The 144179-nt window shown below is 38.5% G+C and overlaps 5 protein-coding genes across 23 annotated transcripts; 3 read left to right on the top strand and 2 right to left on the bottom strand.

Annotated features, from left to right (window-relative positions):
* Window positions 1-10642: 10642 nt before the first annotated feature.
* On the top strand, window positions 10643-39732 carry CDC42EP4 (CDC42 effector protein 4). 7 transcript variants are annotated; one of them, XM_031965740.1, is made up of 3 exons: window positions 31911-32831; window positions 35016-35157; window positions 36078-39732. In XM_031965740.1, the coding sequence occupies exon 3, from the start codon at window positions 36191-36193 to the stop codon at window positions 37253-37255; it is 1065 nt and encodes a 354-aa protein (XP_031821600.1). In that variant the 5' UTR covers window positions 31911-32831; window positions 35016-35157; window positions 36078-36190; the 3' UTR covers window positions 37256-39732. The 7 variants fall into 7 exon arrangements, with proteins under 7 accessions (XP_003768587.1, XP_031821601.1, XP_031821600.1 ...); XM_031965739.1 differs by lacking the exon at window positions 31911-32831 and adding an exon at window positions 33844-34326; XM_031965737.1 differs by lacking the exon at window positions 31911-32831 and adding an exon at window positions 33844-34579.
* A 20095-nt stretch (window positions 39733-59827) lies between these two features.
* On the top strand, window positions 59828-75786 carry CPSF4L (cleavage and polyadenylation specific factor 4 like). The gene is given in 8 exon segments (XM_023502573.2): window positions 59828-60433; window positions 61262-61312; window positions 67196-67348; window positions 72039-72134; window positions 73844-73937; window positions 74528-74539; window positions 74541-74568; window positions 75426-75786. Coding segments are annotated over 8 exon segments (675 nt in total). The 5' UTR covers window positions 59828-60330; the 3' UTR covers window positions 75564-75786.
* A 5931-nt stretch (window positions 75787-81717) lies between these two features.
* Window positions 81718-104650, bottom strand: C4H17orf80 (chromosome 4 C17orf80 homolog). Of its 10 annotated transcripts, none has more exons than XM_031965728.1 (6): window positions 104575-104650; window positions 96993-97062; window positions 90181-91643; window positions 83448-83555; window positions 82852-83013; window positions 81718-81987 (listed from the first exon to the last, which is right to left on the bottom strand). In XM_031965728.1, exons 3-6 carry the CDS (start codon window positions 91634-91636, stop codon window positions 81959-81961), a joined length of 1755 nt encoding a protein of 584 aa, XP_031821588.1. In that variant the 5' UTR covers window positions 91637-91643; window positions 96993-97062; window positions 104575-104650; the 3' UTR covers window positions 81718-81958. The 10 variants fall into 10 exon arrangements, with proteins under 10 accessions (XP_031821588.1, XP_012403997.1, XP_031821592.1 ...); XM_012548543.3 differs by having other exon boundaries at window positions 82900-83013; XM_031965732.1 differs by having other exon boundaries at window positions 90181-91640.
* Window positions 94999-121457, top strand: FAM104A (family with sequence similarity 104 member A). 4 transcript variants are annotated; one of them, XM_023502577.2, is made up of 4 exons: window positions 94999-95223; window positions 98293-98389; window positions 117631-117693; window positions 119130-121457. In XM_023502577.2, the coding sequence occupies exons 1-4, from the start codon at window positions 95201-95203 to the stop codon at window positions 119373-119375; spliced, it is 429 nt and encodes a 142-aa protein (XP_023358345.1). In that variant the 5' UTR covers window positions 94999-95200; the 3' UTR covers window positions 119376-121457. The 4 variants fall into 4 exon arrangements, with proteins under 4 accessions (XP_023358345.1, XP_023358346.1, XP_031821595.1 ...); XM_031965735.1 differs by lacking the exon at window positions 94999-95223 and adding an exon at window positions 97797-97979; XM_023502578.2 differs by lacking the exon at window positions 117631-117693 and having other exon boundaries at window positions 95002-95223.
* Window positions 119573-137059, bottom strand: COG1 (component of oligomeric golgi complex 1). The gene is made up of 14 exons (XM_003768542.4): window positions 136587-137059; window positions 130918-131162; window positions 130548-130729; window positions 130224-130394; window positions 129371-129527; window positions 128940-129150; window positions 127718-128497; window positions 125482-125628; window positions 124379-124540; window positions 122903-123030; window positions 122310-122418; window positions 121736-121845; window positions 121575-121653; window positions 119573-120599 (listed from the first exon to the last, which is right to left on the bottom strand). Exons 1-14 carry the CDS (start codon window positions 137040-137042, stop codon window positions 120459-120461), a joined length of 3078 nt encoding a protein of 1025 aa, XP_003768590.3. The 5' UTR covers window positions 137043-137059; the 3' UTR covers window positions 119573-120458.
* Between the last annotated feature and the right edge of the window lie 7120 nt (window positions 137060-144179).

Below are 144179 nucleotides of genomic sequence, written 5' to 3'. Positions count from 1 at the left end.
CACCATTCAGTAAGAAAGGACTAAATCACAACTAGTTCCCCTAGAAAGCAGCAGGGTGTGGACCTAAAAACTTGAAACTATAAGAATTGTGACTGATCCATGGGGAGGAGGTCCCCTCATCAATGTTATCCTCTATTTCCTCCTATATCCATCATACTACTACATCTTCCTTTCCCAGAAATGTAGAAAAATATCACCATACTGAAGTGGAAATGATTTGGATTTGATTCCCAGGGCTGCCACTTATTACCTCTGTGACTTTGGCCAATTAATTTCTTTTGCTGAAAAAAAGGAATGGGGGTGATAACTACCTTACCAATTTAGTTCATTTAAAAAAAATTTATTCCCCTTTGTTCTTACATCCCAGAAATGGCCAATATAATTCTTCCTTCCCCTTAAATTCCCTGATAGCAAAGGAAAAGTTAAGTACAACTTATCACTTTAGCTGCAGTAGTCAGAATAGACAATCCTCTGCACCCAAACTGCAGAGGGAAGCAGAATGTGTTTCATCATCTGTTATCTTTAACCAAGATGGATCTTCGCAATTAACCAGAGTTTACTTTTTATTTTCTCAAATGCTTGTAGATATTGGTTTATTGTTCTTCTGGTTCTGTTTACTTCATTCCTCCCATGCTTGTTATAAGGATCAGATTAGATAATGTTAATGAAAATATTTTGTTAAGGTGTAAGACACTATTCAAATAGAAGGCTTGTTGTTGTTTTTAAATCAGGAATTTGATTATGGCTAAGAATTAGATTGCCCACTGCCTTGATTTCATCTCCTCATACTTGCTCAGCCTTCTGCTCTTGCCCAACTGTCTCCAATTGTATTCTGAGCACCAATGAATAAACTCCTATGCAAAGGCTGTGCATGACTGGAATCAATCTTGCAGGGGCCAAAAGGGCACATCTGGGCTGCCCTCTCTCTTTTGGCCCAAGAACCATTTATGCTGGATATTCTCTATACCCAACTTTCCCTAATGGGAAAGTACTTTACTGTATGGATCACACCCTGCATCTAATTTAGAGTCACTAAATCAGCTGTAGCCAATCCAGAAGATGGACTTGTTGGTAGAAGAAGAATAGGGTAAAAAAGGATCCTGTCCCCTGTTGGAGATGAGGCAGTTTAAGTGACCTATATATTTAATTCTTTAAAGAGCAGTGGAGAAGGCTGTTGGAGATAAAGAAGAGGGAGAAATTGTCATAGCCCAGACCTAGAAAGTCATGTCTCAAGATTCCAAGAAACTGAGCTAAACTGACCTCCAGGGAGTCAGAAATTAACATGTAATAGATAGCAAGCTGGATTTAGAGTAAAAGGATCTAATTCTGAACTCTGTTTATGTCACTTATTACACCTGTGATTTTAGGCAAATCACTTAACCTTGACAGGTTTCCCTTTTCCTTTCTGTAAGATGAGTGAGAGAGCAGCTAAGTGGGCATAGTGGATACAGCACTGTTATTCTGTGGCGTCTTATTCTTCGATGACCCTATTTGGGGGTTTCCTTGGCAGACAGTGGTTTGCCATTTTCTTCTCCAGCTCATTATACAGATGAGGAAACTGAGGCAAACAGGTTAAATGATTTGCACAAGGAGATGGGCCAGGAATAAGACTCATCTTCCTGAGTTCAAATCTGTCCTCAGACACTTACTAGCTATGTGATCCTGGGCAAGTCACTTAACTGTATTTCCCTCAATTTCCTCATCTGTAAAATGAGGTAGAGAAGGAAATGGCAAACCACTCCAGTATCTCTTCCAAGAAAACCCCAAATGGGGTCATGAAGAATCAGGTATGACTGAGCAACAATAACAAAAGATGAATGGGTTGGACTAACTATATGGTTTATAAGGTATCTTCCACTCCTAAATCTAAAATTCTATTAATAATATATCCATATAGTATTTAATGATTGACAAAAGTGATTTCTACAAAACAGCCCTGAAAATAAGGTTGTGTGAGTATTATCCCCATTTTACAGATGTGGAATTTGAGGCTCCAGAGCTATAAAGTGACTTGCCCACCTTAATAGAGCCAGTTCAAGAGCTATGTTGAAGACTAGGTTTCCTATTGTTCTATCACATCACACTGATTTTTTATGAACTTGATAGAACTAGTGAATTTAAATGCTTAAAACACTCTGTGCGTAAACATCAGAAGATAGATATCAAGGGGAAGAAAGGGCTCATGAAGATACAAGGATAACTAGTTCCTGAAATTCTTCTGAGCTCCAACAGTAGACTAACAGCTGTAATGTTACATGCAAAGACACACTCTCTGGTTTAAAGGCTTATGGATCCCTTAAGCAGAAGTTACAGACTCAAATCCCTATCTAAATACAAGAGTATTTCATCTCCCTCAGTACCAGGAGACAGAATAAGATCTGGATTTTTTCACTAATTTTCTTGGATTCTCAATAAACTGGTTGGAAAATGTATTGGTTGGCATTGAATGCCAACTGGGTAGAGAATAAGAAAAGGAAATAGCCAAGATAATTCTAGAGAGTTGTATAAATAGAACCCTTTCTATGATGCAACGGAATCTGAGATTTACCTGGAGGTTGCTGTTGTTGCTGTTTGTCCTTTGTTCTCAAAGAGAACCATGACAACAGAAATGTGATGCATATGCAAGTGAGTCAGATTTAAGTGAGGGAGGACTGGGCAAAGTCCTAGCCTCACTTTCCCCTCCTGAGCCATCTGGGTCCAGTGGCAAGATATAGATCAGGATGACTGGAGATGGCCCAGGATGCAATGGGAGACCTTGACCTTTTTAAATTAAGGTCTTCAACAGAACTCAGTTTGACTGAGGCAATACCCATTCAGTGATTAAGGCTAGGTAGCAATTGAGGCAAAGAAACTCTGTCACAGAGTGCCCCCCAAAAATACACAAATAAATAAATAAATCTGGAAGAAGGGAACTCTGAGGTCAATCTCCTCATTTTACTCTATAACTTTTTTTTCAATTAATGAGCATTTATTTCCTTTCCCTTCTACCCCACCTCCACCCCACCCCACCCCCCAAAAAAGGAGAAAGAAGAAAAACAAAACTTCTGTAATAAATATATGTAGTCATGCAAAACCAATTCCCACATTGGCTATGTCCAAAAATGAAAATGCATGTCTCATTTTGCATTCTGGGTCTATCACATGGAGGTAGATGGTTAGCAATTATATAGTGCTTTAAAGTTGTTTGCATGTGTTGATTCATTTGATCTTCACAACAATTTTGTAAGATGAGTACTATTATTAATCCCATATTACATAGGAAAAAACTGAGACTGAGAAAAGTTAAGAGATTTGTCTTTGGTTGTTTTTCAGTAATATCAGTCTCTTCATGACCTCATATAGCCCATGAGGTTTTCTTGGTAAAGATACTGGAGTGGTTTTCCATTTCCTTGTCCAGTGGAGTAAGGCAAATAGAGTTAAGACCTGCCAGGGGTTGGTTACACAGCTAGTGTCTGAGGCCAGATTTGGATTTAGGAATTTTTAACTTTAGGCCCACACTATATCCACTGAGGTACCTAGTGCCCTTTTAGGAAGAATTTGAACTAATCTTCCTGATTCAAGTACAGCCTTCCCTCCACTGCCTCATCTTACATAAGGAAACTGAGACCCCAAAACCCAAAGTCATACAGGTGTCAAATAATAAATTACAAATTGAAAATACAAGTGTTAAGTAATTACAAAGCCTGGGAAGGAATCAGGTCAGGAATCTCTGGAATTAATCCTAAGTGGTTTCTACAGGGATAATTTTTTTCATTGGAGATCTAGTATTTTAGCTAAAGATTAAAAAGTGCTAAGAAGTTATCTAGTGCTTATCTCCTCATTTTTATTAACAGAGAACATCAGGCCTTTGGAAAGTGACCCATCCAAAGTAACTCAGTCAGAGCCAAATCTCAAGCCCACTTTTCCAGATTCCCACATCAGCCAGGTAGAAAGTGGCCAAGCAAAGGCTCTCCTGCTGTTTTCCCTCTGCCATGCCATACTGTTGGTTCTTGGAAAGGGAAAGGAGTCATTGGTTTGTACAGAAAAGGAGAAAGGTAATTCTTGGGTCAGAAATGACATGTAATCTATGGGGGAGAGTGGGAGTGTTCAAATTTGGAGCATATCCCATTTCCTTTATGGCCAAAAGGGAAGGACTTTCTTTAGGAGGAGCCGATAAGAGAAACAACCACCTTGCATATTTCAAATCACTTTTGATATATATATTCTTTGATCTTTACAACCCTCAGAGATAAAAGGCAAGTATTATTTTCTTTTGTAAAAAAAATTAAGTATTAAATGACTTTCCCAAAGTGACTCAGCACATTAAGACTAGAGTCTAAGCCTTCACATTCCCAGTAGTGTTTTTTCCTCTATGTGCCTTTCTGGTTATGAAGGTTTCCTAAAAGAGGCAGGCATTAAAAGCTTGCAAGAGGATAGTTTCACAGGTGATAATTGGCAAAAGTAGAGAGGATAGAGAAGAGAGGATTATAATATTATGTGTATGGGGGGTGTATAAAACAAAAAGAGGGTATAACATCAAGAATATATATAAAACAAAATATGTACAAAACAAAAAAATAGGTATAAAACAAAAAGAAGTGGAAGGATAAGAGACAGAGAGACAAAGAGACACAGACAGAAAGAGAGAGACACAGACAGGCAGACCAGAAGACTGAGACAAAAAGCAGGGATTTTGGCCAATGATGAGAGCTAGTTTGGGACTGGAGACCACAGAGGATATAGGATCAAATAGGTTCTATCTTCTATCATCCAAGGGTGTAGGAAAGAGCAGAGTTTTATCCTGGCACAAAGTCTTAATTCAAGGACTGAAGCTGGAGATATAAGAGAGGAGAAAAAAAATGTTTATACAATGAGAACATAATGAAGAATTACTATGGGTTAAGAGAATCCCAAGAAGGAAGCCTAGAAGAGCATCACTTCACAAGTACAAGTAGAATATTAGAGGGAAAAAAAAAAAGGAATTGGCCACAAAGACTCTAAAGGTGGGGGAAATGAAGCAAGAGATTGTTTTAAATGCAATTAGAATGGAAATAAGAGTTCTGGAAGAAAAAAATTGGAAGAATAAATAGCTTAGAACATATGATTGAAAACCAACCATGTTACCAATTTATAGAGGTGGGAGCTCTATAGGAGTTATATACTGCATGTTTATAGACTTTTTCAGTGTATCCTTCATTTGTGATTTTTTTTCTCTCTAAAAATACTATTTGTCATATGGGATGGTTCTCTAGGAGGGGAAGGGATACTTGAGATGACTATGGTTATATTAAAAATATCAATCATAGCTTTTTTTGTTCAAAAAAAATATAAGATAGAAACATTTACCCAAGTAGTAGATTCCCTGAAAAAAATGGAATGCAACAAACTGAAAAAAAAAAAAAAAGTTAAACAAAAACAGAATAGAAAAGAAAGATCAAGTCAAAGTTTGACTCAATGTTTGTTATCATTGAGTCATTTAAATCCTGGCAGACTCGGTGATCCCATTTGGGTGTCCTGGCAAAGATACTGGAGAGTTTGCCATTTCCTTCTCCACCTCATTTTACAGACGAGGAACTGAGGTAAATAAAGTTATTGATTTGCCTGTTGTCACACAGCTAATAAGTGAAGCTGAATTTGAATTCAGGAAGATGAGTCTTGCTGGTTCCCAGCCTAGTGTTCTATCAATCTAGCCACCCACCATGTCAACTATCCACTATTAGTAATAAATGATTCATACCAAGACTTCTTAAACTTTTTCCACTCTCAACCCCTTTTTTCCCAATAAAGTGGGTATATAGGTACATAAAACAGGTATATAAATCAACCATTTACTGATGACAAATCATAATTTTTGTAACCCCACATTCAGTTTTAAGAAATTCTTTATGGAGTTGCAATCCTCAGTTTAAGAAGTTGGTTCCTAGACAACAGCTCAAGGAAAGAGAATTTTTAACCATTGAAAACCATTTCTGAATCCTGAAAACATAGCGGAATAAAACAAACTAAAAAATTAGATATTGTATTTTAAGAAATCATAAAAAGAAAATTACCCTCAATCCTATGAGATCTAGAGGTCAAAGTGAAAATAGAAAGCATCTCCTAATCTTATCCTTAAAGCAACCACAAAATAAAAACATTTAGAGATATCCTAGCTTCTAGGTCAAAGGAAAAAAAAAAAAAAAAAAAACTACAGCCAGGTCCCAAATAGCACTTGCAATATGGATCCTTTGTCATGTTCTCTTTATTAAAATTCATGCAATTCAAAGTTATATGTAAAAAATATAATGGAGGACATAGGGTATCCAGGGAAGAGTAGAACCTTAAATTTGAGGGCTTAACAAGCCCTGTTGCAGGGCTGCTCACCCACAGTTAGTGTTCACATTCATACAACTCTCACCTGTGTCTCCAAGCTGCAGCATGCACATGCACATGCACATGCAGCTGTATCCTGGTAAACCATCTCAGAAGATGGGCTAAACCAGGTTGAGAGTAACCTACAGGTATTAAACCTATTGGTGAATTAGTGGGATGTGTACCCCAAGCATGTGAAGAATTCCTCTGGCAGAACGGGTGGCATTTCACACATGCCAAGGTCATTCACTACATCTAGGGCCATTGCCAGTCATCTTAATTTTTGTGCTGTCCTTGGATATCAATGAATGGAAGTGAGAATGAAAGTTATGGTGACTATGTAACATAAAATACACGTACAGAACAGAAGGAAATGTTGAAAGGGGCAGAGACATGCAGGGCAGTATTGGTATTACTGTGTTAAATACAACATATTCTTTTTTTTTTTTTTTTTTTTTTTTTTTAATCTAAGCTATATCAAGTCAAGAAAGCACTAAGTACTTATTATTTTTCAGGCACTGCACTGACCTCTGGGGATATGAAAAAAGGCAAAAATAAATCCTTTTCTTTATCTCACTATTCTAAGGGGGAGGGGGGGCAACTTGAAACTATGTACAAACAAGTCACATAGCATATAAATTGGAGATAATTTAGAGGGAAAGCATTAGTAATGAGGAGGAAGGCTTTTCACAAAAAGAGTCAGATCTGATCACGTATATCATGCTATCCTCCTTCACCCACTCAATAAAGTCCAATGGCTCTTCAGGAGCAGATGCAAAGTGAAATATACTGTGTACAAAGTAATAGGAATATTGTAAGATGATCAGCTGTGAATGACGTAACTATTCTCAGCAATACAATGATCCAAAACAACTCTAAAGGACTTATGATGAAAATTGCTATCCATAACCAGAGAAAGAACAGTGGTGTCTGAATACAGATTGAATCATACTTTTTAATCTTTATTTTCCTTGAGAGTTTTTTTTTTTTTTTTTTTTTTTTTGGAGGGGAGGATCCTGTTTTCTTTTACAACATGACTATTATGGAAATTTTTTACATGACTACATATGTATAACCTATATTGAATTCCAAACATTCTCCATGAGGTGGGATGGAGAGGAATACATACATACATACATATATATATATATATATATATATATATATATATATATATATATAACTGTGGGAAAAATAAAATACTAAATTTTAAAAATTCAGTGGTTCCTTATCATCTCTAGGATCAAATATAAAATCCTCTTTTTGACATCCTTAGATACTTACTAGCTGTGAGACCCTGGGCAAAACACTTTTTTGCCTCAGTTTCTTCATCTGTAAAATGAGCTGGAAAAGGAAATGACAAACCATTCCAGTATCCTTGCCAAGAAAGTCCCAAGAAAGCCACAAAGAGTTGGGCATGGGGCAGCTAGGTGGCACAGTGGATAGAGCACCAGCCCTGAGGTCAGGAGGACCTGACTTCAAATCTGGCCTCAGACATTTAACACTTCCTAGCTGTGTGACCCTGGGCAAGTCACTTAACCCCAATTGCTTCAGAAAGAAGAAGAAGAAGAAAAAAGAGTTGGGCACAATTGAAAACAACTGCACAAAAACTTTTTGATATCCAAAGTCTGATTCCCATTGCCTTTCCAGTCTCCTTACACTTATTCACTCCTTACTCTCCTTATACTTAATTCACACATTCCTCCCTGCACTCTTATTCTTCAGACTAGTGGTACAGCTTCTTTGCATAAAACAATTCATTTCCCCACTCTACATTGTCATTGCTTAGTCCCCATGTCTGCAGTTCTCTGTCCAAAACTCTTGTCTCCTGGCTTCCTTAAAATCCCAGTTAAAATTTTACCTTCTACAAGAAGCCTTTTCCAATCCCCCTTAATGCTAGTGCCTTTCCTCTCCTGCTTATCTCCAATGTATCCTATCTATATCTTGTTTATGCATTGTTATTTGTCAACTGTGTGAGTTCCTTTAGATCACAGACTAGATTTTTTTTGGTAGGGTTTTTGGAGGGGAAAGAGGATTGTATGCTTGCTTTTCTTTGTATCCTAGCACCCTTATTAGGTGCTCAATAAATGCTTGCTGACTGATGTGTGTGATTTTAGCTGAGATTTTGAGGAAACCAAAGACTGAGAAGAGGGAGAATTCCAATTATGGGACAACCAGTGAAAATTCAATCAGGAGATGGAGTGTTATGTGATAGATTTTCAGTTTCACATGCAGTCCTTTTTCTGCTTCTTATATATGGAAATGTTCATGGTTGCTAAGATTTGTAAAGTTCATTTTTTAAAAAATAGAATATGTTTGAAAAGGACTTTTTAAAAAAGAGAACACTGGTAATTCTGAAAGGATCAGTTTCAGGGCACCAGATTAAATTGCAAGAGGTTGAGATGTAGGAGATGAGAAAGGGAAGGCAATAATGGTAGACAGTTTTGTAGAGGTTTGACCTAAAAATTCCAATGTTCACATAGGTACAAAAGATGTAGCATTATAGCCTGAGAAGATGGTAGGATCAAGAAAAAGTTTTATAAAAATGGGGGAGATAATGGGCATGTTTCTAAGTAGCAGAGGAATGACTGAATAAGGGGAGATTGAAAAGGAGGAAAGAGCAGCTAGGTGGTTCAGTGGATAGAACAACCAGTCCTGGATTAAGGAGTTCTTGAATTCAAATATGGCCTTAGATACTAGCTGTGTGACACTGGCCAAGTCACTTAATCTTGATTGCCTTCCTCCTCAGAGAGAGAGAGAGAGAGACAAAAACAAAGACAGAGACAGAGACAGAGAGAGAGCATGCAGGATGGAAAGAGCAAGGAAGCTCATGCAGATTTCTACTTAAAAGTAAAGAGATAGGCATTTTCAAGTAGAAGGGCTATTCCCGCCCTCCCCCCCCCCATTCTCTCCTCCCCCATGTAACTTTGAGCAAGAGAGAGGAGAGTAGGTGACTAAAGACATGATTTAAAATATAAAGATGGGGGGACATTGAACTTTCTTTTTCAATAAAGTACAGTATGAGATGCTGTGCTCTGGAGGGAAATGGTGGAGATGGTAATAGATGGTCCAAGGACAGAAAAGGTTTGAATAAAGAAAAGAATTGAGACAGAGTTAAGTCAAGGAAGGGTTAAAGAACTGGCAGTCACCAGAGATGGCTGGTTGAATTTACCTATCAAATGTGTGATGACTTCATCAGCAGTCATTCAGCATATTAAACTGTAGTAGGCTGGTAGAAACCTTGGAGTTGAGGAGTAGTTCCAATTAAGAGTTAGAAATTCACCTAGATCTCATTCACTCAAACTAAAATTCTGAAAAAATTCTAGAAATCAAGGTCCCTATCATCTCTCCCCAACTTTGCCTCAACAATTTGAATGTTTTGCCTCAATATCTAAGGAAGATAAGGAGTTAATCTGAAGGGAGGGGAGTTTTGAAAAGTGGGACAGAACTCTATTGACAGGAGTATAATACAAGTCACCCACCAGCCCAAACTCAAGCTTCTTTTTAAATCCGAGAAACAAAAGACCAAATGAGAACAAAACCCAATTACCCATCCTGGATTAAGTTTCTTCTTCACTCTCCCCCTCCCAATCCCCACTCCAACCCCCTTTGGTTTCCAGTAACTGTCTGGGATGGAGTCCATGAACTTGAAGTGAGCTCTTCCCTTCCCCCTCCTATCCTTCTCTCTTTAATGGGGCTGGGAGGTGATTAGCTATTCTAAGAGCTGACAGCCTCCCCTGCCCCTCTGTCTCATAATGCCCATCCCAGAAGCTTTAAGGAGATCATGAGTCAGGAAAACGGGAGTCCTGGGGGAAACATTTCCTGTCATTACTTTGAGGGGGCAGGTGGGGAGGGGTGTTTTTTTAGGGAAGATCTCATAGTAAAGATTGGATGTGGCTCTCTGCCAGAGAATAAGGGATCCCACTCTTCTTTAAGGAACTCTCAAACTGATTAAGTTGGAAAACGGAGGGAAATTCGGCAAAAGACAAGGACCCTGTGGCAAAGGGCTGGCAGATGGGATCTTAGAACCTCTTTCCCTTCCTGCACACTCGAAAAGGCTCCTTTCTCGACGTCTCTCTCTCTCCTACTCGCTCCATAAGGCTTTTTGCTCTACGTTTGGGGCCCAAGCCCGGGCTAGCTTCCCCACTCGACTCAGTAGCCAGACTCACATGGAACTCAAAAAACTCAAGGCTTTTGGATTTTGAATGGAGGAGGCCTAAGCGTCTGGGCTGATGTTTCCAAACGCCATTGGTTGCGGCAGGGCGATTACATCACCCCGGAGAGCTTTGGGAGGGAGAAAAGCTGGGAGGGAGGAAACACTAAGAGAGGGAGCCAGAGAGAGAGGAGTGTTAGAACAGCGCCTAGAGAGACACTGCGATAGAAAGAGAAAGAGAAAACTGGAACAAGCCTCAGGAATTGACATGGACTTTCCAAATGGGAGGCGAGCCGAGTTCCGTGGAAGCAAGAGCAGCCGTGAACCTGGGAGAAACACTACAGCCTGAGCAGACTGGACTCTGGTGACCGAGGTAGGGGAAAGTGGGACGCTCACCACAGCGGAGATCTGTTTCTACTGGGTAATGACAGATGTCTGCTCCCAGCCGACCCGGTGGAGGTGGTTTGGGGGTTTGAACCCCTATGAGGAGACCTGCCCACTGGAGCTGTGAGAAGCGGAGCACACCCCCCGGAGCCAGAAATGTGGCTATCCTAGGAAAAGCTCAGGATTGGCCGGGGCGTACTCCACCCCTCCCCCACTCCCACCTATGCCAGCCAAGCCCCTTTCTCTCTCGTGCCCACCGGAGATGCCAGGCTGGAGGCCAGCCAGCCTGCTCGTCCGACCTCGACTCTAGAGGTTCCTTTTCTTCCCAGTCCCATGCGTGCGGAGAAGGGCTCTGGAAACTCCAATCGCCTTAGAAGGGGTACAGGCTAAGCTGCAGACCGCTAAGCTTTGTTATTTGTCTTTCAGAAGGGGTGTGTATGTAAAAGGGAAATGAGTTGGTTAATCTTGCCCACCCTGGGTTGAGGACTGAAATTTTCTCTCCCCTAACTCAGCTGACCTATTGCCCCCAAGCCTTCCTGGAGGTCGCCCCTTGCCTTGGGATAGGGTGTATCTAGGGTGGGGAAGGAGGAGATGTGTGTGAAAGACCTGGACCAGCCCCCGGCGTACAACCGTTGATTTTGCTCGGAGAGGGGCGTGTAGGCATTTGATATGGTTCTCCATGAATAATATACGGAAATATTTCCCTGTAGTAACCCAGGCTTGTACGTACGTGTGTATACACACACACACACACACACACACACACACACACACACACTCTGCAGCGCCACTACATGTCACCAGGCTGATTTTTCTTAAAGAAGGAGACGGGAAAGAAGCAGCAGCCAGGAAGGGAGCCCTAAACTGTGCGGATTATTCGCTTTCCGTGTCCATCGACCTCATTCGCTCTCCGGGGAACCTCCCATTGGAAAGAAAGATAGTCCTCCAGCGCCCTCCCTTTGTCCAAGGTTTTGTGTGTGTGCATGTGTTTTTAGGGGGGAGGATAAAAGTTGGGGGGCTCCCATCAGCACAATGCACGGTTTGCAACGTCCCTTAAAACCCGGAGAGGCAGAGGTGGCCGCGCCCGTGGCGGGTGGAGAAGAAGGGGGCCCGCACGTTCCTGCGGCGGGTTAATGATTTAATCGTCCTTTGCTGAGCCTACTCCGACTGCCGAGCCCCCCTCCCCGGCCTCTCGCACCGCCCCCGGCCTTGGAGCGCCCCCAACTGGGACATCAACTTGCCCCTTCTTTCTTAGCTGCTTTTTTTTTTTTAAACACTGCCTTCCTCAGGCTTCGGGTCTCGCGGGGTGAGTCCAGAGAGGAGCTGGGCTGGGCTGATTTTGGAGAAGGACTAAAGGGAGACGCGCTTGTGTGAGTCACTGAGCCACCCCTAGTGTCTGTGAGTCACCGAGCCTGCCGTGAGTGTGTGTGGATTTCAGTCACTGAGCTTGAGCGTGAATCTCAGTCACGGAGCCGAGGATGTGTATCTGCCTCTGGACCAGCTTCTGTGCGTGTATTTCGGTCCCTCAGCCCCTGCTTAGTGTGCGTGTGGTTCAGTCATCGAGCCTGCTTTCTTTCCTGAGTGTGTTTCAGTCACAGAGCCAGCTTGAGTATATGTAAATGTTGGGTGGGTGGATGCTCGCTGATTCAAACCAGGTTTATGGCATTTCCCTTGAATGGAGCACTTTGGCTCGGGTTTTTAAAAGTTTTTTTTTTCCTATGTGAGGAAGGAGGGTAAATGAAACACTCCCTCCTTTCCTCTCACTCTTCTCCATTTTGCTTCCTTCATCCTCACCCCCACGCTCTGATTGTTACCCACGTAGCAGTGGACATTTGGTTAGGGAGAAGGGGCCAGTTCCTATGTCTGAGCCCCCACTGGAGTCTTTTTACCCCTTTGGGAAAAGGGAATGCAGATGTTGGGGTGCTAAGGAGAAATACACCGCTTCCCATCTGTCTGCAGCTAATGGGGTCTGGGAGAGGTTTTTCCAATTAGGAGTCTGGGAAGGGAACAATGAGGGGCCCAGTTATGGGAGTTAGGGTTATAGAGTCTGGGTTTCTAATAACTTCCCTTCTAATCTTCCCTTCCCCCACCTCCATCACCAATTCTCTGAAACTGCATCTGGGTGGAATGGAGGAAGGTACTCTCACTGTTTTCTGACTAGGGACACCAGGAGAATGAACTGAAACAGGAGAGAACAAAGGGGACAGGATACAAAGAAAGGGCTGAATAATACTCTCCAAGAAATCCTAGGTTTTCTTGTTTCCTTGGCTATAGATTTGCAGGCTGTGGCTAATTTTCCAAGCTTCCCTTCTGACCAGCCTTGCTTGTCTGAACTGTTCCATGTGACCATAGCATTAACAGATTATGTTTTTGTACTGTAGGGGTTTTTTTATCTTATCCTGTGAACTTGAACCTTGTCTCTCCACCTTTGCCTGAAGGCTAGCTGCTCCTGCTTGCAAGAGATTGGGGTGCTCTGTAGTTGAGGTTAGGGAGATAACTGAGTAGATAGCCTGGGATCTATCTTCCCTAGATAATTAGGGGCAAAAAATCTTCCCTGGAGCTTTCTGGGATAGGGAACTTAACTTTCAGGGTTAAGGGAATAGCAACAAAAGGGATGATATTGTGGTGTTTGGTTTTAAGCCTCAGATTTTTTATTAATCATCCCCTTGTCTTCTGATTTGATTTGAAAGTCTCCCTTTAATGTTGGATTTGATCATCCAGGTTTCTTGGGCTTAACTTGAATTTCTTCTTTGAGGAAATCATTTATCTTTTGTTCTTCCTTCTTTTTTTTTTTTTCCCTTATAAAAATTCTCAAGGATTTTTTGCTTACTTCTCAGAAATAAGAGCTTTTTACTATACCCACAATGCACATAACTCTGTTAAGGGTGACAGTGTTTACACCAATCTAGCTAGCTCATACCCAGACCAAATCAAGTCCCTAATGATATTTCTTCAATTCATCACCCTTATCTGTAAAACGAGGCTAACCTTTTTGGAAAATAAATTTTGCTCAATAATAGACACAAATTAAAATATTTCTGAGATATTCTACCTTACAGCCATCAGACTGGCAAAGATTATGAAAAAAAGAAAAAATGGCAATTGTTAGAGGATTATAGGAGGAACAGACACACTTAACACAATGTTAACAGAGTCGTGAATGTTCCAACCATTCTGAAAAGCAATTTGAAACTATACTCAGTCTCTAAACCATGTGCACCCTTTGACCCACTGATAGTACCATTAGGCTTATATTCCAAAGAGATGAAAGATAAAGAAAGTCCCATATGTGCAAATGTAGAGCCGTTGTAAGTCAAATTACTGTGAAAGACTTTAGAATTATGCAAACTGAATTCTGCTTCTCAACTCTTAAAAGAGAGTTCATAGACCTTCAGGGCAGAATAAAACTTTTTTCCTCCAGACAGTAAATGGATTTAGATTTTGACAAGAAAGACGATAGTGTTCATAAATCATGAAAAGGTAAATAAAAGAGCAGGAAGAGGTTCAGAAAGGGGTACAAACAGGGAACTGATGGAACTACCATGTTAAATTGAAGATACACAAAAAAAGGTATCCATAGTTCAAGAAGGCATCTATACATATGTAATCTTTATAACACTTTCTTCTCCCTCTTCTCCACCCCCCCACCCCCACCCCCGGGATCTTTCACTTTATTCTATACTCAGTAGATGCTCATTTGGTTACCACAGTACTACTATGATCTCAGTGTATTTTCAAGCATTTGTTATCTATCTTTGGGGAGTTTCCAAGGGACACAAGGATCTCTCAAGAGAGTGCATTCTTTTCAGGAATACTGTATGCATTGGGGTAATTACATACAAACTCTATAAATACAAGAACCTTTTTTTTGGAGGGGGAAAGCTCCAAAGGGGGAAGGATACAAAAAATAAAAAAAAAACTTGTGTAAAAGGTGTTGTCAAGCTGAGCTTGAGAGTAAATTGGGGATTCTAACTGGTATAGAAATGAGGGAGTGCATTCCAGATAGGATGGGACAACCTGGACAAAAACAGAGATAGAATGGAGTGTTGTGTGTGAGAAACAGCAAAAAGGCCAGTGTGATTAATAAGTATAAAGGGGAATAATGAATAGAGAATAAAAGTGGAAAAGTAGGTTGAATCCTGGTGGTGAAAAGCCTTCTATGACAAATAGAGGAGTTTATATTTGAACGTAGACTTGTGCTTTTATGAAGATCATTTTGGCAATTGGGTGAAGGATGGATTGGAGAGTAGAAAAACTAGAAGAAGAATCTTTAGTAGTCTCCTGGAATAGCCCAGAGTTTGAACTAGAATTGTGACTAAATGAGTAGAGAGAAGGGGCCGGACAAGAGAGATATAGTGAAGGTAGAATTTGACAAGATTTGGCAACAGATAGGGTATGTTGGAGGAGAAAGGGAGATTTAGGAGTCAAAAATGACTTAGAGTCTAATTCTGTTGTGCAACAGAAATAGGAAAGTGTAAAAGAGGAATGTTTTGTCCTTGTTGAGTTTGAGATGCCTATGGGTCATTCAGTTTGAGATATCCAAAAGGTAACTGATGATTTAGGACTGAAGGTTAGGAGGGAGACCAGAGCTGATCTTGGGAAGTTTTCTCCATATCACCCATGGAAGTTGATAAAGTCACCCAAGAGATAGTATAGAGAAGAATAAAGTATATGTAATATCAAGAAGAAAAAGCTTTGGGATAAATGTACTATGGAAGAGAAGAGTTACAGTTATACAAACTTTCCAGGTGAAAGGTGGGAAAAGCAAGAATTGTTGAGTCAGTCAATCATTTACTACGTGCACTGTGCTAAGTGATGAGGATACAAAGAAAGTTAAAACACAATCCCTGCTGTCAAAGAACTCACTGTCTAATGGGATGTGAATGGAATGAAAACATGTATATACAAACAAGATTCATTGGAAATAATCAAGGGAGGGCACTCGCATTAAAGGGGAATCAGGAAAAGTGTCTTGTGGAAGATGGAATTAGAGTTGGGACTTGAAGAAAACTGGTGGGCAGAGATGAAGTGGGAGAGCTTTCAGGGCTTAACGAGTAGCTAATGAAAGTGCCAGGGGTCCAGTGATGGAGTGTCTTGTTCAAAAAACAGAAAGGAGGTCAGTGTCACTGGGTTGTAGCATAGATGGGCATGATTAAGGCTAAGGGCAGACTAAAAATGTGGGAAGGAGCTCTGTTGTGAAAAGTTTTGAATGCCAGAGGATTTTATTTTTGATGCTGGAGGTGATAGGGAGCTACTGCATTTTATTGAATAGGGAGAACTAACTTAAAAAGGGAATAGAGGGAAGTCCAGCAGAGAGTCTTGGTGGTACACATATAATTGAAGGTTACAGTTACAGATACTTTTCGTCCCACCTTTCACCAGGAAAGTTCAAGATTACTGGCTCTGGTGAGTAACCACAAGCCCAGCAAATATTTATTAAACACAAGCTTTACTCCAGGCCCTGCCAGGGTTTGCTTTAGGATTGCTTTGCTTTGTGTATGTAGGATTTAGAACTTAAAACACTGGGGCATTTATAGCTCATCCTCTTCCTGCCTGTTGAGAAGCAGCAGAGCTATAGAGCTGGCAGGTAGGAGAGCCAGCATTCAAACCCAGACCTTTGGCTTCAATACCAGCTCTGGAAAAGGGACAGTGTATGCTGTAGGTGTGATTTGGGACACGACACAACAGTGAAGGTGGTGGAGGCAGATGGTGACCTTCTTTAGTTGAGAAATGACCTCTTTTTCCTCCCTTTCCACTTCTGGAAGGAGGATGAAATTTTCTTTAGGGGTGGGTGGGGGAACCTCTGTCACCCAAGGAATGAAGCCTGGAGAGATGCCAGAGATAAAGCTTGGGGGTGGGGAAAGGGCAGGAAGTTGTGCAACCCAGCTCTGGAGGCTCAGATGACCCGCTGTGGCTTGCATTCAGTGACCTATGGACTGGAAGCTTCTCCTGGGGGCCCAAGGAAAGCCAGAGGATTTAAGAATCAGGAAGGCTTTCTAGAGGTCACCAAATACAGGACCCTGGAGCTGGGAACTCCCCACTCAGTCAGCTAGAGTGGAATGCAGGGAAGGGCTTGGTGGTTGGTTCCAGATAGGTTTCTGCAAGTACTTTGTAAGCAAGGCTTAATTTTAATTGTTCTTATACTAAGTAGTTCATGCTTTTAGCCCCAGCTTAAACTATGTCCATGTGTATTGAGTTAGTTGTAAACGTGCATGATTCCTGGGAGTACTTCAGATTACCTCCCCAATCATTCATTGACTTCTGGGAGTGTGGCTATGAAGAGGAATAAATTGCCTCATATTTAACTGAATAAATCTAGTTATTACCTATTGTCCACCAACCCACCCCCATTAAAATGTGACCCCCTTGAGGGCAGAGGTTATTTTTGCTTTTCTTTTCATTCCTAGGGCTCATCACAGAGCCCAGTGTACAGCTGTTATTTTTGTTATTATTTGTCCTTCATTCTTGGAAGTCTTACCATGGAGGTAATACCATGACATGCAAGTGAGTTGGATTTAAGTGAGGGAGGCCTGGGGCAAGGTCACTGCCTCCCTTTCCCCTCCAGAGTCATCTGGGTCCAGTGGCCAGATAGAGATCAGGATGACTGGAGATGACCTGTGTACAGTAGAGTCTTAATAAATACTTGTTGACTAGAGTGTTGAAGTCAGAAGATCTGAATTCATTTCAACCTCAGATCCTTCCTAGCCAAGTAACCCTAGGCGAGTGTGATTTCTCAGTTTTCTTATTTGTAAAATGGGAAAATAATAGCATCTACCTCATAGGGTTGTAAGAATCAAACAAAATAACCTGTTTAATGTGCTTTGCAAACCCTTAAAGTACTATATAAATGCTATTATTTTTTATTGTTGTCATCATTATCAAATCATTAATGTTATTGTTATTATTTGTTCTCTGGTGCTGTCATCTTGCTCTCTTGGTGGTTGGTATCTGACACCTTTCTTTTGAGAAAGAAGAGTACTGAAATCTCTACCTTTTTTGTTTTTGTTTGGTTTGGGTTTTTTTTTTTTTTTTAACCTTTTAAGTGCAGAGAGATTTTGCTTTTTCAGTAGAAGTATTTGGCCTCCCTAGTAACTATTTTCAGAGCTGAAAGAAAACTTAGAGGTGATCAGGGCCAACTCCTTGATATTACAGAGGAGGAAACTGAGGCTCCAAGACATGATGAAACTTGCAAGGACTAAGCGGCAGGACCAGAATTCCAATCCAAGTGTGTGTTATAATTATTTGTATATGTGCTATACTCTTACCAAACTCTAAGCTCCCCGTTTTGTTTTTGGGCAACTAATTGTTAGTAGCACATATCAAACCTACAATTGGCTCTTTGAAATTAGAGTAACTTGTTCCCAGTTATTTCTCTGGGATCTAATCTTTCTTCCATATTATAGCAACCACATAGATAGATAGAGCTTTCCTTATCTAGACTAACCTGACCCAATTCTTTCAAGCCATCCTTGTATGTCATGGTTTCTAGTACCCCCTAGTCTTGGCCACTTTCTTCTGCTACATCTTGCTAATGACCTTCCTAAAAATGTCTGGTTAAAATCCCAACTCAAACTCCTACTAACTGTGATCTACTGATCTTTCTTGTGTAGCAAGATAATTGTACAAATATGTTTACATATATTTTAACATGTTTAACATATATTGGATTACGTGCCATCTAGGGGAAGGAGTGGGGGGAAGGAGGGGAAAATTTGTAACACAAGGCTATGCAAAGGTCAATGTTGAAAAATTATCCATGCATTTGTGTTGAGATAAAAAGCTTTAATTAAAAAAAAAAAAAAATGCGATCTAGCACTTAGCATAATGTCTGATATATAGTAAGTGCTTAATAAATGGTTATTGACTAACTGATTTACCCTAAGCATATCACTTAATTTCTCTTTGCCTCAATTTCCTCATTTTTTAAAATGGTGATAATGAAAGGAACTCCTTCCCAGGGTTGTTTTTTGAGTATCAAATGAAATATTATTTGAAAAGCAATTTGCCAAGTTTAAAGTGAAAGGCAAATATGAGTTTTTGTGATTACATTTTAAATGTATAAATAAAATAAGTTATGTAGAATTACAAAGGGAAAACATATTTCTCAAAACTGAATGTAATATTTCCCAGATATTTCTAAAGAATGAACCCTTCATTCTGAACCCTTTATATTCATTCAACCAGTGAGAGTATTTGTTTTTTTTAAATGTCACACTTTTAACTCATATTGAGTTTATAGTCCGAAACCTTCAACTCATACACACACTAAACTCTTTTTCAAAATATATATTAAACTCATATATATGAACTCTTTTTCAGCCTTCTCCAATCTTTTTTCTTGAGTAGGTGTTGTTTTTTTTTTTCTTCTTAATCCAAGTATAGGACCTAAAATTCAATAGGAAGAAATATAATTTTATTCGAGTTAGCCCATCATTCTTGTGTGTCTAGATTTTTTTTTTCTTGGATAATGATCCTATGATCTAATCTGTTTGCTGCTCCAAGATTTGTCTCATCCCTAACTATGATTGGCTTGCTTTCAAGTCATTCATAAAAATATTGAATAGGACATGTCCAAGGACAGAACTTTCCTCTAATCCAGGGGTTTCTTAATCTTTTATGTGTGTGTCTTCTGCAATCCAGTGAAACCTATGACTTCCTTCTTTAAAACACAAAATAGAAAACCAATTACTTTGAAATACAGTTGTCAAGAGTATTTAAAAACAAGTTTATAGCCCATAGATTAAGCACCCCTGCTGTAGATGGGCATCATTCCTTCATTCACTCCTTGGTCATGCTGTTCTAGGAAGACTAATTCATTTAATCCTGCCTGCAGGAATGAACTTGTTCTTCTGTCATTCCAGTGGCATTTTTAAAAGCAAGTAATTAAGTGCTCAGTAGATATACTTGGAAACATCTTCAGCTCCAGGACTTAACCTCCTCCGGTTCTGGTCTTGAACAGGATGGATTTGGCCAGGGGTTCAGTATGCCTCCAGCCATCTCATTTCCCACTCTTGACCAGTTTGTCTTGGTCTGGGAGAGGGTCAACAGCTGGGTTCCTTCTAAGGTTTGCAGCCATGGGACCATGAACACAAACAAAGTTTAGTGGTTTATCTATCAATGATCTTTATAAGATCCCTTACTTCGAGATCAGGTCATGTCCTTTTCCTTTCATTCTGAATGTAAAGGTCCCTTAGTACTTCACTTTCTCCCCCCACCCCAGGGACACAGCTTCTTCTGCAGACTAAATGCTGTTCCATTCTACACGTTAGTTGCCCTCTTACTGGGTTTTTCCACAAGGATGGGTTCCTTCTCCTCAGGCATCTCTGACTTCAAGCTCTCCTCCACCTACTCTTGGACTATCTGCCTTCATTTTAGAATAAGAAACATTTCTTTCCCTTTTCTCTCTTCCTTCTAAACTCCTTATCTCTCATTCTTTCTCCATTCTTTTGAATTGCCGTACTGGAAATCTAAAGAGCTGGGAAACCCCATTGGATCCAAAGCCAGCACACTCTATTCTGCATTCATAGAACCTTAGAGCCAGAAATTATTTCAGCTGGCATATAGTCCAATTTTTTTTTTCCCAAAAGGAATTTCCTTTATAACATCTTTGACAAGGGCTCAGCTGGCATCTTCCTGAATACTCCAATGATAAGACTCGGCCCATTCTTTTGTTGATATGAAAGGAAATCTTTCCTCCTACCCTTACCTTTTCCTGACCTGCTGTACAGAGGGATGATAAGTGGTCCAGGCAATAAACTAGAATGAAGATTCTCAGCTATGGGGTGCCATAGTTATCTGGGATCTCCAAAAGATGGGCTCCACAAGAGCTTCCTTTATCTGAGAGTCTGACCATCTCACCCCACCTCTTCCTTGAACCTTTAGTATTGTCCTATTGCCTGGAGGATAAAATGTGAACTCTTCATGTTAGATTTTAAAGCCCTTTGCAATATAATGCCAATATGCCTTTGCAGGCTTATTTCACACTGCTTTCCTTTATGCTTTCCATATTGAAGTCAGGTAGTAAATAGACTGCTCTAAGGCCAAAACCTAGAAGTGTTTTATTCTCATTTGTCTATGTGGTATGTTCAAGAGTATTCCCTTAAACTTTGTGTTCCATTTGCTACTTCTGCCTTTGTTTTTGTTTTGGGGAGGCAGTGGGGTTAAGTGACTTGCCCAGGTTTACATAGTAAGTGTTTGAGGTTGGATTAGAACTGAGGATCTCCTGACTCCAGTGCTGGTGCTCTGAGCCACCTAGCTGCTCCTCTATCTTTGTATTTGCACAGGCTCTTCCCTTCTCCTAGAATGCATTTCTTCCTGACATCTACCTCTTAGAATATTTACATATCTTGAAGCCAAGGATTAAATAACACAATCCACAGGGGAAGCCTAGTTATTTAATACATTTTCCTCCTCAAATTATTTATATATTTGTCAATTTACATGTTGCATCTCCTCAGAATATAAATTCTGTGGGGACAGAGATATTCATTTTGTCTTTGTATTCCTAGCACCTAATAGAATTCTTTGCACATGGCAGGCCTTTAGAAAAAATGGTCTTTGGATTGGAGTATTATCTCTGAGTTGTCATATCTCTTCTTGGGATACTCACTTCTGTGAGAATAGTTTTGGGCGTGATATTTCTAGTGTGACATTTCAGCTTGTACTTTTTCTTGGACTATCTTTGGCCTCTATCACCCTATACCACATTGGATAATCCCAGATTGGGACCTTGGTGCACATTCAGGTAAATTCCACCATTTACACTCTTAAAATGAGGCAACTACCATGATACTTATTGCTAAGCTGAGCAACTCCTGAGGAATGACCAGCCAAACCTGGAATGGGATATTCTGGGGTCTGCAGAATCTAATATTTTGAATATCTGTGTGATTGAGTAAGTCAAACATGAACCCTAGAGAAATGGTGTGCTTGGCCCAAAATCAAGCTGGTAGATCTGATTTCAACTTTGTATTTTTCTTGAGTTTCTATACAGTTGAGAGAGAAGGGGCTGATTGAAGCAGGAAGATAGCTCCCAGACCATACTGAAGTTGGGGTGAGCTGGGTGCAGTTCTAAATCTTGTCTCCTTCCCCTTTCCCTCTCTCTGTGTAAGTAAAAGCCTGATCAGTTGTGTTGTCTGGGAGATACAAGTGGGTGGAGAGAACTGCAGGAAGAAACATGTAAACAAAAGAAGTTGCCAGATGTCATTGAGTCACTGGTACTCATCACCCCGATTCCTAAACAGTTTCCTGTCATCCCACACCACTTCTCTGTACTACTTACTCTTTCTTTCCCTTCCCCTGGACCATTGAATGCCCTCCCAAACCAGGAATCTCTGGAAGCTCTAATTTACTCCCCCAGCAGGTTTGTCTATTTTAAATTCTGGATTTTGTTTTATTTTAACTTCAACCTTCAAAAGGAAGTTCTGGGGGCTAGGAAATCTCTAACTATGAGGGAAGATAGGAAATGAAGGAGATGAACAGGGAGGCTGTCATTAACTTTTGAGAGGAGGAAAGATTTTTTGATAACTTTTTGAATATAGTTCCAAATTGCTCTCCAGAATGGCTGGATTTGTTCCCCGTTCCACCAACCATGAATTAGTGTCCCAGTTTTCCTACATCTTCTCCAACATTCATCATTATCTGGAGGGAAGATTCTGAACAGTGGGAGTGGATTCTTAAACAGCCTTTCAGAGGGCCATGGGGATGTACAGGATAATCTGTACTTCCCCAGAGGTAAGGTGGGAACAACAGACGCCTGGGCCCCTGCATGCTCCAGGAGACCTAGGATAGAGATTTTTCCAGTCTGTGTTGGTCTCAGGATAATTTTAACCAGAGAAACTGTTTAAAGCTACCCCCATAGGGACAAGGAGGAAAACCCCAAAACTTTGGAGTCATAGGGCGTTTTCCCCAGCTCAGCTGAACTCCACTGGCTTTTCTTATTAAACGAAAACCAGAGAAGCACAAGAAAGCAGAAGTGATAGAGGAACTGTAGTATTATCTCTCCCTCCCTTCCACTCTCCCCTGTAGCATTATCTCTCCCTTCCTTCCACTCTCCCCTGTAGCATTATCTCTCCCTCCTTTCCAGTTCTCTCCTGTTATCCTGTCCAGAGCCGAACCTTTAACTTCTTGTGTTTTGTCAGTAGGGATATATCTGGAATGGGTGAGGGGCTACTCACTTTGCTGTGCAACTCAGGACCTTTGCTCCCTTTTTTCTGCCTGGAAGGAGACATCCACAGTGCTTTCAGTTGGAGGCATCGAATGTTTCTATGGGAACTTGGCTCTTTCAGCCAGTTGAAGTAAAGACTAGCCAGGCCAGCTGGGAGGGAGGGAATATGGGTTGCTACTTTGGGAAGGCTGATCTAGCACTTTCCCGTGAGAAGATCCTAGAACTGGAATAGCTCTTTGGAGCTGTTTAATCCAGTCCAGGTTTTTTCTCCTTTCCTTTCCCCCTTAGATCTTCTTAATTAGAACTTATGACAGCTTAAAAGTTTGTCCATCCTGATCTCAGTTTGCTCAGTGAGAGCAAAAAGTGATTCCTTCAAGGGATAAGAAAAAGGAAAAGAAGAGAAGGGGGGGGGGGGAAAGCATTAAGTTCCTACTGTGTTTGAGACTTTACAAATGTTATCTCATTTTGAACCCCAAAACAACATTAGGAGGTAGGTGTTAGGATCCCCATTTTACAGTTAAGGAAATGGAGACAGACTTAGATTAAGTGACTGGCCCTCAATGACACAGCTTAGTATCTGGTCTGGGAAGCTTTGCTAAAAGGGAAAAAGCAGAAAGACAGTGGCAGGTGGGGGATCTCCTTAAAGGCAGAAAGCAATCCTATTCTATGGTCCTGTCCTGGAACTGTTGTAAAGAGAATGATAGGTAGTATGGTAGAAAAGATCCCTGGACTGGCAATGAGAAGGATCTGGGTAGTCCATACATGGGCAAGTAACTTAACTGTTGTTCAGTCATTTCAGTCATATCTGACCTTTCATGACCACATTTGGGCTTTTCTCAGTAAAAATCCTGGAATGATTTGCTTTTCCAGCTCATTTTACAGATAAGGAAACTGAGGCAAACAGAGTGAAGTGATTTGCTCAGAGTCACACAGCAAGGAAGGCTGGATTTGAATTCAGGAAGATGAGTCTTCCTGACTTCAGACCTAGAATTCTATCCTCCTAGTTGCTCACAATCAGTCCCAGTTTTCTTTAAATTGGTCAGTAGTAACATTTTGTAAAGCATCTACCCCACAAAGTTGTGATGAAAATCCTTTGTAAATCATAAAGCCAAAGTTCTTAACCTGGGTTTCATCAATTTAAAAAAATGTCAGTAGAATTGGTTTTCTTTTTAATCCTATGTATCTTATTTATGTATTTAAAAATATTCTTCGGGGAAGTTCATAGGTTTTCACCACATTGCAAAAGGGATCAGGAACATACTATTCAATAAATGTGGCGCAGCAATTAGAGGTTATTTTGTCCAACCCCCACATTTAACAGGTGAGACAACTGAGACCCAGAGAGGAAGTAAATTGTCCCAGTTGTTGTTGTTTCTATCTCTGCTTGAAAGAAACAAGCATCCTCTCTCACCCAGGAACTCCAAAGGAGCAGAGTGTCCTCAGCTAGTCCTTCTAAGCAATGAAATCCTAGATCATACATCCTAAAGGAAAGACTAAGTGATTCAGTCTCTCCTACACAATCATTACTGTTTAAACTCCTTTCTTGATCATTAGGATTAACAACTTGACGCTGTCCCAGATTTTATAGGAGAAGATACTGGATGACTAAGCTCCAGCAGGTTAGAGAAAGGATTCCTGCAAGAGGTGGGAGGTTGGATTTTCTGGCTTCTAAGGTCCCTTCCAACTCTCAAATTCTTTTTAAGACACAGGAAACAAACAGATCTCCTTTGGGGTGCTTGGAGTATTTAATTTCTCTTGTTTGGTCTGGTAGGTGGAATCAGGATGCAGCTGTTGATCCTGGCTTTTCTTTTTTGGATGGGAAAGTTGTAGATCATAAAATCTTAGTTAGCTCTTCAAGGATAATTCAACCACCTTCATCTTATTTTTAAAAGTTAAAAATTTAAAAATTAAAAATTAAAATTAATTTATATTGATAGAACCAGCTAAGTTTATTTAGTGATTATTTCCAGTTAATTGATTTCAATGAATAAAATGTCCTAACTTTTTTCCATGTCTATCCACAACATACTTTTCTATCATCCCACCTTAAACATGTATAAGTGCTCCCTTATAATAAATGTATAGTCAAGCATACACACATGTACGCACATGAATACATACACAACCTGACAACACATTGGTCACAATGTCTAAGAATGCATGTTTAGTCTTGTACCTCTCTTTTCTCTCTGCTGAGAGTAGAAAGTATGTTTCATCCTCAGTCTTTTGAAGTTATGATTGGTCTCTGCTGTGGTCAGAGGTCTGAGATGTTTTAGAGTTATTTTCCTTAGAATTAATGTTGTCATTTCATAAACTTTTAGTTCAATATTATTCAACCTCCTTGTTTTCCAAATGAAAAAACTGAGGATGAGAAAAGTTTTGAGTGACTTGTCCCAGGTTACATTGCTAGTTAGGAGCATAGCCAGGATTAGAATTCGGATCCTTTGGGCTCTTTCTATTATGCTATAATTTGTTATCATTCTGGCTGTAATTTTCAAAGGGTAAGTTGAAAATTTTTCAGACTGTCCTCCCACTCCTATGCCCTATAGTGACATTTTATTTTATTTTATTTTGGGGGCTAAGTGTCTTGTCTGAGGCAGGATTTGAACTCAGGCCCTCCTGATTCCAGGGCTGGTACTCTATACATTGTGCCTCCTAACTGCCCCAATGATATTTTATTTTAAAGAACAATTTTTTGATTATACATATATAACTTGTATTGGATTGCTTGCTGTCTTGGAGAAGGGGGAGAGGGAGGGAAGGAAAAAAATTTAGAACACAAAGTTTTATTTAAAAAATTAATATTGAAAACTATCTTTATATTTGGACAAATAAAATAATACTAATCTTCAAAAAAGAAAACCTAATTTTTAAAATTAAAGAACAATATTTTAAAAATAAAAAAAAAAGTAATTTTCCATAGGAAATGAGGGATTTTTAAATTTTATTTATTCTTTTTCTTCATTAAAGCTTTTTATTTTTCAAAATATATGCATGGATAATTCTTCAATGTTAACCCTTGTAAAACCTTGTGTTCCAATTTTCCTGCCCTTCCCTCATGCCTTCCCCTAGATGGCAAGTAGTCCAATATACTTGAGAGGTTCTTTAAACATGGAAAAAAGGCACTGGATTTGTAGCAAGAGGCCGTTGATTTGAAACTCTATCTTAAATTGATAAATTCTGTGACCTGGGGAAGACACTTATCTCTCTGGGCCTGAATTTTCTAATTTGAAATATGAGGGCATAGACTAGATCATCTCCAAGGTCCCTTCTGCTCTAAATCCTATGAATAAAATGAGAATGCATGTACCTGTCGTGCAGTGTTTTCTTGATTTAGGATGAGGAGGAGAGAAAAGCTAAAGAAGGAATTCCCTGAAGTTCTGGCCCTGACAGTGATAATGACAAGTCATTATTGAGCATCTATGGGTGCCCAACACTGCTCAAATTGAGTTTCTGGGGTTCTGTTGAATTGCTTCTCAAGTTAAAAGTCTTTTCCTAATGCCTTTAGTTTCCATGCAAAGACCAATTAGTTTCAATACTTGGACATTATTGATGACTATTCCAGAAAAGTCCTATTTGCTGGAATCATTTTATCTGTGGGATGGGCTAGAGAGTGTCCTTTCTAGCACCAAACTGCCTGTACGGGTGCTAAATGCTATGGTTGGTAGGAATACCCTTCCTTAAACCTGTGAGCTTGAGTAGTGGAACCAGCCCTGTAATCCCTCAAAGTTTCCCCTTTCCCCTCACTAGCACACTAGAAGATGTACATTCTTGCCATGCTTGGAACCCTCAGGGATAGATTTAACCAATAACTCAGTATCATTATTTGATTTTAGAGATTCTTTTATTTGACCAGGAACTCACCAAGCTTTTGTTTCTACTTCCTTCCCATTGGAGATGGGGAGTCTTATTAGACATAGACTGGAATAGGGAATGACTGAGTAAAGCATTCCTTTTTCTCCAGGTGACCACAATCCTAGGATTCTCAGGCAGGAAAATCGTTATGTTCTTGAATGGGCATAGGATTTGGAAGATTCTTCTCACAGATCTTGGGCACAGTGATAAAAGGCCAGATCTCTTTCTTCCTGAGTTCAAATTTGGCCTCCAACATTTGCTAGCATCGTGACCCTGGGCAAGTCATTTAACCCTGTTTGCCTCATTTTCCTCATCTGTAAAATGAACTGGAGAAGGAAATGGAAAAGCACTCCAGGATGTTTGCTAAGAAAACTAATTTGGGTCACAGAAACAGATGTGACTGAAACAACTGGAAAAAAAAAACAACAAAAATCCAGAGCTTTACTAAACTATGTGATCTGGACAGATTGTTTGCTTTCTCTGGGCTTCAGGGAGTTGGACAAAATAATATTATTAATAATACCAGAAAATTTAAGTTGGAAAGAACCTCAGAGGCAATGTAGTTTGACCCATATCCAACAAGTCGTCATCCAGCCTTTGTTGAAATACTTCCAGTGAAAGAGAAATTCACCAGCACCATCCCCAAGATACCTACTTTTGGATAGCTCTGTTTAATAAAAAAAAAAAAAAAAATTCCCTCAATGTCAAGCCAAAATTTGCCTCTTTGCAACTAGAGCTCAGAAGTTTTCGAAATCTTTTTTGTCACATGTAATGTAGGTTAGTATAAATATTTTTACTCCCTTTTATAGATGAGGAAATGGATCATGTAATAGGACAGGGGAAGGAAAAATTTATGCCTAAGATTCTTCCCCCCCACCTTTTTTCCAAAAAAAAAGAAAGGCTATATCTGAAGGATTTATAATGGATATGGACTTTTGTCAAGGACTAGGTCTCTGCAGGAGCACTTGCTGTATTTATCTTAAAAGATATTAGGAAGGATTTGACTTAGTACCCAGGGAAATTTGGTCTTCCGAGATGTCTACCATTCTTTTCCTTAACCTTGCCTTGGAAGAAAGATTCAGTACCTTGAGTAGTAGGTATCCAAAGCCAGACCAAAGGGGAGTGATGCTCCCTGAGTCTATTTTAGCTGCTTCCCCAAAGTTGAGTCACAGCAAGGATGCTTTCTTGGAGGCTCCTTCTCAGGGCTGGTCCCTCTGAATTCTGCCCTGCCCACAGAATCTGGCAGGAGGGAGTGACCAGACTTTCCATAGCAAGCTTGTGATAGGGATTTCACTTCCCCCAGCACTCTTCTTCAGCCTGTCCCAACCCACTATCTCTTTTTGAGCAAAGCAAAGGCTACGTGTCAGCTGTTTGAGGTGGCTTCCCAAGAGTGAGTTGACTTAAAATGACATGGTAGGTGAATCTGTTTCCCCCATTCCTTTGGCAGTGCTGGCTCCTGAAGTAGATTTACTCTATCCTTCCCTTTCCCCCTTTAAGAACCTTGGGCTTACTACTAGAACCAAAATCTCTACCCCAGGAGAACCAGACTTCTCTTGGGAGAGTAAAGAAATGATTACAGTCACCTACTCTGGGATGGAGGTTCTTGCTTACTTAGCATTCTCAAGAGTAGACTTAACCAAATAACTCAATCTCATTATTTGGTTTGAGAGGTTCTTTTCCTAAATCTAGAAGTCACCAAGCTTTTGTGTTCTCCCCCTTAAAGATAGATTGGAATAGTGAATAGCTTTGAGTAAAGCATCCCATTTTTTCCAGGAGACCACAGCCCTAAGTTCTCAGGTAGGAAAATGCATGCTTTATCTCCCTACCTTCTCCACATTCCTCTCACTCTCTGCCTCCCATCCCTGTCCCATGAAATTCTTGGGAGAGTCCTGTGTAGGAAGGAGGAGGATCTCATAATTAGATATTTGCATCTTCAGAAGTTTGACTTCTTCAGATATTTGATTTCAAAAGAAGACCAGGGGATGGAGGTCATGCCCTTTGAGAACGGTTTGAAAAAAGTAGACTGTTTACTCTGGAGAAAAGAAAGCATGGCATTAGGAACATGGTAGTTATCTTAAAATATTTGCAACAGAAGCTGGAGATTTGTTATGCTTGGTTCCAAAAAGCAGAGCTAGGAAAAATGGGCAGAAAAGTTGAGTGAGGATCAGTTTAAGGAAGTTTCCTTCTCAGAACTAAACCAAATGTGAATTAAGTTGCCTTGGGAAGATGGTCTTGGGAAATCGATGGGTTTCCCTTCATTAGGGACTTTTGAGCTGATCTGGAAGCTCAAGATGAATCATCCCTAGTGAGGGTATGGTAGAAGAGTAAGGGTGGAAATAAGAAAGAGATGTCCATGGGAGTTAGGGGAACAGACATGATGACCATTGTTCTAAGGGGTTAGAATTCACAATTGCACTGTGATCCTTGGGTAACTTATAAGAATTTGTCTGAATTAGTCTCCATTAAGACTGCTTAGCTTCAACTCTCCCCTCCTTTTGTATTTAGTTTGCCTTTACATACTTGAGGTAATATGCTTTTGTGGGCATCACAAACATGTTTTGGCTGCCCTTCAAGGACTGAGAGTGCTCTTCTACCTCTAGACCCCCTCAAAGGACCCAGAGATGGGGATTTGCATATGGAGTATATTGTGTTAACTGACAGCTTGGAACCATAGAATATAAATGCTAGATTGTCAGACATGGAGAAACTTTAGAGGTCTCCAGGCCCATAGTTCTCAAACTTTTTTATGTGTCCTGGTGAAACTTATTAACCCCTTCTCAGAATGATGTTTGTTGCCCACATTCATAATTGAAGGAAATGCTAAAATTAAATTAGAGATTAATGAAAATGAAGAGGTAATTTTTATTTTTGTATCCAAGTTCATCAACTTTCTGAAATCTATCCATGGAACTCTTGGGTGGTTACGAACTCTTGGCTAGTCTAGAGTTCTTTGTTTTATGAATGGAAAAATTGAAGCCCAGATAGAGGAAGTGATTCAAATGAGTTAGTATATGTAAGGCATCTTGCAAACCTTAAAGAGTGCTATAGAAATATTTGCTGCTGTTGCTGTTTTTGTTTTAATGCAGACGAAATGACTGAACAACAAAATATTATTACCTAGGCTTATATAAGTATTGAGGCAGGAACAGTCATTTTCCTTAGTTCAAATCTGGCTTCAGACACTTAGCTGTATGAACCTGGGCAAGTCACCCCTGTTTGCCTCAGTTTCCTCATCTGTAAAATGAGCTGGAGAAGGAAAAGGTAAACCATTACAGTGTCTTTGCCAAGAAAACCCAGCCTAATATTTTTCATCTGTTAATATGAAAGGAGTGGAGATTGGGATTAAATTAGAGGATCTCTAGAAGGTCCCTCCAGAAATGTCAATTCTGAGATTTTCTTTGCAAACAGGCTCAAATGAATAGTTCCTTCTATATTTGCCCCCAATCCTCTAAGGATAAGAAGGAGATGAATTGAGAAATCATAACACCTCTAGACTGCATTTTTCTATCCAAATACCTGGCTGTCAATTGGTTTCTTTTAGGTCAGATCTAACTTCCTCCTCTGTACAGAAGCTCCTTTATCTAAAAGCCTTTCTGCAAGTTTGGGCTGGGAGCCACAAATAACCCCTAAGTAACTTCCAGGAGCAGTTTTAATAGATTTCTTGGTACTGATATTAAGGGTGCAGATTTGGATGTGTCTTTGGATAAATGTGGAGAAAGGAAACCAGCCCTGCAGCTGGAAACTTTTAGTTCATCCAGGCATTAATTCAAAGCTTTGCATTACCCAGCAAGTTTCAGGCTCCCGAAGGTGAGGAGGTAGAAGTCAAATGCCAGAGAGTAATGTATTTTGAATTGATTGGGAGTAAAGGAAGGCCAACTTTTCTGGGGCTCATCCAATCATAGATTTAGAGCTGGAAGGTATCTCAGAACCCATCTATCTCAACCTCATTTTCCAGATAAAGAAACTGAGGTTCAGACAGTGACTCAGAGGATTTGAACCTATTCTTCTTAACTCCCAAATCTAGCACTTTAACCATTTACACATATGAATAAAGGGAATCTTTTCAGGAGAACAATGACCCTGGAATAATTAGTCATGGACCTCTTCTCCCACTTGATTACTTCCTTTTCTTTTCATCTCTTTTTTAAATCTTAGAACAGTAGTCTTAAAACCATACAAGTTTTAAGTATGCTTTGGAAACCAAATTCCTACTCCTGGATAGATAGATGACAAAAAAAGCATCAGAGTAATATGTGGGCCAAATTGTGGACACTTTGTCCTGCCTGGATCATCCAAGTAGGACCTTGAATTGTAGGCACAGCAGGCTCCTCTGAGTTTCTTGTTTGCCCCACCTTTCCCTTTTTCTTTTTATTCCAGTAAGCCCTGCTGCCCACTCAGCTTCAGATCTGAGTCCTTGGTCTATAAGGGGAGGAGGTTCAGAGGGAGGAAGCTGCCAGACTGATTGTTGGCTTTAGTTATATACTGGAATGAGAGAGATTATTTAGAGCAGGATTGTTTAAAAAAAATTAATGTGTTTTTCTTTAAGTAAGTTTTTATTGCTATCTTTTTCTTTTGTAACATTGTAGTTTCCACCAGTATCCCTTACTTTCTCTTCACAAGAGTCATTACATATAAGTAATATATTTTAAAGATTAAAAAAAATAAGAAAAACCAGCATAATCATCACATTAAAAAATCTGAAAATGCATTCATGGGACAGCCCTTTTGGGACTCCTGTCTCAGCAAAGGGGTGGGATGGCAGGGTTTTCTCAATTTCTTTCTTTGGAATCATGCTAGTTCCTTATTATTTTGTTACATTTACTTTTGATTTCTTTGAATGGTGGTTATTTCTGTTTGCATCATTGCAGTCGTGAATGTTTTTGGCTTGACTAGAAAAAGGGGCTCTTAACCTGGCATCCATGAATTTATTATTTTTAAAATATTTTAATAACTATATTTTCTTATAACTGGTTTCTTTTGTAGTCTTGTGTCTTTTATTTTATGCACTTAAAAAAAAAAAAAAAAAAAAAACAGGATCCATGAAGTAGAAATGCTTAAGAATTCCTGGTTTGTACACTCTAAGAGCAGGATTGTGACTAGCTTTTGTGAACAGGAAGAATGAAAGTAGGGAACCTTGGAGGTGGAAACAGGAAAGAAACCCGAGCAGGTAATTAGTAGAGTGGCAAGAATGCTGAACTGAGCTCCATGTCCCAGCATAGTCTCATTGGAAAAGTCATTCCCCCTCTTCTAACCTAAGTTTTTCTGATTTATTGAATGGAAATATTCACCCCTGGTATTTCTTGGGGCTGTTGCAAACACTAAAGTTATATGAACAATAGTGGCTTCCCAACATCCTATTGATACCTCTGCATTCAAACTTGTAGAACTCAGTCCTGTGAAGACAAGAGTTGCTGAGAACTGCAGATTGGAAAGTTGTTGACTTGATGGAGCATGGGACCTGGCTTTCATTTCATTATGGCCAGAACAGCTTCTCGCCCATTCTGGTACTAAGCTGATGCTTTAATGCCCTTTGTCAACCGTGATTTACCAAGCCTCCTGCTGCGTGTTTTGGACAAACCCACAAAGGGGGAGGGGGCTACTAGCTTGGTGATTGGGCTGCCGTTCAATCCCAGCATGGGTACTCTCAGTAATGCCAGTTGGGAGGAAGGGCTGATAGGAGGACAAGCAAAGGATCTTAGGCACTGTCCCCTTGCTGATGTTGTCCCCCTGGAAACGGGGCCAAGGGTTCTACTGATTCTTGTTGCTACCAACGTATTATAGCACCTTAGAGTTCTGAAAGAGGTAGAAAGCAAGTAGCCTTTAGAAAGCAGAGACATCGGGATCCTGCCAGCAGTACTTCTCTTGGATGATCTCATTCTTCTTTTCTTTCTTCTTCCTCCTAGAAGCTTTCAAATCTAAATTCAGAGAGACCTTACCAAACCGGTGAGTTCTTAGGACAGAATTGGTTTCCTTATCAAGGCTTATAGCACAGGTATTTTTATATCTATCTCCAGTGCCAGAATTTTGCAATCCTTTATTTAAAAAAAAAAAAAAAAAATCAGTCAGGGTATACTTGAAATCTGTAATTTTATAGCATAAGCATGAAAATAAAAATTATCCCTGAAGGGGAGAGAGAGAGACAGAGAAGAGAGAGTGTGAGTGTGTGTGTGTGTGTGTGTGTATAATCACAAGAGATTATCCCAGCATCCCAGGTAATCGTCCACAATACTGTTTGAAGCAAATGAACATTAAAAATACACAGCAACACAAAATACAATACTAACACATAATATCACTAGACAGGGTGCTTCTAACTTACATGCAGGATATAATGCAAATCCATAGTATGTAAGTAAATCATCAAATCAAAGTGAGCTAGTTATAACATTTCAATATAACTGTCAAATATGGGTATATATCCATAGTACGTAAGCAAATCATGAAAACAAAGTGAACAAATTATAACATTATAACATGAGCATAACTGTTAAACATGAGTATAACAATGTATAATAATAATAGCTAACATTTACATAGCATTTTAAGGTTTGTAAATTGTTTTTATAGATATTTGATTTCCACATTTTTCCCTTTCCTCCATAATGCTGGCTCATTTTTCCTTTGGCGAGTTTCTTCCAAGGCTTTCATTTTGTGCAGGTCAACCTTCATTCTCCTCCTAGCTCTGATTCTGATTTTCTAGCCTTTGAGAGCTTGTGCCTTGGGTGGGCACCTTGGCCCCCACCTCAGTCAGCTCTTTTGTGGTTGTTTTCCCCATTAGATTATAAGCTGCCGGAGGACAGGGCTATCATTTTGCTTCTATTTGTATCCTTGGGGGCCATCTCTAGTCATCCTGATCTGTATCTTGCCCCTGAATCCACACGGCTCTGGGGGAGAGAGTGAATCTGGTGACTTTGCACAGCTCTCTCTCACTTAAATCCAATTCCCTTGTAAAGTTGACACCTTGGTCCTCTTTGAGAATAGCAGCATTTATAGCCCCAGGACTTAGCACACAGTGTATGGCCTTAGTAAATCCTTAGTAAATGCTTGTTGACTTCAAATAACCAAATAAATAAATGAGCAAAATAGTTCATAGCTGACAGATGTTGCTATATAATACACTGCATAACGAGCACACAAATAAATTTACATAAAAACAAAAGACATAAAATTGAGAATAATCTGAATATGTTGTAATTTACATGTGTATCAGCAAACACATAGAATTACACCTAGGGTACCTTTACATGGGCAATCTCTAGTATTATTACCTGGCTCACATGTATGACTCCATCATAATTTAGGTCAGGGGTCACATGAGTCTTTTGTGACCCGTTGGCTTCTCTACCCTACTTCTCTGAACTGATTGAGGGTATGGGTCAGTCATCAGCAGCATAGCTATAGGCTTGCTACCCTAAACCTGAAGTTGTTAAAGGATCAGGTTGGCTATCAATATTCCCATGTTCTGTTGGTTTGGGGTACCTGAGGAGTCTCCATAGCGCTCTCTAGTTCTAGGTTTCCTCTGGGTTCAGGATTCTCCTGTCTGAACTGGGATCCCTTTCACTTGGGGGAAAAATTAGGTATTAGTACTCAATGTTTCCTTCACTAGAACTATCATTTTAAGAGACAGTATCTGGTTCAGGTAATCTTTATAAATGGTGGGTGGTCTCTTCTGCTTCAAGAAGACTTCTAAGGTAAGTGTCTTATCATCTGTACCTAACCACCAAAAAGTCCACCTAAATTTCCTTTGGGAAATAAGTGATTGTGAGTAATTAACTGTAGCTATTTATAAACAGAAGCATTTATCTAGTCCCTCAATAATTTTGCAGATGTTGGTCTTTAGTCTTTGGAACTTAGTTTTTCAATAGAATTCCTCATTGTTTCAACATTCTCCATTGCCTCCAGAGTCCCCAAAGCCCAGAGGGAAATTGCCTAAAGAAAGTTTAGTTTGGGCTCAAGTCTAGGAATGTCCCCAATAGAGAATGCTATTTGACATGCAGTTTAGATCAAATTAGGACAACTATTTCCTCCATTGAAATGCCCAAAATGCAAAACTCTCATAATTATCCATTTTCAAAATTTTAAAACAAGGAACAGTTGCCCATAATTCTTATTATTCTCTTCTGGAAGGTTGACACGTAAAACATCAAAATGTAAAACGTTTTGCAGAAATGCTGAACAATCATTTCACCTTCACTTCAGTGTTATATTATTTTTGAATACCAACTTGAGCTCTTCTTCCGGGTGGTGGTTATCTTCTCAGAGAAGCAGTGTAAGTATAATGAGCTATTGAGAAAACCTACTGCTCTTAATCTTTTCGGTTCTGAGCTATAACTGAACCATTCAGTGACTTTAGTAGGGCTTGGGTTAGGGTATTATAAAGAACTTTCCAGGAGGGCTGGTTACCACCAAGGACAGTTAAGTCAATCTCCTTCTTAGACCTTGGATTTTATGATCTGTTTTTTTCCCTTCCCCATCTCAATGGGAGTTGGTGGGGGGATTGCTCTTAAACCAGGGCAGGATCACTTATATTTTTGGTGTTAGGGGGTAGCAGTATGGGATACCAAAAGGCCCATTGGACTTGGAATCAGAAAGATGGGCTGGAATTTTAGTTTACCTGTGTTTAGTTTAGTTACTTTGTTAGCTATGATATCACCTTAGATAATTTAACTTGTTATCTATAGTCTCAGTTTGTTTTTTCTTATTTTTAAAAAGGTAGAAGAGAGGAAGTGGAAGGGATTATGTGATTTCTAAAATCCTTCCCACTCTAATTTTATGTGATTATGTAAAAATAGGAAAAATGTAGATTTATCTCTCAGAAAAGCTGGTCAGTTGGGTTTTCAAAGTTCCTATATATGATCTGTTCTCTAAACCAGGATTGTCTAGCAGCCATTGACTCAGGGTAATCAAAAGGAGAACTGAATGAAGTAGATTGAGAAGTACATCTAAACCAGAATTGTCTAAAAGCTATTGGCTCAGGGTAATCAAAAAAAGAACTGAGTGGAATAGAATGAGAAGTCCATCTTTTGGGGTCTCTGTATCTGTTAAACTTTTTGCAAACAAGTTGAGGAAAGGGTGCTGAGTTACGAGAAAGAAAAAAACAAAACAAAACCAATAATTCAGTAGCAGATTTATTTGTATCTATACTCCGCTTTCCCAAACTACATTAATCCTTTTTGTTTTGTTCTCCAGATACTGCTGGTACACTCTTTTCATCGTCTCATCCACATTGTGATCCAGACTCAGAGAACTGCTCCTTCATCCTGCATTTGATTGGGGAGGGCCTGCCTTCCTGACCCAGGAAGATGCCGATTCTCAAACAGCTAGTGTCCAGCTCGGCCCACTCAAAGCGCCGATCGCGAGTGGATCTCACAGCAGAGATGATCAGCGCTCCCCTAGGCGACTTCCGCCACACCATGCATGTGGGGCGTGCTGGGGATGCCTTTGGAGACACCTCCTTCCTTAACAGCAAAGCTGGGGAGCCAGACCCCGAGGCCCTTGAGGAACAGGCAAGTGCTACTTCCTCATCGAAACCCAGCCTCCTGTCTCGAAAGTTTCGGGGAAGCAAGAGATCCCAGTCAGTGACACGGGGAGACCGACGGGACATGCTGGGCTCTCTGCGGGATTCTGCTCTTTTTGTGAAGAACGCCGTGTCCCTGCCACAGCTCAACGAGAAAGAGGCGGCAGAGAAGGGGTCTGGCAAGCTGCCTAAGAGCCTTTCATCCAGTCCTGTGAAGAAGGCGGCCGCTGGAGGAGCAGAGGAGGAAGAAGTGGAGGAGGAAGGAGGAGCTGGGGAGAAGACACCCCGTCTGAATGGATCCGGGGGCACCCACTCTCCTGACCCCATCCTTGATGAGCGGGCCTTTGGGGATATTACAGACCTGCCCCATGTACCCAAGGCTGGCTATGGGTTGAAGCATGCAGAATCTATTATGTCCTTCCACATTGACCTGGGTCCCTCCATGCTGGGGGATGTCCTCAGCATCATGGACAAGGATGAGTGGGACCCGGAGGAAGAGGATGGTTGCCATGGTGATGAGGGCCCAAGCCACAGCAGCCAGCCCCCTCTTTCTGCTGCTGTTCCTCTGATACAGCAGGAAGGGAAGCCTGGTCCAGACTCACCATTGCTGCCTCCCTGCACTTTGGAGGATGAGGGTTGGGCGGCAGCAGCTCCCAGCCCAGCCTCTGCCCGAAGTGTGGGCAGTCATACCACAAGAGACAGTAGTTCCATCTCCAGCTGTGCCTCTGGAATCCTAGAGGAACGAAGCCCTGCTCTCCACGGGCTGGAAAGGGCTCGGGTCCCTCTTGCCCGACAGCCTAACAAAGAGTTCTCCTTTATGGACGAAGAAGAGGACGAGATCCGTGTGTGAAGGGGACGGGGGGAGTGTTGAGTGGCTCTGCACAACTGACTTATTTTTGTCCCCACTCCCTGTGACTTTCCACCTTTCTATGGGACTCCCAGAGTCCAGATAGAATAGCCCATGGAAGGGGCCTTGGCAGAAAGTCTTAGTTGCAGGAGACACCTCTGTAATTCATCTTTGCCTGTGAATAGAATATTTGGTCCTCTTTGTGACTCCTTTCTCCTAGATGTGGGATTTGGTGGAACCTGTGAGTCAAGCAACTGTGGGTTGGAAGGGGTGGGGATGCATTATTTACCTGACATCCACGGACAACTTGTTCTTCCCCAACATATGCGAGGATCAGGTGGCCAATGAACTCTTGAGGATGAAGCGGGAATCAATGTTCCTCCTTTCTTTCTAGTCCCTTTCCCCCTCACTCTTCCCAAATGAATGCCAGACATCAATCTGATTGCCTCTGCACATTGAGTGATATCAGGGCAGCAAAAGCCAGACCTCCATTTGATCTCTGTCTAGCTTGTAGTGTTGTCTCCCATTCTATGTAGCTTCCTCATCTCCCCCTTTTTATGTCTTTCTAAATCTCTTCCACCACCCCCCAATCCTCTTCTCACCCCATGTTTCTCATTCTTCCTAGACTTTTATCTTGACTTGTGACTTTGTTCTCTGGCTACTAGCCATTACTAGAAAGAGGTCTGAGTGTGAGAGGGTAAGGGTCGGCATTATATATGGTGCAGGTGGGAAGATGCTCTGAGAAGTCCCCTCCTCGCCCCCATCTACCTATTTCTTTGCTCATGTTTCTGTTTTAGGAGAAGATTCGAAAAGAGGAAACTGTTGGGAGGAAAACTATAAAGTTCTTGGAGCCTGATTGGGAAATGTTTCCCCTTTCGCTCCCTCTCCTTTGGGAGCTGCCCCTTTTCTAAGAACAAACTGGGAGGAGTTTGGGGCTCCCCCAAACAGGGCTGGGGCTCCCTTTGTATTGGAGGGTAAGAAGCTTAGCTGTGGGAGAAAGGGAGGTCACAGTTTTAGAGCTGTCGTCCAGCTCCCCTCCCCCTCAGAAATGCTCCATTTCTGCCTCCCAAAACCCAGGCAGGAAGTCTGGGGCCCCTTGGAGTTAAACAGCACCAGGTGGTTGGGTCGGAGTAGTATACATGGAAAATCTCCTCTTCCCACAGCAGCCTGTAGGGAGTAAGGAGAAGATGATGATGATGGGAATACCCTGAAAAGGGCCTCTAGGTTGTGATTCTGAATTTTAGTCTACCCAAATGGGAGCAATGATAATAACAAAACCTGGGTGTGGGGTTCTCCCCAGAACACAGGGAGCAGCTATTGGATCAGCCTAGCTTTTTTATTTCAAATAATTTGGGTGTGGTTTTTCCTTTTAATTTTAATCTAATTCCTTTTTGGGGGGGAGGAAAGGCCTTTATGGTGAGTAGGGCTCCTCCCAGATTGGCCAGTTCTCTTCACTGACCTGAATTATTTTCTTAGGAGTTTCATTTAAATCCCTGGCCCCAACTCTGGGCTGTCCATTTCTTGGACTGGTTGTAGAATCTTGCCACAGTTGAAGGTTGAGCCCCCATTAGAGAGCTGTACAATAAGTCCTACTGTGTTAGTCTGTCAGCCTTGCTCTGGTATTAGGGTTTCAGCACAGATTGACCTCGAGGTTATTTAGTCTAATCATCCCTTAACAGGAATCCCCTCTACCGTATAACATCCCTGACAAGTAATCCTACTTGTCACTGATTTAAAGACCTCTAGTAAATGAGAACCCATTACCTCCCAAAGCGACTCATTTCATGTTGGCTTAGCTCTTTTAGGAAATTTTTTCTTACGTTGATCTTAACTTGGCCTTTCTATCACATACCCACTGTTCCTAATTCTGCCTTTAATGCCCCAAGAACAAACCACTGGTTCCTTCTGAAAATACTTTAAGGCAGCTAACAGATTTCCTACCTGAAATCTCATCTCCAGCATACACACCCCCATTTTCTTCAGCAGTTCTGGAAAAAGGTTTGGCTTCCAGCCATCCTGTTCACCCTTTTTCTTCTCTGAAAGATACCCCGTTTGCCCCATCATCTATCTTCTTGACATAGTGACTTTGGGCATGGTGAGAAGCCCAAAGGATCAAATCAAGCTAGAGCCTAGGTCTGGAACTGGAAATTAGAAGGGAGAAAGTGAAAGGGAAGGGATAGAACAAGACTAAAACCATTAGTGACGCAGGTGATGGCAACTATATGAAACACTAACTTAGTTCTTTAAAAGCACAGATTTGGGTAATGTTCATGGCCAGTGACAGTTCTGAAACTTAAAAGGATAAGCCTGTTGGGACAGGGAGAGGGAATGGGGATGGACCCCACCCTGTGTGGGCAGCACATGAAATGTTTACTGGTGATGATGTAGCACACACTAAAATGCATATTCTTTTTTTAATGAGGCCTATGGAAGACAGAGAGGAAACATTAAAAATCCTTAGTGATGCTTGATGTTTTCAACTTTGTGTGTTTATATGTGTATTGGGGAGGGTGGGGTATTGTTGATGGGATAATAGTCCTCATTATGGATCTTTATCCACTATTCATTTCCCGGGAAGGACTGGGTTCTACAGCCTTTGGGAGCCTATCTTCTCCCTCCCCCTGGGAGAACACCCATCAATTTGTTCCAATCTTGAGCAAATGCTTTCCCTTTCTGGTCCTGCCTCCCCGTCTATAATATGTGGGGATTGGTTTAGAGCAGTGGTCTGCAAGACCTCCAGGGTGGGGGAAGCCTTTTGGGTGGGAAAAACATGTGTGATTAGCCCTAACTAGCCAATCATTAGGCATTTCTCCAATACAATTTTGCCTTCCTATAATTTCCCCCACATTCCCTTATATTGCTGCTTCCTTTAAGTCCAGATTCTCCAGGAAGTTATAACCAAACCACTATAGGCAGCCATATTGCAGTAGCTAAGCAGGTGCCTTTGGAAAAACAATCTAGCTTTCTGGGGCTGGGAGGGAGGAAGGGGACAAGATTTTATTAGGCACCTAGGTGTTATGCTAAGCACTTTATAGGTCTCATCCAATCCTTAAAACAACCCCCACGCAGTAGGTGTTTTTATTAAGCCCATTTTAATGATGAAGATGAAACTAAGGCAGATAAAGTGATTTGCCAAGGTCACACTATTATATCAAATGTCACATTTGAATTCATCTTCCTGTTAAGAAAGAATTCTTGAGGCAGCTAGGTGGTGCAGTGAAATCAGAAGGACCCAAGTTCAAATCTGACCATTGACACCTAACACTTCCTAGCTTGTTACCTGGGCAAGTCATTTAACCCCAATTGCCTCAGCAAAAACAAAAAAAAAAAATTAATTTTGGGTGAGACTGGAACAAGATGAGCAAATGGGTTATAATCTTCATTGAAAATGCTATTTTTCTTCCCCAAACTCACCTTTTTTCCAAACTTCCCTATTGCTTTCAAAGGCACCAACATTCACACTAGTTGACATCCTTGAGCTCATTCTCTCTCCTTCCCCCAGGCACTCAGTTGCCAGATTTTGTCATTCTATTTCATGATCTAATAAGTCCTGTTCTCTTTCTATGTGGCTGCCACTCTTGTTCAGGTCCTTATCACCTGGACTCTCTGTGTCCAATTTCCCCCCCTCTCCACAACTGCCAAAGTATTCTAAACTACAGGTCTGAGCATGTCACTACAATAAACCCCCACTGGCTCCTATTGACTGTAGAGCAAATAATTCATTCCTTTAAAATTTTCAGCTTTATGTGTTGCAAAGGTGACTAATTATTAGTATTATGTACACATTTATATGCATTCAATATTATAGCATTTCTATAGTGTTTTAAAGTTTCTCATCCTCACAACAACGACAGGTAAGTATTATTATTCCCATTATGGGGAAATTAGGAAAGGTAGTTTGCCAAAGGTCACAGTAAGTATCCAATATAGTATTTGGACTCAGTTCTTCCTGACTGGGTCTGTTAATCTATTCACTAGGCTACCTAATACCCCCGTATGTGTTGGGAGGCACCCTCAAAACCTTTCTAATGAGATGATAAAAAAAAAAAAAAAGGTCAGAGTCCACAAATCTAGAGGAACTACAAGATTCCCTATGGCTAACATTTAAAATTCAGTGGTTTGGGGATTAGGAAAGTAGGACCTGTGGAAGAGCTATATAGCCAATGGGCAGCAGGCCATTATTAAACCTGATGTCTTCCCTCCCCTCACCACACATACTTTTTCCAGGATCTTTCCTCTGACTTTAATTTAGACCTCGGGTAATTAGCCTGCTGAAGAATTGAGTTTGGTCTGTTATTACAAGAAAAATGAGATGATTGTTGATGAATTTGATAGCATGTTATAATATGGCAAAAGAACAATAGATTTGGAAGCCAAAGGTCTTGATTCAAATTGATAATTGTGCTGTTTCTCACTGAAAGTCACTTCCCAGCTCTGATCCCAAGTCCCATTGGGTCACTTTTAGCTCTGAATCTCAGCAAGCCTGGCAGATAAGCGTACCTTTCAATGGATTTGGGAAGAAGCAGCAACTGCTGACTGGTGGAGGGAGAGGGGTCAAGTTTTCTTCCCATGAGTCTCCTTTTCCTTCACTACTGGCTGACCTTGGAGTAGTCATGGCATTGAATCTTATGGAAATTAGACCAAGGAGATGTTAAGATCCTGGTTTTGTGGGTAGCGGGGCAGGTGAGCTGATTATGAGGGCAAACAACACCTCTTAGGCAAGGTTCCTTGCCATTCTCCCACCGTTCTCTTCCTGCTACATGCTTTATGGATGGGGGTCTCTAGGGGACTGGCTCTCCAGCCTAATGTAGGAGAGATAATTAAAATGGATAATGAAATGTAAATGATTAATACTCATTAAAACTAATGAGAAAGAAAAGGGAGGTTACTGAGACTAGAAATTACCCAATAGGGACATGATGTGGCAACCTAATGGGAGCCTGGGATATGGGACTAAGCTTGCAAAGGTGTAGCTGAAAATCACTGGAGAGGAAAGGAGATAGGAAGGGAGGAAATGAAGAAAAGAAATAAATATTAGGCACCTGTTATGTACTGAGCACTTCACAAATATCAAATTTGATCCTCACAAATCTGGGAGATAGGTGTTACTTTTATTCTTATTTTACACTTGAGGAAACTGAGACAAGTAGATTAAGTGACTTGCCCCGAGTTACATAGCTAGTAAATGTCTGAGGCTAAATTTGAATTCTGGTCTTCCTGACTCCAGGCCCTATATTTTGTGCACTGTGCCCCCTACTTGCCAGGAGGAAACAATAGGGTATGGGACTTCTTGAATACTAGAATCCTACTATAGGGAATTGTAAAATAGCATCATAGGACTATAGATTTAAAGCTGAAAGGATCTAACGCCAAGGTAGTCCCAACTCTCTCATTATATAAATGAGGAACTGAAGTTCAGAGACATTGCTTGTCCAAGTTCCCACAGGTTGTAAACTGCAGAAAATGAACTTCAAATCCAGGTTCTTCAACCATAAAATTTAGCATGCTTTACACTGTATCAAGATGCCTCACACTTGTACCCTTGTGTATAGTATAACTTTATACGTAGGGAAGATGCCCAAAATCTAATTTTTTAATTCTTTTAGGTTCCTGTGGCTCCTAAGAGCTGGCATTAATAATAGATTTATCACCCGCGTGTGTATGTATGAGGAAATAGGATATTTGGCAAAATGACATTTGGTTAACCATTGATCATTTAAAGTTAACATTCTAGTAGCAATTGCCACCCCACTTAACCCAAATCCTCAACTCAGGACTTGTGATAACTATCATTTTGCTGGAGGGACAGAAAGTACCAGCAAAAGCTATAACTAGCATGGGACCGTGGACTTTGTCCTTGTGTATAGAAATGGGGGTAGAGGGAATTCGACATCACCTCCTCCTGATGGGAACCACCAATCCCAAATCTCACCTTCTCTCAGGTCTCTCCTTCCTTCCTAACCTCATCATTCCAAAGAAAAGACTACCATCTATCCTAATATGACCACATCCTCAGTCAGATCGAACCCCCCTATCAGGATCTGAATACTAACATTCCCGCTAGCTGTTTTTGTCCTAGACTACATGGGGAAAGGTTAAAAAAAAAAAAAAAAAGTTCTCATCATAGCTCTAGAACTAACAATTTGGTTGGTGGTAAAGCAGGGCAGAGATACTGTTCAATTCAGCAATCATTAAGTTCTTTGACCCTGTGCTATGTGCCGGTGATAGATGAAAAGACAAATATTAGGTAAGAACTTTGGCATTAACTGGATATGTCAAGTTGTACTGGCTAATCTACTCCATGGGAAAGCTTGTTCCAAGGGATATTAAGAGCATACCCTCTTTAGCCTACTCTCTTGATGATTCTGATAATTGATGCTCAGCTCACCTGGCTGGCAGTCTTGAAAACCAGGGACTGGGGTCTCAAGCTGGTATTGCACTTCTCCAGGGAGGGACCATGGAGAACTGGATCAGAGTAGAGCTCTAGTTTGAAGTTAATTGCTTACCAGCCCTTTTCTGCCTGTGACACACCCAGGAATTTGCTAGCACAAAATGAGGTTCTGGCTCTCCACCCATCTGGACAGGCACACACCCCATCCCCAAGCCCATCCATAGTCATCTCCTTGACACTGCTTACCATGATGTACCAAGGACAAGATTTTCCTGCAGTCAGATAATGGAGAAAGAGAAGTTTATAAAGACTTTGATTCAACTTCCTCATTTTACAGATGAAGAAATTAAAGACATTAAGAGGATCAAGTCACTTACCCAGCATAACAGATAAATAGTGGCAAAATTGTTTTTGATGTAGCAAAAAATTCATGATCTGGGAACCTAACTGAATTGTCCTGGAGAGTCAAGCAGGCTGTCCTACCCAGGGAAGTGATAGCTAAGTGGGGGGTTGGAGGTAACAATCTTCAAAAGAGTAGAGTAATGGGTGAGATGAGTGCTGAAATTCAGAATCAGTTTGAGGGTCTTAGTCCTACTAGATATGTTCTAGAAATATCAAATTCCCTACCCACAAAGCCACAACCATCACCTTTGAACTGGTCTCTTTATGCCTTTACCTAGTGCCCCTATTTGGCAGAATTCCCAGAATCAAGGCTTTGAATAAAAAGGGAAAATTCCTCTTGTCCATTTCTCCAGTCTATTTGACAGTCTTTCCGGCTCACTGCCAGTAGATGTATCACAAATGGGAGGCTGCAGAAAAGTTTTTTTCTGAATGGCTGAATTTTTCTTTTTTCTTTTTCTTTTTTTTTTTTTTTTTTTTTTTTTTTGACTTAGATTCTATGATCTACTGCTCAAACCACAGGACACACTGATTTCTCTCTGGAGAAGAGGTTAATCGTTGTCAAATCAGCAAGCATTTAATTAGGTACCTACTATGTGTTAGGTATTACTGTGCTAAGAATATACATTAAGAAGAGCCAACAGTTCCTCTTCTCAAGCTCAGAGTCTAATCAGGGAGATAGCATGTTTGTATATGGTAAACTACCATATACAAACAAGACCTAGATAGACTGACTCAGAAATAACACAGGCAATAGAGAGGAGGAAAGCCTTCTTTCAGAAAGTAATGTTTCAGTTGGGACCTAAAGGAAGCCTTGGAAGCTGAGTCAGAGATAAGTGGGGTTGCAAATTCATCCTGTTCATTGTCCAACCCCAAATTCCAGTTGAAAAATAAAATAACAGATTCTCACAGCTGGAAAGGACCTTAAAGGTCATTTAATGTGATTATCCAAGCAGGAATCCCCTCCACAATACCTCTGACCGGTAGTCATCCACCCAGTAAGAAGTACTTATGTATCTATTGTTTTAAGATCCATATAAGCCTGCTTTGCCCCTGCATCCCCCCAAATATCTCCTAGGTCTTACTGTGTCAGGTTAGGTTAATCTAATAAGGAAAAACTAGGGGTTGTCCTCTGCTTGGGGGCATTGAACCTTAGTTCCAACTGTCCTTCACTGTCAATAGGACGTGGGTTTTGAGTGTTTTTCCATTCACGCTCTTGTGACCAGAGTAGGCTAGAGGGTACAATCTGTGGTAATGGAATCGAGTTTTGTCTCCAAAGTCAATTAACCTATACAGAGATTGAATCTATAGACGTGATACCGTGACCTCAGTAAGCTAACTGGGGCTCTGCTAGAGAAATTATTGAATCTATACCTTGACACTGTGACCTCAGTAAGCTAACTGGGGCTCTGCTAAAGAAATTAGTGGGTTTCATCCTCTTTTCCATGCGTTGGGTTTACATCCCCTCCTTTCATCCCTCTTTTTCCTACCTTCTCCCCAATTTTCCTCTCCAGGAACAAACTAAGAAACAACACCAGGTTAAGGGTAACCAACAGGACTCAAACCTATTGGTGAGTTTGGGGGGGAGGGGAGTAGGTGAAGACTTAGCCAGGTAGAATGAGTGAATAGAACAATTTACTCCAATGGCCACAAAGGCAATTAAAGCAGGTTTTCTGAAATGCTTATGTGATGTGAAAGACACCAGGATCATCCACTTCATCTCAGGCCTTCATCAGCCATCCTTACTTTTGTCTTGTCGATGGATTTTGATGACTCTGGAAAAAAGAATTGTGCAACTCTTCCTCACTTAAATCCAATTTACATAGGCGTCAAGACATCACCTCCTGAAGTCATTGGTCCTTTTTGAAAATGAAAAATGAACAAGTATGACTATGATCAAAGTTGACTGTATCTGGGACCTGGCCTTAGGGGCTAAAAACTTGCATTTCAGGAAGAGGCTTTGTTCATTCCCCAAATTTGAATTGATGCTTATTCTATAGGCATTGTCTGTACCTTCTAAAATGAGGTTGGACTAGTTTCTGCTATGCTAAGGGTTCCTTAGGGTTGCATTCTACCAGGAGAAGGTGATACAAATGGATAGATGGGGAAGTAGGAGAGGTCAAGAGAAGGAGTAGAAGAAAAAAAAGAATAAGGGAAAGGGAAAGGAGGAGAAGGAGTTTCAATAGAAAAGAGAAAATTTGGAGGTCTGGAGTAAAGACAGCTAACTAATACTATAGTGCACAAAGCCCTGTGCCTATCTTCCTGCCTCTCCATGAAGCAACTCTGGACCCAGGAAAAGCCCTATTTTTTCTGTCCCCAACTTTGCCTTAATAGTTGTTAATTTTTCCAGTTACAGGTAAAGATAGCTTTCAACATTTACTTTTTTAAGTTTATTTTTTAATACATATTGTTTTATCCATTATGTTGAAAGAGAAAAGTCAGAGCAAATGGGAAAAACCATGGGAGAGATTTAAAAAAAAAAAAAAAAAACAGAAAAAAGAAGATTTACATTCAGTCTCCTTAGTTCTTCCTCTGGTTGTAGGTGACATTTTCTGTCCAAAGTCTATTGAGATTAGATCACTTTAGATCACTTTAGATCTACTTTCCTTTAGATCACTTATCCACTGAGTAGAACTAAGCCTTTTATAGTTGATCATTGCACATTCTTGCTGTTACTGTGTACAATGCTTTCCTGGTTCTGTTTGTTTTGCTCAGCATCCGTTCATATAAATCGAGGTCTTTCTATAATCAGCTTGTTCATCATTTTTATAGAATAATAATTTCCATCATCTTCATATAAGAAATGGAGATATTTCACAACTTGTTCAGCCATTCCCCAATTGATGGGCATCCACTCATTTTCCAATTCTTTACTACCATAAAAAGGGCTGCTATAAACATTTATGCAAATATGGGTCCTTTTCTCTCCTTTAAAATTTCCTTGGGATATGGACCCAGTAATGGCACTACTGGGTCAAAGGGTATGCCCAGTTTTCTAACTCTCGACATTTACTTTTATAAAATTTTGATTTCCACTCATTTCTTCTCCCTCTTTCTCTCTCCTCCCCCCAAGATGACAAAAATCTGATATGTTATACATGTACAATAATAATAAACATACTTCCACATTAGTATGTTGTGAAAGAAGAATCAGAACAAAAGGGAAAAACCATAAGAAAGAAAAAAAGTGAAAATAATATGCTTCTATCTGCATTCAGACATCAGAGTTCTTTCTCTGGACAGCATTTTCCAACATGAGTCTTATGGAATCATCTTAGGTTATTGTATTGTTGAGAAGAGCTAAGTTTGTCAAAACTGACCATCCTAACAATGCTTTACTGTTACTGTATACAGTGTTCTCCTGGTTCTGCTCATTTCACTCCATATCAGTTCATGTAAGTCTTGCTAAGTTTTCTGAAATCAGCCTGCTCATCATATAGAACAATAATATCCAGTTACCTTCATGTACCATACCTTGTTCAGCCATTCCCCAGAAACATGCATTTATTAAGCACCTAGTGAGGCCCTCTGTTAAGAACTTCATAATTATCTCATCTGATGCTCACAACCATCCTAGGAGGTAAGTACTAGAATATTCACCACTTTATATATATGAGAAAAACTAAGGGAAGCAGAGATTAAGTGACTTATCCAGTCAGTCTCTGAAGGCATGAAGGCAGTCATCCTGACACCAAGGGCAATTCTCTATTATTATTTACTATTATCTACTTATTAAATACTGTTATTTTCTTTATCTACTTCAACACTAGAGGGTCCTTTCTCCCCTTTTTCCCCTCTTCAGAAGCCATGAATTCCCCACCTCTCCAATTTCATGCCTTTTTTCCTCAAATGCCAGTTAGAAGCTGATACTAGGGCCAATGTTGATCCAATTGCCTCCAGAAACTTTTCTTCTTGTACCCCTATGTTTTCCTGGACTTTCTTTTCTGTTAGAGAAAAGCACTGGAGACGATATTTCATGGAGAGGCTAGGGGGTGTGGGTAGAGGCCCAGGTGGGTAGGGACAGCGGAAGTAAAACATTTGGCTTTATCTGTCTGTCCACTTGATTCTGATTTCCTCATGCCATCTGTGAACTGCCAGAGAAAAAGACATGTTCTCTTCTCCCCCACCCCCACCCTGGTCCCCGGGCATGTAACCTGAGTGGGAAAGCTGGCACGGAGCCGGCCTCCCATGCCATTTCTGCTGACTCATTCCTGTTGAAGTAATTATGCTCCAGTGATTCTACCCCCTTTCTTCTCTGCTCCAGGGGATGGCCCCGACCCACTATGAGCATGCAGAGCTGCCAAGGGGATGGCCCACAGAGTTAGGAATCCTGTGCAAGTTTTCTATATTTCTCTGGAGGCAGGTGTGTGGAAAAGAGATAAAGAGAGAGAGAGAGACAAGGAGGAGGGAGTAAGAGGGAAAGAGAGAGGACAGAAAGGAGAGAGGAAGAAGAGGGAGAGGGAAAGAATGATTGCGAGAGAAGAGGGAGAGAAAGGAAGAAAAAGGGAGGATGAGAGAGAGGGAGAGAGGGAGAAGGGGATGGAGGAGACCGAAAGAGAGAGAGGGAGAAGGGAGAACCAAGAAAGAGAGAGAGGAAAAAGGGGGAGAGAAAGAGGGAAGGAGGGAGAGAGAAGAGAAAAGGAATAGAGAGAGAAGGAGAGCAAGGGGGAGTGAGGAAGAAAGAGAGAGAAAGAGGGAGAGAGAAGGAAAGTGAAATCAAGTCCTAACCTAGCCTAGAAAGCCTGAGGTAAAAGGCCAGAAAGGAGAACAGTTTGCTTAGGGTAAAGGGAGGAGGCCTTTGTTCAGGGAAATGAGACCTAACCTGTGATTTATGAGACAAGCATAGGAACAGAGAAGCTGCCAGAACTCCCACACACTAGTACCTAAGAACACCTGAATCCTAGAGGCCCAGAGACACTGTGACCCAGCTAACTTGTGTTCATGTATTGAAAATCTCAGCAAAACTCAAAAACTCATCAATCTCACATTCCTAAGTTCCAGATTTGTTTCCAAAGTTTAGAGGATATATATTTTCATCCATCAATAATACCCTAGTAAGCATCCCTTTCCCTATTTCTAGGTTAAATTAGAATCATAGAGTTAAAAGATAACTTCAAAATCAACTAGTCTAGTTCTCTATTTGAAACAAGAATCCTAAGTCATCCTCTGCTTAAATACCTATAGTGATAGGGAACTCACTACCTGATGAAGATGTCCTTTCTATTAGTGGTAGACTAATTGTTAAGAAATTCTTACTTTTATCAAAGCAAATCTACTCTGTAACTCTCTCCCATAAGTTCTAATTTGGTCTAATTCCTCTACTACGTGACTGCCCTTCAAATACAATTATACTGAATATAGCTCTGTTGTGTTCCCGCTATATCCTTCCCTCTAAGGGAAGTTATATTTGGCTTTATCTGTCCATTTGACTCTGGTTGTTTTAATTAATCCTTATTTTAGTTATTGTATCCTTAACATCCTGGTCACCTTCTCCAAAGTCCCTGAGTAATGCATCCATAGTTCAATATAATTTCTTTGTTCAGTCCTTGTTCAGTTGTGTCTGACTCTTTGTGACCCCATTTGGGATTTTCTTGGCAGAAATACTTCAGTGGTTTGCCATTTTCTTCTCCAGCTCATTTTACAAATGAAAAAACTGAGGCAGACAGGATTAAGTGACTTGCCTAAGGTCACACAGATAGTAAGTGTCTGAGGTCACATTTGAACTCCTAATTCCAGGCCTGATAGTCTATCCACTATATCACCCAGCAGCCCCATATAATCTAATAGTTCTCAAATTTTCTGGTATCAGGATCCCTTTATATTTTAAAAAATTATCAAGGTTTCCCAAAGAGCTTTTGCTTATGTGAGTTTTATCTATCACTATTTACTAAATTAGAAATTAAGAAATTTTAATATCTTTATGACAATAATTTTGACTTCATGGACCCCAGAAATAGTCTTGGAGAACCCTCACAGATTCCTAGATCACACTTTAAGACCACGAAACTGAAATCCAACTGACTCATTTTAAAGATTAGAAAAATGAGGCACAGAGAGGCGGTGACTTTCCTGAATTAGGGAACAAAGATCATAACCAAATTTGAATCTGAGCCTTCTGACTACAAATGCTGTGTTCTTTCCACTGTACCCGGATGCCAATGTATAATATCCCCAAAAGGATTTAAGATTGATTCACTTAAATTTTTTTATTAATACTTTTTGTGTCTATATAGTGTAAATTCTCTCCTGTATCCTCCGTTTCTTCCTACCATCATTTAGTATAACAAAGACTTTAAAAAGAGAGAGAGAAAAAACCTCCAATAAATTAATTAAAACATCCAAAAAAAATCTAATTATATAGGTAATATTTTAGATCCTCTCCTGCCCATCCCCCATATCCTGGAGATACATAATTGCCACCTTCCTGTTACATCCTCTTTTTTATAATGAACAAAGTTAACTTGTCCAGGACAGAACAGTGGCTATGGATACCTTTGGCTATACTTCAAAGTGTTTCTTGTAAGACCAGGTTCTCATCTGAACTACATATGATATGTGGGCCACAAAGGGTTGTATGGAGGGCTGGGTACATTGGTTTGTTGTTCTCTGGGAAAAACAATAAACAGCAGCTGTTGAGAGCAAAGGTTTCCCTCCCCTCAGGTTAGCCAGCTGTCATGCCCTTGAAGGAACCACATCCCATGGAATTATTTATAACCTAGATCCCAGCTCCAAAAACCCAATAAACATGGAACTGGGCACAAACTAACTTCTTTTGAGATTCCTTTAGGAGCAAGACATTAGGAAAGGAAAGGAGTGAGTAGGAGAGTAAGAAAATGGGGATACCTTGGACCTTGAAGTGTAGACCCCTGAATTGATTGAGATTTACTAATTTTTATTATTCACAGTGAGTACAATATTGGTAAGAGGTAATTATTCACAGTGGATACATTGCTTATGCCTCAGTTTCCACAGCATATCCCAGAGATCTCACAAGGTGTAGTAAAGAAGATGAATGAGATAAAAGGAAGAATGTAGAAATCTCTTTTACTAGAAATTTTGAAGAATAAATTGGTTCCAGTGCAGAGGGATCTGGAGATGGAGGGATCTGTGAGAGAATTCTTCTGGGGCCCTGAAAGTCTGAGAATTCTGTCTTCCTATATCTTCTAGCACTTAGGACCAAGGTGCCATTGGATTGAGGATCCAGAAAATCTCTAGCAGAAAGTAAACAAGAACAGAGTAATAACGATGTGATTATTAAAAATTTATATTAATGTTAGCTGCTTTTCATATCCATTTTTCAGACTTGAATTAATTAATCAAAATGCTACTATTTGTGGATAAACATCCTGGTGATTCATCCCAGGAGAAAAAGCTGCAAGCTCATGTAGGGGGAGATCCCTGTTTTCAAATCCTTGCACCATCCTAAATTTTTTTGTGTGAAGTTGGAATTCATATCTTTCCATTATATTATTATCTTTTTTCATAAAATGAGAATACCATTTTGCAGTAAAGTTAAAAAAGAGGAGCAAATCTATCCATGTGACTTGAGGGATTTCTGTTTCCCCATATATAAAATTAGAAGGTTTAACTAAATGACCCCTAGGGTCTCTTCCAGATCTGAAGTTATTATCCTATGATCTTGGCAAAGTGACCAACGGTGAACAGGATGGGTCTGGGAATTGAGCAAGTAGGATTTAGTCCTTGTACAACTTTAGAAGTCCCTTCACTTTTATTAGCCTGATTCTTCATCTGTAAAATGGGAATAAGAAATGATTACTTATACACCGACACATCAAAATGAGGTCAATGGTTGGAAGATAACACTTGAATAAAGTAAAATATATAAAGGCAGGGGATTATCATTATCATCTACTCTCTGGATGAGGTAAAGCTGTTGTTCAGTTATGGCTAACTCTTTGTGACCCCATTTGGGGTTTTCTTGGCAAAGATACTGGGGAGGTTTGCCATTTCCTTCTTCAGCTCACTTTACAAATAAGAAACTGAGGCAAATAGAGTTAAGTGACTTGCCCAGGGTCACACAGTTAGAAGGTTTCAGAAGCTAGATTTGAACTCAGAAACTTGAGTCTTCTTGACTCTACTATAACACTACCTAGCTGTCCCATGAAAAGAGAATATCATTGTCTCTCAAAGAATTCTCACACTACTAACCAAGGAAGATCTTAGAGGCACATAAGAATGGCTAACTCTAAATTAGGTGATGATCTGCTTTGAGTTCTGGCCCAGACATAGACATAAAGGAAGAGAGAAAGCAATCATTTATTAAACATCTACTATGCACCAAACACTGAGATAATCAGTTCTATAAATACTACCTCACCTGATCCTCACAACAACCTTAGGAAATAGGTATTATTATTATTCCTATTTTACAATTAAAGAACCTGAGGCAGATGGAGCTTAAGTGACTTGCCCAGGCCTACTAAGAGCAGTGTGATCATCCTGAAATATTTGAATTATGACTTACTCTTTCATAAGTATTCCCCTTTATTCGCCTCAGAAGTAATCCCCATATTATTTCACCGGCTCTTCTGATGTAAATTTGTGGGAGAATATGCTTTATATTTATGGGGAGATGTTCTACCAAAAATTACCTTAAATACTATTTTATTAAATATATTTTCTTTTAACTAATTGTGTTTTCCAGCTGACTAAAAACCCAGAAACATTGGTAGGGGCTCATGAAATAAGACCCACAGACCACTTTGACATGGGATAGACATATCAGACAAAACAGATGGCTGCCATAGATGCTGTAGAACCATAGGATGTTACAAGTAGAGAGATTTATTTAATCTTACTCTCTCAAGCAACTGAGGCCCAGAGAAGTGAGTTCCTATATCATACTGATGATAAATAGCAAAGCTAGGATTGAAACTCAGATCTATTTAGTTCTCCTTACCATGCACCACAGTTTCTTTCTGTCTTATACTTGCTTGAGAATTGTTATTACTTAAAGTGAAACTGGTTTAGTCAGTCGGTGAAAGACCTGAGCTAATTCACTTATCCTTTGTGAAAGTTGTAGGAAAATTGTTTTATAAGCTATGTCATACTACAGAAATGTGAGCTATAAGCATTATCTGGCTATAAGAAAAAGAGAATAATAAAGGTAAGCTCATATTTGTATAATAGTAAAGCACTCATATATTATCTTTTGATCCTTAGCATAACCTTGTGAGTTAGAGCAGATATTATAATCTTCAAGTTTGGGGCGGGGGGTATCCAGACCTGTGATTTCATCAATTTGGGGAAATCCCGGGTGACTATGAAATGCAGATCAGCAACTTTCTTGAAACTTTTAAGACCTAGAGAGTTGTCAAGAGGCACTGATATATTAGGGGTTTGCCTGGAGTCACTTTATCAGAGGTAAGATTTTAACCTAAGTCATTCTGATTAAAAAACAATGCTACCAATGCTACTATGGTCTTTTTTTCCTCCAGTTTATTTTCAAATTATTTTTAATGGACATAAATCTATTTTCTCTCCCCCCTCCTTTTCTTCCCCTCTTTCCCTCCCTTCTTTATAAGTAAGGAGAAAAGAAAAAAAAATCTTGTAATAATTATGTCTAGTCAAACAAAACAAGTTTCCACTTTGACTATGTCCAAAAAAAGTCTTGTTCTGCACCCTGAGTCTATTACTCTCTGTGAGGAATTAGGAAGTATGCTTCATTATCAGTCCTCTGAATCATGCTTTAGTCATAGATCAATGTTCCTATAGCTTTCTTTCTTTCTTTCTTTCTTTTTTAAAGGTAATTGGGGTTAAATGACTTGTTCAGGGTCACATAGCTAGTAAAGACCCAACATTTTATCCACTGTACCACTTAGCTGCCCCTTTTCTTACAGCTTTCTTTTTTTTAATGGTCAACTATGAAAACATTTATCTCTTTTAGAATTAATGAGTAATTTAAATCAAGAAAACTCAAATGAACTGATTTACAGTCATAAAAATAAGAAATTCCTGTTCTTATAACTTTCAAAATTGTTTGTTTTTATATTGTATAAATTATTCTCCTAGTTCTGCTTATTTACTGCATCAGTTCATATATATCCTCCTGTTTCTCTGAAACCATCCCCTTTATAATTTTTTATAATGCAATCATATTTATGTACCACAATTTATCCTTCTACTGCCCAGTTGAAGGGATAGATATTACAAAAAAGAGCTTTCTGAAATTTACACTTCATTTTTTTTATTTATATTTTTGTATATTTAAGACCTTTTTCCTTTAGGTCAATGGGACAGTTTAATAATGTTTGATATGTTGCAAATTGCTTTCCAAAATGGTTACACCATTTCAAAGCTCCATCAACTTTTTTTTAGAAGGATAGGGTCAAAACTAAACATTTAGCTCTGGTGCCTCAAAAAGGTGAAATCAATTTAAAAAAAAAATTAATAAAACAACCAGAACCAAATATTAATAGAATCTGTACACCTCCTTGAATCAAAATCATTGTGTGAAACACTGAGTCATTGTCAAGTACTTTGTATAAAAGAGAGATCGAGAAGAGATTTTGAGCATGAGTTCTAAAGATTGGACCAATGGGAGGATTGAGTTGTGGCAGAAAGGGGAAGATATCAAGAGAAGTCCTCGGTTCTTCTGGCACTTTAAAGAAGAGGGTGTAGACTAAAAGGAAGTCCTAAGAAAAATATGTCAGTTCTTTTCTCAACTTCCCCTCTTGATACCTGTCTATCCATTGACACTAAATAAATTGCTGTTTCATTATCCAGTAAATTGACTTTTGTATTCATCACAGGTGGCCAGGAGCTAGCTAAAGATAAATATAAATATTAGATTAAGCAGATTTTAGGTATTAGGAAGTTTTTCTTACTAGAGACTTAGAGCAACTATGACTGAACTCACAACTTTTCCCTTAAAACAAACTACCTAAAACTAAAGAGAAGAAAATAAAGTATCCCTTAGAGACCATTATATTTCTCCCTAGACTGAAAATGATCTAATCATTTTGACAAGGTATCACACATTAATGTGACCCTTGAAGACTCTCCAAAATTTGTCATTTTCCTTTTTCAGCAATTTTGCCAATCTGATGCATGTGAGATAAAAATCTGTTATTTTAATTTGCATTTCTCTAATCACTAATGATTTGGAACATTTTATATATATGTATATTTTTTTTTTCAGCTCAATTTACAGCATCCCTGAAAGATTAAATGATTTGCCACAACTTTTAGGTGGAAGAGTCTGAACTCCAATTCTGGTGCAATTTACAACAAACTCCCAGAATTCTCAGACGGAAGAACATGGTGAACAATCATGCTGGCAAAGATCCCTAACTAATGACCTCTCTTGTCCACCTTTCTACCCAACCTTAGTTTTACTCCTCCTACCCTTTTCTTAATGTTCTTGTTAAAAACCAAGTTCAGGCTTCTGAAAAATGTTTTCTCTCTGTTCACCTTCCTGTGAAAGTCAACTTCAACAAATATTGATTAAAGGGCCACTGTTTATTAGACTCTGTGACTGACTCCTGGGAGTGGTGGGAGCAAGAAGGGGGTGGATACCAAGATTAGATAGAGCTTAGTTCCCAGCCCTTCTGGGCTTCACAGTTCTAGATAGGGGATGACAGGCAAACATATAAAACTTCTTTTGAATGTATTTTCTCACTTGGAGTTCAAAGGAACAAGAAATCCTGGCGCATAGCCCCAGAAAAGCAAACAAACATGCTTAGGCCCATAGCCCAGGTAACAAGGAAACAGGAGCTAAAATGGTTACTATGCCTAAACAAACAGACTCTCAAGAAAGAGAGGAGGCCTTCTGGAACTCAAGGTCTGAAAGCTTGGTACAGTGACTTTTGGAAAATGCTTCATTCCTAATTTATTCTGCCAAGGAAATTCTGACAATGATAAAATATATGGGGGGAGAACCCCAGTGATTTCATCTATTAAGAAACAACCACAGATGCAAGTTGGCCATTGAAACTTCTAATCTTAGAGAGATTTCAAGGGCTGGGGTGTCAAATATGCATTTCTGTAGCCCTGGAAATATAGCCACAACTAGATTAAAATGTGAGCTGGGGAATATTTAATAAAATAAAAATGCAATAAAACATATGACGACAAATAAAAAAGAGCAAAATATAAAACAACAAATAAAAAACAATAAAATATTACATTTTTAAAAACTAAGAACATGGGTGGCCTGCAGAAATCTTTAGATACACATTAATGACCCCTATCCTACTTGAATTTCATAGCACTGCTCAAAGGGCACTAGAACTTGACAATACCTAGAACCTAGTCCCATCCCTAGAATGTATCAGAGTTTGAACTTGAACAAGAGCCTTCCTGATTCTAGACTGGCCACACTACATCAATGCCAGAAAGAAGAAGAGGAGGAGGGAAAAGGAGGGGGGAAGAGGAAAAAGAAGAGGAAGAGGAAGAGGAGAAGGAGGAGAAAGAGGAAGGGTGGGAAGAGGAGGAAATGATTATAATGCACTTAGTATAGTGCCTGATATGTGTTATTGTTGTTCAGTCATGTCTGACTCCAAGTGACCCTAATTGAGGATTTTGGGGGAAAATTAACTGGGGTGGTTTGCCATTTCTTTCTTCAGTTCATTGTACAGATGAGAAACTGAGGCAAACAGAATTAAGTAAGTTGCCCAGGTTCACCCAGCTAGTATGTGTCTGAAGTCAGATTTGAACTCAGGAAGATTAATCTTCCTAATTCCACTTAGCTGCTCACTTGCACATAGTCAGTGCTATATAAATGCTACCTATTATTATTAATAATATATAAATTATTACTAATGACATCTAGCATTTATATATCACTTCAAGATTTATGAACCATTTCAAAATTATTTCATTTGATCTTCATAAACAACTCTGGGGAGTCTGGTGCTATTATCATTCCCATTTTGCAGATGAAAAAACTGAGACACACACCCCTTGTCAAGCGGTTACTGAGATAGTATTTTGAGACAGGATTCAAATGTGGGTCTTCCTGACATCCAGTCCAGTATTCTATCTGCTACCTAAAGCTCACAAAGTATTTTCTCCAATTTATTCTTTTGAGAAAGGTAGCACACAGCTGTAGAAACTGAGGCTCACATCAATACTTAAAGAGAGGACTGTGGGAACTGCGTAGGAATCACAACATTTTCACTCTTTGTTGTTGTTTGCTTACATTTTTTCTTTCTCATTTTTTACTTTTTGATTTGATTTTTCTTATGCAGCAAGATAATTGTATAAATATGTATACACATATTGGATTTAACATATTTTTACCATGTTTAATATATATTGGATTACTTGCCATCTAGGGGAGGGCGTGGGGGAAAGGGGAGAAAATTGGAACACAAGGTTTTGCAAGGATTAATGTTAGAAAATTATCCATGCATATGTTTTGAAAATAAAAAACTTTAATTAAAAAAAAGAAACTGAGGCTCAGAAAGATTTGGTCACAGGAACATGGCTCTTAAGTGCGAGGATCAAGACACCCAATCAGACCCACTTGAAGCCAAGTCTCATGGTCCTTATAGCTATAGTAGGTTGACTCTCCAGGAGCTTAACAAAGGTATTGACCACATAGGCAAATGACTAGAGAGGAAAGGTAATTTAGGGGATGGCTTTAGGGGCTGCTATTTATTATGGACCTTCAGATATTTAATTGCATACTATTTCAAAAGTCCCTGGCCCAGGTGAAAGAGGCTATAGAGTTGCCTGGCCTGAAAAAAAAATATTGTGATTTTTCATCATATAGACATGTCTCTTACTTAGTCTAGTTTAGATGATGGAAGGCAAGTTCTTCCTTTAGTTGTATGATTCAAACTTCTAGCTAAATTTGAGTAAGTGTCTGAGAAGGAAACTGGGAGGCAGACTGGTTAGAATGCTAGACCTGGAGATTGGAAAATCTGTGTTCAAATCTTGCCTCAGTCATGTACCAGTGGTGTGACTTTGAATAAGTCACCTTAACTCTCTTCCTTTGTTTTTCCATCTATAAATGAAGACTAATAACAGCACCTACCTCAAATTGTTGCTGTGAGAACATATGAAATAACATATATAAAATTTTTTGCAAACCTTAAAATGCTATATAAATGCTAAATTATTAGTTCTTTATGTGGTAACAAAGAATTGGAAACTGAGCAGATGCCCATCAGTTAGGAATAATTAACCAAAGTATATATGACTGTGATAGAATACTATTGAGCTGTAAGAAATGATGGAGATGGTTTTCAGAAAAACCTCAGAAGACTTGTATAGAATGATGCTAAGTGAAGTGAGCAGAACCAGAAGAACAATTTATACAATATTGTAAATTCAAATAATTTTGAAAGACTTATTGTCCTGCTCAGCACAATGATCAACTAAAATCCCAAAAGGCTCATGATGAAGCATGCTATCCACTTCCAGAGAGGGAATTGAGGATGAACTATATTGGTTTTTTTTCTTTTTCTTTCTTTCATTTAATTTTTTTGGAGAGGTAGAATCTGTATTGCATGATTATACATATTTGTGATGGGTTTTGTTTTACTTGTCTTTTCAATGAATGGGGTGAGTGGGAATAGGGAAGAAAGAGAATTGGGAATTATAAATTAAATTTTTAAACAATTCTAATTTATTAAGTGAATGAAAGAAACAAGGTGACATTTATTTAACTATATCCCATCCTTCAAATGTGATTTTTAAATTATTAAATTTTATTGATGCCTTTTGTTTTTATATCACTTTTATTTGTGGATTTATACAGGTCCCTCTTCCACATTGCCACTGCCTCCTCACACCTGGGAGATGATCTGTTCCTAGCAACTATGAAGGACAGTTAACTATAAACAACTAATTCTGAAACAAGTCTGAATCTAGCATTATGCCTTGAGAGTCTTCACTTCTTTATTGATGGGGGAATGTATGTTTTATTATCTGTTTTGTGGGACCATTATTTTTTTTTTTATCAATTACTCAGAGTCCCTGTTGCTTTTAGTGATTTTTCTGTTTATGTTGCCAAAGTCACTGTGTTCTTTTGATTTGACTTATTTCATTCCACATCAATTTATATACTTTCCCATGTTACTCTGAAGATCTCTCATGTTGGGTTTTTTCTTACTCCAGAATAATATACTATTATATTCGTTCACATAATTTGTTCAGCCATCCTTTAACTGATGGACACTTACTTTGTTCCTGGTTCGTGGCTACACAGGCACACACACACAATGCTATGAATATTTTGGTATATATTAGATTTTTGCTTCTGTCTTGGATTTTAGGCTACATGCTCAGTAGCAGAATTATTGGATTTAAGAGTAAAGAAGTCACTTTTCTTGCAAACTATCCCTATGTAATTGATTTCTTTAATAACTTTAGAGCAGTTCAAATCCTCAGATAGATATTGAGTGTCCATGAATTTGGATACAAAAAATTCCATTTTTATTTTTATTAACTTAGAACTGAAATTTAGCTTTACTTCCAATTACAAATGTAAGCAACACATATTAATCTGAGAATGGATACATAGTCTTAAACAGATTACCAAAAGAGTCCAGACACACACACAAAAAAGATTAAGAATCCATGTTTTACATTGTACACATTAACAGCAGTATTGTGATGATAATCAACTGCTAAATACTAAGGTACTCTGATCAATACAATGATCCACCACAATTCCAAAGGACTCATGATGAAAGCTGCTATCCACCTCCAGAGAAAGAACTGAAGAACTCTGAATTTGAATGGAAGCTTTTTTTTTTTCATTTTTTTTCTTGCTTTTTTTCCCCACAATATAATTAATGTGGAAATTTTTGCATATGTATAATGGGAGGTTGTATTTCTTGCCTTTCAATGGGGAGGCAAAGGGAAGAATAGAGGAAAAAAACAAATTAACAGATTAAAAAAAATAAAAGAATTACTGGGTTTTATAGAATATTAAAGAGCTAAAGGTGGCAAGGATCATCAGTTAGATGGAAAAGGAGTTAACTGACTGAAAGAAAAAACTTTAGCTTTTAGAGTTTTTAGACATTAGAAAATCACTCACATTTGTTCCTTGCCACTTTCTGACTTATATGCAACCTGGACAATATATGCAGGTTGTGTGTGTGTTTGGAATCCTAAGAGTGGATGTACAAAAGGGTCTTAGTACCTTACAGAATGATTAAGGATTCAGAAGTAAAGAAAAACCAGTGAGAAACTAGGAAAGGAAATTACTGTTTGCCCCCCCCCCCTTTAGCTGACTCTATAATAAACTATATATAGGATTCACCTGTAGGACCTCTAGGTTAAACCTAAGCTAACCCCAGGAAGAAGGCTAAAAATGCAGGAACTCATTGCTGGGTTGGAGAAAATCTCCTTTGATCTTGAGGATGATGTGGAGAACCAAAGAGGTATTGGGTTCCTGCCCTTCCCAGGAATGGACAGTAAGTTGGAAATGGAAGAAATGAAATTCTAAGTGGGGGCCTTTCCCTTCTCCTTCTGATATTTCTTTAGCTAATATCAAGGGATCTTAAGCTAGGATCCATGTATTCTTAATTTAAAATTTTAACTAAAGTTGTAAGTGTATTTCATTATTATTGGTTTTCTTAGTAATTCCATATATCTATTTTATGCATTTATTCTGAGGAGATTCATAAGCTTCACCAGACTACCAAAGGGATCTAGAGTATGAAAGGCTAAGAACTCCTGAACTAAACTATATGATTGCTTAGCCCTTCTCGTATGTTCCAGCACATACTTCCCTGCTCAGAAAGGGAAGATTAAATCAAGGGCCACCTGATCTGATCTAGGATTTCAGGAATAATCTTTTTACTCAGAAGCTCAGACCTGACCTCTTGTCTTCTCCAGAGCTCTGGAAGAAGTCAGCAACTCCACAGCCATTTTTCATATGAGATATTCTGAGAATTCTGAAAGATAAGGTGATTACAATAAAGAACAGATTTGAACTTGGGTTCCCTGATTCCCAAGCCAGTGTTCTCACACAAGTTAAGAGAGGGAGAGTTGAGCAAAGAGAAAAAAGATTTTATAAGACAGAAGAGGGAGCAGCAGTTGAGGATGGTGGTGAATGTTTTAGGAATGTTTTAGGAAGAGGTTTTAGGAAGTGGTTATTTAATGCCTGCCACAAATGGGCTCCAGTTTAGGGGTGCTCTGGAATAATAAGGTTTTTCTTTTTCTTTCTTCCTCTTTTAAAAGTGAGAGGTAAGGACAGAAGCCAACTCCATAATTTAGGTTATTTTCTTCTTCACTTCTAGAATCGGGGGTGGCTGTATGTACCTTCTTTCTCAAAGGCCTCTGTGAGAAAGGTGAGTTGAAAAGAAATAGCATGGTCTGGATGGGAAGTAAATGCCTAAGAAATATAATCTGTCTAATCCATTTCAAATCTATTTGAGTTGATTGGGGGAAAGAGGTGGGACAGAAAGGAGGTAGTAGGATCAGAATAAGGTACAGTGACTTGGAATTTGAGAAGGATAAACTAGACCTTTATCCAGGACAGCTGGATGACACAATAGCTAAAATGCAGTCCAGAAAGACTCATCTTCCTCAATTCAAATCTGGCTTCAGGAGTGTCATAGTGTGATCTGAAAGATTATAAAAAGGTTTCTTTCCCCACTTGACAACTCTCTCCATAATGCAGTAGAAAGAAAGAAAGTAGAAAGCTCTGGAGCCAGAGTGATTGAATTCAAATCCTTTTGACAATTTACTATCTGCATGACTAGAAACAAGACAGTTAGTTCTCTTAACTGCAAATGAGGGTGTTGGATTAGATGGTCTCAAAGAGAGAAGGTACCTTCTGATTTTCTTCACTTAGCTTTTGTATCTCTTTTAATATTTGGTTAATTCTACGTTTGAAGGTGTTCAGTGGATTTTTTTCTTTTTTTTCTTTTTCTTTTTTTTTTTTTTTGCATTTGGCCAGTTGTAATTTTTTTCAAGAGTTGTTTTCTTCAGTCGATTTTTTGCCTTCCTTTTCCAAGCTGTTGACTCTCTCTTGCATGCCTCTCATTTCTTTTCTCATTTTTTCCTCTACCTCTTTTATTTGCTTTAAAGTCTTTTAAGAGCACTTTCAAGAAGCCTCTTTGGGCTTGAGACTAATTCATATCACTCTTTAAGATTTCTTCTGTGGACATTTTGTCCTCTTCTGAGTTGGTGTTTTGGTCTTCCCTGTTGACATAGTTAGTAGTTTTCTATGGTCAAAGAAAAGGTTCCTTCTGGCTCTAATCCAAACTTCAATTGACTTTCAATCAGATTTCACATAGGTTCTTCTCTCAGGAACTCTTGAGGCTTATGGTCATTCCTGCTGCCCCAGAAGAAACCTGTAATCAAGGCAGTCTTGGAGAGGGGAAAGAAGTCACAGAAAAGAAAACTGAAGAGTTTGTGTTAAAAGAGAAAGACCCTTTTACCTTGGCAACAGCAGAAGAGTTTAATAGTTAATAATATTTCAGCCTCTTGCATTTCTCTACTTCCCCATCTCCCTCATGTAAATATTCAACATATCTCCATATCCTCCCCTACCAGCTACTATCCTAAGTCACTGCCCAGCTACCACAAGTAGGTGAATATTTCATTTGCTAGGGCAGTGCCCCAACTTTTTTGATTGTGATCCCATTAGTAAATAATTTTTTGAGCATTAACACCCAATATATATATATATGTATATATATATATATATATATATATATACTTATTTTTAAATTACATACATGTACTACCCATTTATTTTGTTTTAGTCATTTTTTAGTCATGTCTGACTCTTTATGATCCCATTTGGGATTTTCCTGGTAAAGATACTAAAGTTTACCATTTCCTTCTCCAGCTCATTTTACAGATGAGGAAACCGAGGCAAACAGAATTAAATGACTTGCCTAGCATCACATAATTAGAAAGTATCTGAGATCAGATTTGAATTCAAGAAGATGAGCCTCTCTCACTCTACTGTGCAACACAGCTGCACCCATGTATTATTATTCTCTACTAATAATGATAAAAAATTCATAAAATTTTTTAACCAGATACTTTCAAAGGATGAGATGATGAAATCATATTCGATATAAAGCCAATATAGAGCTTCTGGGATTTGTTAAGTAAGAAAGTGACATGATCAAACCAGAATTTTAGGAAAATTACTTTGTCAACTGAGTGGAGGGTGTATTAAAGTGGGGAGAGTTGAGGCAGGGAAACAATTAAGATGCTATTACAATAATCAAGGCAAAAGATGATAAGGGCCTTTGGTGAATTTGTGAGTAGAAAACAAGGGATAGACATGAGCAATGTGTAGGTAGAAGCAGCAAGATTTTACATGAGCTCATTCAATTGTAAGCTCCTTGAAGGAGAAACTCTTTCTTCTATCTTTATTTAGCAAATACTTGATTTTGATTTATTAACTTTAGGTGAGCTGATAAGTGAAGATTCAAAGATTGACACTGAGGTGGTAAATCTGGGTAACTAGAAAGCTGATTATAATCAGTTTGGGAATCTTCCCAACTCACTTACTCTGTGTCTCACACAAAATGAAAAGGAAGAAAAGACTCTTATTCAACTTTCACTATTCTGGCTTGAAGAACCTACCCTTCAAGGGGCATCTGCTGCAGCCACGAGGTGATCTAGGGGGAAGACGGAGGCCAAGCTGGCTATTAGGAGAACCCATATACATCACCTCTGAGGGAGGGAAGGTGGTCTGACTTCAGCTCTTTCATCTTTTTCCCCTAATTTGTAAACTAAGAACTTTTAAAAATTCATTTTAATATTTTTATTCATTTTAAATTTAAATACCAGATGAGAAAAGAATAAAAAAGAACATTTCCATGTGCATAGCAGAACATAAGAAGAAATTTAATATAAAACAATGAATTTCCATTTTGAACATTAACATACTGGGAAGGAGAGGGGCATGAAATGTTTCTAGTGGCACCTAGTGCTGTAGGTGACCAGGTGACATTTAAGTTGTAATCATCCTGAGGGGCCAAAGTCTAATTTTAAAGGTCATAGGTCACTAGTCTCACAAAGGAAAGGAAAGGGAGTAAAGTAGAATTGGGGTGAGGGGAAGGAAATGAAAGTAGGTATGGTTCTATTGGAAACAAGGTCTACAATTGGCTTATGGAAGGGAGGGTGACACAATAAATAGAACAATAAACCTCGGATTCAAATCCCACTTCAGACCCTTCCTAGATGACTTGCTCTTCCCTGGGGAAGTCACTTCACCTGTCTGCCTCAGTTTCCCTATTTATAAAATGGGAATAATAATAGTACTTATATCAGGATTATTGTGTTTCAAATAAGATAATATTTGTAAAACATTTTGAAAATCTTAAAGTATGATGTAAATTGTAATTATTATCATATCTCTTGCCTGTTCCCTGATCTATGCCTTTTGAGATCAACCTCCTAGGAGCCTTGGGCCTCACTTTGGGTATGGCTGCTCTGGGAGATGAGTTGGCCAGTGTCTGAAATTCCACTGCTAGCCCCATGGTGCAGGTTTAAAAGCAAGCTGGTAACACCTTATCAGACTTGTTTCTGGGATATTAGAGACTTCCCAAAGAATATTACTGAGCCTGTGGAAGAAGAGAAGAAAATAAAATACTCAAAACAAACTAAGTCATAGTAGTTCCTAAGGCCATTCCTGGATAGTGAGCTGAGAAGATAAGAAAGGGAATGATAAAAATAATTTAGCTATAGTAAAAAAAATAGGGGCAGAATTCTGGATAGACAGTAAATGTATTTAAAGTGGAAATTATTCTTTCTCTTTTTTCTTCTTCTTTCCTTTCTCCCATCTTTCTCTTTCTTCCTTCCTTCTTTCTCCACCTCCCCCATTTCCTCCCTCCCTCCCGCTTCCTCCTTTCCTTCTTCCTTTTCTTCCTTCTTTCCTTCCTTCTTTCCTTCCCACCTTCCCACTTTCCCACCTTCCCTCCCTCTTTCTCTTCCTCCTTCCCTCCTTTCTTCCCTCTCTCCTTCCTTCCTTCTTTCTCTCTCTCTTTGTCTCTCTGTCTGTCTCTCTCTGTTTCTGTCTGTCTCTCTGTCTCCTTTGTCTCTCTGTGTGTGTCTGTCTCTCTCTGTCTCTGTCTTTCTTCCCTGTCACCTGTCTCCTCTCCCCTCTTCTCTCTCCCTCTCCCCTCCTCTTCTGAACCCTTAGCATAGTGTCTGGCATAGATTAAGAATTGAATAAATGCATATTTAAAAGCAGCTAAAAGAAGACTGCCCTAAGCATGACAAGTAAAGTGAAATTGTATCTTCTGTAACCAACAAATACTATTCTGTTCAAAGTATGTAGCTCCATGGTGAATGAGGTGTCATTTCCATAAAGAAACTTTACCATCTACTATGGAAGATAAGGGAACATTATCATGTAAAAAAGAACCTAAATGCCTAAGAGAGATATAAATTAGGTGTTGTGTGAATTAGAAGAAGGGATCACATTCAGCTAGCTAGGTGATGAAAGCTTCACAGAGAAAACAACATTTTAGGTGAGCCTTAAAGGATGGCTAAGATTTCAACAGACAGAGATTGAGGACAGGGAGTGGGCTGCCAGGGGGAAGGGGGGAAATGTTAGAGAGAGCATAGAACCTGAACATAATCACAGAGCTAAGGGAGCCTGGAATGGATTGGGAGAAGCATGAGATAAGGCTGGAAAGAAAGACCCCAGATTATAAGGATCCCATAATAATAATAATAATAATAATAATAAGCATTTATATAGCACTTTAAAGTAAAGTGCTTTATTCTTTATTTTGCCTAGAATCACTTAAGAAGTATGGACAGCATTCCAACAATCATTGACTTTTTTTGATTTGAGATATATATATGTGTGTGTGTGTGTGTGCATGAATATGTACACACATGTATACATATGTACAAATGTTATATTTTATATTATATATAATACTATTTTTTTCTTCCCCAGATATATGACAAGAAAATTTTTAGCTTTTGGTTTGTTTTAAAGTAGTGACTAGAAAGATTTCAGAGAGCTTTTTATGATGACAATTAATTTGGCAACAGCTTATTGAATAGACTGGAAGTGGAAATAGCAGTTTGACTATTGCGATAATTCAGACAAGGAATCAAGAAAACTAGAACAAAGCTAGTAGCAGAATAAATATGAATCTGAGTAACTTAGAGAATGATAGCAGTGGACTAAGTGGACTAAGAAGTCCATAAGTAGAAGCAGGTTTTGGAGAAAAGATAAAAAATTCAGTTTTCATAATGATGTCCCCCTGGTAGTTCAAACTCAGCCAGGTTGAGAAGTCTTGCAGCAATTAGGAATCAGAATCAGTAACCAGGAAAGCAGTGAGGGCTGGAGATATAGCTTAGGAAGTCTAGAACTTACAGATGAAGCCATGGGAATAGGTGAGGTTACCTAATCTATTCTTACCTCTCTTTCCAGGGCCCTATTATCTCACCCCACATCCTTTTTTTGTTCTTAGTACAGTCATTTTCAAAATTATTTTACAATAGTCTAGGGGACTAGGGAGGACTATAATCACATTCTGGCATTTAGTGGTATTGCCCCATTTGGGGAACATCTGGACTGCAGCTGGAAGTCACATTGCTGTTCCCACACTGGCCACATTTTAATGTGTGCCATAACTACTTGGGGGGCCTTATTAAAATATAAAATTCTTGCATATAATACTGGTATTACTATTCTTAGGAATGAAATTTTAATTGTGGAATTAAAAACTAATGAGAGAAATATATTTGGTTAGGTCTGATATCAAATGATAGTTTAGGTGGATTCCCTTCCTCCTGACAACATTCTGAGTTGAAAACTTAAGAATTTAAATGTTCCTTTTATTATCAGCAATAAGAAAAAATTCTATTTAAATAATAGGCCATTAAATGTAATATTACCAGGTAGGAGTTAATCTTAAGTTTTATAGAATAGATCTATTATAATAATGCTATACTTTGCTAGGTAGTAAGTAGGATTACCTTTCCCCCTTTTTTGTAGCCTAGCTTTTCATGTTTTTTCTCCTCCTTTTTAAGTGTTTTCTTCCTTTAATCTTAAAAAAAGTGTCTAAACATCTCAAAGGGAGAAGATACAAGTACAGTTGGAGAAAAAAGGGGAAATCAGTAGTTAAAACATCCCTACGCTTCTTCCTCCCAAAATATTGATGTCATTTGGAGGAGTAAGTGAAGGTGAGCCTATGCTAGGGATAAGCATGATTTTCTTGGGGTTCATCTATATTTTCTAGGCAAGCTCTGTCCCTTCCGGCATGATGATGGGGAAAAGACAGTAGTATGTAAACACTGGCTGCGAGGGCTTTGTAAGAAGAGCGACTGCTGCAAATTTCTGCACCAATATGACGTCACCAAGATGCCCGAGTGTTATTTCTACTCCAAATTTGGTAATGCATCTTTTTTGGTGCTCATGTTCACCTGGCTAGTGCCCATTCCTTTGGTACCCTACTAAGGAAGAGCTGAATAGTGAGTTTAAGGGACTCTCCGTGAAATTTGGTCCTGAGAAAAGGAAGGAAATTCAGGGAGGAAGGGTAAAACAAACTTTTCAATGGTATAGGCATCCCAGGATGCAGAGCTGCTAGGTAGTTTCCTAAAGGACTCCTGTCACTGATAATTCCTCTCCTCACCTCCCAGAGAAATGTAAACTACAAGTTGCTGCAAAGAGAATCTAGTATATGTCCTGTCTATGGAATATTTGTGCCCCACCTGTGCTAGAATATTTTGAGCTCCTATTGGTTTGATCAGCCACAGTCAAACACACTGTAGTTTGAACCCAACATAGTGATGTCATTTTGGTTTTCCTTGAGAATGAAAACAATAACCAATATGTCCTGTCTCCCAAGGGAAAGTTGGAAGGGTGTGTGTGTGTACTGGAAAACCACCTACAGTCTTCAAAATACAGTGCAGAAATTTTCTGTGCAGGTCTTTACAAAGATATCCCTTCTTATTAGCATACTGAAATAGAAAGCTGGAAGAATCTAGTTAGACAGGCTGGGTTAAAATCCCAACTCTGTCACTTACTATTTTAGTAATCACAACCCTTCTCAGGGCCTGGCGTTTCCTCATCTGGAAAAAAAAAGGTGATAAATGTCTACTGTATTTTTTTAAAGTGTGTATTCTGTTTAACTTGCTAACCATTTTTATGTATATTTTTAAAATATCATCCTTGATCCATGAAATACTTTCTGGCTTCATCTGATTTGAGTTTTCTCCTTATCACTGAGGATTTTTGTTAAATAGAAGAAGGCTAACTCCAACCCAATTCTTGTGGACTTCGGGAAGGCCAGTCCTCTTCCAGGGAAAAGGGGGCACAGTGCTTCAGCCTAGCATCAATGCAAGTCATTTAACCTCTGTCTGCCTCAGTTTCCTCAATTGTAAAATGGGAATAATAATGGCACTTACCTTGAAGGGTTGCTGGAAAGATCAAGTAAGATGATATTGTAAAGCACTTAGCACAGTGCCTAGCTCATAACAGGCACTTCATAAATTCTTGTTCCCTTTTCTCCATCCTGGGGAAGGACCTGACCTCTAAAAACAGAAGAATTAGCCTTTTTCTCAAATCATCTGGCTTGTTCCTGGGAGAAAATCTCTTAAAATAAATCTTAGGTATGGCTCATGACTAGGGTCCCCCCTATAAGGGACCAACAGTATCCCTTCTGGAAAAGCTACTTGATATATAAAGTTGATATTAAATACAAAGTAGCTATTTTTTCCTTTGCTAAAAAAATTTTTTTTAAAAATGCTTCAAACACCAGGAGTTCATAACTACATAGTAACAAATACTTAAAACATGAAGCAAAAAGCACATCATTCCAATTATACTTGCCTGAGAGATTAAAAACCACTTTGTGAAAATGTGGAATAGTTTTATTCTTCCCTTAGACCTGTCTATCTGAACAAATTCACAAAATCAAGCTCTCTCAGCTAGTTGGGAGGGATAGCATGGGTTTTCTTAGTCCTTTCAGATATAGCACTCTCCCAGAAGGGATCATCTTCTCAGAGAAGCTGCATCATTGCAGAAAGCATGATTTGGTGGCCAGCTGGCATCCATCAGAAACCCAGGAGATTTTTTTAACTACCAAGATAGCCTCCAAGGTTGCACATATGCATCTTTTGGGATCAGTGATTGCTGGTCAAATGTCTGTGATCAGGGAAGGAACAAAAGACAAAGAGTCAGTAAAGTTTTTGAAGTGTCATCTCAGACTTACCCAGATAAGTTCACTTTGATCATCATTTTCATGTGGTGGGACTGGGAAGCTCCTGGGGAAATAAAAGTACACCTCCTAACTGGAAGTCCTAGAGAATATATTGGGTCCATCTTAAAAATCATTCCTTCATAAGTGCGTGTCCTCCCTGAAACCAAGGACCAATACCTTAATACAACCCCCTAGTCATGGGAACTAATCTCTTTTTTAATAGAATGTTATTCTTCCAAATACATGTAAAGATACTTTTCAATGTTAATTTTTGTAAAACTCTGTGTTCTAAATTTTTTCCCTCTCTTCCTTATCTCCACCTCCCCTTCCCAAAACATCAAGCCATCTGACATAAGTTAAATATGTGCAATCCTTTTAAAAATAATTTCATATTTGTCATGTTGTACAAGAAAAACCAAAAGGAAAAAAATCACAAGAAAGTATTTTTATTTTTTGTTTGTTTGTTTTTTCTATCTACATTTTCAGTCTCCAAAGTTCTCTCTCTGGATGTGTATGGCATTTTCCATCACAAGCCTATTGGAATTGCCTTGTATCACTTCATTGTTGAGAAGAGCCAAATCTGTGACAGTTGATCATCATATAATCTTGTGGTTACTGTGTACGATGTTCTCTTGGTACTGCCTATTTCATTCGGCATCAGTTCATGTAGCTTTTTCTAGGTTTTTCTGAAATCATCCTGCTGATCATTTCTTATAGAACAATAAAATTCTATTACCTTCATATACCATAACTTATTCAGCCATTCCCCAACTGATGGGTATCCAATCAATTTCTAGTTCCTTGTCATTGCAAAAAGAGCTGCTACAAACATATTTCCACGTGGATCCTTTTCCCTTTTTTTATCTCTTTGAGATAGGGACCATGGGAACTAATCTAAAGAATTGTGGTCATCTCAGCAAAATAGAGTTTATCATTAATCAGGAAGCCAATAGACGGCCATTTTTACAGAGCCAGAGTTAATGCCCAGCTCTATGAGAGGTTCTCCAATCCAGCTGATCAAGAGGAGAATCATCCTCACTATGGTAAGAATTGTTATAAGAGATCAGACTTAAGGATTATCTTTGACAATAGTATCTTCTTGACTATAGTAGTTATGGCATTATAGATCTGTAAATCAAAGATTTAAGAGGACATCAAGTCTAATACCCCAATTTTTCAAATGAAGAAACCAAGGCTTAAGGAGGAGGGTAAGTGACCTGTCTGAGGCCATATTGGCTATAAGCTATAAAGATAGGATTTGACCCAGTCCCAGTGGATGTCCTATGGCAGGTCTTGGTGATAAGACATCAACCTTAAAAGCTAGGTATATCTTTGATTTTCTTTGAAACCATTCAGGACTTTATTATTCATAGAGGTCTGTTCTTTTGTTTCTGGAACAAATGGAAATACATTGTCCTTCCTTGATATCCTATCCAAAGCATCCTATTTCCCCCTTTCTTTTAGGTGACCAAAGAGGCAGTTTTGTACTGTGAATATGGAGCTATCATTGAAATCAGGAAGACCCAAATCAACTCCCATTTTTGATACCTACCAGCTCAGTGCTCTAAGGAAATCTCTAACATTGTATCCTATACCAAATATATAGAAGGAACTCATCTAAGAATTCCTTATACCAATGGAATTATAGATCCAATCCCACTTGTATGAACTTTTATTAGACTTCTTTGGGAGGGAAAGGGAAAGGGGGGGAACAGTCGATGAGAATAGATGGTGTGGGATGGAGAAAGTAGAGGTGGTCTCTCACCTTTTTGATCTGATCTACTCACAAAAGATTTTTGGATATAGCAATTAATGGCCATTATTTCGTCAGAAAATAGTGTGTTAGCACCACCTTCTGATAATAAAGAGAATTGCATAGTCAAGCATCTGAAGAGCCAGAGGATTAAAAAAGTAAATCCTCCATACAGATTCTGCTAGTTAAAAATATCGAGCCAGTGCTCAGGAGATAACTTTTTCCTTCATTGCCTACTTGACTGTTTCCCTGTAGTATCATTATATAAAACAGAAATCTGTTCAACAGATGCCTTTCTGGATTTGTATCTTGGGTTATGGTACTGGCTAACCTCAGAAGTCACTTAATTTCCTCCATAAATTGAGGAAATTATAATCAATTTAATACAAATTAATTCCATACAAATATGAAAAGCAATGAATTTTAGAATTTTAATATGAAGGAAATGTCTATGGAAACATGTTTTTACCTCCAAATAAATCCAATTCATATGAGATGAGAACTAGATTTTTGAATCACTGGACACCTAGATCTGTAACTTCCCTATGGGAGAGAATAGTTAAGTGGTACGTGAAGTAGGGTACTGGAATTGAGTTAGGAGGCAGTGATTTGAAATATGACCTCAGACATTCATTAGCTATATGACTTTAACCTTTTAGTTTCAGTTTCCTCATCTATAAAATGGGGACAGTAATAGCACCTATCTCACAGGATTGTGAAAATCAAATGACATTATATATAAAGTTCATTGAAAACCTTAAAGTACAATATAAGTGGTAGTCAATGAGAAGTGAATATCTATTATTATTATCATATCATATTATCAGAGGGACTTCATGAACCTTCATATAGACCAGTTGGGCAAGGAGACTAGCTATTATCCTAATACTGTGTCAGCAGGATAGAATAGTAGAGCTCTTCATTTTTCTGGAAAGTGTATGAAGTTAGACATATCTATAGGAGATATATGGAAATGCTTTAGTAGTGTTTATAGGGTAAAAGACTTCAGAAGAAAGGTCCACGCTTCCCATGTAAGGACCCAGATTAATATAAATAGGTGTGGAAATGTGATGGAGGGAAGAGTTCTAAGAGATGAACACAATATAGCTGTGATTGGTACTATTTCAGGAGAATGCAGCAATAAAGAATGCCTTTTCCTTCATACTGACTCTGCCTCCAAGATCCGTGATTGTCCCTGGTATGATCAAGGTTTCTGCAAGTATGGTAAGATTGTGATTGACAGAAGACTTCAGTTTTTCTTCCCTATTATGGAAAAATGTGTCAGGAGGGAGAAGGGTGTGATTTATTGCTGAGCTTCCCTAGTCTTCTAGGGAAGGAGCATCTTATTTGATGCTCAAATAAAAATAGAAATATTTTCAGCTTCTTTTATCTCTACCAATAGAAAAGAATATACATAATTTTTAGTTGTACATGACACCTTCACAAAAACTGACCATGTATTAGGGCATTTAAACCTCACAAACAAATGAAAAAAACATTAAATACATGACCAAATGCAATAAAAAATTAAATTCAGCAAAGGATTACTGAAGAAAAAAATCAATTGGAAATTAAATATTTTAATTTTTAAAAACTGGTAGATCAAAGGACAAGGGGCAGCTAAGTGGCATAGTGGATAGAGTACTGAACTTGGAGTTAGGAAGACTCATTTTGACACTAGTTATGTGACCCTGGGCAAGTCACTTAACTTTGCCTCAGTTTCTTCATGTGTAAAATGAGCTGAAAAAGGAAATGGCAAAGCACTCCAGTATCTTTGCCAAGAAAACACCAAAAGGGGTCTTTGTCAGAAAAATAAGACAACAAAAAAGACAAAACATAAAAGCAATAAGTTGTATCATTAAAGACAGTGTCAAGAATAAAACCCCAAAATTTGGGGGATGTAGCCAAAACAGTCCTTGGGGGTGATTTGCATTTCTTATTTGCCTAGCTCAAATTCTCTCCAGCCCCTAATTTTTGTAATGGTAAATGCCACTATTTTATCAAAAAGTCTTAAAAAATAATTATGGCTATTCTAATCTGGATATAACACCATTTCTATTATTCCCTTCTTTTAATCTTAAATAGCTAGGTTGTTTCTCTTGGGCACATTATTAGCCTCTGAGCACAGCTTGTCCATCTGTGCTAGCTTTAGGAAATCTCTCCCTTCAGGTTAGAACTGCTAACTGTGTGGTTGGTATAAGAAACCTCCCAGGCTACTAAACTAGTAAACATGGTCGATGGGATAATGCCTAAAGTTCACATGGCCCCAAAGGCAATAAGTTAAATATTTCTCACCATCATAGTTCAAGCTCCATCTACTGGGGCTATCATCAAGTAATAGATTCATCTAACAGTGCCTACTGGCATAATATGTCCTACCTGAGTAGCAAGAGTGAAGACACTGAGCCCCATCAATTACTTCAGAGTGGACAGAAAATTTGGTTCAATGGTTATCCTCCCATTGCAGCTTCTCTATTTCCTGTCAGTTTCCTATCCACTCCAAAGCCAATTATTCCTGTTTGCACTGGGGCTGAGTGACATAAGATATGTTTCTTTTTTACTGAAGTTTTTTATTTTCAAAGCATATGCAGGGACAATTTTTCAACATTGATGCTTGCAAAATCTTATGTTCCAATTTTATTCTTCCTTTCCCCCACTCCCTTCCCTAGATGGCAAGTAATTCAATATATGTTGAGCATAGTAAAAATATATATGTTAAATCCAATATATATAAACATATTTATACAATTTTCTTGCTGCACAAAAAAAATCAGATCAAAAAGTAAAAAAAAAAAAAAAAAGAAAAGAAAATGAAAGCAAACAACAACAAAAAGAGAGAATGCTATGTTGTGATCCACCCTCAGTTCCTACAGTCCTCTCACTGGGTATAGATGGCTTTCTCCACTAAGATGTGTTTCTTCTTGGACTGGCAGGCCCTTTGTGTAAATTCCACCATGTGAGAAGAGTGCTGTGTGTCAACTACTTAGTTGGCTTCTGTCCAGAGGGACCTGGTTGCAGATTTACACAGTATGTACTTCCTTGAACCATTGCTCACGCCAGAAAGCTAGATTAGACCCTTCACTGATTCCTCGTTTCTAATCTCTAAAGGCAGAGGCATATGCGTTCCTAATAGCTCATAATAGAAAGTCTTGTGCCCAGTGTCTAGGTCCCTCCAAATTTTTCATTCTTCCAAAGTAGCCCATACTACTGATACCCTATAATAGGAATTTTCTTGTTATTATCTACCCCTTGCTTTAACAAAATTCTTCATCAGCAGGAGAAAAAGTTCAACATATGCTTGACCTGGGGAGGAATCTTTTCCCTCCAAGGTTTGAAACCTTCTTCCAAATTTCTCACTCTTCCAAAGTAGCCTGTTCTACTGATACACTATAATAGGAGTTTTCTTGTTATTACGTACCCCTTGCTTTAACAAAATTCTTCATCAGCAGGAGAAAAAGCTCAACATATGTTTGACTTGGGGAAGAATCTTTGAATCTTTTCCTTTCAAGGTTTGAAACCTGAAGTTTATAGCAACCTGTGGTGTTGAGCATATTAATAGACTGGAGTTGGAGGTGTTAGATTGGTTTTTTTAATTACCTCTCATATACTTTCCTCAGCCTCAAGATGACTGTTACTACATAAGGCAAGTCACTCAAAGGTAAGAACTAGAAAAGCGTCAGGGCCAGCTCTTTGGGCTTGTTTCCTTGCAATAATAAAGAGGGTAGGCCAGACCCTCCCACCCCACTAAATCTCCTTACTCTATAGGGTACTATACATTAACATGTAAGTCCATTTAGAATATTTCTAGGATAAATTTCTAAGAGGAGGGAGAGACAGGTTTTTGGCTGGGCAGCAGATACAACTCATAAAAGTGGGACACTGGCATCATAAAATGAGGCACACCCCTGGCATTTGCTGCCTTAAAAGGAGGAAGTCCTAAATAGCTGATGGCAATATCTGTGACTGGAGATTGCTGGCATAAGGTGGAAAACTCTCCTGACTCGCCAGCCACTCAACTTCTGAAGAAGTAAAATAAATGTAGTTATCCCTTCTGGGCCTCCACAATCTGGAAAATCCATTAAAAACCCATAGAAGTAGATCCTTCATCTTAATTTTCCTTTAGGAAATTCTATAAGGATTTAGCCTTTTTGTATAATGACATAATCTATTAGAATGCATTTTATAACAATCCTACATTTCTGTATTATCTTTTGGCCTTCCTATGTCATCTGCAGCTTCCAGAAAACCCCCAAATTCCCAATTAATTCCTTATGCTGAACCATAATATATTGAAATAGTGATTGGGAAAGTCAAGATGTGGAAGGGATAAAAGTAATCACTCTCCTCTCCCCACTCCCCACCCTTTTTCCTTTGGATAAATAGCAAATAACTAGTCTTTACAAGTTTGACTTTAAATCTGGATATCTCATCATCCTCTGAGCATAGGATCATTGTTCTGGCACTGGAGAATTCTTAAATTAGTTTCAACTACTATTTTTCCTTTTCTTCTTTCAGAATGTAAATCAACTACAAAGGCCAATAAAACTTGCTTCCTTTGTGAAAATGCTTTCTGAACACAGTTGGCAAGAGAGCCCACCAGCTGAAGTGTCAAGCAAGTCCAATGTGTCCTTTGTAGCAGTTCATTTGCTTTAGGATGGGTATTGAGGCTAAGAGAATTTTTCCATCTTTCGTGTTATGAACTAATAATATATTTCAATCAGTAATCTGGCTGTGAGTAATCCTCTGTGTAACAAGTCAGGAAAAAACTGTACTCAAGAAGGCATGACTATAGGAGAGGGTACATACTGGCAAATCAAATGCTCAAGATGCCTGAAAGTTACTAGACAATTCTCAGCGATGTAATTTTATTTTTATATTTCCTGATAAATGGTATTGCTTGCTTTCTTAAAAAGGCAGGAAAAAGTTTAAAAGTTAATAAAGATTTTGCATTATTTCATTGATCTTTATCTCTAGAGAAACTTTGAGTACTTGGGGTGATTGAGCTCCTTATTCTTCCTTTTTATTGTTTTTTCTAGTCATACATGTATATTAACTTTTTAAATACATATTTATGGATCATGTTGTGAGAGAAAAATCATAACAAAAGGGGAAAAACCATGAGAGGGGAAAAAAACAGAAAAAAGAAGTGAACATAGCATGTGTTGATTTACATTTACTCTCCGTAGTTCTCTCTCTGGATAGAGAGCATTTTCTCTCCAAATGGCATTTTCTATCCAAAGTTTATTGGAATTGCTTTGGATTGCTAAACCACTGAGAAGAACCAAGTCTTTCATAGCTGATCATCATATAAATTTGCTGTTTCTGTGTACAATGCATTCCTTATCCTGCTTGTTTCACTCAGCATCAGTTCATGTAAATCTTTCCAGGCCTTTCTAAAATCAGCTTGCTCGTAATTTTTTATAGAACAATAATAATTCCCATTACCTTCATTTATCACAACTTATTTGGTCTTCCCCAAATGATGGGCATCCATGCATTTTCCAATTCTTTGTTATCACAAAAAGAGCTGCTACAAATATTTTGCACATGTGGGTCCTTTTCCTTTATGATTTCCTTGGGATACAGCTCCAATATTGGTACTGCTGGGCCAAAGGATATGCAGTTTTATAACCCTTTGGATATAGTTCTAAATTGCTCTATAGAATGGTTGGATCATTTCACAACTCTACCAACAATGCTTTAGTGTCCCAGTTTTCCCACATACCCTCCAACATTTATCATTATCATCTTAGCCAGTCTGAGAGGTGTAAAGTGGTACATCTCAGAGTTGTTTTAATTTGTATTTCTCTAATCAATAGTGACTTAGAGCATTTTTTCACAACTAGAGATGACTTTAATTTTATCAATGTGAAAATTGTTCATGGCCTTTGACCATTTATCAATTGGGGAATGACTTGTATTCTTATAAATTTGATAGTTTTTCTATATATTAGAAATGAGATCTTTATTAGAAACACTAATAAAAAAAATTTTCCCAGCTTTGTACTTGCCTTTTAAACTTGTGTTGGTTTGGTTTTGTGTAAAATCTTTTTAATGTAATCAAAGTTGTTCATTTTGCATTTCATAATGTTCTCTAGTGCTTCTTTGGTCTCCAAAGATCTTAAGATATAGCAGGTAAATTATCCCTTGCTCTCCTAATTTGCTTATGGTATCACCCTTTACACTTAAATCATGTACCCATTTTGACTTTATTTTGCTATGGGATGTGAGATGTAGATCTATGCCAAGTTTCTGACATATTTTTTCCCAGTAATTTTTGTGTAACAGTGAGTTCTTATCCCAGAACTAGAGTTTAGGAGTTTATCAAATACTTGATTACTATAGTCATTGATTATTGTGTCATGTGTATCTAACCTATTCCATGGTTCCAACACTATTTCTTAGCCAGTAGCAAATGGTATTGATGACTGCTGCCTTATAATAAAGTTGCCACTTTATCATGATGGTATACTGCCCAGGCCACCATTCTTTGTATTTTTTTTTTTCATTCATTCCCTTGATATTCTTCACTTTTTGTTCTTCCAGATGAATTTTGATATTTTTTTTCTATCTCTATAAAATAATTTTTTGGCAGTTTGATTGGTATGGTACTGAACAAGTAGACTAAGTAGAACTGTCATTTTTGTTATATCAGCTCAGCCTACCCATGAACAATTGATATTTTTCCAATTGTTTAGATCTGACTTTGTGTGAGAAATATTTTGTAATTATATTCATCTAATTCCTGGATTTGCCATCTTATTCTTCCTTCTTGATGTTAACATCTGTTTTGAGAAGAGAAAGAAGGAAGAGAAAGGGGAAAGGAAGAAGGGAAGCGCAGGGAAGGAAGGAAAAAAAGGAAAGGAAGGAGGAGAGGAAGAAAGGAAGAAGGGAATGAAGGAAAAGAGAGAAGTAACGGAAGAAAGGAGGTAAGAAAGAAGGGGGAATGAAGAAAAAGGGAGGAGGGAAGAAGGGAAGGAATCTCTTAAGGTCTTATGATGTGAGATACTACGTTGCTCAGGGTTTTCTGAGCTTATGGGAAGGAGGAAAAAGAGAATCCTTAATTTTCTTTGCCTTTGTAGTCCCATGGTGCTGACTGGAGGCTGAAGAAAGCAGAGGCAGAGGCCAAGGACAAAGCTGCAAGATCTCTTGGTGCCAGGAAAACCTTCACATTTTGGCGCCCAACATGGGGGTCGAACCCACGACCCTGGGATTAAGAGTCCCATGCTCTAAAGGGAGTGTATTGTCTTTCTTTTTGACCTGAAGAGTCAATCTTTTCCATCACAAGATATACATTTATGAAATCAGATATAGCTTCTCCTTTATTTTTTGCTTTAATTAATGCTTCTTCTAATCTTGTCATATTCTGCTTCACAGGAGAAGCTGCCTCTTTCTCTTCCTCTTCTTCCTCAGATGAGGAATGATCTAATTCCTCTTGCTGTGAAGTATCACACTCAGGATTGTACTCAACTCCATTATCTGAATTTTCCTGCTTATCACCTAGTTTAGTTGGCACTTTCTTCTTTTTCATTTTAACACTTAAATTTAACTTCTTATGGCCAGTTGTATTAAATTATATGTATTAAACATGTCTTTAGAAATTGAGTTAGGGCCATTTTTATTACAGAATTGACAAAGATCCTTTCCTACTAAGTTCCATTCATTCAGATCCAAATCTTTCTCCAGAGAGAAACAAGGACATATTTTCTTAACAGTTTGTAAAAGTCAAAATGTGAAGGTTTTCCTGGCTCCAAGAGATCTTGCAGCTTTGTCCTTGGCCTCTTGCCTCTGCTTTCTTCAGTCTCCAGTCAGCTCCAAATCGTGGCTTCTCAATCTCCAGTCTGTGGCGAGTAGTCTTTTCTTCCAGAGTGTTCTGTCTCAGAGTCCTGTTGATGTTCCGGAGAAATTCCCCCTTTCGCTCCAAGAGCTTCCTTCATTTTTGTGATCTCCCAAAGGTTAACTCCACCTTCTGGAGGGAGAGGGATTCTGGGTTATCTCCCAGAGTGCTCTCTGGTCCTAAGGAAGGTGTGAATTCAGCTCTCATACTAGCCCTGAACTCTCATGTGAACTCCATTGAGTACTTAGATACTTGAGCTCTCTAAAGGTGTGAACACAAGCATTGTTCAATCAGTTCCACCTAATACCTTGTTTCAAGTTCTGGCCCAAAATCAGATCAAATCAACTCCAATGTCTTCACACTTTGTAAAAGATTCCAACAGTCCCAGACAGTAACTTTTGTGCTTTTCTTTTCTACCTGGTATCACTGACAATTCTGAGGTCCTTTAAAATCATTGAGCAAATGAAGGGGTTCTATCAGGATGATGACAATGTGTACTTTTCTCAAGTTTCTTTTTCTAGGTAATTTCAGGATTTTGTTTTGGCAGGAAATAGAGATCATATATATAGGAAGTCAAATGTGTAACATGGGCTCTGCTGGGGTTTCACTATGCAATGTGAGGCACTCTTGTAGCATATTTGAGAAGGAAGTTAAGCCTATCAACTGTTTCCTTTCAGTACAAAGGAAACAGTCTTTATTCTAGCAAGTTCAACAAGAATCAAACAACAGTATTCTTCAGAAAATAAGAGAATTATCTACATGGTTGGACTACCTTTTTGGCAAATATCACCAGTGGTCACAGCACATATGATACTCAGTATAGAGAAACTTTAATATTGAAATTAATGTAGTTTAATGAAGAAAACTCATTGAAGCCTGAATAGCATGAGGTGTAAATGCTTCATCTTGTTTTCTTTTCCAATAAGTAAAAGTGAACCTCAAAAACAGAAAAACAGAAGTGAAGGCAGAATGTGTGAATCTGATAGCTATTGACTTATATAGCAAATTATTGAATACATATTCATTCACATATATTCAATATGTTGAATTTTATCTAAGGGAAGAAATACATATAATCTAAGAAAATTCACATGACTACTTTACATCTTATGTGGTTCTACCTAAGCTGGGTCTGCCACATATAACTGGAAGAAACACTTCAAAGACCTGGCAAAGTTTCATAATCTGTTCTAATACAATAGTGGCCTTCAGCACAACGAAGGCACTTGATACTCATTCTAAGTATGATGATATATACTCTCTGCTTCCATTGTGCTAAGTCCAAGTGGAGATGCTTTTTAAATATTTTTTAAATTTAATGCTATTTTATTTTTCCAAATACGTGCAAAGATAGTTTTCAACATTCAACATTTCAACATTCATTCAAAATATTGTGTTCCAAATTTCTCTCCCTCTCCAAGACAGCAAGCAATTTGTTATAGATTAAATATGTGCAATTCTTCTAAACATATTTCCACAGTCGTGATGCTGAACAAAAAAAAATAAATCAGATCAAAAGGGGGAAAAACCATAAGAAAGAAAAAACAAGCAAAAAAACAATTTAAAAAAATGAAAATACTATGCTTTCATCCACATTTAGTCTTCATAGTCCTCTCTCTGGATGCAGATGGCTCTCTCCATCACAAGTCTATTGAAATTGCCTTGAATCATTTCATTGTTGAAAATAACCAAATCCATCATGGTTGATCATCACCTAATCTTGCTGTTACTATATACAATGTTCTGGTCCTGCTCACTTCACTCAGCATCAGTTCATATAAGTCCAAACTTTTCTGAAATCAACCTGCTGATCATTTCTTATAGAACAATAATATTCCATAACTTTCATATACCTTAACTTATTCAGTCATTCTCCAACTGATGGGTATACACTCAATTTCCAGTTCCTTGCCACTACAAAAGGGGTTGCCACAAACATGTGAATCCTTTTCCCTTTTTTATGACCTCTTTGGGATACAAACCCAGTACAGACAATGCTGGATAAAGGGGTAAGCATGGTTTTGTAGTCCTTTGGGAAGAGTTCCAAATTGCTGAGAGATGCAGGAGGATTACCCAGGTTCCGAAAATATAGTGATTCATAATGGTCAATAGAGGTTTAAACCTATATTGGGTTGCTAGTTGCCTATAGGAGGAGGTAGGGGAGAAAGAGGAAGAAAAGTTTGGATTACAAGGTTTTATAAGGGTGAATCTTTGCATGTATTTGGAAAAATGAAAAGCTATTTAAAAAAGAGAGATTAGGTTTTGAAAAGACTCTTTTAAAAAATACAAATGTTAGATCTAGGACAAGGTAACTCTTTAATTTGTAATTATATATTATTGATATATTATATATATTATTTATGTTGTATATCATATATATTATATATTATGTCTTTAATATAATTGTTATTATATAGGATCAATGGAAAGGTGCCGAAGAGTAGGTGGTAGAGCAGCATTACTCTAATGTGAGAAAGTAAATAGGTTATATAGATGGGAAACTGGGGCCTCCAAAGTATTTCCTTTAAGTATTATTTCAGAAATTCCTGTCTAGAGAAGATGTGCATAGTCTTCCTAATATGGAAACTCCATATAGAAATATGGAGGAGGCTGGTACCAAAGGTCTAGATTTGAATTAAATTCCAGGGAAAATCATAGATTTGCCTGTCTAAGCCCTAGTAGGAGTTGGAGTTAGTACAACTTCTCTGTTCTTCCTTTTAAAACTAGGACTCCAACATACAGGTAAATTGTAATACAGTGCACCAAAGTGATAAAATAAATACTTACTACATCTCTACTCCACACCCTCCATTCAGATTGGCCAAGGAAGTCAATCTGTGAGATGAGGCACAGATCTACTTTGACTATTTTTTCTTTTCAGTAATTTTCCATGAGAATAATATTCCTATAGCACTAATTTCTTAAAATTATTATTTTATTTATTTTTTCCAATTACATATAAGAACATTTTTAAACATTTTTTTTTAAATTCTGAGTTCCAAGTTACCTCCTTCCCCACCCAACTAAAGGCAAGCAATTTGATAAAAATTATACATGTACCACTAATACTTCAACATACTTCAAAAACTTTACTGTTCCTCCTCCCTCTTCCCAATTGAAAACTTAAGCTTTTATATAAATTTCCATTGCTTCTCACGACGTCTCAGTCTATCAGAAGAACTCTTGACACAATACATAGTGTCCAGATCAGTCAGTTGTGCTTGCGCCAACGCTGCAACTCTTTGGGTAGAGAAGAGAAAAAGAAGTAAAGCAACAATTATTGACCATAAAGAAATAAAATCCTTTTGTATAAGTTGAAACAAAGTCTCAGATAAGTTTTTCTTCCAGTCTAGACCCAGAAAAGTTCATGAAATCAAAAGCTCAAAAGATACTTTGTTCCTGGCAACCTCCAACAGCAAAAAACAAGAACAAAAACAAAGCAGGATGAAGGGAAGGGGAAAGTGTTGTCAAAGTTAGGAAGACTGAATAGTAGGAAATACCAGGCTTGCAAAGTGTGTGTTGAGTTGTATATCAGACCGATTTAACAAGATCTTCAAATTACCACAGTTATCTGAAATATCTGACTTACAGGTCTAAAGCCATACTCAAACCTCAGACATGAGGGCTCTGCTTTTAGCCCCTAATCTGAACTCAATCTAGATCTAGAAATGATTCATTTATCCATGTCCAAACTTGAAGCCTGAAGGAGGATTACCCAGGTTCCGAAAATATAGTGATTCATAATGGTCAATAGAGGTTTAAACCTATATTGGGTTGCTAGTTGCCTATAGGAGGAATCTCCTATCTTCCCTTTGGGGAAGTTGCCTCCCTTGGGAAGTTGCCTATCTTCCCTTTGGGGAAGAAGATTATTTTTTCCTAAAGGATTCAGAGTTTATGTATTAAAGGACTTAAAAAAAGAGTGGGCAGGTGTAATTGTGATCAAGATAGTCAGCAAGTTGGGAGAAGGCACATAAGCATTATTAGAATACTGAGGACTGCTGAGAGGAAAAATCACTTTTATGTAAATTTTGTGGGAAAGGAAAGGCCAGAAGCATAGGCATGTTGGATAAAGCAGAAAAGGAGTCAATCCCTAATATAGTTTACCATCATTTAAGGGTCTGTAATTCAAGCCCCAAAGCCAGGAAATCTTACTCAGGTGCTTGAAACTCCAACTGTAGCAAAGGACCCAGTATCCAGCACAGAACATGGTGATGCAACCGGCGCCACCCTTCTTCAAGCTGACAAATTTGGGGTATTTAATCCAGGCTGTTTAAAAAGAAGTATGAATCTAGTTGTTAGTGAACTCTGATTCTGGGACTTATCTGTCAATGTCTTTTGTCTCAGGCTATTTATTGATCAGGGAGATGAAGGTGAAACTCCTTAAATTTATCTCAGAGGAACTTTAAAGAACAATTAATCTAGTCCCTTCAAATGCCCAGAAAGGTGTAAAAATTTACCTTCTCCAAAACAGATTTATTCTTCGTTGGGAGCTGGGGTCAGCCATTTCATGGGAAACATCATTAGTGTGCATTTTGGGATTCACAATAGATATCATTTATACAGGTTTTCATACTAATTCATAACTAAGAATAGATAAAGAGATCCAGTGCCATAAATACCATAGATATATAGCGATTTCTAAAGAAAGTTTGTGAAAATATCCAAACCTAGCAATTGAATCAACATCAATCCAGTCTCACCTTTTTGTACTTTTCCCAGCAGTCCCATTATAGAGAAATTAGACACTCTAAGCCAAGATGGAAGCCTTCCAATCTTTAAATCCATCAGATTTCTTTCCAAAGGAGGAGCTATGAATACAAACAAAATTTCCAGTAATACATCATCCAATTTCACCCACTTTGTTCTAACAATCTAATTTCATCCTCTCCTCCCACCAAGTCTTCCTAGGAGAGGGATAATTTAGTATATTTAGTGGCAAAAATTCCCCAAATGGGCTAGAGAAAAATCATTATTTTAGGCAATAAAGAGAAGAGTGACTTGGGCAACACATTGTACATCTATCATGTAAATCCTGATACATAGCTCTTTTCAACCAGAAGAATTTTCAACAATCTTAAGCCCCCAAGAATTATGACAATTGACCAGAAATTCATAATTCTTTTTTGGTTGTTATTTTGAGGCAACTGGGGTTAAGGGACTTGCCCAAGGGCATAGAGCTACTGAGGTTGAATTTGAACTCAAGTCCTCCAGACTTTCAGGGCTAGTGCTCAATCCACTGCACCACCTAATCACTCCTGAAAGTGCATAATCCTTAAGTTAACTGATACACAGCTAACTCAATAAGCATTTGTATAGATATCCTTTTTATCATACCAACACACATGTGTATGTATATATATGTGAACATATGAATGTATAAATACATATTTATATGTATCTATATACTTAGATTATATATACATATATACATGTATATGAACATATGCATGTATAATAGTTTATTGTACACATAAACACATATACACACAAATAGACTGTTTATATAAACAGAGTGATTTTTGTCCACACAGGGGACTCTTTTCATCAACAAATACCTACTTGAAGTTTATTCTTACCAATACTGTCCAAACCATGGTTTTTTTATCTTATAATTCATCTGCTCCCCATGTTCTCTTGTGCATGTTCTCAACACCTATGATCCCCAAGGCTATTCTCCTCATCTGTCCCATTCCAAAGACTTTCAGGTCCTTGTCCTTATACTATACAGAACTCTTTGCCTAGAGCTTCAAATAACTGAGCACTGTGCAACCTCTCCATTTCTTAGCAGATCAAACATTTAAGAGCTGGAAGGGACATAAACAATCATCTCAGATCAATCTTTTTTATTTTAAAGACAAAGGACTGAAATCCAGAGATTAAATAACATGACCAGTCACCCAGCCAGAGTCAGGATTCCAACCCAGGTTCTCTAATCTATCAAGACCTATGGAGTTGCCTGAGCTATAGAGAGATGAAGCAACTTGCCAGGATCATAGGGCTCATGAATGTCAAGAGACAAGAGCCAATATCTTCATCAACTTCTTACCTAAAACGATATTGCTCTACTGCATGACAGCATTAAGAAATACTAATGGTCATTATATTTTCCACACATCTGAATTACTGTACTCTCACTAGTTCTTAACTAGCAGCCATTACTTTTTTTGTCTTATTTCCATCTGGAACTCAAACAAAGCAATTATTTCCTGCCCACATTTCATACATGACTAAATGCAGATCTGTTGACTTTACAAAGGGGAAGTTTATGCTTTTTCTGGACCTATATTCAACTTTGTCCCACATCCTTTCTAACCACATGAAATGAGTAGAAAGTGTTCTTCCCTCTATGATCCAGTCTCATCGTCTTAGTGGAAAACTGTAAATTAACTCATTAAGGTACAGTGTAATGTCTCTAAAGACCTTTACAGGACAGATGAAAACTGCTTTTAAAAAAAAAGGGGGGGGGGGGAAAGGACAAGCTATCATCAAAAGTCACAGTGAAAAGAGCTATCACAGGCTTCAAATATGTAACTTGAAAGTGTCATAGTGGTAAAAATGAAAACTAGCCAGATTAAGAAAAGGATCTTTAATGGAAAGAAAAGTACTCTCCAACTTTGGGAGAAAATGTTTTTTTGTAAGGAAGAAAAATAACTTGGGAATAGAAACAAAGACATTCATGTATACTTATTGTGTATCTAAGTTATATTTTAATATATTTAACATCTACTGGTCATCCTGACATTTAGGGGAGGGGGTGGGGGGGTAAGAGGTGAAAAATTGGAACAAGAGGTTTGGCAATTGTTGATGCTGTGAAGTTACCCATGTATATATCCTGTAAGTAAAAGGCTATTAAATAAAAAAAAAAAAAAAAAAAAAGAAACAGACATTGCAAAATTCCATGAATATGCTGGTTCTCAGACTTCTTCCAATGAGAAGTACCTACTCAAATCCAACAATGAACCTATTTACTCAAATCCAACAATGAACCTATTTCCACTTTTATAACTACTACTGCTAATTGTTCTCATTTAAACAAGATAGTGCTGTATAGTATAACACAGACTGTTTCCTCACCTGATTCTACTCCAAATTCCTGGATGCCATATTCTACCTGTTTTTTTCTAAGAACCTATCTTCTCTCCATGCTTCCCATTCCAGCCCAAACCCTGATCGTCTTACTTAAAACTCAGAAACTGCTCCATCCCTTTTGGATAATATAGAACTGTCACACTTGCTTATCACCAATGGATTTGGCCTGTCCCATCCCATGGCCACTCAAATCTTGGTCTTGATATGTGGTCTTTCCTCTAGATTTCAATCAAAGCAACACACACACACACACACACATAGAGTCTGCAAACCCAGCATACACACACCACTCTGCTAGCTGGCCTGACTGATCAGCAGTTAAAAATAAATATAAATAAAAATAAGCAGCCTAAAAATAAAGGCCTGGCATGATTCCTACTCCTACTTCCCTATCACTGGCCCTTCCTTTTCTCCAGTAATTTTTTTTTTAATCTTCGCAACGCATTGAATTAGGAATGTCTTCCCCCAATTAAACTTTGAGCCTGATTACCTGTTTTGTATATACCATCTGGACCCTGGTTCCCTACACTGGTATCATCTGCTTTCCAAGAAGTCACTAAATATCTTAAGTTCCAGAAGTCTGCACCCCCTGGACTCTAAAAGAGATACACAGAATCCCTTTAGATCCAAGAACCCTAAATATCACCAAAATCCTAGAAGTACTTCCTTGATCTTTAGAAACCTATTTCTGTAGGAAAATCTCAGAAACACACATTCCCTCTGAATCTTCCCTTTTTCTTGAGCCTCAGACACCTGTTTGTTTGTTTAAGATGTGCCTTTCTATTAAATGTTTTAACATGTGAAAATGCCTTTTTTTCTTCAACTTCAGAGAATGGTCCTTGGATTCTGTCTCTTCTCCCTGAAACCTGATCTGTGACCTAGAACAACCAAGTCCATTTCTCTATAATACAAGCCTTTGCAAAATAACTATTTTTCAGGAACCAGAAGAATCTTCTTTCATTCACCAAAAATAATGTTTTGTCATTCACCAAAACTGCAGGAACTGCACAGGAACAGGTTTCAGTAATTCCCTAATCCTAGTGAGACTTGACAGAATCACAAAACGTAGTTTCGGTTAGTCCCTTATGACCCAATAGGCCTGACTGCTCCTAGATGAAATTTTCTACTTTCTGCAGCTCTAATTCCATCTTGAACTCAACCTCTTACAATCCCAACCCCATCACTCCCCAAAACTGCTCTCTTCTCCCTGACTGCTCTTCATAATCTTTTTTGTTAATTTATTATTCATCTTTTGCTCCCTAAGTAATCATGGGCATCTCTCAAAGTTCTCTTCTTATACAACACACAGTCTCCCTGGTTTTTATGATTTCTGAACAGTTGTAATACCCTAAGAATCAACATTAGCCTTTTGAAATGACCAAGCCTCCAGAGAAGCCTTGAGAGATGTCTCTAACCCTTGCAGTTATTTTCAACAAAACAACATGGTTTACAGAGGAATCAATGATCACTATCAATAAGCCCCATGAGTCAGCGTTGTACTCTAAACCAACTATAAATCAAATTGAAGCCCCAGAATCTTTGAAGATATTGGTTTGGGGAGTAGCCCCACAGTTCCTGACCTTTCACCAGAGCCCAAGATCCTGGAATGCCCATATCTCTCAACTTTGATTCCAAACTATGAGAGCCTATTGTAATGGCACCAAAGCCAACCATAGCCATCCTGGAACAGATACCAGAAACCACTGAGATGACCTAAGAATCAGACATAAAAGAAATTATTACATCTCAATGAAGAAACTTGATCTTTTCATTAATGATCAAGCTATACACAATATTTCCACACTAAAAATAAGTAAGAATGGAGATATACATTGATGAAAAGTTTCTTAAAAGCATGTATGACATTAAGGACAGTTTTCAGCTCAACAGTTTTGGATATTAATAGGTCTCTAATTAGTGAAGATAAAAATATATAGTATTAGTTCCCTAGTTTGAGTTCTTAATAAAGATCTGCACTGGAGCTTAGAAGAATAATCTTAACTGCTCATAATACATTTAATCTCTCAGTATTGGCTACCTGAGCTGCACTGGTGAATAAAGCTGCTTTAAAAAAAAAGGTTAAAGTATATAAGCACTAGTTGTATTTATAAGCCTGAAGTATAGGTAATGTTCTACCTACTGAAATGTTTAAACAGGTCATCTCTATTCTAATCTAGTTGCCAAGATTGGGTAGAAAGACCTTACCCTAATAAAAGAAACTAGACAATAATAATTAAAAACAAAAGCTAACATTTATATAGCACTTACTCTGTGCCAGGCATTGTGCTAAGCACTTTCTAATTATTTCATTCAATCCTCACAACATCCCTAGTTAGTAACTACCACTAGCCATGCTAAGGGTACTAGAACACATAAAAATGGTCCCTTTCTTGTTATATGGAAACTATTATATTGTATTTACTATGTAATGTTATAAAATAGAAAAGCATTGGTAATAAAATGTGCTATATGACCTGGGGCAAATAATTTCATTTTTCTACATTTGTTTCCTTATCTGTAAAATAGGAACACATCTTGTCTTGCCTATCTCATGGGGATAATTTCATGTTCAAAATGAAATAATTTATGTGAAAACTGTCAAATGCTAATCAAATGTAAGAGAATGGTATTATCCACCACACAGTGTTTTAGGGAAGGAAAAAGCTTGAGAATAAGACTTCAAAAGATGGGTTATATAAAAATCTTTGATATCAGAGCAGCTAGATGGCACAGTGGATAAAAAAAAGTACCAACCCTGAAGTCAGGAGGACCTGAGTTTAAATATGACCTCAAACACTTATCACTCCTAGCTATGTGATCTCAGGCAAGTCACTTAACCCCAATTGCCTCAGGAGAAAAAAAAAACCTTAATATCAGTAGATCCCAAGAGAAGACCTCCTCAGTAAAGTGAAAAGCAATCATGGAATCAGCTATTAGTCTTCCTTAACAATAAACTGCTATTATGTAGACATTTGTCTTGCATACTAAAACAGGGTAACTGTTGTAAAGAGTGGAATGCTTTGGAGGAAGGCACAATTAGGAGCTTGTAAACAACTCATGAGGAAAAAAAACCTTGATATTTGTAAGAAGCAAAAACAATCACAACAGCTCACATTTATATAGTATTTAAGGTGAATAAAGGTGTTTTCCTTTCCTCACAACAACCTTATGAGGACAGCAAGGTAAATATTACCCTTATTTTATGAAGAAACTGAAATTATAAGAAGTTACTGGCGAAGGTCTTTTAGGAAATACGTACTGGAGCTAAGAATCAACCCAGGTCTCCTGTCTCCAAGTTCATCTCTTCTCCCTCTTACACTAAGTTACAAGGGCTAACTTGTATTTCAAATCTATTAAGGGTTCCCCCCAAAAATTTCCTGATAAAATGAAACAGTAAGACATCTGAAAACACCAATGAAGAATCTATTTAGACAATGAATGGTACCTTAACGTTTCTGCCTTTAATAGAAATTTTTCATTAATGTGTATCTCCATTCCTACCTACTTTCAGTGTGGGGATACTCATATAACTTGATCACTAATGAAAAGATCAAGTTTCTCTTGATCTGATCAAGCCCTGATAGAAGGGTCCTTTTAAGGAAAACCAGGAAATCCATTACAACTGTAGGGTTGGGTCACATTTCTTCCTGTTTTGTTATTTGTTTATTGTTTTATCTATCTCTCTTTATCCATTTATTTGTTTGTTTCTTGAGAGGCAATTAAAGTTAAGTGACTTGCCCAGAGTAACAGTGCTAGTAAATATTAAGTGTCTGAGGCCATATTTGAACTTAAGTACTCCTGACTCCAGGGCCAGGTACTCTATCCACTGCCCCAACTCACATTTCTAAAGGTACAGCTCAATGACAAGATAAGGACCAACAGTACTTAGTGAGTTGTTGTTAACAATTGTTAGTTCCTTAGTCCTAACAGCTCCTCCTGTTAGCTATATCCTGAAGGAGGAGGAAATAATTAGTCCCAGACTCAGAAAAGGCTGACTCCATCCCAAAGTCTGATTAGATAGCTGTCCTTCTGTATTTTTTTTAAACCCAGGTTCTCTATGGTTAGCTACCAAAATTCCTGGAACCAGATCTCTACTCCAAATCAGTGTATTCCACATACCCAGGACGTATTCTTTCTTCTCCTCATTCCCTTTTGATGGGAATGGAAAATGGACACAGATGGGCTACCATTTAAGAGGGAATGATAATTCTGTCAGGCACTTAGACTATCATTGGGGAAAGGGATAAAGTTATTAAAAATACTAACAGGAATCCAAAATTTTATCAGCAAATCTATAAAAACCTTCAGGAAGATTAAATATTTGAAAATGGACTACTTATTTACCTTGTAAAACTCTTTCCTCTTCTGGGAGACTGTGGTGAAATTTCTGTATCTCAATATTCCCCTTCTGAGGTCTCCCTGGTAACACTCCCAGATGTTGATACCCAGGGTAGAGTTCTGGAAACCACTCCAGTCCCAAGGATGTAGGTAGGCTCTTGCTGCCAGTAGTTTCAATATGACCACCAGTCAGGTTTTTAGGAGCAAAATGACAGGCCAGATTTAAAGGTTGCTGATTATATTTAGTGTGTGTTGCCCATGTATTGGGATTAGGATAAGGCTCTGAAAATACTGGTTTCTTACTCTCCACTGGATTAACTGGAGTGACTAGATCTTCCTCTTCTTGTAGATATTTTAAAACCAAAGTAGAAAGGCTTTGGTTACCTAAATCTGCCAAAGAAAGCGATTCTTCACAACCTGAATCAGGATTGTCATGGTGAGGTATCTTCTCTATGGCTAAATTATTGTTATTAACTTGCTTCCTCATGGCATCTCTCATGTAATCCAATTTAGGTACTTTTACCTCAGGTGATTTATTGTCTTTAGATTCTTTATCCCAACTACACTTTCTAGCTGCCAATCCAAAATGAAACCCTTTTTTCTTTGCTCTATGTTTGATATGATGGTTCTCTCTTCCTCCAGTTTGGAGTGACTTAGACAATGAGGAATTTACATAATTGGTTGAGAAAAAGGATCCTATGCTTTTTCTCGGGATCTCAGAATTATTGACACTGTATGAGGCTTCTGAAATGGGGTCCCAAGCTTTGAGGCCTCTCTCATTGCTTTGTAAAGTTGCATAAGGATTCTGACTTCTATCAAGACTTGGAAAAGTCTCACAAATACTGAAAGGCAAGTCTAATGTTTCTGCTAGGAATTTCTGTCCTGGGTGCTCAATTATTTTATCATTCAGCAAGCCTGACCAATATATCTTATCTTCATTGGTAAAAGAACATTTGGAAGAGCTGCTCCCAAAAATTTCTGAAGGATTTTTGTTCTTATCTTCCCCCGATTTAGGTAAATATTTTTTAAATTTTGCTTTGGAATTTTTTTTTTCTGCAGAAAACAAATGCCCATTCTCAGCCAAAAACACAACCTTCTTTGGTCTAGTAGAATTCTGTGTCATTTGAGAGTTATTTTTAATTTGCTTCTTCATCTCTTCAGCTGTCTGCATAGCAATTCTCATTTCTAAGTCAGCATTATGTAGTCTAACTTTCATAAGGTTCATGTTTCTTCTCTTACTTTGATCTTTTTTAAGTGTCTCTTCACGATCAGTTTTTGTCAGCTTTTTTGGTAACTTCTTTGATTTGGGAGCTTGAAAGAAAACTGCCTTGGAATTAGTAATGTCTGAATTAAAAGGAAGGATGGTTCCTACCTTCTTACAGAAAGGTAAATGAGACTTTAACCGTTTAAATTGTTTCTTACAATGAGGACACAGTTCCATTTGAGGTAAGATGTCTGCCATCTTTCTGCTAAGAAATACAAATGTGACATTATTATTATAAAGAAAACAAACTTCTTTTTCATCTGTTTAATTAGATACCTATTCATACTAACTTTAAATGTAAAGGAAATGAGTTGGAATTGAATGACTTCATTTCACCTTTTTGTGAAGGTAGAAAAGTTAATGGGATAGTTTTTGTTTTAAAAATAAATTCAAATCTCTGTCTCTAACTTGCCTCAGTAAGGAATTTTCTATTTTCTCTTAAGGTCTTAAGGGGATCTACAGAAGAGAATTAAAAGAATCTCCTTGTCACCCCTGAGTTCTACCTTCAGTAAAATACAAAGTGCTTTAGAGGGGAAAACAGGATAACAATCTTAAACTAATAAATAAGTAGAAGGATAAAGAAGTAACAATTAAAAGACAAACTAAATATGGGATTTATTATTATGCACTGAAGCAACACTAGCAGAAACCAGGTGAACATTAAGGCTTTAAGAATTATTAAATGTTTAATTTAAAACATTAAATGCTAACATAATCATAATAAACTTTCTGAGGATTATTCATGTTTATATTAATGCATATGAAAGCTTTTAATAAAGACCATTATTTCATCATTCAAGATGGAAAAGAGAAGTGTGTCCTAGGATTATAAGACAGTGTGGTATAAAGTACAAGAATGACAACCAGGAGACCGGGATTCAACTATCTAACAAATAGCTAGTTTTTTGATGCTGGACAAGTTGCTTAATGACCATGAGTCTTAATTACTTCATCTACATATAATATGAACAGATTGAACGGGATGATTTCTAAGGCCTCTATTAACTATAACATTGATTCAGGGATCCAAGGATTTGCAGACACTTATCTTTTCACATCAATGGCATTGTCTCTCCCACCTCCCCAGTTACACATGAGACTCTCAAAATTTCAGGTGCAAATATCTTTTTTTCTATTATTCTAGTCGTTCTTTTTCTCTCGATAAAAACATATCTACTCTATGTTTCATGGCTATAACTATTTGTGACTCAAAGGCAAAGATAAACGTGCCAAGGTTAGAAAATAGTGCAGCAAGCAACTTACAGGAGAAACAGAATGAAACCAGATAGACTTATCAATCCATTTATCAGAGTAATCCTATAACATTATCCTGGGGGAAACAAAAATATCTTTATTGCCAAGACAAATGAAATGGGCAAAGGGACTTTTGAATAGTATTTGGTTAAAGCTTCTTCCTTTGGGGGATGAAAAAAGTTTGTTTCCCCAAGTGTAGCTTTTCTCACATACATGTAAAATCTCAGTAGTTCTCTATTTAAATTCTCTCCCATAAAGAATGCTTGGTAGTCACCAGGTTGAATAATAATAGCAATAATGATAGCTAGCATTTCATATTGCACTTTAAATTTTGCAAAATGCTTTGAAAATATCATCTATCCTGTTTTATCCTTGTAAATGAGGTAGGGACTAGTGTTATCCCCTTTTAACAGATGAGGAAACTGAGGTACACAGAATTTAAGATTTACCCAGAGCCGCACCACTTACAGAGGTATGAAGGAGAATCCGAACTTAGCTCCTCCTCACTCTATGTACTGCACAGCATCCATTGTTTCCTTACTCTATCCTCCCTAAAATATTGCTCCACTACCTTCTTACTAAATGTCTCACCAACCATACTAGAGAGTGCGTCCCTGAAGCAATTTTCTGCCCTTTCTGATCAGTGACTGATTTCCTGGTCAGTTATTAATGGAAAATCCCAGACACATCGTTTCACTTCCCTACCCTCTCCAATTCATTTACTATATACCACGATCAAGTTAACTCTCCCAATGTCTCTAGATGGAGTAGTTTTCTCTGTAGCTCACCACTGTCCGCTTTGCATCCTCTTACCACTCTTGTAAATTGCAACAGCAAAGTGCTCCTCTCTGGGCATGACTGTTCCGTGGGTGTGGTCATCCCACCCGTGGAACGTAAGCTTCCCTCGAGCCTAACACGGCACACATCCCATAACAAGGACTTCAGAAACTACTTTTTTCATTCATGTGCCATGTTACAACTGCCACGTTTCTTCCCCAATATTCTTCCCTGTTCACCCTTCCCTAAATCATGTTGATCTGTTCTTGGGAAATTAAAACAAAATCCATTACGGCCGGAGAACTCATGAGTAGGAAGATCAATCCTACAATACGCAAGGGTACGTATTCCAGCTAAGTAGAAATAGTTTGGGATCATCAGCTTTCGCCATCACCAACTAACAGGTGTTTATTAAGCACCTATTACACATAATGGCTAGAGATTGTGCCCGGGGATTCGAGCACCGAAATATACAGCTGCACGTACTTTCCGGGGCTTCATCCCGTCGGTGAGTGAGCCCCATGCCGCCAGCACCCCCATTATCAGGGGTCCCTGGTATCTTGGTATCGAATACTTGCTACTTTCCTGTTCTCCTTCCCTTCCCGGCACATAAATTCCCTTTTTCCCTTCTCTCCCCCATCTGGCTCTCGAACTTCTTGTTTCCCCGCGAATCTACCGCGCCCCTTTCCCTTTCCCTCTCTTGGGCTCCGCTCCATCTCCCACGAAGGGCGGCAGCCGGGACGGAACCCAAGACGTGGACGCCGAAAACCTCGATCCGCGTCCCGATTCTGCTGTTAGCTAGCACCTTGCTGAAGGTTATGGCTTTTCCAGATAGACGGTGACCCGGAGTCCCTTCCAGTTCTGAAGCCGAGCCCCCGAAGCGCTTTCTTGGGGTCATTCCTTCTCTGGGTCCCCCCCCCCCCACACCCAGGCAGGCAAGATTCCGGGGCCCCGAACCAGGGAGCCCCCCGTCTCGGGGCAATGCATCCCCTCCAGCTCCCCTTTGGGGGGCTCCTCGGGAACCAGGCTTCCACTCAGAGTTCCACGCTCTCCAGCGGAGCGTTCAGGAAACCCTAAAGACCGCACTTGGGGGCGGGGGGGGGGGACTCAATTTGCTACCTCCAGCGGCTCCTAAGAGGACTACAAAAAAGGCCACTTCCCTATTCGTCTGTCTTTTCAAATGCCGGATGCTTGTGAACTTCCCTTTTCCAAATCGTACCCAAATTTAGCTCTAATGTTTTATATCGCTCTTATGGATTTCTTGCTTATTTGTAATTCAGGGGTGCGGTATGTCCCCACAATTGTCAGGATGAGAACAGGCGAAAGCTAAAGACACCTATATACGAGGACCCTCCTCTATCCCCTACCCCCTTCCCCCACCTTTACTGAAAAGGTGAAGATCGAATTTCTCAGCTCGCCACACCCCCTCTTCCGGTAGGTGGGATTGCGGAGCCTCTCGGGTCGGTCCAATTGCGCAAGCGCGAGTGGGCGGGTCTACAGAGGCGGTGGTATGGGGGGTGGGAGCGTCGGGGAGACGCCGGAAGTCGTGGTGGTACGGGTCCGGTGGAGGGGTACTCCACTCAGACGGCGTAGAGGAAGGCGGTAGTGAGGGATAAGACCGGAGGGGGAGGGCGTGGGGGCGGCGGTCGCCGCTACCGCCGCCTGAACCGAAGACCTCCCCACCGATCTCCCCGCCGGGCGACGTGCCGTCGCTCCTCTCTATCAGCTGCCATGAGCGAACGCCTCCGCCCCAGGTGAGAAAAGGGATCCCCTCACCCCTCTTTCTGGAGAGGCCGGAGTCGCGGGAGGCGGGCGGGAGCCGCGGAGCGGAGAGCCGGGGAGGGATTGACCCTGCGGGGACTCCGTCAGTCCGTCTATCCGTCAGTCCCGGCGCTGGGCTGCTGGGGTCGGGGGGAGCACAGGAAGCGTAGCTGTTTGACCCTGCCGGAGCCCCGTAGTTTGCTCAGGGGGGACAAATTGGGAGTCTTTGGGTACCCATTCTCTCCCCTCTTCCCCTGGTAGGAACGGTGAACCCCCCCGGCGGATTAGGCCCCTGCTTTCTTTAGGGAAGCGTAATAAGCCAGCCTCTGCGGTCCGGTATTAGTGGATGCTGAGTTATGTTGCCTAGGGGTGGAAGGGGTTACCTCTGTTTCCTAGATGTCAGAACGAGAAGTGCTTTATACTGCAGTGGGGAAAGACTTTGAGGGAGACCTTAAAGAAAGACTTCGATAATGAAGCCGATCGCATGTGGTAAACAGACGTCATAACTAGGGGAGGTGAGAAGAGTATTTTCCCGGGACCACAGTAAGGAGGCAACCAGCTGCCCTGGGCTAAGGAGCTTTTGGAATACGGTGTGCCTGTGTGTTATTCTCCAGAATTGGGCTCCCTCGTATGCTGGGTTTTTATTCTGCCGTTTGTGATTAGGGTAGACAAGCTGAAGGAGCAAGTTGGATTTTTTTTCTTTGCCCACTTCTGTTACTTTTATTTCCCTTTCCTACTTTCCTTGCTGAATTAACTACTACAGAGAGAGAGTCGTTAAAAAGAATCAAGAATTTTCGGTGGCCGCTACAATGCGGCAGTCTCATGTTTATTTTAGAGGTGAGGGCTGATAGAAAGGTGCATAGAGAAAAGATCCAAGCGCTTTGAAATCAAAATCATTCTGGTGTAGTTTTTTAGAACCAGAAAACACGTTAGAGATCATATATTTCTACTCCCTCATTTTACAGATGAGAAAACTGAGGTCCAGAATAGATAACCCTGATTCACGATGACGTCAAAATTTCATTGCTTGTCAAATTTGGTAGATTTGTTAAGACTTTATTTTTTTGTCTTTAATAAACTGCAAAGTTAATTAGCATATGCTAACACCCTAATGACTAGTTCCCTTCTCACTCTAGCCTCAAAACCAGTTTCTAGAATTACATTATTTCTATTTGGTCCAGCCCTCCAGTTAAGTGAAAACCTGAGATTCATATGATTAATATGTGGATGGTTGATCAGAGAGGCTAAGGATGAGCATATGGAGATTCCTTATATAGAAAGAGGATCATTTTGAGTCTAGGATGTTATAAAGTGATGCTATTATAAATAGAATCAAGCCACCTTCTGAAACTACTTATTTAAAAAGATAGGATCATTTTGAGTCTAGGATGTTATACACTGATGCTATTATAACTAGAATCAAGCTACTTTCTGAAATAAGTAATGAAAGTATTTTGGTTTCTGTAGTGCTGTTTCTAAAGGTTGCTATTGGGGTGCTTCCCTCATTCTTGAACATTCAAACATTTCCAACAGAAAAGATTTCTCTACTCCAACCCACTTCTGCTGCCACGTGGGAAATATATGTTGTTGGATCCATACCTGAAACTTCCCTTTACTATCAAATGATTTAGGCTTACCCTTCAGTTCCTTAGATTTCCCCTTACTCCAGTGGTTTAGTGGATACCAAGGGTAGCAGTTTCTCAGGGCCCACATATCTGGCAACTAAGCTTTTCACCCACCCACTTAATGATAATGATAATACCTTCAGGTAGCATCCACCTCCAAGGAGTTCAAAGTATTACTGTACCAGAATGATATTCTTCACAGCACTCCTGAGAGGAAAAAAGAAAAACAGACGATTATTCCATTTTTCAAGTAGATAATTGAGTCTCGGGGAGAAAACTTGGCCCACAGAGCTGAAAACATCTGTTTCCACCAGATCAGGCAGAAATTGAGATCATTATCTGTATTAACAGGGTTTACATTTAAGAGGGAGAACATAGTTCAGGAATTGAGAGATTTGAGACTCAAGAGCCTCTTATTCCTTTAACATTTTTATACACATTTTAAAAATCAGGCCACAGTATATACCCAAAATTAAATAGGCTTTATATGTTACAGTGTGTAAGACACTTTATGCCCAAGATTAAATAGTCTTTGAAAAGACCCACCTCAGTCTTTGGCTTTCTAGCTATAAACAATGAACTTTAGAAAATTCTTCATTATAATAAGAATAGGCTACATCTACCACTAATTTAGCTTTAAACTACACAGCAAGTTTTTCCTCTATAATTTATTATTTCTCAGCAGCTATTTAGAATGCTGGTAGGCATCCTTTTTCTAACAGTCGTGGCCCATACCGAGTACATACATATTGTTGTCTCTTTTGATTATTTAAATTCCTTCCAGAACACTTGATTAAGAAGAGTCAGACCTGTATTTAAAACTCTTATTTACCAGTGAGCCTTAAAAAAAAAAAACCTTATAAATGGTTTTCTCCCCTTCAAAATAATCCAGTGAAGTAACAATTATGTCATAATACTATCTGGTACAAGCAAACTGAGTAATTGAGTTAACAAGAGAAGAGTCTAACCTTTTCAGTGTTTGTCATAGTACCACTGTAAAGTCCTTTAAGGGTAAATAGTGATTGGCAGCCACACCTGGCTTAACTGCCATCACATGGAAGGGAGTAAAATTAGTTAACATGGAATTGTAATTTCAGGGATTATAAAAAGATGAACTTAATTAGGTAGATATTGATAATTTAGTTAACAACTTACAGTATTCCTGTTTGAAAATTTTTCAAGCTTAAATTTAGAACTGAATCTATTTAACAGCTTAACTTTATTAGTACTGCTAACTTATGCTGATAAATGTTTTTTGTTATCAGTGCCTAGTAGTGCTATAGTGTTTAAGTCACCCTAGTATCAATTGGATCATTCAGGTTTTGGAGGATATTTTAGGGGGAAGATATAAAATATGTATGAATTCTTATTTATGCTTGAGAAGTCAAATGACAGTAGTTGGCTAATTTTTTTCTCCCTCCGATGATTTAATTTCAGGAAAAGGAGAAGGAATGGGAATGAAGAAGACAGTCATCTCCCTCAGACCAAACGGAGTAGCAGAAACCCTGTCTTTCAGGACTCCTGGGATACAGAGGTAATACCTGGATTAAGATTAAAGCGCCTATTTTAGAAGTTTCCTGAACTTAAATATTTACATTGTAAAGGGCAGGCAAAAAATGACAGTTGTTCAAAAAATATACAAGAGTTTCCCTTTAAAAAGCTTGAAGTATTTTTGAAAGTATTGAGTTCTCTTTACCAATTTGCTTTTTTCCTTTCCCTATGGCACACAGTAGGCATTAAGTACAGGCTTTATTAATAACATATAAATATCTAATAACTGTTAAGTTAATGTAGGACCAGATCTACATGGTGTTTCTGGAGAATTTTTCTAATTAAAAAAAAAAAAAATTTAAACTTAGGTAGCTCTTTTCAGATAGCTTTAAGAGTATTAAAGAAAATCTCTCAAAATATGAGGATTCAACACATACTAGAAAAGCTTTGGAGCAGTAATCTGCTGGACACATATCTAAGCCAAGTTTACTGAAAGTGGTGCTTTGTCTGTGGATATTAAACCAGATTTCTATAGAAAGGACTCTGGTCCATTATGGAAATTGGAAGTTTGTTACCCTTATTATGAAATAGACAGGTTTGAATTTTTAATATTTCAGGTAAAATCATATGAAGGCAAATACAATGCCCCCCCCCCCCAAAAAAAAAAAAAAATTTCCACATAGTTTTTCTGGTTCCCATTCCCATTTATTTAGAATTTATTCTGTTCTACGGAATTTTAACACAGCAATTATTGTTTAGCTCATTGTAATTGATTTGTACATATAAAGACTTCCTTGGAGCCTGTAGATGTTGAAGTGGATAAGAGATAGCCCTGAGGTCAGGAGGACCTGATTCAAATTCTGCCTAAGTCATTTAATAATATTCTAAATGGGTAAATCACTTTAACCCCATTGCTTCAGCCAAAAAGGCAGAGACAGACACACTTCCTTCATGGAATTATTATAAGTAGAGTCAGAAAATAAGTATAAAGTTCAGAGTTACCTTTGGTGCTATCACAGTGCAAAAGTTAATAGATGCAGATTAGAAACACTAGGAACTCAAATTTCTAGAACCTTTTAGAATTCTTGACCTTTTTGTTCACCATCTTTCTCTCCTATACCATTCCCTCAGCTCCTAAACTTCATGTGTCATTTTGGATAATACTAATGCTCTTATATCTTAGTATACTTACATTTCCTGTGTATGTATCATATTCCCCTATTAAGACAATTCTTAAGGGTTTAGCTAAATTTGCTGTGTCTCTTAGTGCTTGAGTACTGCTCTGCACATTGAATGATGCTTAATACACCTGAACTGAATTCACTGAACAGTAATGGAATGAATGAGATGAAATTAGAGCAATGTGGTTTTTGATGAATGGGAGAAAACAAGTTATCAGGAATTAAATTAAGCTAGACTAGTCGGTTGTAGTCACAACTACAACTAATAGCTGTGTTAAAAACTGGAGTAACAATTTCACTCTGAAGTTCTTTTCAATTAATCAGGGGAAATTTTTTTGTAAGTGATTTGACCTATGTCAGCAAGGTTCTTCTGTTTTTCAACATAAGTATCACTTTTGCTTCTTCTACATGTGATGTATTTATACCACATCAAAGATTTAGCTTGTAGATTTTATTTGAGAACCTAATTTTTTAAAAATTATTTATCATATGTTACCTATTGTTTTTTCTTCCTGCTGTATTTTGGACCTGGGAATTCCCTATCTATAGCTTCAAGAGAAGTAGAATTGAACAAGAACTATCTTAAAAGTCGATTCTTTGATTTAATTTCTGTTGAATTTAAACATTTCTTTGTGCGCAATTGGTATCAAGAAAGCAAAGGAGGAATTTTGCCATCCACTTTTTGGCTCACTTACTTAATTCCCAGACTCTTGAATCTCTTGTAATTGTTCTTGTCACCATCTGTCTTGAGGCTGGGCCAGGGTTTCTTCACACCCTGCTCAAGGCTAATACAAAAATGTTCCTAATATAATCCATTAAAATGGGACAAGAAGAGAATAGATGGAATCGATAGGTAATTTAAAATTCAGACTGTATCTATTAGATTCTCCATTATTCCTTCAACTTTTGTCAGAGATCCTAAGCGGAGCCAAATTATGCAGCTGCTTCTTAGATAAAAAAGTATTGGCCACCAGAAAGAGCTAAAGAAGGAGAAACTAGAAGAATGGTGATCCTCCCATTATTATGGGATAATTGAGCACCAACTAATTGAGTTGCTTCTATTACAGTTTATTTTTATGTTGATTTTATTAGAAGGACTGATTAAGTTAACACCTTGGGAGGTGGGAGAGGTTGGCATTTAAAGGGAAAAAATATTGTGCCTTTTTTCTGTTTATGTAGCTTTTACCTCATTTTTCACTTTTAGTCAGTTATGCTTTAGATGATAACTCGAGACAATATTTCCCTTCATATCTGTCTTTTATTTTTTATTGCAATAATTTATCAGTTCCCCATCAGTGCTTTCCCCCTTGTACAGAGTTAAACAAAACAAACACATTGGTCTTGGATTTGTCGGCTGTTTAACTTTTTTAGGCCTCTGAAGTCTAAATTGGCTATTGCACTGATCTGAGTTCAATTAACATTGATCTTTAGAAGTTTATGAATTCTTATTCACTATTACATTTATATACCATGATTTGTTCAGGCACTCCCCCAGGTGATAGGCATCCATTTAGATTAGTTTTTGCTTCCATAGAAGTGCTACTATGAAACATGTTTTGTACACCTGGGATCTTCTTATCTTTTACCTCCTTGAAGTATTGGTATTTACTGCCTCATTTTTTTTTTTTAGGAGCTGAAGTGCCTTTTTTTTTTTAAAAGCACTTTTACCTTTTAACCTGAAGATTTATTTTTGAGTGATGGGTTTTCAGAAGTTTGAGGATTATTTGTCAGTTATTTGTCTTAAAGGTGTCTTAATTGAATTAATAGATGTGGATTTTTACAAATTATTACCTCTTTATTGCAGTATCTGGTATGCTTTCTCCATTTGCAAAAATGGTCATATGCTGCTCCTCAGGCTGGAATTCCCTATGTGTATTTTTTTCCTGTCCCTTTTCTTTCCCCACCCTTTTCCCTTTTTCAGCAATATTCTGTAGTTCCTAGTAGACCTTGAAAAAGTAGTGAAAGAGGTAATGAGAGGTACTCAAGAAGAGTCAAACTGGTTTGAACCTAGCAGTCCTTTTAGCTTAAAGAGGGCTGCTTTATAGTATCAATTGTGTCTTTCCCACTTGTGATCCTTGAGTAGCCAATTTTGCTTTGTCATCAGAGGCCTGAAGCAATTTACCTGCATAATTAGTATCTTCCCTTTCCTTTTAGAAGACTTTAAAGTATGTTTGAGTATGCTTTGTGTATAGTATGTTCTTAGCTTGTTATGTACTAGCTTCATTTTCTCACTGGAAAAAAAAAAGAAAAAACTGAGGACAAGTGGTTTCCCCAAAGCTGCAATTGGAAGAACTCAGGAGGAATTTAACTTGCAGCATTTTTCCCAAATTGCTTTGCCCATGCAAAACTTTTGTACCTGAATGGACACAATGTTTCTGCATAACTTTGTCTTTCTTACAAGTAAACATTTGCTTCTTGAGGATTGGTTTCACAGGATTATGTTATATATGTCCAAAAATAACTAATATAAGAACAAGAGAACTAATAAAACTTATTTTTAACAAGAAATGAATGAGTCAGCTAGATGGCATAGTGGATGGAGCACTGTCCTTGGAGTCAGGAAGACCTGACTTGCCCTCAGACACTGTTACATGTGACATTGGACAAGTCATTTAACCCCAGTTGTCTTAACAAAAAAGAAAGAAAAAAATTGATGGAACCTACAAGAAATCTGGGAATATGGAATATCCTTTTGAAACAAAGCAAAATCAGGAAAATTGAAAATGGGGGAAAGGAATTTAAGGATTTTTTGTTTGTCTCCCCCCCCCCCCAAGAAAAAAAAAACTTCATAAAATATTCATACTTTAGAAGGGAAAAAAATTGTAGTATTGGAATTCTATATTAGTATTGAAATTCCTCCTTGTTGTGAAGAACATTGTTTTAGAAACACTGCTTTTCTAGTTTTTGTGTATTAGTACCTGATGTTACTTCAAATATTTTGTGGTTTTTAAAATATAAATATTGTGCATCTTTGGACTAGATTGTACATATGCTAATTATAATTTTTACATAATAGAGGTTAAATTAAGCATTATTAGATTTGACAAGAGCTCCTATCTACAATATTTATTATTTTGAAAAAGTCAGAAATTTCCTTCTAGAATTACATGTGATTGTTGATTCAGGGGAAGGGACGGTATTTGTTTTCCCTAGTGGATAGCCATCCTATTCCTTAAAAAATTATATTAAGGGGACAGTTGGGTGGTGCAGTGAATAGAGTACCAGCCCTGAAGTTGGGAGGACCGAGATCAAATCTGGTCTTAGACACTTAACACTTCCTAGCTGTGTGACCCTGGCAAGTCATTTAACCCCAATTGCCTCAGCCAAAAAAAAAAAAGAAGGTTTGGAATATCTACACAACATGAATATTACATATATATTTTTTTAACCTATCCCCATCACCCTCACTGGTGACAGTCCTTTTTTTTTTAATAGCAAGATAATAACTGATACTTATTGTGGTGCTTTAAAGTTTTCCAAATACTTGACATTATTTCATTTGAACTTTAAAATACTGTGAGTTATGATGGATGTTAGAATCAGGAGGGAATCTTAGAAGCCATCTTGTCCAGTCTAATATTTTACATATGAGGAAAGCAAGGTTTACAGAAGTTGAATGCCCGTGGTTATTTAACTAGTAAGTACTGGAGGTAAGATTTGAACCCAGATCTTTTTACTTCAGTTCCACTATATAAGAAAAAGTTCTTGTGTAGAAATCAGCTCTGAGGGGGGCAGCTGGGTGGCTTAGTGGTTAGAGTGTCAACCCTGAAGTCAGGAGGACTTAAGTTCAAATCTAGCCTCAGGTACTTAACACTTCCTAGTTGTGTGATCCGTGGGCAGGTCACTTAACCCCAATTGCCTCAGCAAAATGAAAGAAATCATCTCTGTGAGTCTCATTGTATTGAGACCTATAATGAGGAATTCTGGCATCTTAAGATGTAAACAGACCATGTGAATTGAGGAAATCAAATGGTACAGGGATCGGGATGGAGAGAAGTCCCGAGGAGGGACTTCCCACTGCCCAAATAGGAGGAAGAGGGAGAATGATAACAAGGATCTAGGAACATCCTGGAGTGAACTTTAAAAGAAAACAGATTGTTTGAATGTGGCATTGTAGGACTACAAGTGTGCCCAGCTTCTCCTGGCTCTGTGTTTCAGGAGAGAAGGCTTCAGGAGAAAGCTATATTTCAGCCAACTCCAGAAGTGGAATGAATGTGAGAGCAAGGGACCACAAAAATCATAAAAATTTATTTGGAAAGGATCTTGAAAATCATTTAATTTGATCCCTTCATTTTATAGGTAAGGAAACCTAAGGCATAGAAAGATGTAATAATGACTTGCCTAAGGTGTCAAATAGATTGAGTGCCTGAACCAGGGGGAGGACTCGGTGCTCTGAGTTTATATCCAGCAATCTTTCAGCAAGTTTTCAAAGGGCACAATAGAAAAGCAAAGAATACTACACCTTATGGGTGTCCTTGATGATTCTGCACTGATCGGGACTGTGATGGGGTCTTGGGCTAGGCAGCCTTTGTAGTAATAGAGTCTGCTATTGTGAAAAACTACACCTAAAGGAAGCCTAAAATGGTCATGGGACTTGGACAGATGGCAACCCAGTATTAGACAAAAGAAATGGAAGGCCAGTCACTTAATTAGGACTAAGAGGGGACTGAAGCGCAGGTAGGAACTGTGCTTCCTGTGATGGTGACCCCTGGAGATTTGCCCCATTCCTTCCCTTCATGATAGTCCTGACTTTTTCCTTGACGGTAAAGTAGGTGCTAATATCAAAGCTTATTTCTTGTTTTATTTATACTTTTCTTCATTTTAAACCATTTTAAACTTTCTGTATTCTGCTTTTACTCAATCTGTGAAATAACTATTTTCTTTTATCTTACTCTGATACACAGTGACACTTAAAAGATTTCTGCCTAAAAAAGGTTATGAGCTATGCCTGTGGCATGCCACATTGTAACCTGAATGTCTGTTTCTTCATCTTTTTGACTTGCCTGAGAGTGAAAATGAAAGAGAAAGAAGCACAGAAGAGACTTACCTCAAGCTTTTGCCTTTTCCCTTCCTTTCTTGGTAGGGGAAAAAACCATTGATGTCACAATCTCAGCATTCTAAGGATATTCTCACTGTAAAAGGTATAGGATCAATAAACAGAAACCTAGCAACTGAATGATTACAAAATTCTGTGAACTATTATATATAGTTGTTAGGTTTGGTTTTTCAAAAAGATCATTTTAGCCAAAGACTAGCACTAATAACAATAAAAATCAGAGGTTTTTAAAGCTTTTGATGGCCTTACTCATCTCTCATGACTAGCAATGAATTTAATGACAAGAACCATCTAGAAAACTAGTAAAACCAGCAAGAGATTTAAGTTGATTTGGTTTGTCTTTTGTTCTGAGATTTGTACAGTTTTTATAGCTGTAAAACCAAATAGGAACCAAATTCTAAGAAATTTATTTTTAATTGAAACAATACATTTTCACAGATGGTCTAATTTTATTAATTTATTATTTATTATTAATTAATTATTCATTATTGTTTATATTATTAATTATTTCTTATTTTCAAACTTTGATTATGGTTCAGGTCCTTGGAATGATGGTAATATATATTATATATTCACTCATTAAGCCATACCAATATTTTTTTTTTATATTTCTAATTAGATATCATTTGATGCCTTTGTTTTTACCTCATACTCATTTCTGAACATATTTTCCCTAACCCCACTTAAATTTTTCTTTGTTAACATTAAGAAAGAAAACCAATTCAGGAAAAACAATCAAAATCAGCTGCATTTAACAGTTTAGGTGATAGTCCTATCATAGTCATCGATAGTCCTTCACCTCTACAGTGAAGTTTCATTTTCTCAGCTGTGCTCTGGGACCAAACTTGATCACTATAATTATATGGGGTTTTATTTAATTTCATTGCTTTGTTTTAATCTATCATTTTCCTGTTTTGAAAGAATTCATTTGTTATTTCCCATAGTGCACCAATTGCATTATATTCATGTACCACAATGTGTTCAGCCATGCCTCAACTGGTTGAGACTTAACTTGTGTTTGCAGTTTTTTACTACATCAAAAAGTCCTGAATTGAATTTTTTTCTTTTTGCATACAAGACTTTCAGTGTTGCAAACAATTGTCACATGTTTGATTGTTTTTTAAAGGTGGAAGACTTTGCTAACATTTGTGTAGTTGAAAATCCCAGTTTTGAAATTAACCCTCCCTGTTCAGCCAGTTTAGGGAGGTGAGGTTGTTGTAGAAATAATAAAATGAGAATTGAAAAGGAGCATTGACATCAGATATTCTAAACTACTTATTTAATATAAGATAAGGACACTAAGACCCAAAAAACATGTTCAATTATTTTCCCAGAGGAAAACAATGTACTGATAAGTCGTTTGTTTAAAGCTTTTAATTTTATACTATAATTTGGGGGAAAGTTTGCATCAAGCAGCTTAATTTAGGAAGGATTGGTTTCATATGGACATATATTATAATTTGATCTGCAGTCTTGCTATCTTCTGTTTGTATCTCACCTCTGTTTTCAAATATATATGTTGTTCCACTGCCCAAATAATTTACTATCCCTTATAAAAAAGGGAATGGACTTGGGAACACATCAGCCAAGTCTAACCATTAACATGATTGCAATGACTAGGGAGCTGCTTTTTGGGGGGGGTCAAGCTTGGTTTTTATAGTCACACAGCTTTCAAGTTGGGGTTTTTGTGTGTGGGAGGGGTGCTGTTACCATTTTTGCCTTGTGTTCATTGTGTATGTTTTGTAGTTTGGATTAATTTACTTTGCTTCAGTAAAGTCAATCACCAGTAATTTATTAAATGTTGGACTGCTGCTGTTGGGCATTGTAGCTACAAAGGCAAAAGTGAACTTACATTGTATTGATGGAAATAACATTCACATATATATATATATATATATAGTTACATGCAAAATACAAGGCAATTTGGAGGATGGAATGTCTTGGCATCTTGTTTGTATCAGGAAAAGGTGGTACTTGAATTGAGTATTGGAGGAAATAAGGCAATATAGATGTAAGGAGGAAGTTCATTTGAAATGAGGGGACAATCAGGACAAAAGTCAGGAATGGGAAATAAAGTACATAAGAGAAGCTAGTTTGGCTAGACTGTAATACGTTTGGAAAGTAAAGTGTAAAAAATAAGTAATAAATAAAATAAGTGAAAATTTTAAAACTTCAGTAAAAAAATAAGTCTGGAAAGATAAGTTGAGGCCAAGTTATGGAGAGCTTTACATATCAGAGGAGTATCTATTTGTCCCCAGCAGTAATAAGGAATCACTGGAATATAAATAAAAGATGTGACATTATCAGATCTCCACTTCAGGAAAATTCACTTTGGCACACTTGTGGGAAGATGGGTGGGTGGAGAGACTGGATTATAGGGAGATCACCTAAGGAGCTATCACAATAGTAATGATGAAGTTAATTGTTATTGGTAGAGGGCTGTGATTAGCACAGAGAAAGGGAAAGAAAAACAGACTGAAGGGATGTAATTATAAATGATCTCCCATCAACTCAAATGGTTAGCATTTAAATGCCTAATAACTGCTGGGCACTGTGTTAAAAACTGATGATACAAAGTCAGTCTCTATTCTTGAGGAACTCATACTTAAATTTGAGGGGGCCCCACAGGAAACAAGAGGAGTCAAAGAAATAAATATGTACAAACAAGATGGGTAGCAAGAGAATAAAGAGAATACAGTGTCAGGGAAGCCCAGAGATGAGAGAGGGTCATAAGCACTGTCAAATATTGAAGAGAGAAAGCTAAAGAGAATGAGAATTGAGGAAGACCATTAGCTTTGGTAAATTGGAGACTTTGGGTAAAACTATTGAGAATGTCAAGATTTGGAGGGAATGCTGGAAAATAGGCACTGATGCATTGTTTAGTGGAATTGTGATTTAATCTGGCCATTCTGGAAAGTAATCCTATAATCATATTCAAAAAGTTACCAAGCTGTGTCTACTTTTTAACCCAGAAATACTATTACTAGTCCTGTATCCCCAAATAAGTCAAAGGAAGAACAAAGATGATACATGCAAAAAATTTGAGAAGCTCTTTTTGTAGTAGCAAAGAACTGAAAATTATGAGAAGTTGGAGGGTGGGTGTAAAAGAAAATACTGGTTGGTAGGAAAAGGGGATGGAAAGATATGTATTTTTAAAAAAAAAAAAGGAAAGATGTGTATCAGTTAACTCAAGGTGAGCATGACCAGAATAATTTCTGCATTAACAGAAGAGATTATCTACCCTTGCTTTTAAGCCTCTTGTCAAAAGTTGGTTGAAATCATTTGCTTCACTTAATCCAATTTCTATAGTTAAATTATATTATGTCATCAGAAGTACAGCATGTGTCCTAAAGTTGAACTATTTTCTTTCCAAAGTGTCTATACATTTAAAACAGCAGGATTTAATTTTTTTTTTTTTAAGAAAACAAAAAGGGAAAAATAGTCAACTTCAAAAATTTGATAATGTAGGGACCAAAAAAAAAACAAAACCCCAACCCCTTTAGTAAATAATATTATAAAGACAAAACAACTGTGAAAGACTTAAAGGACTTTGGTCAGTGCCCTGACCTAAAGTAGTTCCAGAGAACTGATGAAGTATGCCATCCACCTGCTGCCAGAGATGATGAACTCAAGATAAAAATGAGACATGTATTTCATTTGGATGTAGCCAGTGTGGGAATTTTTGTTTGACTCTGCATATTTGTTTTCCATTTTTTAATTTTTTCTTTTAAATTTATGGAATAAAACAAGCATTTCCATAACATAATATTACAAAAAGAAACTGAAATCTGTTATGTACAACTTACTATTTCTTTTAAACATATAATAGTTATCATGTAAATTTTCCTTTTTTTCTTTCTCCCACTCCCTCTGCCTTATCATTATCATTAAATACCAGTGTGTGTGTTTATATGTATGTATGTAGGTGTGTACATATTTTATGTATATAGATCTGTATGTATATATGTGAACTATACGTATTTGTTATAAGTTGTTCCAACAAGAAAGGCTATATGTATGGAGAGGATAAAATTTTTAAAAGATCATCATCTTTGGAGAGAATAATTTCAGTTAGAGATCATAAGGTTAGAGGCCAGATTGTAAGAAATTGAGAAATAAAAAAGGAGAGGAAATGGAAGGAAGGAGTATAGGCAGGCTTTCCTTAAAGTTGGGCTGTGACATGGAAAAAGAAATGTAGAACTATGCGACCAGTTTTCAAAATATTTTAGGGTCGATATTTCTAGTACAATAGGCATGAAGCTATGGTTGGACCCACAAATCTCTGAACATTGACCAAAATAAACTCCAGGGCGAGTGGAGGTTAAAGTGGCTTGGTTCAGTCGTCCTGGGATAGGGGGACAGTAGGATTTGGTCAGGCTTTTTTTTTTTTTTTTTAAAGAAGCAGAGAAGTAAAGAAAATGAAAATGAGAGGGAAAAGCTAATTATAGGGTTAATCTGCTGAAGGAAAAGATGGGGTTGAGATTATATATAGAGCATTCTCAAACACTCTTGTCATCACAAATATGGAGTAAAAGAAGGACAAAGTAGAAGATGATGGTCTAAAGGTTGTAGATATGAAGAAAAGAGAATGGTGAGGTAGTGAAATGGCCTTGATTTTCTAAGTAAAGTATGATGTGAGAATATGGGGTAGTATTGGAATGAGAGGCTTGAAAGAAAAGAGAAGATTTGGAACACTGGTTGTAGAGAGTCAGTAAAGGGAAGAATCAAAGTTTTGTCCAGTTAAGATTAGGTATTAAACCCAGTCAATATGATATCCCAGCTTTCTCCTGCTCCATCCAACTGTGAACAAGAGTGAGAGAGACAGATGGTAAGAGTAATCCATAGATTGGGGTTTGGTAAAAGTAGCTGAAAAATATCAAAGAAGCAAAAAAATGGTCTAGAGGTGGATGGAGAAATGGAATGAAAGATATTGTGAACAGTTTTTAATCATGAATGTAAAACATTTGTGAGTCGGTGCATAATCAAGGGTATGACAACTGCTTTGTGGAGCCTGAGGTAAAGTGGAATTGTAGGCCATGGGAATTGAGTAGTTTAAGGAACTGGAAAATTAGGATATTTGAGAGAACATCAATCAACAACATATGTTTTGATATAAGTTCATATAAGGCTAACTATACTTCTGTTTTCTTCATAGTCATTTATTAATAGTGTAGTAATGCTCCATTAAATTCATGAATCATTTTGTTTAGACATTCCCCAATCAGTGACATTTTACTTTGTTTCCAGCTGACTTAATGACACTGTCTATAGTGATTCAAGTTTTACCCAAACCACTAAAAACTTGGGAAATGCTAGGAAGGGCTTTCTCAAATTCCCTCTTTAGTAATAAACAGAATTTGTGGGGTCTAAACCTTCTTTTAAGCCCTTTTCACCTAATCCAGTTTCTAACTGAATTCACGGTATTATGTTATTAGAATTAAAGCACTTATATTAGGGTTGAAAAACTTTCCCCTCCAAATAAAGACCATATAAATAAAATTGACTTAATAACTTAAATAAAAATAAAATATTTCACTTAAATTAATAAGAAACCAAAAAATATTAAATACAAAGAAAATTTATAAGTGTTCATTTCTTTGTTATGGCTAGATAAAGGGAGACTAGGGAATAAAGGATAAAGGAGAGAGCCAGAAATGAAGTAAAATTTTGATATTGCTTTAAAATACCAATCCAGAATTAAAACTTGTGCGCCAAAGACTACTAAATGAAGGATTCACCTATTTTGACCAAGATTGTTGAGAAAACCAAAAAAGCATTCCGGCGGAAATTTGGTATAACAACATTTCACATCCTGTACCAAGATAAGCTCCAGATAAGATACATGAATTGAAGCAACTATGTGGTGTGACATCCTGGGCAAGTCAGTTTAACCTTGTTTGCCTCATTTTCCTCATCGGTCAAATGAGCTGGAAAAAGAAATGGCAAATCACTTCAGCATCTTTGTCAAGAAAACCCCAAATGAGGTCAAGAAAGTCATAGGTGACCGAATAGCATGAATCACATAGGAAAAATTACAGAAAATACATTACAGGAACAAAGAGGAAAATACTTTCCAGAACTATGACTAGAAGAAGAGTTGATCAAACAAGGGATAGAGGATCATAGGAGATAAAATGAGCAATTTTGATTTAGATAGGTTTTGCACAAACAAAACCCAATCTAGTTAAGATTAGAAAAGAAACAGTTTTAAGTGGGGGAAAAAACTCTGTTGCAAGTTTCTCTGATAAATCTCACATTTAAGATAAAAACTGAATCAAATGTTTATGATTCAGAACCATTTCCCAATAGTCAAAGATGATGAACCAGCAGTTTTCAAAGGAAGAAACTCAAACTTTTTCATATGAAAAAAAATTTCTATTTCACTAATAATTTGGCAAGTGAAATGAATGAAACTTTGGGGGGTTCCCTTAAGCCTATCGGTTTGGTAAAGATGACAAAAACAGTAGTTGAAATGACTTGGGTGGAGGGAGGACAATAGGTATGTATTAATGAAGAGACCAACCACAGTTCCAGTGGAGTGATGAAGCATATATATATATATATATATATATATATATATATAATGTCTTCTGACAGAATAGGATGGATTTCAGTTACAGAATGACATATATTTAAGTCATTACTGCATTATTTGTGGTGCTGGTCTGTGGTAGTTCTGAATCCCAAAGTCACAAATTGTGTATGTCTATTGACTCAGGTTTACCATTATTTGTTTACCCCAAAAGAAATAACATATATGTACAACTTTTTTATAGTAACAAAAAAAAAAAAAACCTAGAAAATGAAGTCATTCCCCATCAATTGGGGAATGAATAACTTGAACAAATCACCATAAGGAATGACAAATAGGATCATTTTGGAGAAACTTGAAAACATTTATGAACTGATAAAGAGCAAAAATGAAGAGAATCAGGAAGTCGATTGCACCAGGACTGTGAAAATAATTTTGAAAGACTTTAGAATGCTGATCAACAAAAAGACCTAGGACTATTCCACAGTATCATATGTGGAAAAAGCGTATGGAAGAAACCATCTCCAGAAACATGATGGATTCAAGTTGCAAAATAAGCCATACATTTGAGAGCTTTGGTCACTATAGGAATTTGTTTTACTTTATTATGTAGTTCTGTTAAACATGTTCTAGTTTTTTCTTTTTCCTTTTTAGAAGGTGGAAAGGAATCACAGGCATAAATAGGATGATTTGAAGTTACATATTATGCTTTTTTATTTTTTTTTTTAAATAAGCTCTACATGATAGATTCGTAATTTCATGTCCATTATTCTTCCTATTCTATAGAAATTTTTTCTTTTGGTGTTTAAATTCATATTTTAAAAATTAATTTGAAACTTTAAAAAAGTAAAGATCCATCCTTATAATTATAATTATAGGCATAATCTGCATTTCCTTTCATGCTAGAAAGGTCTTTTGTTTTGTTTTGTTTTAGTCTTTCCCTAGCACACTGCCTTGTCCTTGAAGTGTAGGGACTGTGGGGATTTAACAAAATGCTTGTTGATTTGACTTAGTATCACTCCCCATCTCCTTAGAACAATTAGCCCCACTCCCCCCACCAAAATCTACAACTACTACCACTCCACAATGTACATAGTCCAGTTAAGCAATTTCCCACATTGGCCATATTCAAATATATATGTCTTGTCTTGGACTCCAAGGTTCATCAGCCTTCTGGGATTCATCTTCAGTCTTGTGGATTTGTGGCTTATTATATTAATCAGAGTTCTAAATTCTTTCAAGATTCGTTTAATGTTGTTAATATGTAAATTGTCCTAGTTCTGTTCACTTTACTTCAGATAATAGAGATTTTTCTAGTTTTCTTTGAAACTCCATTTTGTTATTTTTTTTATAGTAGAGTAATATTCCCATTATATTTACATGCCATAATTTGTTCTGTTGTCCACCTAATAGGTGGATTCCCTCTCAGTTTACAGCTTATGGCTACTATGAAAAGAAGAATTACAAATATTTTTGTATGTGTGGGTCTTTTTTTTTCTTCCTTTCTTTGAGATATAGGTATCATAGTGGTCTAAGTTAAGGCGGTATGTATACATAATTTAGTGATTTTTTTCCAAATTGCTTTCCAGAAAGCCTAACTTAACAATTTCACCAATAGTAATTTAGTACTGTGCTATTTTTTATACAGCCCCTCCAGCATTTGTCATTTTCCTCATTTATTTATAATCTTTGCCAATCTTGATAGGTATAAAATGTAATTTCAAGAGTCATTTTAATTTGCATTTCTATAGTTATTAATGATTTAGAGCATTTTACTACCTCTTCATGTCCTTTTTTCTATTTATTGGGAAATGACTTTTAGCTTTATGAATGAATGATCTTGATTGAGACCCTTATGAGAGAAGCTTGCTGCAAAGATTTTTTTGCATAGTTAACCCATTTTTAATAGTCTCTAACTGATGATACAAATCCTAGTATATAAATATTTAGGATAATTCATCTTTTGAGGGTCAGTTTATAATTTATGAGCTCACATTTCCGTATTCTGGATTTTTCTTACCTGTTGCTCATATGTCTTTAGAAGGAATTTTTTTTTTTTGACAGTTCAGCCTCAGAGTTTTTTGTTTTACTACGAAGGTGTCATGAAAATAATTTGTCAGATGTTGATGGATTAATATCCAACTTTTTAGTCACAGTTTCAGGAAGGTGAACATGAACTTTGGAGCAGCCAGTTGTATAAACATTTGTTTCTGATAGGAACTCTTGAGATGCATTATGGAATTTGTGTATTGATTTGAATATTATTTTATGAACATCTATCTAGAATCACTTTGATGTTGAAGTGAGCGCTATATACTTCTTGACTTTTAGAAGTCATGCATGCTACCACAAGACTAAAACCAAGAAAACTGCTTGTGCTCTGATTCTCAACATAATTGCTTCAGTCTCTTAAACAATATTAATACACAGTTTCCTAGAAATCACCCTTACTCTTTGGAAGAAGGAACACATTTACTATGAAAACAAAGTGTAGACTGAAAAACTTACATGGCCTAACCGTTTTTAAGCTTGTAGTGGAAACTTATTGATGGTTAGCTCTGAAAATTCCTCTCTTCTGGTCCTCAGAATACCACTATTAGATTTGTTTCCCAAGGTGATCAGGAAAAAAAAGATTATAAACTATGTATTCTAAAATATTTAGAACATCTGACTTTGTGTGGCAAAGAACTGGAAACTGAAGGGATGCCCATCAATTAAGATATGACTAAACAAGTTGTGGTATATGATTGTGATAGAATATTACTATGCTGCAAGAAATGATGAGCTGGTTGATTTTTGAAAAACATGGAAAGATTTGCATGAAATAATGAAGAGCGAAATGTACAGAATATATATTAACAGCAATATTTTTCCAAGAATAATTAAACCACTAAGTTATTCTGAGTATTATACTTAGATTAACTACAAAGGACTTATGAAGGAAGATGCTACCCCCCCTCCAGAGAAAGAACTGATAAATAAAAATATATGTAGTGTGGTTTTACATATATGTGTCAAATGGTGTTCTCGAGTTTGGAGGGAAGGAGGAAGACACACAACTCAATTTAAAATGTAACCGAAAACAATTTAATATTAAAGTATTTTAAATCCTTCTCTTCCCCTTAGACCTTTAGAATTCAATTTAATGCCTTAAGAAATCTGTTCAGCAAACTTGAAGCCTGTATCAAATACTGTGTTAGATGCTTAGAATACAAAAATAAAAAATGACTGTCCTCTAGGAACTTACTTTCTACATGGGGCTGAGGCAGTGATTAGCATTTAGACACATAAATAAATAGAAGGTAATTTGAAGAGGGAGAGAACTAACAACTTACAGTCATCAGGAAGAATGTCATAAATTATGGAAGGAGGCAGCTATGGGTAAGTATCCAGAGATGGCTTATTGAGTTCAGTAAAGGCTAGTTAGCCTGGAACCAGGAGTGTATGAAGAGAAGTCAGTCTGAAGTGCTCTCTTTACTCCTCTTCCAACTAATTAAATGTACTCTTTTGATAGATCTGAATATTGATGTAACTAACATTGATAGTTTTTATAAAACATGGGTATATCCTCAGAACTGGGAAATAAAGTAAAACCACTTTTGACTTACTCTCTTTTAGTCCTCAGAACTTCACAGTATTTTTCTTTACTTAGTCTCTTCCCTTCCCCCCTGCTTACTGAAATATCCTTAATCTTAGTCTCTGCCTATGTCCTTGAATTCCTATCTAGAACCTTCTATTTGACAGTAATCTTTTCTTCTTTAGTTCTGCCTCCATATTGGCTCTTCTCCACATACCTACAATAACTATAAAGTATGCCCATCTTGAAAACACAACAAAAAACTTTAGCTTATTTGCTCCAGCCACTTATTGTTCCAAATGTCTTTTCTTTCACTGCTGATTTTTTTGGGAGAAGTCCACATCTCAGTACTTCTTCATATTCCCTGCCTTACTCCATTGTCATCTATCTTCTGCCTTCACTAACCCACTGAAGCTGCTTTATACAGTTACCTAATTAATAAATCCACAGCTTTTTTCCAGTCTTCATCCTTTTTGACATAAATGACCATCCTTTGACCATCGAGACACTAGTTTCTTCCAATTCTACCTGTGTCTGCCTCTGTTCCTCCTTTTCCCTTAATATATGTAGTTGTTGGTTTGTTTGTTTTTTTCCTTAGTATCTGTCTTTGATTCTCTCAAGTCCCTTATACCCTTAGAAATAATCTCCAAATTATGATAAAGCTCCAACAGGTGAGCTTTTACAAAATGTTCTTGTAATTCTCATTATATAATCTTCTTCACTTCTTTAATATCATCTCCCTGTAAATCACTTTCATCTCTAGAGTCCTGCCCCCTCTGATCTTCTAATCTACATTCCCAGTGGTAGAGTCCTTTGTTAGCATCTCATACTTGAAGTGTGAAGTGGAAAGAGAACTAGATCTGAGGTCAGAAGACCTTGGGCAAAGCCACTGAACTCCTGAACCTGCTTCTCCATTCATAAAATGATGATTTGTAGAATTCTTGGCCTTCTTCAAAGATGAGGCCTTTCCCAACTGTTAGTCTTCTCATCTTGTATTTACTTTTATATATTTTGGATATGCTTATATGTGTACCTGTTTTCCTGGTAGAATGTAAACTTGGGGGAAGTGAATATTTTGTCTATTTTATATTTCTGTTTGTATTCCCAGTGCCATTAATAAATGTTTGTTGATTAAAAAGCACATATTCGGTGACCTTTAAAGTCCCTTTCATCTCTGAAGGTATAATCTTAGATCTAAGACAAAGTGTAACTTTTGTATTCATTAATTTCACTCAGTATCTTCTTTCTCAATACTTAACCATTTTATTTGACAGACACTAGCATTCTGCCTAGTTCTTCACCTTTGAGGGTGAGGATTGGGGTAATCTTTTTAGGCTGCATTCCCTCTTGAAACTGATAATTTAATTATATGAGCTTGATCTCATCTGATTATTACAACATTGGGGTGTAGGTATTATGCCTTTTATAGACAAAGAAACCGAAGCCAAAACAGGTTTACAGTGACTTGTCTGGGTCGTACAATTAGGAAGTGGCAGAATTGGAATCACATCTTCCTGACTCCAATAATGTTTCCATAGCACCACCTACCTATCGTAATATTTTACCATGTTATGACAATTCTACCTTTATAACATCTCTCTCACATATTTCCCTTACTTTTTGTTCTTATAGCCATCACTATCATTATCTACCTGGACAAGTGTAACTTTCCTTCTCTGCTGTTAACCATTCTTATTAACTGCTAGAAAGTCTTTATCCTGCCTAGATTGTGTCATTCCTAGTATTCATTAATTCTAAATTATCTACAGAGTAAAATCTTAGGCCTTTGAGGTGTCTAACCTGTCTTACTAGCTTTTTTCATTTACCTGTACTTTGTTCCAGCTACACTGAATACTCTCTGCCCTCCTTTTTACCTCCCTACTTTTGTTCAAGATATTCTATGTCTGAAATATATAGCTTCCCTTCCCTTTTGCTTATTTATAATTCCTATTTATTCTTTAAAAGCTCAATATACATGTTGTCTTTTGTTCACTGAGCTTTTCTTGCATCTTTTTTGAATACTTTTGTCTCTCCATAATGTATATATTGTCTAATACTATATATTATAGTTGTATTTGTCTTATAAACTACTATTGACCCATTTTTCATAGCTTGGTGCTTTACACATTATAGATCCTTAATAAATAAATATTGATTTGTACCAATTTGGGGCAAAATCAGAACTATATTGTACATTTCACTTAAATCTGCAGTTGATTCCAGGAAAATATATGAAAAAAATTCTGATTAGTTCCACAGGAACAATGTTAAAAATAGATGATTGAATTTGGCTATAATGTTTTACATGATTTAGTAGTGAAACAACATCTCTTGGGGATAGCTATAGGGAGCAGTAATGCTTGTAGAGTGGAGTTGGGGGTTTTTTGTTTTCTTTTAAGGAATGATAAAAGGTTTCATAGGATTCTAGAAACCTTAGAAATTCATCTAAATGTAGTTTAATTACTATCACTTAATCCCTATAGTAAGTAATAGTTACCAAGTAGAGGACACAACTACATAAGTCTTTCTATTCATTGATTAAAATAAAAAAATTAATTAGGTACATCCATTTGTATACAATGTACCTCCAAAATTCTTTTAGAAATTGAAAAGTTTTGAAGATGATTGTTCTCAACTTTTCTTTATGCTGTTGTAATAAACTGAATTTTTTTGTAGTTTAAATTCACAAATAGTTGATCTAAATTAATGATATATCTTTAGTCATGGAATATTTTCAGTGGTGCACAAGTGTGCGACTTAAATTGAATTTGCTGAAGTTTGCTATATTTGGGAGTGTATTTTTTTACAGTTTTGAAATAGGTATTACTTTTTCACCAAGAGTTACCAAATTTGTCGTTTTAGTTGTAATCTTTGATATATTATAATTTAATATGAAACTTGATTAGAAACTGATTATAGTTCTCACCTTAATTTTCAGACAGCACCCGTAACGAAAAACAGTAAAGAAAACAGACTAAGAGGAAACAAAGTGTTCTGTGCGGTGGGTTTCTTATCCAGTGTAGCAAACTTACTTTGTGACTACTATTCATTAACCCAGGGGTCTGTTCAAATGGAGTCTCTAGCAGACATAGTCTAGGATATATATTCCTGTAGTGAAAATGTCTTATTTTGACTTGGTCATTTTAAAATTATGTGTAAAGTCCACATATGTATGAATTTCCTTTTTACAGCTAATAATACTGTCACTTCTTAATGGTGGATAAATACTTCAACCTATCTTCAGATGGCTTATTTTCTTGAGCTTAAAAAACCTTTTTCTTCTTAATTTGCTTGGCTTCTTGTAGTTAAAATTGGTGTAATGTGTGTTGGATAGACACAGATTAACTGGTGGAACTTGAGTTGTTCTGTTATTGTCATATATAAATATGACACTTTTCCTAATTGTCATCCATGCTATTACAAATGGTCATGTATATATGTTGAACTTGACATAATTAAAATTTTTTATTTTTTTTTAATTGTACATACATAGATGACATTTCGAAATTAAATGGTAGGTAAGCCACTGTTTACCAACTCTCATGAAAGAGCAGCAAAACAAAGATTTCCTTAAATATCCTCATTTCTGTCTCTCAAGGAACTCAAAAGGAATACAGATTGAAGATGGTTATAAAGTTTAAATTTCATTATGTATAGGATCATTATTAAAATCTTAAATTTCTTAGGTTTTCTTTCCTTGTTTATGTTGATAGTATTGACATGCTTTAAGGTTTTTGATATTGGATTGTTAAAAATTTGTATCTTAGGAATGGAATAAATGTTCTAACCTAGTTACTTAAGAAATATAATAACCTAATTTTGAAATGAGTTCTGTTGGAACACCTCTTTTCAGAGACCTAATATTGAGAATCAGATCTAATAATAATGTCAGATATTGTTCCATATGATATCAAGCAGGAAGCACTGAATCAGCTGAGTCCAGTTTAAAAACTGGGAAGGGAGGAAGTAAGTAGCAAAATTATTGCCAAACAGAAATGACATTTTTTTTTCCACAGACTACTGAAATTATACTAATGATTGAGCAAAATATATTTCTTGCATTATCATATTAGTGTAGTATAGTTCGTGATCAGGTAAGAACTGCAAAAATGTGGCAAAAGTTGCTTTATTTTACTTTCGCTCAACTTTTTTTTTTTTTTTTTGCTTCTTTCCCTTTTCTCCTTCCTTTTTTTTTATGATGGTTGGAATATTACTTGATACTATAATGTGATCCCAGTGACTGAAATTTCTCCCTGGAGGTCCAGAATTTCTTTTCTTATATATGTTATTGTAATGGGTGGTAAAAGTAGCACATCAAAGGGGTTTGGGGGGAACAAGATGGGTTCTTATAAATGTTCTGAGTATGAAAGGAAGAGTACAAGCAGAAGGTAATATTATTGCCATTAACCTTCTTCTCTCTTTTCTCTTGTTTTCTAGTCTTCAAGCAGTGACAGTGGTGGTAGCAGCAGCAGCAGTAGTACCAGCAGCAGCATCAATAGCCCAGACAGGGGAAGTGTTCAAGAAAGCAGCTTAAACCAGATAATTACCGGATCCAGCCCTAATACCCCTCAGTCCTTACAGGAGCAGTCTGCACTATGCCAAGGCCCTTACTTCCACATCAACCAGATTCTGAAGGAGGCACATTTTTATAGCCTACAGCACCGAGGACGACCTCCTACATGATGAACTAGCAGTTCCTTGCCTTCTGTGAAGGGACAGCACTGTGCAGATTTGATATTTCAACTTAAAAAGTTTGTTAAAAAATTGCACAAAATATGCCTGTTGGCTTTTCAGTCTATATTTGAAATAACAGGTTAGCAGGCATTTGTTTACTTGTGGTTTTGCTGCACTATTGCAATTTCAGAGAGGCTTTGAAGCCATTTTTATGGGATTCTTTTCAGGGTGGTGTCATCCCAATGAAGGTGACGGTAGGAGAAAACCGCATCTGCATGTTAAGAGTCCATATGGCTCCATTTTTGGATTTGGAAACCAATTGGAAATTTACTCTTTTGTGCAAGGAGTCCAATTAAAACTTGGCGTCCTCAAATTTTAAAAGATTTTTTAAAAATTCAGTGAACTAGTAAGGACTAGTTTGCATGAAAAACATTAGTTTTCTTTCCCAAAGTATAAAAGAGCTCGCTTCTGTCTGACTGAAGCTGGCCACCATACTACCTCTCAGTATGCAGATGTCCTATTGAAACTAATTTCCCCTGTTACAGGGGGAGAAAAATTAGACCAAGCTTATTAGATTAGACTTTGTAAAATGGAAACACCCTCCCTACAATGTCTTCTTCTCTTCGCTATGTAAAGTGTTTGCATTCCAGGGAGAATGTCTTTAGATACTTTGTTGAACCCTGATTTCTATATCATTAATCCTCCAAAGGCTAGATTTCCAGCTTCTTAGCAAACACTGCACAGTTTTGAAATACAGTTGTACTGTATTTGTAACCTTTGTTTCAGACACAAATGTACGTACAGCTTGAGTGATCTTGTGATAATTCCACCTATCGTGTCTAGTAAGGCACAAATGACTAATGGTAAAGACTAAGCAACCTGAGCTGGTGTTTAAGGTAACAGGTACTGTAGAACTTTGTGTTAGCTTAGGTTCAATTTACTATTTGAAGTACCTTCTAATAGAGGGCCACATTCCCTCATTGAAACCACAACAATTGGTGGAACTTAGAAACAAATTAGCAGAGGCACTAATAAATACATGGTAATATTTATTTAGAAAAGGAGAGGTATGTCCTGATAAATTGCTTCATTTTATTTAGTCATACTAGAGAGCCAACTAAGTTTGAAAAGAGATGGTGTAGATGTGTCTTCCTCCTCTGTGACAAGCTGTCTGAACAAGGAACCAGGACGCATCATGTCATCATCTGCTCTGGAGAGTGTTGGGAGTACAACCTGCCATTAGATTGAAAGGAAAGTGCCTTAGATTCTACCAGGATTCTCTTACCTGCTTACCCACCTCCAGTCTTCTGAACGCCATCCAGCACATAAAAGCAGATCTTAAAAAACTATTGGGATTGCTAGTGAGAGGACCTTCCCCTCTAGGGTAAGGTTAGAAAAAGACTGCATTTGAAGAAACTCTGACTGTATTAACCTTTACTTGTGTGATGACAGACAGAACTAGTAAGTCAGACTTTTAAGGAAAAGAACAAGTTTAAAATATACTTCCTTCCCCCTGCTGGCTCCTTTAACATGAATAAGATTTGCCACAGACACTTGAAGGAGGAAGTTTTCACCAGAGGTAAACCATCTTTGGAATGGGCATGATTTTGTTCAAATTGAAATCTAATTAGTCTTGGGGGAGGGAGTATTTTCTCTTTCTCTCACCACCCTTTAAAAAACGTGTGAGATCGAAAAGTTTTTAGGAAGAAGGTCTGCAGAGAATGAGGAAAGAATAAGATAGCTGCAGGCTTTACTGGGATGGCTTGAAAAAGCAATAAGTTTCCTACTTCCTCCTAACAAGGTTGTGGAGGATGAAACCATGACTAGGATAAAATGTTTTTTTTTTTTCCCCCGTTTTCCAAACAAGTACAACCATTTTCTGGGGCTGGCTATGTAACTCCAACCCCTTTCCTAGTATACTAAATAAAACTCCATACTGTCTTTTGCAGAATTTTCTATAGTATTAAGCAGCCTAAAATACTATCTCCACTGTGAGGCTGCTTCAATGTCTAAACATGATCGTCTTTTTAAACATCAGCTCAAGATAAGATCTTGTTCTTGTATCACACCACCATTAAATGCAGCATTAGTGCATGTTGTCATTTAGTTCTTTCTTAGTATTTAAGAGGGAGATTCCCCCAAAGGTTCTATAGAAAGTGGGGAAGGGAGAGCCATTGGACATAAGCTTCAGATGCTGTGCTGGCTAACCTGGTCTTTGGGTTCTGTGCTTCGGCCAGCCGACTTAGCCTTTCTTGTGCTAGTCGTGCTAAGTGGAAGAAGTCCAAACCTGAAAGGTAGAATAAGGAGGTTTCAGAGGAGGCACCAGGAAACACCCCAGGTCTTAGATGAAGTTTCTAATGAAAGTATACCTGATCTGACTCGATGCCAGAGGCAGTATATTATGGGGTTCTTGGGAGTTGAAAGTACTGCTCCGAGCAGAAAACTGATTGTCTGTACCAGTTAGCAATCCAAATAGAACCTGGGAAATTTTAAAAACAGGTCAAATTAAGATGGTGACTTAGTAATTTAATTAACTTGTTAATCCTCCAAAGGCTGGATTTCAAGCTTCTTAGCATATACTGCTCCATTTTCAGTTAAATAGTGGCTCTAATCAGCTTTTTTCTACCTTGGGTTGAATAGCATACTCTCACAATTTCTTACCACAGATCCTAGGAATTTATGTTTGCATTTTGTTCTTTTGATTCAGCCACTTGGGGAGGATTTTGTAATGATCATCTGATTAACATTTAAACTTGACCTTGTCTTGAAGCTTACTATCTGCTATAACATGGAGCTCACCTCTCACTAGAATGACGACTTGCTTTGCTTTTCCAACCCTATTCTCTCCAGCTGAGAGGCAGCTGTTAATGTATACTGCCAAATGCTTTGACTTATTTTGTAATCTGAGCCTCCCACACACAACTTGCTTCTGAATTGACTTACCGAGGTTCGTTGGACCAGGCGATTAAGGTTGCTGTTTAGGTGTGGTGTAAAGACATCTAGGTCAAACGGATCAATGAGACCTTCTAAGAAGTCTGTTACTTTTTCGATTCTGGAAAAGAAAAAGATTGGAATGAGAATTGCTTTTTCAGTATTCTGAAAAGAAAGCTATTATAAAAACCTATACATGTCCTAGAAAAATCCAGTACTGGAGATTTTGTTTTTGCTTTTTAAATGGCAGCTCACCTTCCTCCCACCGGTGGATGCAGAGTAGCCATCCACAATTTTAATTCACCTCGAGACACTTAGTGTTCGAGACTATATAATTCACCTCGAGACTATAGTGTTCAATTCAGGCGACATTCTGTGGTGTTAATTTTGGGGGAAAGACAGCCACATTACAGACTTGTGATAGATGATAATTCAGATAAATCTACACACCAACCATACACAAATTACAGGTAGCTGAAATTTAGTCAGCTTCCACGTGACCACTGTTTTCATTAGCAATGTGGGCACTTATTAACTTCCAACATGACTTCTCCCCTTTATCCCATTCCTAAAACGGCCTTTTAGGAATGGGTAAGGTATTTTACCTGGAGTCCTGTTTACTTCGACTACTTTTCACCTCTTCACTTTTGACTGTCAGCACAATATTGAGGTAACGTAGATCATAAAGCAACTGCAGCGCCCTGTTCTGGGTCATTGGGAACATACCTTCTTTCTGCAATTGTTTTCCCCAAACATGAAGAGAAATGAGATATTAGATGGGCATACTGAGCAGTCATTAACTTGGTGGTGTCACCTAGGGTGATATCTGACACACATCTGAACACAGGAAGACACTGCATCCCTGCCCCACCTATAGATATATCTGTATCTTCCTGAGGCCAGGTGTCACTTCTGAAGGGAAATAGCAGCCCACGAGGGTGTTACTGAGAAAATGCCATGACTCCTTCTCCCTGTATCTTGTAGAGGGTGAATACGTAGTCTGCCACCCCCTTCCACTTCATTTTATAAGGGACAATGAACCACCAAAATAAGCAGAAATGAAGGAGTTGTGAAAGATCAAATATCTCATTGCTTTTTTCCCCCTCCACAAACTCTTCCAAGTTTTCAACTACTGTCCACACTACCTTCAAAATTTTTGATTCCTCCCCCTATATATCCAATCATTGACATATTTTGCTGTTTCTACTGCCACATCTTTTCTGTCTTTCCCTGTTCAGAAAGCCAACCCCGCCCTTATCACTTCACCTGAACTACTGCAACAGCCTCCTGTCTCACCCTCAAATCACTTAATGTGTAAATGCCAGCGATTTGCCAGAAGCCTCAGGTCTGAACCCCTACTTGATCATTTTCAGTAGTTCACTTGTCTCTAGGTCAAATATTTCATCTAACTCTTCCATGATTTCCATTTTTGTGTAAGTTTTGTAATATACGTAATTGGTGCAGTAGCACATATGTAATTTACAAAGAAGTTAAAAAGTTTAGAGACTAGTCCAGAATTAGTCTCAGGCAAGTTAGAATTCCAAATTCTAGATTTAAAAAAAAAAAATTAGAACTTGGTCTGAGTTAAACCAAGATTTACTCCAAGATCAAGATCAAGAGCTACTCAGACTGGCAATGGACTGAAAGCTTTTCATCTATATTGGCAGATCAAATGACTCCTACATGACAATTTAAGAACTAAGATGTGGAAAAGAAGAACTTCTCTGCTATAAAAAACAAGCATAGCTAATAAAGGTAAAGGAAGCTGGATGCTCCTAAATAATTCTAAGAATTACTTAGTGGCAAAGATGGAACCAAGGGCTGAATTTGATCATTATCAAGTATGGCTAAGGAAGGAATACATGGAGATTGGTTTAAATTTTTTAAAATGCTAAATTAACTAGAAAACTCATGGTTGGGCAAAGGTATTTGGATGTTCTATAATAATTGATGCCTGACCCGAATGTACCCAAGGGTATTGCCAAGCATGTCTGAAAGTTAGGGCTTCTATGTCTTAACTCCCCATCAGATCTCCTGAAGCACAATACGTGTTAAAGACAGAAATGAGCTCCACAACATACCTTTGTTGGCTTCTCTTCAGAAAGCTTTTCATAGCCTGCTAATACTTGAACCAGGCACCCCTTTAGCATCTCCTGCAGTGTTGCCTTTGGCAGGGCATGGCCTCCAACCTGATTTATTTCTTGACACAGGCTGAAGAGGAAGGATTGGACATACCAGGATGGCTACAAGAATCAAATACTGCCATTTAGAAAGGAATTGGCAAGCTATCAAAATGGGTCATTGGCAAAGTAGGATGGATTTAGCAAATAGAAGGCTTCTTTTAATGTAATTGGGACTTGATCTTTCAAATCAACTATCTGCCCCACATACCACTCCAGGACTCTGCTTCACAGCACAGCCAGAACAATAAAATGAAATTTGTCACACAGGTACTTTACAAAAGGCCTTTGTGAAGGGGGGGGGGGGGTCATTGTTGTCAAGTCTCCTCAAAACAATTTTCAGACAAGGTAGAATCTTGCTTGTTTGGGAAGCCATGCTTTCCAGGAGTATGGGAAAATTGGCAACTGGCAAACAATTACTTGGAACTTATTCCCTACAAGATGTTATTTTGGCTCCTTCTAAAGGAAACAATGCCCAGTTTCTCTTTCACTACCTAACCATGTGCTCTGGCACATTGTGCCTCACTGGTTAATTATAATAAATCACTTTCTCTTTGTCATAGATGATTTTGCAATATGATTGTTTACATTTTAGCAGTAAGATGCGCTTTCACACATACGTATCCCTACAACTTTAAAAGGTAGTAGTTTAAGAAATTCAATTTTGATGTAGTTTAAGAAATTTAATTTTGATGAAAACTTAAGTATAGTTCAGAAAGGTGGTCATGTGTCCAAGAATGCACCAGGATCTGAACCCCAGATTTGTTGTTTCTTCTCCTATGCCTCATTCTTAACTGTGGCTCATTTAAAAGTGACTTGACCTTAGGGGCAGCTAGGGGGTGCAGTGGATAGAGCACCAGCCCTGAAGTCAGGAGAACCCGAGTTCAAATATGCCTTAAAGACACTTAACACTTCCTAACTCTGGAACCCTGGGCAAGTCACTTAACCCCATTTACCCGAGGCAGGGGGAGGGAGGGGGGGAAGGGGAGGAGTGACAACCTCACCTGTACTGGCAGTCGAATCTTGGATGTTACACTGCTCCCGGTTTCTGTCTCCTCCTGGATTTCTAGTTCATCCCAGTTTGTGGCCATAGCTAGGATGGAGCCAGCATTATGAAGAAGTAATGACCGAGTGAAATCATGAACCAGGACCTGGCAAACAGAGACTTAATGGAACATCTAACATATCCAGGGTGGGTATGAGTGAATAAGAAAAGGCATCTAGTCACAGGTTGAGTCTGAGTAAATAACCACTTTGCTTTGTTCTTTAGTTCTCAGAAGTAGCATGGTATGTTCTTGTTATTACATAGAGTTAAAAACAATACAGATATTTTGGAAAAGAACATGTTCTAAAAAGAAAAATGGGAAATGAAACCCCCTAATCCCCAGAAGGGACCCCACATTTTCCACTGATTAAAGGAACAATTTGAGTTTGGGGTAGGATCTTGTTTTGAAGAAGGGTAAGAGCCAATGGAGGAGAATTATGAGGTTGTCCTTTGTCAGGGTGGTTGATTGGAGCCAAGTCCTCAAAATGGGAATGGATGGGATCAAAAGCAGAAGTGGAAAGATTAGCCTTAAAAGAGGCCACCTTGCTCTGAGACAAAAAGATGTAAAGTTGAAAAACTGAAGTAGCTCCTGTTGAATGACTTCATTATTCTTGGCATAAAGGTTCTTAAGGTCATGGTGCTAAATAGAAATGATATATTAGGGGAAAAACAAAACAGGTCTTGCATTTAAATAGGCTGGTAAGAAAAAACAAGTAAGAGTAAACTTTGTCTAATTCCCTCAAAGTGCTCAAGATTCTCTTGACTAGGGACTAGGAAGGCCTCTTTATACCAAGAATAAAATCAACCATCCTGATGAAGGCCATCCTCAATATTTTCCACTGGCTCTTCCCTTTCTCTACACAGTCTCTCCTATCCTTCAAAACAAGATCCTACCCCAATCCCAAACCACTACTTTCTCTTTTCCACTGTTCTCTTTTCCACTGTATCTCCTCTCCATCAACTCATGCATGCCTCAACTAGCAGTTATACTTCTACCATTGATAATTCTTCCCTCTACCATTGATAATTCTTCCCTCTTTGATACTCTGTCCCCTCTTAACTTCTGCCACAAGACTCTCCCGATTAACCTACTTACTCAATGCTAGTTATGTCAGATGCGAGTAACTTAGTCCTCCCTCCCAACATGCTGCCATTTCCCAAGGCTTCTATCCTTAGCTTGCTCTTTTTCATCTGTAATTTCCCTTAGCCTTCCATACAGACAAGCCCAAATCTTTTATCAACAGTCCTGCTCTTTAGGCAGTGGGAAGCCCATGGAGGTTCACCTCCTTACCCTTACTGGGAAGACTAGTCTAGTAAAATAGTGTATAGGATGGATTGAATGGAAAGAGATGGAGACAAGGAGACCAATTGGCCTACTACTATAGACCTAGAGGAGGTATAATCTGAAAAAAGTAATTGCAAGGGAAATTCAAAGCAGTATAGGGAATGTGACAAGGACAAGATAACCGAGATGTTGGTGCCAGAACAGAACAGACCTGGGAGTTGACCCTGAACATCTCTTGGCAGCTCCCAAATATCCCATCCTGAGCTAGGTTTTAAATTAGCAAGGCTTAGAACCTTAGGGTCACCTCTGATGTCTCCTCTTCATGTCTACCCACACATACTAAGTCTTGTGAAGTCATACTTGAAATCTCACAGTGGTCCCCAATGTTTTATCTCCACTGCCACTTCTCTGTGGCTCCCAGCATGTCCATTCTGAACTACATGTGCTCTTTCCTCACTACTACTGCTAGATTAATCAATTTAATGCACATATCTGAAAACATTCTCAGGTAAAAAGCCTACAGTAGCTCCCCAATATCTAACCTTATATTCAAAGACTGCCCCTGCCAAACCTGGTTCCAATGAAAGAACTCCAGCGAAATTGCACCAGTTTAACAATCCTTTTAAGACTTTAGTCTGAGGTTTCCCATTATACTTATTCCTTATACCTGAAATTCTTTTTTGTGTACTTTCATCTGCTGAAATCCTAAGGCCTACTTCAATTGCCACCTCTTCCATATAATCTTCCCTAATAATCCCAGCTGGAAGTAACTTTTGTTAACACTTAATCACATTCTTCCTTGTATCACTATTATTTGTGTGTGTGTGTGTGTGTGTCTGTGTCTTATTTCCTTTAACATAATGTGAGAGTAAGTTCTTTCCTTCCTCCCTTCCTCTCCCCATCTACATACGTTTGTGATGGCTGTGCTCCAGAGGCGATATCCTAGCAGACTTTGCTCTAGGAGCTGCTCTTTCACTTCTTGCCATTTTGCTAGAATAGGATTCACTTCTTGAGCTTTTCCTTTCATCTGTTTCTTCATAGACCGAGGCTCCCTTGTGGGTTTCTCTGAACTGCCTGATTTGCCCAAAATACATCGTTTAAGATGGGGACATAGTTCTCCAAGGGACTGGCAGAGTCTGGCCATGAACAAGACTGAGGAGAGCTTGGAACGACTGATGGTCTGGACTGGCCCTCGCAGTACAGCTTCAGCCCCTTGCAGTTCAGTACGCACACATGCCACGATCTGCTCAATGCAGGCTGCACAGTGGTTTCGGAGCATTCCCTCCACAGTGCCAGCATCTGAGTATCTATCAAAAGCAGAATTCTTGGTCTGTATACCCGAGGCCTCCTTGGGTGCATCTGAAGGAAGGTACGACAGGAGGTCATCCAGTTTGACCTTCAGTTTGGAATCCAGGGCAAGACAAAAGCTCTGTACGTAGGGACTGAGAGCCTGAGCTTTCATGGAGAGGCCGCTGCTGGCACATTGGCTCCGGTTCGCCACATTGACCCACGCAGCATCTGAAGGCAAATCAGAAGGACTCTCTGACCAGAGAAAGAGAGACATGTTGTGCTCAAACTGAACCTGCTTATTGGGGGAAGTGCTGGAACTAGCTTCAAGCTCCTGCAGAGCTGAGGTCAGAAGCTGTTTAGAGCTGCTGGAGATAGAGTCAAAGCCTTCTCTTGTCAGCGTCTAAGAGAGAACGAGAAAGAATCCCTATCAGATTTCTGGGAGAAAGCCTCAGAAATCACCATTCCCAGTTCTCTGGGTATCTTTCCTTCACCTCTATCCCAGTTTCTAGTCAAACTAGCTTATTCCTGTTCCCTCAGCACAACATGCTATTCCTTCCCCACTTCCCTCTCTCAGAAGTCTTGGTTTTTGCATAAAGCCTTTACTGAATTTTCTAGTTATTAGCATTCTCTTCCACCTCAAACACTTTTCTTTATGACATAGACTTTAAAACTCAGGAGAATGAAAGTACTTTGACAGCAGAGACAATTTTCCATTCTATGTATCTGCCAGGGCCTTACCACAGTGTCTTGCACATAAAAGACATTTAATTCAATCTCACAAATATTTTCTATATTAATGCTAGCATCAGTCCAAGTTTTTAAAACTCCCCTACCCCCTTCACCTGTAATCGGTCCAGAAACAGCTGCTGCAACAGGTCCTCCCAGAAGGAGAGGCGCTTGTCCAGAAGGCGCCGGCACACCATCTCCCAGCTGCGGCTCATGGACTCACTGGTGAGCAGCTCCCACACAGCATCCCGAATGCCGGCCAGGCCTTTCAGGCTCTTCACATAAACCAGCAAATTGGTGATCCCACTTTTGATGTCTTCATGACACCTGCAACATAGCCATTTTCTTTTGAGTCCCCTCAATGAGTAGTCTCTTTCTCACATAACCCTTCATAGATGTGCTGCTCTCCCCCCCTCCCCAGACTAAGGACAGAGACATGCTTTAGGGCAGGTCACATGCCTATGTTCTTATGCTGCAAGTTCAACATCACCCACTCTGCATCACAGAGCCACAGGCCGCCAGCCTAAACTTCTCCCTCGCAGCTTACATGCTGATCCACTTCTGTAGGGTGTCTTTCAGGTACTCCTCATTGATGGGGTGTGCAAGAGTCCGAAGAGTTGGCTGGAACTCCACAATGGAGGCTGGGAGATGTTTGAACCAGCTACACAACTTCATCTCTTGCAAGACACTGACGATGCCTTTCCCTAAACAGATGAAACCTATTAGTCAACAATAGTTTAAGCCTAATAAATAGATGTCCAATCTTCCCCTTCCTCTAGGCAGATATGAAAAGAATTAGTGAGGATGAATGAAATCATCAATTCTTGAGGTGGGAAACAAAGGTACAAGAATGAGTTACAGGTCTCCCCAACAACTACACCCACACACTATCCCCTTTATCTCCCTTTCTGTCCCTCCCCCTTTCTGATACACACATGCTCATGCATACACACATTCCAGCTAATCCACAACTCTACTAACTTTGACAAAATGATTCCCAGTAAAGCAGAGAACATGAAAAAAATAAAAATTTAGGAAAAGAATACTGGGGTGAATAATGCTTTGGAATGATAGATACAAATTCAAATGTAAAAAAAAATCTAAATTTAACCTGATATTTTAAAAAACAAACTCTTGTGTCCTTCAAATACTCTCTGGAGATAGTAATTGAAACTCCTCTTGCATTTAAATTGTGCTAGTGGTGCTAGTGGTAAGGAGATGAACCAAAATGACATCGTAAGGTCTCTTTTGGCTTTATGATTTCTAATGCCCTTGAAAGAGAAGCCTTAAAAGTATATTGGAAAACAGATGTAATAAGGAAGCTGTTTGAAAGAGAAGTAAATTAGATTTGAAATGGAGTGATATCATTATGCCATTAAGGAAGCTGATCAGGAGCTTACCTGCAAGCCTCTGGCTTGTGACAGAGTCCAGAGTAGAGAAGAGAACTCCACAGGGCAGGGAGGGATCGGGCAGCACACCTTCGGGCAAGGTGTAGAAGAGGGCATGGGCTTGGTACAGAGTGGTGACCAGCAGCTCCACGAGTGAACAAATCTGCGCTTTAATGCCAGCACCTACAAGAAAGCATCTTCTTATACTAAAATTGACAGAAATTTCATTTTAAGTACACATCTGTGAAAGTCTGTGGTCCCAAATAATCTCAGAGAAATGATTCTCTCTCTCAGCTTCTGAGAATCAAATCTCAAAGGGAAATAAGCTGTGCCTACCATGGTGGGGCTGATTGAGAAGCTGCTGAATGGCTGCCTTTCTGGCTAACAGGAAATCCGTGAGGGCCTGGCGGGGAGAACTGTCTTCCAGCAACATGACTGACGACAAGGCCTCGGCAACAGCCTGGTCAGACACAGTCTGGCATCTGAGTATCATCTTGGTTTCATGCAGAATGGTTGACCTAGGAAAAAATAAAATGGAAAGGACAAGGAGAACCACAAAGGGAAATGGGATTTTAAACTAGTCCAAGAGCAAAACCCCAACACAACTAAGAGCCATGGATGACAGAACAAGAGAAAAGCAAGAACCCACAAATTGGGAGGCCCCAGAATTAACCCATGAAGTGATTCTTCTGCACTAACGACTCACCGAAAGTGGCTGGCTGCCGCCACCTGACGCACCAGTATTGGGAACCGGGCGAGAACGGGGCTGTAGGAGCCGCTGGTGGAGTCCAGTCGGAGCAGGCCATGAAGGTGGCAGCACAGGAGGTAGAGCTGGGTGGCATGCAGGTACTGAGAGGCTTCCATGGAGCTCCAGATTTTCTCAGGAATCTCCAAGAGCAGCTTGATCTGGGCAGCCATGCTGTAGAACTTCTCCTGGGAAGGCTGCTGGGGCTGCAGGAGACATGGAGAACATGGGGGAGCCTAACTTTTGTGACTCAGTGGGAAGCCTGGGGACTAACTTTAGGCCCCAAACCCAGATTATGGAGGCTGCATTCTAATCTACTCTGAGGGGCATGGAAGCTGGGCTCTGTGGAACTTCAGGATTCAGCACTTCCCCTCACTCAGTTCCATAGACAGCAGATAATAGAAGAGTCAAGTTCCTCTCTTATCTATCTTTATGTCAAATTTTCCTTTACTTCTCTTCAGGATTCCAAGTAGTTCAACAGATACTGATCAAGTTGTGCTAAGTGCTGGGAATAAGAAGACAAAAACAAGTCAGCCCTTGCCCTCGGGAAGCTTACGTCTACTGATGGAAAACCAAAATGTACATTTCTAAGCACATGGCAAGGTACAAAATGACTAGGCCTTAGGGAAGGGGGCTCCTGAGCTGTGCTTTGAAGGAATCAGGGGATCCTACCAGTTAGAAGGTTAAAGAATAATCCAGCTATGGAGGTTGGCAAAGATGGGAGAAGGGATATATAGCTAGCAGGCCAATTTAACTGAAGAAGAGACAATCAAAGAAATAAGAATGGAGAGGTAGATAGCATCCAGGTTACATAAGGTTTTAAATGTCAGATAGGCTTTTATCCTAGAGGCAACCAAGGGCCACTGAAAAGGTCTGAGTAGGAAATCAAATATGTACATTAGGAATATCAACTTGGTTGCTGTATCAACATTTCTCCTCCCTTGGGTTCCTCAGAAAATCTTCTGGTTCTTTTTCTACCTCTTTAGATATTGTTTTTCACAAGAGTTTCTTTTCCTCCTCCTTTACCTTAAATGTGGCCCAAATGTTGGACCCTGATTCTCTTTCTTTGCCCTCAGGTCTCATCCAAATTCAGTTTCAACTATCACCCCTTAGACTGCTAGGCACCTATCTTCACTGTCATGTTCTAGCAAATCTTTCCATTTGGTTATCCTTATGTCTTCCTCTGATATATCTAAAATTGAACTCATTTCTCAAATCAAAATCAAAAAATTAGTTCCTTATGTCCCATGTTGTGTTTTTTCTCATGTCAACATATTCAGCAAAATGTTATCTGTTACATAAGATGTATCTTTGGGGGAGTGGAGATGGAGGGATGCTGGGAGAAATCTTGGTGATTAAAAAAATTTAAAAAATAATTAGCAGTATGCCATAAATGAATAACATCTTGGATGGAGAAATCCTACATTATAGACTATTATCTTGTTGATGGGTAAGCTGACCAGGATACTTCCCCTCCAGAATGTCAAGTATAATGCCTTGACATACTGTCGCTGGCTCCACCATTTGTTTTCCATTCCCCTTCTTTGGATCTGGTGGTCTGATGAACTTTGGACTTTGGCTTAAGCCTACGATTTCTCAGGAAAGTTCTTTTCTCTGTCCAAATGACTGCCTTTAATCAATATCAGTGTCCTGTCTCAACTAAAAGCTGGGGATTGTATAGGCTATAATAGCATACACTCTCTACAGAACCCACGTTTAACAATTAAGGTCCTTCATTTCAAAATAAAGAGAATACTTTCAACTTTACAAGGCTTTGTAAGAGCTAAACTTTTAAAATCAGATTCACCTGAAAGACAGAAATAAAAACTTTGGTGTTCCAGACTCTGGTTCTACATGCTCAAGAGCACCAGGGACATCACAAGGGAGATATCTTGACTTGCATATGAAATGAATTTAAGTGAGGCAGAATAATGAAAAACCAGCAGCCTCACTCTCCCCTCCAGTCATTGGAATCCAGTAGCTAGACATAGGTGAGGATGACTAATAGCCCCAGATGCAGTGGGTGACCTTGGCCTTTGTGGATTAAGGTCTTTCCCAGATCTCAGTTTGTCTGATGCAATACCCCTTCAGTAATTAACGGCTAGGTAAGAACTGAGACAAAAGATGGCCCACCTATTTTGCCTTCACAAAAGAATCAATCTGGGAAGTTTTTGGCCAGAACCGAAAATAGTCTATTTAAGACTACTCAAAGCCATCACAACCCAATGGGTAAATGAAGCTTGGACTGGGATTTATTATTGGCCAAGCAGTGAGAGCCAGAGTGATTTGTGTTTAAAGGCACAATCAAATAACCTCCTTTTGAATCCCAATGGGCTTCATCCACAGCTATATTTCACAAAAGTCAAGTCAATTCAAACATTCCTAAGGTACTTAGTCACAGTGTGTTAGGAACAGGCAATACTAAGACCTAATGAAGTCCTTGCTCTCAAAGAATTTGCATCCCATAGAGAAATACATCAATATACAAGTAAAGACAAAGTAATTTTAAGAAGAACAGAGTGCTAATCAGCTCCAATCCCTGGCTCCCTCATCTCTTACCCTTAGATTTTACATACAAATCCCAACCCTAAACTGCTCCCACCTGCCAATTCCACTTCCCTCATCTGCAGCAGAATGAAACTAGAGAAAACTGAGGAAGTCAAGTAACTTAGGTCCAGTACAAATTTGTCATCTAATCACAAAAGACAATCTTTATTACTCTCCAAATGATGATCTATCTCATTCTCCACAAGTGCTACTCCAAACCTCTCTCCTCAAGCTTCCTATAATACCCCTCTCAGCTAAGGTTCTCTCCTTTACACTCTTATCAAGAGAAATCAAGGTCATTCTCAGGGAGCTACCTTTCCCATCATCCCCCTCTATTACTTCTCTTATTCTTCACTGGTTGTCTTCACCAAGGATAACTCTTTTATATACCCTTGATGCCCTTCCCATCTTTTCCAGCAGACTGTCCCCACTTTCCATTCCTTCCTTCTCACACCCTTTAAAATAAAAGCTTCATTATATTCCACTATTTCTGCTATTATCATATATCTTTATTCACTTGAAAAAACTAAAAAGTTTATGTTGGTTACCTGCACTTCCTCTCACCTATTTTCAGCCATTTGCAATTTGGCTTCTGACCTCAATATTCTGCTGAAATTGCTCTCTTACCAATCGTCCCTTCATTGCCCAATCTAGATTGGCCCTTTCTTCAGGCCTCATGGCCCTTGATTCCCTTTCAGCATTTGACATAGCTAGCCACCTTTTCCTTCATGTGTACTCTGTCCTCCTTGAGTCTTTGTAACATTATTCTCTTCAGATTATCTTTCCCACTGCCTGACTGCTCCATCCCAGTCTCTTACTGAGGGTTCAAAATCCAAGTCATGCCTATGAACTGTCTTTATTTTAAAACTCTTCTCTCTTTTTTTCTCTCTATTCTCTCACTTGATGACTTCATCAATTTCCATAGGTTCAATTAAAGATAATAACAGTGATAATTATATACAGACCCATTCTCCTAAACTAGAGCGTAACATCAATAATGAACATTTCAAACAGACTGTTTGGAAATATCACAAATTAAAGGTGAATTCCATTCATTTTCCTTTCAAATTTACCCCTGTTCTGAACTTACAAATTACATCATCATTTTGCACCTAGGTGCTCAATCTTGACATCTGCCTGGATTCTTTACTCTCTTATCCCACATCCAACTACTTGCCAAATCTTGTCACTTCTACCTCCATCTCTCCTTTCCATCCCCTTCTTTCCACTACCTAATTTAACCTTCTGTCTAAGCGACTGCAGTGATCTAACTGTCCTTCCTGCTTCCAGCCCTCATATTAATTCTCCACACTCCTGGTAAATTGAAATTCCTAAAACACAGATCTACCCATGTCATTCTCTTACTCAAAAAGTAGCTTCCAATTGCTTCTAGGGTTAGCATGTAAACTCCTCTGTTTGGCATTAAGAGTACTCCACAACGACCCCCACCCTCCCTCCTGTCTTATTTCATATGACTTTTTTTTTTTGCAAACTTTTTCATTTTACACTTCATACACTTTTCAATTTACAACATGAGAAAAGAAAAATATTGCCATATGCACAGCAGACCATAAGAGTGAATTTAAAATAAATTTCCATTTCAAGAAAACCTATATAATAAACACATGTAGTTTTCAAAACTGTTTTGCTTTTCTTTGCTTTCTTGGTTTTCTCTTATTCTCTGTTGTGTACTTCTTACTTTATTTTGCTTCCTTCCTCCTATCCTAAGGACAAATGATGATGTAATTTGTAAGGCAGTGGGAAAAAAAGGTGGCTAGCTATGTCAGATGCTGAAAGGGAATTAAGGGCCATGAGGCCTGAGGAAAGGGCCATTTAGATTGGGCAATGAAGGGACAACTGGTAAGAGAGCAATTTCAGCAGAATATTGAAGTCAGAAGCCAAATTGCAAATGGCTGAAAATAGGTGAGAGGAAATGCAGGTAACCAACATAAATCAGGCTACAATTAAGTATGTGTTTGTGTGTGCCTATACAAAGATATTTATAAACATACCCTAACTCATACAGAGAGACAGAAGAATATCCTATGCTTATTTCTTCCTCTCATCTCTTTCTCTGGAGGTGGACAGCATCTTCCTTCATAAATCCAAGCCTTTCCATATTTTTCCTAAATCAAGCAGCTCATCATTTCCTACACCTCAGCAATGATCCTTCCTGGATTCAAAGCATTTTCATTCATAGGATCTTTGAGCTTCATTTGGGTATATTTATAACAGTCAAAATAACTAGGTTGTTGGAAGTTGTTCCTTAAAACCATACTGTAATTCAGCCAAATGCTGCCCCATGCCCTCTGCTTTCTGGAAGGCACTTACTTCCTCCTCGCTCTACCTCTGGGAATCCCAAGCTTCCCCATACCAGCTCCCACAGGTCTTCCCGGATCTCCCGGCTCATATGCCTCAGTCCTTTGTGTTTACTTATCCGTAATTCTTCAGTCAGGTGGGTGCAACGTGCATACTAGAGTATGGAAGAGCGGAGTTCAAATGCAAGCTCAGACACTCCTCAGTCGGATGGCCCTTAGAAGCCACACTGTCCGCACCCATAAACTGAGAATAGCAGCAGCACCTCCCTACCAGGGGTGTGGGGGATAATATTTATAAAATGCTTTGTAAACATCACAGCACTCTAAAATTGCTGGCTATCGGTAGTCCCTCGGCAGAAGTAAACTTTTTGAAGGCAGGGCAGTTCTTCTCTAAACCTAACTTTGGCATTTTTGGTCCGGGCCTGGAACTTCAGTCACGCTGAGAGTCATCTCCAAGGAAACTCCTTCCTTTCACCCTGGCGGACCCGCACCTGTGCTGTAATTTATAACTGGGACTTTGCTAGGAGCCGGGATTAAGGCGCGACCTCCTGCACCATCCCGCAGCCTGCCCCTTCCTAGGCCGGGCACAGAGCAGGTGTGGGGGGAACGAAATTCCCGGAGATAAGTGCTTCCCACCCAGAGCCCGGCGAGGTGCCTCCCAAGCAGACAGGGGTGGGTCAGCTGCAGGAAGGGAGGGGGGAGGGAGAGCGACACTGGGGGGCGGGGCTCGCAAAGAAGGCGGGGCTTTGGGGAAGGGGACGAGACCTGAGGGGCTCGCGAGGGGCGCGACGTGGCCGTAGCCGAAGCGTGGCTCTGCTGGCGGAGGCGCGCGCAGCACTGGTCCGTAGCCCTGACAGCGTCCAGCAGTCCCTCGGCGCAGCACCGCATCTGTCCGATGGTATCAGCCGCCTCGATCAAGTCGCGGTAACGCTCGCCGACCATCTGCCGCAGCTCCTCTTTCTTATGCTCGATCTCCGCTCGTACTTGTCGCTCCAGCCCGCGGATCTCCTCCGCTCCGTGCGCCTCGAACAGCGCGGCGGCATCCCGCAGCTCCGGCCGCTTGAGAGCCAGCGGACCGGCCGTCGCCGCCGCCATCGTGGCGCTACCTCTGCCGCAGGACGGGGCGGGGCGCGAGGGTAGGAGGTAACTTCCGCCAGGCTCTTGGGCCGCCTCGCCATTTTTGTTTGGGGCAGAGCGCTTCCGCTTTCCATGGGGAGCCATGTTTTTAGGGAATGACACATAGAATGACGCGCTATATTTATGGGGGGCAGACTCGCCTTCTTGAAAATTACTGTGGAAGAATAATTAAATAGGCAGATAACGCCGAAGAGTTATGAACTGATTCATCCCACCTAAGGGTGAAGCTGAAAGGATTATTCACAAGGCCTCCACCGTATTTCAGACTCTATCGATCCACAAGCATTTATTAAGCACCTGCTATGCACTAAAGAAGCACTAGGTGTCGCAGTGAACAAAATGCGAGGCCTGAGGTCTGCTAGACTCGGGAACCTGAGTTCAAATTCATACTCAAGACACTTTAGAGACGGATAACCCTGGACAAGACAATGCTCTTTGCCTTTGTTTCCTCATCTGCAAAATGAGCTGGAAAAGGAAATGGCAAACCGCATTTTTGTCAATATCCCAAATGAGGTCAGGAAGAGTTGGACACACCGAACGTGTAGACCAACATATGCCAAATATGCTGAAATCGACAAAAAAGGCACAAACAGTTCCTACCTCAAGCACCTCGCCGTGCAATAGTGAACAAATACCACATAACGAATATACATTATGTACCAAGACATAATGTTGCTTTTATATATATTTACAAATATGTAATATATAATAACGTATATGTACATAGGCATGTCTGCAAGACAGTAGCATTTATATGGTGCTGGTAAATTAGGTTGCCAAAGGACAGCTTCCATTATTCATAGATTGTTGTTGTCTTTTGTTCTCAAAGACTCACAAGAGTATCTTTGATAGGGTCCTGGATCTTTGGTAGCTGGATAGGGCCATTAACTGAAGAGGATCTGAATTATATAAAGAACTAGGAAGTCAGACTATTCCTAAAGACAAGGACTGACTGGATTACCTGGCCTTGAAGGGAGCTTTTTCTTAAATTGGTCTTTTGTTATCCTTAAGTGAATCTTAGTTCCAGTAGGTCTTTGTTGAATTCCTAGTGAATTTCTTGCATTGACAAAAATTATGACCCCCACAGTTACTGTGTCCCATCAGAACACCAAGTTATGATATCAATCTTTACCCAGGTTATTTTTCTCCTATAAAAGAACTTACTGATATTTCACTTCTTTGCTAACTCCTTTTAGTCCACTTACTAAATGTTACATTAGGAACTTAGTCTGCCTTAATGGTATCTTCCCAAATGTTATGTGTCCTCCCTTGTTAGCAATGAATTTTGTACAGAATTTAGCCCAAGTCTTTTCCCTTTATAATGGCTAACTCCCTTTTGGAACTTACCTTGTCTGTTAATGGTGTATGTTGACAAAACCATCCGCTCAAATAAATTAAGGAGATTTCTCAAGGTAAAAACAGAAAGGAATTTTATTACGATCTCACAAGAAAGGGTGACAAACAGTTGGCAAGGAGAGGCAAGGCCCAGTTAACAGATAAGAATTATATGGGGGCCTGGGCTAACAATCCCTATAGGCTGGATCTTTGCCCTGATTAACCAGGACAAATGACCTCACAATCTGAGTCATAAATGAGGAAAAAACTTTCAACCTAACCACATCTTTAGGATTACTAAATTACTTTATATTGTTGTGCCACAGTTCTCTTTTATTGTCCTGACTCAGTTTCCCTAAATTTTCCTGCCTCGGTTTCCCTGAATTGTTCTGCCTCAGCTCCTAATTGTTCTGCTCAATCCTGCAACACCACCCCTCCCTCCCTAATCATGATGATCCAGAAAGGGAGAAAGACCTCCTATCTTAGATATCATCAGAATGTTGGGTGTTTCTTCCCATTCTGTAATCCCAATTTATCAGAATATCCTGTGCTTCCCCCCACTCTGTCAGAACCAAATTGATGGTCCCATTCCCACTCTCAGCGCTCTGACTCTGCCCCTGCCTTGGTCTAAGTAGCTGAGCCACCTACATATATATGTCACTGAGAACTCACATTGGTTGCTGGATGCTTTAGATATCAGCCCTGGGGGCAGCATGCCCCCAACACAATCTCTCCATTTCAAATAAATTATTATAACTCTCTAATCTCTATCTTGCATCAGTTTCTCCAGCATTACAATATGGGAGTTTCAATGCCAAGGTGGTAAAGAAAAGGTCCCACTCCTTGCAAAGCATATGATTTTTGGAGAAAGAAACTTTGCCCTGGGGCACAGCCAGCCTTTACTCAGTCTTTAGAATACTGTCCTCATCTTGTCAGACAGCGATCACAGTTCACTTCAATCAGTATATTTTGGGGGTTCAAGCCCTGCTCCCGAAGAGCTGGATTTAAGCGAGACAGAGCTGTATAAAATCAGTGTCATTCTCTCTTCCAGAGTTATTGAAGTCACATGGCAACACAAAAGTCAAGAATAATGGCTATGGCCCAGCACTGAAACTTAAAAGAAGCCTAGAACACATTCAGTCTCCTTACTTCTCTCTGACCTCAAGAATTTCTTCTCCAATCCATTGTCCTCAATTCCCAGATTGATTCCCTTTGGCATTCTGGTGAAACCTAAGGATCTCCTTCTTAGAATGAATAAATTGGAAATCAATACAGACTCTTATAAAGCCTTTCAAAATCAGCTCCAGCCTATCTGTCCAGCCTTTTGCATATTACTCTTCCTCCAGTTCTGAATATTCCAGCCAAATTAAACTAGTTGTAGGATTTCTGTATATGACTAGAGAGAATTCTACTCCCTTGCTTGCAAGCATGCACAAACTATTCTCTATATTATTAGAAGTCCTATGTTCCTTAAAAGCTCAATTTAATGCCACAAGTCCTTACCTGAATGAGTCCCATCTCCAATCGCTAGTGTACTGCCCCCAACATTCATCATTACTTTATGAGTGTGTAACATCCTATAAAAGTAATACCAGGAATAGTAAAACTCAGAATGAACTGAGGCTGTCAAGGGAAACTAAAGACAACAAAAACATGGTTGATTTATTTGGTTCCTTCCCTTCTTATTAAAAGCCATTTTGAGGAGAAAAAGAGAATCCAAGAAGGGATGGAGCCTTTGTTTGGGTTGTATGGGACAGTGATAACTGATGACACCTTTCCAGAGAAGGTCTCCTATCTTTGGCTCTTGTAGGTCAGTTTTAGTCCTGAGGAGAACCTGAATCCAAAAAGAGAGGATTTAGATTTTCTTTTCTTTTCAAATTCTCTTGCTTATATCTCTTATTAGAAAGTATTGGGGAGAATAAGAATATCATAAATAAAGCTGAGCTGGGTTGTCTAGGGTCTTCTCAAAAGAGTTTAATAGTCCCTTCTGATAAAGTTGCTCAATGAACAAAGTTGTAGATGAAACTTTTTCTATCATATATATCTATCATACACAAACACACAAAAAGCTTAAAACACAAAATACTTCTATATGTGCCTTAACACAAAATCTACCATATTCTTCATAATCTTCTAAGAGCTTAAAAAAATTCAGGAGAGATTTATCAGACTGCTAAATAGATTTGATTTTCCCCTCAAATCTACAATCTGAGCAGTAATTTAAAGTACTATTATTCTGGCCAATCAGGAATACAAAGCTCCTCCTCCTGGCTTTGGTCAGCTTTTCCAAGAAGTGTGTAGTTATCTCCCACAAAGCAACTAACAACCTGATTTATTGACTATCGGTGATGAGATAGCCACTGAGGCTAGGAATATCCTTTTCTCAGAATCCTATTCCAGTGGCCTCTGCTCAAGAAAAGAAATACAAATTAGAAAAGTAGAACAGAACCATAAAGACTCTCTCTCAGGCACATACTCAGCAAGCATATGTTCTTGCTCCCATGCCGAAATTTGGGGGTCTTTGTTTGCATGAATGAGTCAATGATAACTGATAACAGTGTGAAAACAGTTCTGCACTGGGGAAAGGGAATAAGAAAGGCAAGGATATAAGTAATGCTTACTACATGTCAGGCACTGTGCTAAAGACTTTAATACCTAATATTTACATAACACCTACAATGTGCCTCATACTTTGCTAAGTATTTTATAATTACTATTTAATTAGATTCTCACAATGACCTGGGAAGAAAGTGTTATCACCTTTACTTTATAATTGAGGAAAAAGAAATTAAGTGATTTGTCTAAGCTCACACAACTAGTATCTGTGGTTGGATTTGAATTCAAGTCGTCCTGACCCCACCAACTGCTATAACTATTTTACTAACTCATTGCCCCAATACATAGGAAATAAAAATGACTAATAGGGCTCTGATAACTAAAGTAAGGAGCACACTTTAATTGCTCATAATGAATTAAAGTCAGCTGACTCAAAGGAACTAAATCCTTGACTAATATAAGAACTGGAAAATGTGCTTGTGCCCCTGTGTCAAGTTTATTTCAAAGATCAGGGGAAATGGAAGAGGTGCTACAAAGTTGGAAAAAGATAAATCTTCCTTTCCAAAAAAAGGAAAGAGGACAGATCAGAATCTGCAAACTCTTCAGTGAGCTTGATTTTGGTTCCTGGGAATAAATCATTAAACAGATGGTTAGTGAATACATATAAAGAGAAGCAGCCATTACAAAGAGCCAGCATGACTCCATCAATAACAGCTCACAGAAGATTCATCACATTTCCTTTTTGGACCTTTACTAAAATAGTGGATGAGAGGAATGTCATGAATACAGATGGCATATTCTTCCAACCCATAGATAACAGAAAGCTGGGAGAAATAACACACTGCAGAGATAAAGTCAGTATTCAAAAAGATCTCAGCCAACTAAGCAGTAAGCCAAATCTAATAAGAAATTAAATGGGAATAAATGTAAAATCTTATAGTTGGATACAAAAAATCAACTTCATAAGTACAAGATAGAGAAGGAAAAGTTAGCAATTATTCTGAAAAAGACAAAGAGTCTTAGGGGACTACAAGCTCAACAGGAATAAACAGTGTGATGTAGCAGCAAAAAAGCTAATGTGTTCTTGGATTACATCCAAAGAGTCAAAAGTGAGGCAAAAACTCCTACTGAGCAAGGTGCTAGTCCCCCTGAATTCTGATATCCCTAATTTCTGGGTAATTAATTATGACTAACATAATAAAAGGATTGGTTATTTGGTTGTCATGAACCAAAGATGAACCATGGTAGGTTATTTACTCTCTTTTTCTCTAGTAAATTTATTTTTAATACACATTGCTTTATGAATCATGTTGGGAGAAAAAGATCACAGCAAAAGAGAAAAACCATGGGAGAGGGAAAAAAAAAGTGAACATAGCATGTGTTGATTTATATTCAAACTTCATAGTTTGTTTTTTTTCCCCTGGATGTATTTTCTGTCCAAAAGTCTTGCTTTGGATCTCTGAACACTGAGAAGAACCAAGTCTTTCATAGTTGATCATCACAAATTCTTGCTGTTATTGTATACAATGTATTCCTGGTTCTGCTTGTTTTGCTCAGTTTCAGTTCATATAAATCATGTAAGTCTAAAATCAGCTTGTTCATTTTTTATAGAATAATAATATTCCATTAGCTTCATATACCACAACTTGTTCAGCTATTCCATAATTGATGGGTATCTACTCATTTTCCAATTCTTTGCTACCACCACAAAAAGAGATGACACAAATATTTTTGCACATGTGAGTCCTTTTCCTTCCTTTATGATTTCCTTGGGATACAGACCCAGTAATGGCACTGCTGGGTCAAAGGGTAAACACAGCCTTATAGCCTTTTGGGCATAATTCCAAATTGCTCTCCAGAATGGTTGTATCATTTCACAAGTCTATGCATTAGTGTCCCAATTTTCCCATATCCCCTCCAACATTTATCATTATCTTTTCCTGTTATCTTAGATAATCTGAAAGGTGTGAGGTGGTACCTCAGAGTTGTTTAATTTGCATTTCTCTAATAGTGATTTAGAGCATTTTTTCATATAATTACAAATTGCCTTAATTTCTTCATCTGAAAATTATTCATATCTTTTGACCACTTATCAACTGGGGAATAACTTGTTTTCTTATAAATTTGATGCAATTCTTTATACATTTTAGAAATGAGACCTTTATCAGAAACACTGGCTGTAGATTTTTTTCCCCCAGCTTTCTACTTCCCCTTTAATCTTGTTTCTGTTGGTTTTGTTTGTGCAAAAACTTTTTAATGTAATGTAATCAAAGTTGTCCATTTTGCCTTTCATAATTGCCTCCGCCCGCGAGGCAGAGTGTGTGGACCCTGGAAGAAAAGAGATAAGGGCAAGAGAGAGGGGACACTCAAAATGGAGGCAAGTCAAATCCATCTGATCAAGCCTCCTTTTAATGGGTGCAATAGTACAGATATATATAGCAGTAGAAAAGAAGGCAGGATTGTTCAAACACAGTACAGGGTGGGGGTCCTAGACAAAGGGTTGGTATCCTGCCCAAGGATGAGCTGCTCAGATGTTTCAGGTGGCAGGAAGCTCTATGATGCGATTAGGGGATGCCTAGATATCTGCCTATTCAAAGTTAGGATGTGATTAGGAGATTCCTATTCAGGAAGTCTTTGATATAATGTGATTAGGAGATTCAACCTATTCAAGGTTGGCCTTATGTGGCTGTAGATTAGTGCCGGCTCCCCACACATAATGCTTTCTAGTTCTTCTTTGGTCATACATTCCTCCCTTTTCCAAAGATGTGATAGGAAATTATCCCTTGTTCTCCTTATTTGTTTATGGTTATCATCCTTTATATGCCCAAATTTATGTGCTCATTTTGACCTTATTTTGGTATGAGGTGTAAGATGTAGGTCTATGCTGAATTTCTGACATATCATTTTCCACGTTTCTCAGCAATTTTTGTCAAACAGTGAGTTCTTTTTTTTAATTTTTAAAGCTTTTTATTTTCAAAATATATGCATGGATAATTTGTCAACATTGACCCTTGCATAGCCTTGTGTTTCATATTTTCCTTTCCTTCCCCTCATCCCCTCCCCTAGATGGCAAGCAATGTAATATATGTTAAACAGGTTAGAATATATGTTAAATCCAATATGTGTACATACATTTATACAATTCTCTCGCTGCACAAGAAAAAAAAGAGCAAAAAAAAAAAACAAAATGCAAGCAAAAAACAACAAAAAGAGCGAGAATGTTATGTTGTGTTCCATAGTCCTTTCTCTGGGTGTAGATGGATCTCTTTGTCACAAGAACTGGCATCAGTCATCTCATTGTTGGAATGAGTGACATTCATCAGAATTGAT

The sequence above is a fragment of the Sarcophilus harrisii genome, chromosome 4 (assembly GCF_902635505.1).
Source record: "Sarcophilus harrisii chromosome 4, mSarHar1.11, whole genome shotgun sequence".
Lineage (NCBI taxonomy): Eukaryota > Metazoa > Chordata > Mammalia > Dasyuromorphia > Dasyuridae > Sarcophilus > Sarcophilus harrisii.
This window is presented reverse-complemented; position numbering and strand designations above follow the sequence as displayed.

Bases quoted from the DNA above. Each gene is read 5' to 3' on its own strand.
- COG1 (XM_003768542.4), bottom strand. From the start codon at position 137,042: ATGGCTCCCCATGGAAAGCGGAAGCGCTCTGCCCCAAACAAAAATGGC. The intron at 123,031-124,378 runs GTATGTTGTGGA...AAACAATTGCAG, and splicing joins CTGAAGAGAAGCCAACAAAG to AAAGAAGGTATGTTCCCAAT. The intron at 120,600-121,574 runs GTTAGCCAGCAC...ATCTAATGGCAG, and splicing joins GCACAGAACCCAAAGACCAG to GTTGTACTCCCAACACTCTC.
- CDC42EP4 (XM_003768539.3), top strand. From the start codon at position 36,191: ATGCCGATTCTCAAACAGCTAGTGTCCAGCTCGGCCCACTCAAAGCGC.
- FAM104A (XM_023502577.2), top strand. From the start codon at position 95,201: ATGAGCGAACGCCTCCGCCCCAG. The intron at 95,224-98,292 runs GTGAGAAAAGGG...ATTTAATTTCAG, and splicing joins AGCGAACGCCTCCGCCCCAG to GAAAAGGAGAAGGAATGGGA. The intron at 98,390-117,630 runs GTAATACCTGGA...CTTAATTTTCAG, and splicing joins AGGACTCCTGGGATACAGAG to ACAGCACCCGTAACGAAAAA.
- C4H17orf80 (XM_031965728.1), bottom strand. From the start codon at position 91,636: ATGGCAGACATCTTACCTCAAATGGAACTGTGTCCTCATTGTAAGAAA. The intron at 83,556-90,180 runs GTAAATAAGTAG...TTGTATTCATAG, and splicing joins AGAGGAAAGAGTTTTACAAG to CTCCTCCTTTGGAAAGAAAT. The intron at 81,988-82,851 runs GTAAACTATATT...CTCTACCCAAAG, and splicing joins TTACAGACCCTTAAATGATG to AGTTGCAGCGTTGGCGCAAG.